The sequence below is a fragment of the Meles meles genome, chromosome 14 (assembly GCF_922984935.1).
Source record: "Meles meles chromosome 14, mMelMel3.1 paternal haplotype, whole genome shotgun sequence".
Classification (NCBI taxonomy): Eukaryota; Metazoa; Chordata; class Mammalia; order Carnivora; family Mustelidae; genus Meles; species Meles meles.
Genome location: NC_060079.1, coordinates 23,676,195 through 23,820,373, shown reverse-complemented (window position 1 = coordinate 23,820,373; position 144,179 = coordinate 23,676,195).

Genomic DNA, 144,179 nt, shown 5'->3' with positions numbered 1-144,179 from the left:
ATTCAGCCATGTTATGGACAAAGATTCCTCAGATCACTGTAAGCTTATGGTTCATTTCTAAAATCCTAAAAAAGTTAATTCTGACAATTTTGCCAGTTTTCTCATGGCTTTGATATAGGAGAGGATTGGGAAGGTCTTTACTTTCCTGTTTTTTGTTGATGGCACCATGCATGCTAGATGTTTAATGAAATAAATATTTTTTTTGAGAATTCTCAAAATTTCTCCTAAGCATGCCTAAATGGGTCACAGATTTTAAAATTTCTCCTCCTCCTTCTTCATCTTCTTTTAAAGATTTTATTAACTTATTTGTCAGAGAAGGTAAGGGGGAGAGAGAGAGAGCACAGGCAAGGGGAGCAGTAGTCAGGGGAAGATGCAGGCTCTCCACTGAGCAAGGAGCCCAATGTGGTACTTGGTCCCAGGACCTTAGGATCATGACCTGAGCCAAAGGCAGACACTTAACTGACTGAGCCACCCAGGTGCCCCTAAACGTCTGTTTAATTTATTTATTTAAAGATTTTATTTATTTATTTGACAGAGAGAGAACACACAGAGAGAGAGAGAGAGCACAGAAGGGAGTGAGAGAGGGAGACGCAGGCTTCCCCGCCTAGCAGGGAGCCTGATGTGGGCCTGGATCCCAGGACCCTGGGATCATGACCTGAGCTAAAGGCAGCTGCTTAACGACTGAGCCACCCAAGCACCCAACTTCTGTTGTTTTAACAAGGACAGAGTTTGGTTTAACTTTCTTGGCAAAAGTGGTGAAAGCAGAGTCATCTGAGGCCTTAGTCATTCCCTAAAGAGTACTAACTGAATGCATTGTCACTTAGACCCTACAGTCAAAAGTGCTCAGTAATATGTAGGTGTCTGTATTTGATACATTTACATCACTTCACTTCTGCACAATATGAGGGTGAAACAAAACAACATGGCCCTAGGAGATGGTAATGGCATCCTGGAGTGCCTGGTGGTTCTGGAGCTGAATAGATGGAGTAGAAAAGATTATGACTCTTAGCCAACAAGTATATGAAAAGATACTCAACAGCACTAATCATAAAAGAAATACAAATCAAAACCACAATGAGATATTACTTTCCACCTGGTAGGATGGCCAGAACAGAAAATAATGTGTTAGCAAGGATATGGAAAAATGGGGACACTTCTGCACCCTTGGAGGGAATACAAAATTGTGTAGCCACTATGTAAAACAGTATCAAGGTTCCTCCAAAAAATTAAAAATAGAATCACCTAACGATTCAGCAATCCCACTTCTGGGTATATATACAAAAGAATTCAAAGCAGGATCTTGAAGAGATATTTGCACATCTGTGTTCATGGCAGCATTATTCACTATGGCTGAGTACTAGAAGCAATTCACATGTCCACTGAAAGGCGGATGGATAAGGAAATTTTTGTATATACATGCAATGGAGCATTATGCAGTCTTTAAAAAGAAGGAAATTCTGTTATGCTGCAAGATCTATAAACTTGAGGATGTTATGCTGAGTGAAACAGACCAATTACAAAAGGACGAATACTGTATGATTATATTAATATAAAGTATTAAAAATAGTCAAAATCATTTAAATGAAAAAGTAGAAAGGTGGTCGTGAAGGGTGGAGGAGAGGGGAAGGAGAATTAGTGTTTAGTGAGTACAGGGTTTCAACTTTGTAAGATTAAACATTCTAGAGATCTGTCATGCAACAATATAAATATACTTAATACTATTTAACTCCACACTAAAAAAAATGGTCAGCAGTTCAATAGAAGAACTACTGAAGGTGTATGTGGCAGTAGGTCATGGGATGTTGATTTTATGGAAAACTTTTAGGAAATTTTTTAATGTCCTTATTTTCTAAAAAAGAGATCTTTTCTCTCAGTTGCTGGTGGTATCACCTGCTCTGACCATGACCAGGTACTGAGTTCCACTTAAAAACTTGGGCTGAATAGATAGGTAGCATTTTATACTCAGTAGGTTGTTAATGCTTATATTTGCTTCGGGGGGAGGGGGGAGGCACTTTAGACTATATAATTTCTGGGCCTTCAGTTTTGGAGTCTGGCATCAATGTTTAGAGATAGAAGGATCCTTAGGTATCACCTGCACTGTCATGTCCCAAAAGGTGTGCTAGAGGTATTCAGTGGTGCTAAAGAACTATTCTGTGAATAATTGCCTTAGGGAAATGTTGGTTGAACAAAGTTAAACAGGTTTATTTACTGCTACAGTTTTCATATACTTCAATATACTATTTTGCAAGTTTTGAAAGGAAGATACAGCCTCTGTATTGCCCAAATTAATTGGAGAATGACCTCTTCTTCTTCTTCTTCTTCTTTTTTTTTTAAATTAAAAACCATGCCCTAGAAATAGTGTTCTGCAGGGTTAGCAAAACAGTGGCCTAATCAAATGCAGAAATTTGATTTATGCAAAAGTTGAAGTTCAGAGAAGTTAAATCCAATTTAAATGCAGGATACCCAGTTCAATTTGAATTTCATAAAAATAAAAAAAAAGTCGTTATTTATCTGAAATTCACTTTTAATTAGGTATCCTACATTTTATTGCATTTTACCTGGCAGTCCTACAAATTAACTTGCCCAAAGCTAGCCAACAAATGCATGGGAGAATTGGGGCTAAAATGGAAGTTTCCATACTCTGGTTCAGTTCTTTTATTCTCTTGGGCACATGGTATGGTCGATGTTTTATTTTTTATTTATTTATTTATTTTTTTTATGGTCGATGTTTTAATGGCATTCCAGCAACTAAGGAGATACTGTGAAATATACTGAACTATTTCACTTGTCTGGGATTCTCATTTAAAGAGTCTACTGACGTACTAACAGGATAATACTACAGTTGGTACTACTGTAATTTAAAAATGAAAATGATGGCCAACATTTATTACTTATTGCTTACTATATACCAGAGATTGTTCCATGAAGATTCTATCTTTTGTCATTTAAGCCTCACAACAGTCCTATGAGGTAGGGGCTAGGACTATCCCATGCTACAGATGAGGGAGCTAGGTGCAGGGGGTTAGGCAGCTCATTCAAGATCTCTCCCAGCAAGAGGTAGAGCCAAGAAAGAAAGGAACTTCTACAAAAGGAGAATTATATTATATCATATTTCAAAGATGATCCCCATTCATTGTGGTGGAGGGAAAATTAACTTCCTCTTTGACCAGATACTCTGGTTTGAATGAGGCTTGAATGAATTCACTTATAAGATATAAAGTCCTCAAGAGACAGGTAAATATCTTTATCACAAAAGGAAATCCACATAATACAGCTCCTCCTAAGCAAGGAAAGGCATAAAGCAGAGATCTGTGTTGTGTTGGGCTGTCTTTCTAGGTAAAAGTTAGAGGCATAACCACAGGTCTAAGGCCTGGAGCTGCAAATAGAAACAGGTCTTACAAATGGTACCTGTAAATGGAGGACAGACACCGTGTCTTATTCTTCTTTCCTCCACAGAAGGCAACACAGTACTTTGAGCATAGAAAGAGCTCAGTAAAGATTTGTTGAGTTGAATGGGAATCAAAGAGAGTGTTTATGGGTACACAAAAGGGTCAAAGACACTCACTGATTCTTTGAGTCAGAGCCACACATTTCTAGTACCACCACCAAAGCTTTCTTTTTCCATATGAAAAGGCTTTGCATAGAAGAGCAAGTACAAGCTCCTTCTTTGCCACTGGAACCTGACGTTCTTGTAGGTTAAGTCCCCAGCAAGCTCTCTGATTCTCTGGCTGCAACGCTGCCTTGGAGAATTCAGAAAATGGAGGTTTCCAGAAAATTGAGGTGGGGGGGGATACAAGCCTCTCAAAGCAATCACATTAAAGTTAATATGCTGACCTTCATTTATAGGACACTTAGCTTGCAGGGAAGAAGGGGACTGGGATGTGGTAGAATGAATATAATTTCAGTAATCAGTCTGAGTCTCTATGCGTGGATGTCCTCATTCAAGTGGCTTCTCTTGCTGATACCCAGACTGTGTTTACCCAGTTTCCTTGGTCTGAAAGGACCTGCTTTACTAGTTACGGGGATGGACTATTTGGATATGATGCTTATTGAATGGTTCCTGAGCTTCTCTTCCTCCCTTGGAGTGGTTTATGAATTCCCTCTTGGGATTTTGTCCAAGTCACTTTAATTGTTACAGGGTTTTGGCCCTCAAATCTGAGAAATTTTAAATTGGTATCTAAAAATGGCAACTGAGCCCTCCATAGTCGATCTCTATGACTACAACTGATATAAATAATAGCTGTTATTTAATGAGTGCCTACTTTGTTCCATGGACTCCCTAAACATTTTATATCCGTTAACCCATTGGTTAAATAGGTACTCTTATTTCCCTGGAGGAATAAGCTGAGGCTCAGAGAGGTTAAGTAACTTGCCTAAAATCCTTCAATGAGTTCATGATCTAGGAACAAAGGTGCACTAAGGAATTGAAGTAAAAATGTACTATTTCAGACAAATGGGGGCGAAACAACCTGAATTTGTGAGACACATGCTTTAACAAATGATATTTAAAGCTAAAAGGTTTACCTCCTTCTCAGACACTGAACAACTTAAACTGTGTAAGGAAAGAGAACACTTCCTCCTAGAGGGTCTTGGAAGATGTATAGATGAGCATTATTTATAATTATCCTGTCACTCTTAAGGCATTATTTATAATTAGCATGTCAGTTACTTATAGTCGAAGAAATACTTCTAGATTATTTTAAAAGGACTTTAAGAAGCGATTTGTTTTAAGCTATTTAAATTATACTTCTTTACATCCTTGAATTTACTTAGCAAATTTCAGGCCAGTCCCATAACTGACCAAATTAATGGGAATGTGGACTAATGCAGTTTAATGTAAAGAATTTGTAGCCATCCTTGTTTGGTTTTCTTATTTAAGTTACAGGTCTTGTCGACTGGGACTGACTGACTGGGTATCTGTGAGATTCATTCTTTGTAATGATAATACAGTCAAAGCCTCTAAGGAACTGGATTGAGTTCTAAGAACCTGAAGTTTTCCTTTGAAGTGACCCTTTAAAAATATTAACAAGTATCAGCCTTAATATCCAACTTGTATGCCTCACTGAGTTTTCCTGAGATGAGAAGCCATTACTAGTTCTTTGTCTGGAAGTGGAAATGAAAAGCAAAGAGTTGCAATGAACTGAGAGAACACTTCTGTTTCATGTCCCCATGCCTGTTTTGGCCCAAATGACTCAGATACAGTACTACAGCTGTTTCAGCATTCTGGGGGTTTGTTTGCCGGCTCTATTGGAGACCAAAGCTTATATAAGTAATATAAAACCTCAGCATTTACAACATAAAGGCACCACAAGATTTCTCAGACATTGAGCTTTGGTAGGATTTTATTTGGAGGAATTTTATTTTAAAATGTAATATCCTTTTCCTTTCTTTGGCAAATAGAATCAGGGAGAACTTGGATGGAACTCTGCTGCTTATGAAAAGTCTCACCCTGTTCATATAAGCAAGTCTGTCACCCTTGATCGGAAAGTAATAATTCATAAAGCTTAATGTTCTTATCATCCCTCTGCCTGGAGTGATAGATATTCTTGAGGTCTTTTAAATAAAAAGTTTAAAATTGAATTTGCAACTCAAAAGATTGGTGGGTTCAAATGTTAGTTTCCTGCTGAGTAACTGTGAAAACAATTCTAAAGTAGCTAGTAGTGTGTTAGGAATGGCAGTTTTATTAAATGTCTTGATGGAGTGCAATGAAAACACACTTTTAGTGTCTTTATGCAGACTTTCCTTCTACAAAAATAATAGTTTTCTTATAGACATTAGTGTTTGCCTTCACTCTATTTATTTGGTTATTCTCCCCGTTCAGGTTTTCTGCAAAGTTTTCAATAAGAAGATGAGATTTGTTTTTATTAGTAGCAGACCAGGAAGATTCTCCTGTGGAAACTGATTATACGGCCCTGCTCAGAGATTACTTATTTGCATTTCATCATCTCATTTGTAGGATAAAGTCTTAACCCATCTGTTTGGTCCGAAATAGTGCCATTGAGTATTATGTTCTTGTGGCTTATGCCTTCTAGCATCCCAGATCTTCAGTGAAGTCCTTGAAGAACCATCCACATGTGGGAGTCTCCTCTCACCCAATAGAAAACCAGCAAGTTCATTTAAAAAGGTATCTTTCAATTATGAAAACTGGCAGGCATCAAAGGACACTTGGCAGTTGAACTTTGCAAAAACATTTGCTCTGGCGGCTAAAGAGGACCTTCTCTTTTGCTGGTTTCATGAAAAAAAATGAAGCATTTTGCAATTTCACCTCAATTTCCTCTCTCCTTTTTTTCCACAAAAACAAAAGGTGATTTTTCAAGGTCCCTGTATCAGCATTATTTGACATCTTTATATGGATTTGACCCAATAACTGGCCAAATCCCTCAGGATGAGAATTGAAAATTTGTTGTGATTTCTACCCCTCACTCCCAGTCCTGTCTCTTAGTCAATGGCAAATTGTCTCTTTTCCCAGTTCCTTTGTTTTCCCCCCATGGGCAAAACACTGCTGCTATAAAAATAAAAACAGTGAAATTCCAGTCTTGACTGAAGTTGAGAATTCTTGCACACATTAAAAAAAAAAAAAAAAATCTTTGTTTCTCCTTGGGAAATTGGCAAAGTGAAAATCGACAGCTTAGCTCTTCTCACATTGACACTTACATTAACTGCAGGGATTGTATTTTTAAGAGATCTTAAATACAATTTGAGGAAAAACAATGCTGTCACACGTAAGTGTGCCGTACGTTTATCTCCATGACCTTACGTCCTGTGTGGAGATCTTTATAAACAAGACCTGGAGCATCCCTTCCTTTCTGGGCAAGGATGTAACTTTGTGAGAATGAGGGTAGTGTTCATTCAATCAAGATGTTGTCCATTCTTGCTTAGGTAATTGGAGATAGTAGAGGGTAACTGCTGGTTACCTTCTACCAACTGCCAAACTGACTGGTTGATTAAGTGCATCTATGAGTTTTCTGGCAGGACATGCATAAGGCTCTTTCTCCAGCAGACTTTGGGTACTCTGTGCCTTAAAAGATTTGTCTAAGATATAAAATAACTCTGGATATTTTATCCATATCATTTGACACATGAGCAGTTCAATCCCACTATATAGTTTGTGTGTACAGGGTTTGTACTTAACAGAATAAAATATTTGCTTTAAAATTCTGGGGGCACCTGGGTGGTTCAGTGGATTAAGCCTCTGCCTTCAGCTCAGGTCATGATCTCAGGGTCCTGGGATCGAGTCCTGCATCGGGCTCTCTGCTCAGCGGGGAGCCTGCTTCCCTCCTCTTTCTTTGCCTGCCTCTATGCCTACATGTGATCTCTCTCTCTCTCTCTCTCTCTCTCTGTCAAATAAATAAATAAAATCTTAAAAAAAAAATCTATGCATGAGAGAGTCAAGTATCATATGGTTTCACTTATTTGTGGAGCATAACAAATGACATGGAGGACATTGGGAGATGGAGAGGAGAAGGAAGTTGAGGGAAATTGGAATTGGAGGCGAACCATAAGAGACTATGGACTCTGAAAGACAACCTGAGGGTTTTGAAGGGGCAGGGGTGGGAGGTTGGGGGAACCAGGTGGTGGGTAATAGAGAGGGCACGTATTGCATGGAGCACTGGGTATTGTGCAAAAACAATGAATACTGTTACGCTGAAAAAATAAATAAATTAATTAAAAAAAAATCTATGCATAGGGACTGCTGGTTAAAAATCTGCCTCCAACTCAGGTCATGATCCCTAAGTTCTGGGATTGAGTCGCCCATCAGTGTCCTTGCTCAGCAGGACCCTGTTTCTCCCTCTACCTGCTGCTCTCTCTGCTTGTTCTCTCTCTCTCTGACAAGTAAATAAATAAAACTATAAAATGCTGTGCATAAATACAGGCATAACAACTGGTGAGTAAGAGAAACTGCAACTCAGATTTTAAAGCCCTGACATAACTCTCCTCTTTCCTACACATGTCTGTTTTGTAGTTTTGTTTCTTAATACCCAGATCAGAAAGAAAATTTAGTTGTCTTCTGCAGTTTTGGTGAACCTTTTGGCCCTGCCTGTTTAATACACAAGGGATTGATTTGCATTCTGCACTGAAATGTACCTGTGGGGAGTATTAATCCATTCTGTTATAAAGAGAGTGGTGAGCTAGTGGAAGGAGCAGGGAGAAATCTTGACTGTTGCTGGTGAGGAGACTAAGCCACCTTGACTTACCGTGATTTACTGATCCATTCCCTACCCTCCCTCCCACAACTAGCCTCTCCCTTTCTGTAGAAGGCCAAATAGTGGCCTCCCAAATATATCCAGAATAGGCCCCTAAACCTATGAATCTGTTACTTTACTTGGCAGAAACTGCTTTGCAGAGGTGATTAAATTAAGGATCTTGAGAGGGGAATATTTTGCTAGATTGTCCAAGTGGTCCATCATAATCACAAGGGTCCTTATAAAAAGAAAGCAGGAAGGTAAGACACAGAAGAAGGTAGTGTAGCTGTAGAACCAGAGATTGGAGTGATGGGGCCATAAAACTGGTCATTTCTAGAAAGTGGAAGAGGCAATGAACAAATTCTCCCTTAGAGTTTCCAGAAGGTAACAGCCCTGGTGAGACTTTGATTTTAGCCCCTTAAAACTCCTTTTGGACTTCTGACCTCCAGAGTTGTAAGAGAATACATTTGTGTTGTTTTAAGCCACTAAGCTTGTGATACCTTGTTACGGCAGCCACAGAAAATTGATATACCTTCCCATTCTCTTCTCATCTTCTGTTCGGAATGTCTGCTTTTGTTTCCATCTTCATTTTTGCCTCTGCTCAAATTTCTTTATTCTGTTCTCCATCCTTTTGGTGAAGGATTTACCTGCTCTTCCTTTAATTAACCATCCTCCAAACAAGATTCTTGCATAGCCAAGAAATTTGTCAGTTTTGCCCTTCAATGAGGACCTGTGATTACAGAGCCAGAGTTGCATTTCCTAAAATGTTCCATGACATATAGGTCCTTGAATATGTAAGCAAAGGGTATATAGTGATGAAACATTGCATATCATATCCCCCTTTTAAAGACTCACACTCTTTATTAGCATGTTAATGATCCTCAGAAACTCTATAGTCTTGTTTAATGCAATGTTTTCCAAATTTATTTGGCCACAGACCATTTTTATTTTTTCATACAACAGATATGAACATGTCTCACAAGTGGTGTTCCAGGAAACTGGCTTGGGGAGAAGCTTCTCTGGGATATACCTGGAGTTTTTGAGATACCAATATCCTTCTCCTGTGCCCTGCAACAAATGTCCATTGGGCTCCAGATGTGAGGGAAAGCCAGCTTCCATCAACCGGTGGGGGGGTGGGGTAGGGTGGGGCTCTAGGGCCTTGTCCTGGATTAGATGAAAGATATAATAAAGTCAACTGATCCAACAGTTTCCCACTTGACTTCTTGGAAAATGTGTTTGGAATTCATGTGGATAGATCTGACTCGCATTTCATAGGTCAGCAGTGGCAAGGGGATTTAAATCCATGTGGATTTGCCAGACAATGGTCTGATCATGGAATTTGCAAACTCTTTTAAGATGTGTGCCTATGATCCAGGAAGATAGAATCTGTGAGACCCTCCCAATCAATGCAACCTTCCTGGTCTGAATCTAGGAAAGATAGTCACTGGCCTACCCGAGTCAAGTGTCCCCCTCTAGACCAGTTAGCACTGACTAGGTCACCTGTATAGTAGTAACATTAGCTAACATTTATGCAGTATTTGCTTTGTGTTAGGCATTGCTCTAACTACTCTGCACATGTTAATTCCTTCAAACCTCACAATAAAGTTATGTGAAATCCTGAGGCATGGGAGTTAAAAAAACGCATGAGTCGTGTGGTTCAAAAATGGCAGTATGGAGCTTTGAATCTAGGCAGGCTGGGCCCAGATACCCTTTTCTCAAAACATTGTCTTCACAAGTGGAAAGAGAGCAAACTTGGATTCGGGTATATTTGGGTTTGACCCTAGGCTCCTTCCTGTGACTTTGGGCAAGTCTCTTAATCTTTCTCAACTTCTGTTGGAAGTTAGTTAATAGTTAACTAGTTAATAACCTGGAAGTGGTTCTCATTGGAAAATCACGAATACCTGGTGTCAGAATTATATCGTATGCTTGCCAGTCTGTTAATACACCTATCTCTCCCACTTCAGTGACCCTCTTACCAGTCTGTTGTGGGAGAATCATGACTGTCATGGGTATCTGATTCCGGGGATTATATTCTTTCTTTTGGTAAACCATACTGAGTTTAGTTTTTCTTTCTTGAATTGTTTTCTTATTAAAAAAGTTTTTTACCCCCTGTTTGTTTGTTTGGTTTTAAGTAGGCTCCATGCCCAGTGTGGAGCCCAGTGTGGGACTTGAGCTCACGACTTTGAGATCAAGACCTGAGCTGAGATCAAGAGTCAGACACTTAACCCACTGAGCCGCCCGGGCACCCCACAAAGTTTTTTTCTTATAACAAAAGTAATACATACTCATTTTAGAAAAGAGAGGGAAGCAAAAGGAAGAAGAGTTTTTTTAAAATCACTAAGAATTCTGGAAGATAATTTCTATTAACATTTTCATGATAATATTATTTCTAATTCTTTTTAAATTTATATTTTCTAAATAATTGTTTTATGCTATGTATTTTTTACTCTATATGTTCTGCCTCAAATTGGTAATATTCAAAAATGCAGTTTTGTAAAAATTGCTTCTTTTCACTTGATATAATCTTGAACAACTCTTATGTACTGAATATTCTTCTACAACTGTATTTTCTTTAATGACTGCATGATGAGGTCTAACCAGTTTTTTTTTTTTTTAATATTTTATTTATTTGACAGAGAGAGAGATCACAAGTAGGCAGAGAGGCAGGCAGAGACAGAGGAGGAAGCAGGCTCCCTGCAGAGCAGAGAGCCCGATGCGGGGCTTGATCCCAGGACCCTGAGATCATGACCTGAGCCAAAGGCAACGGCTTAATCCACTGAGCCACCCAGGCGCCCCGGTCTAACCAGTTCTATATTGTTGAATAGTTAGATTGTTTCCTTTCTGTTTTTCCTGATTGGTATTAAATAATGTTGCAATGAACATCTGTGAGATATATTTTTGATTCATGATTAACAGAATCATTCTGAGTGGCAACATTTTAGATCCCTGGAAAGCAGTTTCATTGAATTGAAAAGAGAAGAACCTCCCTTGTTCAATTTACTTTTACTGTACCAGTGCCCAGAAATATAATTAGGTGATAGCTAAATGAATACCTATCATCAAAGAGGAACAGATTCTAAAGCAGTTGCTTCTTTTCCCGGTAGCTTCATGCCAGCAATCTAGCAAGTAGGATCTGTGAGAGTGCCCAGATCTCACTTGGCAGATGACCAGTGTGGAAGCTCATAAGGCCCTAGTTCTCATTAGTTGGGTATAAATCATGACCAATGTGTCTCACATTTTGATAGATTCTTGTCTCATATTCCTGTCTCACATCCTACCTTTCATCCATTTTGAATTTATTTTTGTGTATGGTGTAAGAAAGTGTTTCAGTTTCATTTTTCTGCATGTGGCTGTCCAATTTTCCCAACACCATTTGTGGAAGAGCCTGTCTTTTTTCCATTAGATATTCTTTCCTGCTTTGTCAAAGATTAGTTGACCATAGAGTTGAGAGTCCATTTCTGGGTTCTCTGTTGTGTTCCATTGACCCATGTGTCTGTTTTTGTGCCAGTACCAGACTGTCATGATGATTATAGCTTTGTAATTCCACTTGAAGTCTGGAATTGTGATGCCTCGAGCTTCCCCTTCCCCCAACATTACTTTGGCTATTTGGGGTCTTTTCTGGTTCCATACAAATTTTAGAATTGTTTATTCCAGTTCCATAAAAAAATGCTGGTTGTATTTTGATAAGGATTGCATTGCATGTGTAAATTGCTTTGTGTGGGTTTCCAGCACTTATAACATATCCTTTAAAAATGTGTTATGATAATAAATGAAACAAGATGGGATCGGGAGGGAGACCAACCATAAAGACTCTTAATCTCACAAAACACACTGAGGGTGCGGGGTCAGGGGGGTAGGGAGAGGGTGGTTGGGTTATGGACATTGGGGAAGGTATGTGCTATGGCGAGTGCTGTGAAGTGTGTAAGCCTGACGATTCACAGACCTATAACCCTGGGGCAAATAATACATTATATGTTAATAAAAATAAATAAATAAATAAATAAATGCATACATACATATTTAAAAATGTGTTATGATGATTAAAAAATACTCCATATTGCTTAGGCCACTTTTCCTCAAGTCTTCTCATAAATATATATTCCTTAAGGACATCAAAAGCATTTTTTTGTACATTAATTTATTCACTCATTCATTCTTTCAGTAGGCATGTATTGAATGTTTTCTATTTCTCATGCTGAGACATACAGGACATAGAGTTGTGAGCCAACAGACATGTTTCTGCACAGATTATAATCTGTTCATTGCAAATGCAAAATTAATTTTTTTCCTAGGTAATGGGTGTTGGAATAGGTAGCATTTCACTGGTATCACTAGTTCAGAAGAAAATTAACTTCGGAAATGTGAAAGTAGTGATGAAAAGTGAAGAATCAGATATTTAAGAATTTATTGCATGAGTCATATCATGTGCTCAATTCTCAAAATCTTCCCAAATAGGTTATTAACTAGGACCCCTGGTATTATACTCGTTCTCTAACCTGCATGGTCTTGAAGAAGATAATCTTCATTCTTTGGAGAATGTTGAATGAGGCATGCAGGAGTAGAAGGTGCCCTAATATTCCTTTCTTCTCTTCCATTCTTTCTGGATTTATCATTAGCACATGGACATTACTAGTATGTAGGCCTATGAGGGACTTCCAGTATTAAAACCAGGGAAGTCCCAAGTAAACTGGGATGCCCTGGCCATCCTAAGTAGAAGGAAGGCTGTGAACTTCTGTGAATATTGAAGAAGAATGGTATGAAATGGGTTTGCTGATCTCCCTGTATTTACTATGCTTTCAGAAGAAAGATGACATTTCTATGTCCTTTATGATAGTAACCTAGGATGTTCTTTCTCTTTAATAGTTACCCAGTTTTCCAAGGTTTTTTTTTTTTTTTTTTTTACCTTTATGTCCAGCCTAGAGAAGCATCAGATACATGCAACAATGAGAGAGAACTGCAGGTCACAAAACCAGTGGGTTCTTGACTAATGGGAGCCATGTGTCCCTGGTGGGAAAGCCACTTCCAGGGGCTCCATTAGGTGGCCAAAGCCAGGCCACAGCAGCCAGCCCCTTCATGACAGCATACCCTCAAGAGTTTTCTGAACAAGAATTTTCCAAAAACAACACCACAAAGTGCGCCCTTCATCATCTCTTTGTGATGGTCTGTGGAGTGGCCAGGGGTAGATTTGGGTAGCAAGAGGGTAATCACTTTATATTTTTGGAAGCAGAATGCATGTCTACATATTGGCAGCTAAAACACTGGCATAGGCCAGAGGGAAAAGTTTAGAATTCATGGCTTCCCTGTGCCCTTGTTTATCTAAAGCAACCCCTGGGGCAATGGCTTTGGCAAATCTCTCAGTACTTGCCTTTGAGGAAATCTACCAGAAGTCCTATATTCTTGTTTTGAAATGTGGTTATCACTTGTAAAAAATGAAACAAAACACAATAAAACAAAACAATCCTTTCAGTGATCCCCGAGCTTGGTCTCTGCTCCCCCATTACTTGGTCTCTGTGCTCTTGCTGCTGTGGCTGTGTTGGGGGTGGGCAGTGCCCTGGAACTGAGTGCCAGCCTCTCTGTCAGGGCTTCCTTACCCGGCAAGACCCACAACCGCTTATGAAGTCTTCTTGAGTGGATCTGGCTTTCTGTAAGGAGTAGCTGTTATTGCCACGGTTATGTGGAGAAAGCAACTTGGTTTAAACTGCGGGTATAAAGGGACTGACACAGGTAAATTCCATTTTGCCAGAGAGAAACATTAAAATCTGCTTAGAGATTACGTAGCAGAAATGCATTTGAATGCAAATAATAAATAATCATGCTTGCTGGAAAGAGTGGAAAGATCATGACATTCAAAACCCATGGGTTCCAAACTTGACTCTGCAACCACCTAGCCCTATGAGCTAAGTCAATCCCACCAGTCAGCTCTCTGGATTTCAGTTTTTCTATCTGGTGAATGATGAGGGTAGATGGTATAATCTTACTCCAAAATTACTTAATTTGGAGGGTTATACTCATTGACTCATTCAATGATTCAACTTTTATTGTCATCTTCCAAATATCAATTGAGTTTAAACACTCTATTAGTTACTTCATTACTTACTTCAACTTAATCAGTGTTTATTATGCTCCAGGCACTGAGATATGGGAAGACAAAGATTCTTCCTGAATCCTTAGTAAGGATTAAGTATTATGGTATTATCCTTCACAGTTACCTGTTAAATACCACTATTTCTTTTTTTTTTAAACAGATTTTGCTAGTTTTTTTTTAAAATATTTTATTTATTTATCAGAGACAGAGAGAGATGGAATACAAGCAGGGGGAAGCAGGAGAGGAAGAAACAGGCTTTCTGCTGAACAGGGAGCCCGATGTGGGCCTCGATCCCAGGACCCTAGGATCATGGCAGCCGCTTAATGGCTGAGCCACCGAGGTGCCCAAATACTACTATTTCTAAACACATTTTTAAATGTCATCTCTTCCATATGCCTCCATTTTTTAATGCTACCTTGAACTGTTTCATGTATCACTCATAATCTTTTTCATATTCTTCTTTGCATTATTATTTGTATTCCTATGTAATCTACTTTTTTTTCCCCCAAACCCATTAAACTTGAAGACAGGTACTGAATTTGGACTTATTGTTTTCTGTCTCTAATGGCATTGAGGACAGTGACTGAGCAGTAGGTGCAAATTACATATTTGTGCAATTACATTGACTAGTGGAATCCTAATTAATGGCTTTTTCTTGCCTGTGTCCAGTTGCCCTCTGTCAACGGTGCTCTCATAGTGTACTAATGACAAAATCCTCAGACTTTTTTGAAGCTGAGGTGTTCAGCTAAAGCCAGAATGGGGCTTTTTCACAGGGATGGAGAATTACTTTTTTCCCTGAAGCCAGGGAAACTCACATTACCAACTTCCAAAACTTAAGAAAACCTTTCATTACCATGAAGTATTCTGGATTATGGCACACGTGTTGGGACACTCCTTCCACATGAACACCAATAATGTTCACTTCCAGCAGCTGGAGGTTTGGATTTCTCTTAAATCAGCTGTATGTCTGGATGGAGGTGAGAATTTGCTAAGGGCCACAGGATACCTTTTGAATTCCATAGTCAAAAGATCAAGGGAAGGCATTCTTACTACCTGCTAATGCAGCACAGGAAACAGATATTGATCTAGGCTTATTATGTTGCACTTTACTGCAATAACTTGATACAGACTATTTTTAATGGGTTCACTTTAAGAAGTGGTAACAATTATACTCTGTTGAGTGTTCATGCGTTGTATGAAAGTCTGCAAAGTAATATTACCTACTTTTTATGGAGTGCTTCTAGTGGGTAAGGTTCTCATTACATGTTTATTCCAGTAAACCCACACAATGAGAGTGTGGGATTGGAAGGTGGAGTGCAGAAGAGATGGTCAGTGCCTTACTCATTAATAGGGGGTGGTTGAAATAGAATTAATTGGTGTAATCAGAAAGAGATCTCAAACAAAAGCATGTGTGTACAACAGTTATTTGTTCCAATATTGTCCTCCAGATGATCCAGAATATCCTTTTATTACTTTTCAGAAGATTCTGATGGAAATAATCCCTTCCTCCACCCCCAAAACCCCCAAAACTAAATCCTGATAGAGAACTGTAGACTCCTGGGAATATGTATGTGCATTTCCATAATTTAATAGATCCAGGCTTGAAAAACAATCTTACTGATGCTTAGAAATCAACTAGAGCAAAATTATTTTTAAGATTTTATTTTTAGGCAATCTTTACATCCAGTATGGGGTGAGAACTCATGACCCCAAGATCAAGAGTTGCATGTCCTCTGACTGAGCCAGCCAGGTGCCCCACAAGATTGTCTTTAGAGAGAAATATTATAAGCCTCAAAATCTTCCAGATGTGTTCATGATAAAGCTCTATGGGTCTTTGACTCTTCCTATCAGTGTCCTGAGTTGGGAATTTACCTGGACTCAGAAGCAGGTGTATAGCAAAGTCTTTGGAGATGGAAAGGACAGAGGAGATGCCTCAGCATGATTCACCCCTCTTCAAATAATGGCTTTGAATTTACACTGAAATCAGACTTTCAACCCAAGTGTGCCATTACAGTTGGTTTACTCTTGGCAAAGCAAGACTTCCTATTTTTCAGAAAACAGACTTAAAGAGGCTTAGACAAGAGATACAAGAGCTTTCTTGCACACCCATCAGTTTTTACAAAATAGCATTTTAATTATTTAAGTGCAAGTGAATCAGTAACATCTGAGCTAGATTTTCTTAAAAAAACAAAAACAAAAACAAAAAGCAAAAAAACTGGATTTTGAAACCAAAAGAAGAAAGTGCTTTGTTGGCTAAAAGCAATTTAGGTTTTGTGGTAACCCCAAAGTGTTTGAAAAACAATTTACATATCTGATGAGCTCAAAATGTCTCTGGATTAGGCCTCATTCCCAGGATAAAATACACAATAAATATGGACATTTTAAGCAAGAGTCATATTGGGTTCCATTTCACAGGGTCTCAAATTTGGTAACCAAAATTTGAAAAAGACTGTCCTTATTTTTTTGCATGGTACATTTTCAAAACCATTAACACTCTTAAAAAATTATTCAAGTAGTGAAAACACCTTACAAAGTAGAATTTTCATGGTGTCAATGTAGAACAACTTGTCAAACAATTTAATAACATTTTTTGCAGTCACTTTCAACTGAGTCAATCTTAAGGAAAATTGTTTTAGGAGAATTCTGAGTATTTAGGTTCTCAGAGAGCTCTGGGATTATAACACATTTTCCTGTAAAATGAGTCATCAAGATAATTTGTAGAATTTAGATTTGGTTATATTCATAGGAGGTTCATACCAAATTGGGTTGATTGGTGCTTGTTAATCAATTTGGGCTGCCCTTGCATTTTGTTAGGAAGTTTGTATTTAACCAGTAGAGATGTTTTCTGGTTGACAGTTATAAATCCAGTCACCAGACTGAGTAGGGTTTCTGACTCACCAGTGTTGAAATTTAAGTGGAAACCAAAACCCAGGAGATGTCCGTTGAAAGACATTCACTGATCAATAAGAACCTATTGATTGAAACTTGCTATGAACTGACAATGTGGTTGGCAATTTGATGGTGACTAATTTAATGAACTTAAAGCTAGAAGATTTTTTTTTCCATTAAATGTGTCAGTGGCACGTAAATCATTTAGCTTTTCCCTCCTGTTTCAGAGAATGGAGAGAAAAGAGGCGACTTGACATTGGTTCTCAGATACTGGCAAGGTAAGGTTCTTCCTAGAGTTTTCATGTTTACTTGGATTCTCTAACAGCACCCTGGCTTTATTAAATTTCTGTTACTTCTGTGAAATCTTTATAAGGTAAGTACAGAACCTTTTTCTTAAAGCCAGATCTTATTTTCTTTTAGAGTCTCGAAAATATACAGTACTTAATAAATGCTTGTCAAATTGAATTGGTTTTATATAATTAGGCCATACTTTTACACTGGAATGATGTACCTCATACATTCCTGTATTTTTTCATTCCAGTATATCTGTTCTGATGATGTGATGAATAAAACAGGCAAGTTCCTATTTTTATACTGGTCACTCTATAAGGTGCTGTGGACTTAGAGATAATAAAATAAATCCTGGACCTCAAGAAGCTTATAATGTAGAGGGAAGACAGATATAGAAACAAGTAATTATAGTTCATATTATGGGGTGTGTGTCAGAGGCTACAGTTACCTACCTCAACATCTGCTTTTCTGGTTCTCCTTAGAAATTAATCCCAGTTTATATCTGGGTGCATGATCATCAAGAACAACCAGGTCTATTTCCCAACTTGCTCTGCTGCTAGGTATGGTCTGGGGAGATGTAAATGGAGACATAGGGATTTTCCAAGAGGATTGCTTAAAGGAAGCCAACTTAGCAGGAAGGACTGCTTTTTTTTGCAGTTGACTTTACTCCTTTTTTCTGGCTTGAAACTCCAGCAGCTGTCTTGAAACATGAAGTGAACTTGAACATGGAAGTTGGGTGCTAGAGTGGTTAGAAAGACCGTTGGTCTCTGATGATAACATGAAGCAACTTTACAAATCCTGGACTGCTTATTCCTCATTTGTTTGTTTTATTTTTAACATGAGAAGTAAGTTTCTATCTTGTTTAAGCCACTGTTAATCTGAGAGTTTTCTATTTATATAGCCAAGTAAATAACTAACAGATACAGGATGTATTGGGGGATTTCCATGAAGTAATATGGGAGTCCAGAGCAGAGGGACCTCATTGTATGCAGAGACAGAAAAGTCTCTCCAGAGAAGGAAATCCTTGAATGAACACTGAAGAAGAAATGTCAGATTGTCAAGAGGACAAAGTTGGGGAGGGCAGAGATGATATTCTAGATAAAGGGAAGAATCCTGTGTGGTAAAATAGTGGTCAAAATGGGGGCCCAGTGGGGGGGGTGGAGTGTCATATTCCTAGGGTAAATTAATTACAAAAGATCAAAAGAAAAAATCCTGGGCTTGCCAGGTGCTACCTCCCTCTCTATCACCACGTCCTCCAAGTCAATTGTCTTTAGTATCAAAATATGGAAGAAACTTTAAGGTGTCATGAACACTCTCTTGTGTCTAGGTGCTCTTTAAAGGAAATAAACAAGGTCAATAAAGTGTGTGCAGAATGCTTGCTCTGAATGAGATCTTGTGACATATACTGGTGAAAAGAGTATAGAGGAGATTAAAAATCAATCCAATCATTTTTGCTCTTATAGGACTTCCATTCTAAGGGTGATGACAACACCAAACATCTGCACATGTAATGAAACAGTAAACAAAGGAAGATGGCGAGGAGGAATAGGGAGGAGAGTGCGTAGTGAAGGGAGGTGCCTATTGTCCACAAAGTTCCAGTTGGGAACTTTGGTGTTGCCATGTTTAAAATCCCATCCACTCAAAAGGATATGTGGGCTTTCTGGGGATCTGGGAGCAAAAATTGGGGAAGCACTTAGGTGGGTTGTGAGAACTTTTAAGAGCACCCAGTAACATGGATGGTGGCTTGGCCCCCAGGGGAATCAACAGGTAGGGGTTGAAGGCCTATTTTGTGAAAAAAACCCATGTTGGAGAGACTTTTTCCATAGAGAATGCTTCTTCTAGGAAGGAGGTGGTGTTTTGTGCAACAGAAGTGCAGAAAGACATTGAGAGAATCAAGTTTAGAATATGGAACAAACATATTCAAGCAGGGCATGACTTGGGACAGCTTGGTGTAGTCTGAGTAATCATGAAGTCATCTGGCCATATCTCCCCAAAATACTCATGATACGTGCTTTTCGTGGTGTGGAATGTTGCAGGCTCAACAGGGAACAAGGTCAGAAAAAGAAAAAAAAAAACAGTGACATTTGCAGCCTATTATAAGATGAATTTGTGTAATTGGTATGTGGAAAGAGAAGCCCAAGCATAGAAAAAACAGAGCATCTGTACAAGGGTTGAGATACTAATTTAAGGAGGTGACTTACCTGAAAGCTTGTAGTAAATGAAACAAAAGTTAGCATTTTCTTTAATCACTGGGGAAATGGTGGAGAAAGAGATGATAAAAGGTGAACATCTGCTGTACTTCATACATTCATATGCTAGAATATATCACAGCTTGCTTAGGGAAGAGGGATTCTCCAGATCTGCATAGAGGCTGGGGAAGTAGCAGGGTGGGGGAGAAGGGAAGAAAATGAAATTAAATATACCACATAACAGTTCCAGAACAGTCTCATCTCCCAAGCAATAAATAACATTTGGAGTCTCTCTACTCTTGCAGAAATAACAGGTTAAGAGATCTGTTTTAGAGAAATATCTCATATGAATGAGTTGCCCTGGGAAAGGCAGAGATTCAGAGCATAATTTCAAAAGGAGATGGGACTTTCCTTTTTGGTGTCCACAGTGTCCCTGTGTTTTGGGCAGTTATCCTAACTAAGGCTGTATTGACCTGGGTCTGGGACCCTTAGCTTAGAACACAGTCTTGGATTTACCATAAAATGTCCTTGTCTGTAAGAGCATAGATGCCAGCACATGATCTTTTATAGGCAGAGACCCACCTCCAACTTGTCAAGGAAGTTAATACCCACAGGTCTTCAAGTCAGGGAGAAACACCATTGGCATTTTGCTGTTGCCCTGGCTATCTTGTGTTTATGAATATGGCATAGCATGTCATGGGTTCTGGAACAAATGTGCCTCTGGATCTCTTCCTAGAGTCTGCCAATTATTAACTGGGTAACCTGTGCAAGTTAATTAGCTTTTCTGGGCCTCAGTTTCCTCCTCTTCACAATTGCCTTTGTTAAAGGGTGTGTGTGTGTGTGTGTGTGTGTGTGTGTGTGTGTGTGTGTGTGTGTGTTTGTAGGTTAGAGTATTTCTAGTTGAATTGGGAAAGTTTTTTTATGTTAAGAATACTAATATACTGTCTTCTAGAAAGAGTACAGTTTTTTTTTCAGGCTTTTCTGACTTTTATTTATTAATGATATTTCTGACGTACAGGCATTTTAATTCTTTATGTAGTCAAGTGAATCCATTTTCACTGTTTTGATCCATACAATTGCTTTCACTTAGAAAGTTTTTCTCATCCCAACAGGCACACTTGTATGCAAACTTCATGACCTCATTTTTACCTTTGTTTGTAATCCATAGAGGCTATTTTTTTTAACATGAAGTGAAATTCTAGGTAGGTTTTATTTTTTATTTTTTTTAATCTTTTTTAAAATTTTTAAAATTTTTTATTTATTTCTTATTTTTTTATAAACATATAATGTATTTTTATCCCCAGGGGTACAGGTCTCTGAATTACCAGGTTTACACACTTCACAGCACTCACCATAGCACATACCCTCCCCACTGTCCATAACCCCACCCCCCTCTCCCAACCTCCCCTCCCCCCAGCAACACTCAGTTTCTTTTGTGAGATTAAGAGTCACTTATAGTTTGTCTCCCTCCCAATCCCATCTCGTTTCATTTATTCTTCTCCTATCCCCCTAACCCCCCATGTTGCATCTCCACGTCCTCATATCAGGGAGATCATACGATAGTTGTCTTTTTCCGATTGACTTATTTCACTAAGCATGATACCCTCTAGTTCCATCCACGTCGTCGCAAATGGCAAGATTTCATTTCTTTTGATGGCTGCATAGTATTCCATTGTGTATATACACCACATCTTCTTTATCCATTCATCTGTTGATGGACATCTAGGTTCTTTCCATAGTTTGGCTATAGTAGACATTGCTGCTATAAACATTCGGGTGCACGTGCCTCTTCGGATCACTATGTTTGCATATTTAGGGTAAATACCCAGTAATGCAATTGCTGGGTCATAGGGTAGTTCTATTTTCAGCATTTTGAGGAACCTCCATGCTGTTTTCCAGAGTGGTTGCACCAGCTTGCATTCCCACCAACAGTGTAGGAGGGTTCCCCTTTCTCCGCATCCTTGCCAGCGTCTATCATTTCCTGACTTGTTAATTTTAGCCGTTCTGACTGGTGTGAGGTGATATCTCATTGTGGTTTTGATTTGTATTTCCCTGATGCCGAGTGATGTGGAGCACTTTTTCATGTGTCTGTTGGCCATCTGGATGTCTTCTTTGCAGAAATGTCTGTTCATGTCCTCTGCCCATTTCTGGATTGGATTCTTTGGTCTTTGGGTGTTGAGTTTGCTAAGTTCCTTCTAGATTTTGGACACTAGCCCTTTATCTGATATGTCATTTGCAAATATCTTCTCCCATTCTGTCAGTTGTCTTTTGGTTTTGTTAACTGTTTCCTTGGCTCTGCAAAAGCTTTTGATCTTGATGAAGTCCCAGTAGTTCATTTTTGCTCTTGCTTCCCTTGCCTTTGGCGATGTTCCTAGGAAGATGCTGCTGCGGCTGAGGTCGAAGAGGTTGCTGCCTGCGTTCTCCTCAAGGATTTTGATGGATTCCTTTCTCACATTGAGGTTCTTCATCCATTTGGAGTCTATTTTCGTGTGTGGTGTAAGGAAGTGGTCCAATTTCATTTTTCTGCATATGGCTGTCCAATTTTCCCAGCACCATTTATTGAAGAGGCTGTCTTTTTTCCATTGGACATTCTTTCCTGCTTTGTCGAAGATTAGATGACCATAGAGTCGAGGGTCTATTTCTGGGCTCTCTAATCTGTTCCACTGATCTATGTGTCTGTTTTTGTGCCAGTACCATGCTGTCTTGATGATGACAGCTTTGTAATAGAGCTTGAAGTCCGGAATTGTGATGCCACCAACTTTGGCTTTGTTCTTCAATATTCCTTTGGCTATTCGAGGTCTTTTCTGGTTCCATATAAATTTTAGGATTATTTGTTCCATTTCTTTGAAAAAAATGGATGGTATTTTGATAGGGATTGCATTAAATGTGTAGATTGCTTTAGGTAGCATAGACATTTTCACAATATTTATTCCTCCAATCCAGGAGCATGGAACATTTTTCCATTTCTTTGTGTCTTCCTCAATTTCTTTCATGAGTACTTTATAGTTTTCTGCATATAGATTCTTAGCCTCTTTGGTTTGGTTTATTCCTAGGTATCTTATAGTTTTGGGGTGCAATTGTAAATGGGATTGACTCCTTAATTTCTCTTTCTTCTGTCTTGTTGTTGGTATAAAGAAATGCAACTGATTTCTGTGGATTGATTTTATATCCTGACACTTTACTGAATTCCTGTACAAGTTCTAGCAGTTTTGGAGTTTTGGGTTTTCCACATAGAGTATCATATCATCTGTGAAGAGTGATAGTTTGACTCCTTCTTTGCTGATTTGGATGCCTTTAATTTCCTTTCGTTGTCTGATTGCTGAGACTAGGACTTCTAGTACTATGTTGAATAGCAGTGGTGATAATGGACATCCCTGCCGTGTTCCTGACCTTAACGGAAAAGCTTTCAGTTTTTCTCCATTGAGAATGATATTTGCGGTGGGTTTTTCATAGATGGCTTTGATAATATTGAGGAATGTGCCCTCTATCCCTACACTTTGAAGAGTTTTGATCAGGAAGGGATGCTGTACTTTGTCAAATGCTTTTTCAGCATCTATTGAGAGTATCATATGGTTCTTGTTCTTTCTTTTATTAATGTGTTCTATCACACTGATTGATTTGCGGATGTTGAACCAACCCTGCAGCCCTGGAATAAATCCCACTTGGTCGTGGTGAATAATCCTTTTAATGTACTGTTGAATCCTATTGGCTAGTATTTTGGCGAGAATTTTTGCATCTGTGTTCATCAAGGATATTGGTCTGTAGTTCTCGTTTTTGGTGGGGTCCTTGTCTGGTTTTGGGATCAAGGTGATGCTTGCCTCATAAAATGAGTTTGGAAGTTTTCCTTCCATTTCTATTTTTTGGAACAGTTTCAGGAGAATAGGAATTAGTTCTTCTTTAAATGTTTGGTAGAATTCCCCTGGGAAGCCGTCTGGCCCTGAGATTTTGTTTGTTTGGAGATTTTGGATGACTGTTTCAATCTCCTTACTGGTTATGGGCCTGTTCAGGTTTTCTATTTCTTCCTGGTTCAGTTGTGGTAGTTTATATGTCTCTAGGAATGCATCCATTTCTTCCAGATTGTCCAATTTGTTGGCGTAGAGTTGCTCATAGTATGTTCTTATAATTGTCTGTATTTCTTTGGTGTTAGTTGTGATCTCTCCTCTTTCATTCATGATTTTATTTATTTGGGTCCTTTCTCTTTTCTTTTTGATAAGTCTGGCCAGGGGTTTATCAATCTTGTTAATTCTTTCAAAGAACCAGCTCCTAGTTTCGTTGATTTGTTCTATTGATTTTTTGGTTTCTATTTCTTTGATTTCTGCTCTGATCTTTATGATTTCTCTTCTCCTGCTGGGTTTAGGGTTTCTTTCTTGTTCTTTCTCCAGCTCCTTTAGGTGTAGGGTTAGGTTGTGTACTTGAAACCTTTCTTGTTTCTTGAGAAAGGCTTGTTCCCACTATATATTTTCCTCTCAGGACTGTCTTTGCTGTGTCCCACAGATTTTGAACCGTTGTGTTTTCATTATCATTTGTTTCTATGAATTTTTTCAATTCTTCTTTAATTTCCTGGTTGACCGATTCATTCTTTAGAAGGATGCTGTTTAGTCTCCATGTATTTGGGTTCTTTCCAAATTTCCTGTTGTGATTGAGTTCTAGCTTCAGAGCATTGTGGTCTGAAAATATGCAGGGAATGATCCCAATCTTTTGATACCGGTTGAGACCTGATTTAGGACCCAGGATGTGATCTATTCTGGAGAAGGTTCCATGTGCACTAGAGAAGAATGTGTATTCTGTTGCTTTGGGATGAAATGTTCTGAATATATCTGTGATGTCCATCTGGTCCAGTGTGTCATTTAAGGCCTTTATTTCCTTGTTGATCTTTGGCTTGGATGATCTGTCCATTTCAGTGAGGGGAGTGTTCAAGTCCCCTACTATTATTGTATTATTATTGATGTGTTTCTTTGATTTTGTTATTAATTGGTTGATATAGTTGGCTGCTCCCATGTTAGGGGCATAGATATTTAAAATTGTTTGATCTTCTGTTTGGACAGACCCTTTGAGTATGATATAGTGTCCTTCCTCATCTCTTATTATAGTCTTTGGCTTAAAATCTAATTGATCTGATATAAGGATTGCCACCCCAGCTTTCTTCTGATGCCCATTGGCATGGTAAATTGTTTTCGACCACCTCACTTTAAATCTGGAGGTGTCTTCGCGTCTAAAATGAGTTTCTTGTAGGCAACATATAGATGGGTTTTGTTTTTTTATCCATTCTGATACCCTGTGTCTTTTGATTGGGGCATTTAGCCCATTAACATTCAGGGTAACTATTGACAGATATAATTTAGTGCCATTGTATTGTCTGTAAGGTGCCTGTTACTGTATATTGTCTCTGTTCCTTTCTGATCTACTACTTTTAAGCTCTCTTTGCTTAGAGGACCCCTTTCAATATTTCCTGTAGAGGTGGTTTGGTGTTTTCAAATTCTTTCAGTTTTTGTTTGTCCTGGAAGCTTTTGATCTCTCCTTCTATTTTCAATGATAGCCTAGCTGGATAGAGTATTCTTGGCTGCATGTTTTTCTCATTTAGTGCTCTGAATATATCATGCCAGCTCTTTCTGGCCTGCCAGGTCTCTGTGTATAAGTCTGCTGCCAATCTAATATTTTTACCATTGTATGTTACAGACTTCTTGTCCCGAGCTACTTTCAGGATTTCTCTTTGTCACTAAGACTTGTAACATTTACTATTAGGTGACGGGGTGTGGACCTATTCTTGTTGATTTTGAGGGGGGGTTCTCTGCACCTCCTGGATTTTGATGCTTGTTCCCTTTGCCATATTAGGGAAATCCTCTCCGATAATTCTCTCCAATATACCTTCTGCTCCCCTCTCTCTTTCTTCTTCTTCTGGAATCTCGATTTTTCTAATGTTGTTTCATCTTATGGTGTCACTTATCTCTCGAATTCTCCCCTCGTGGTCCAATAGCTGTTTGTCCCTCTTTTGCTCAGCTTCTTTATTCTCTGTCATTTTGTCTTCTATATCACTAATTCTTTCTTCTGCCTCATTTATCCTAGGAGTGAGAGGCTCCATTTTTGATTGCACCTCATTAATAGCTTTTTTGATTTCCACTTGGTTAGATTTTAGTTCTTTTATTTCTCCAGAAAGGGCTTTTATATCTCCAGAGAGGGTTTCTCTAATATGCCTTTTTTGAGCCCGGCTAGAACCTTCAGAATCATCATTCTAAACTCTAGATCTGACATATTACCAATGTCTGTATTGATTAGGTCCCTAGCCTTTAGTACTGCCTCTTGCTCTTTTTTTTTGTGGTGAATTTTTCCGCCTTGTCATTTTGTCCAGATAAGAGTGTATGAAGGAGCAAGTAAAATACTAAGAGAGTGGCAAAGACCTGAGAAAAATACGCTTTAACCAAATCAGAAGAGACCCCAAATTGTGGGGGGGAGAAAGGGGATAAAAAGAGGTTCATAAAAAAAATTAAAAAAAGAAAACAGAGAAAAAATATAAAAAAGAAAGAAAAAATATATATATTAGATAAACTAGTTAAAAACATTAAAAAAGAAAAGGGTAAAAGTTTAAAAAATTTAGCAGAAGAAGAAAAAAAATTGAAAAAAAATTAAATTAACTGCAAGACTAAAGAATCATGGGGAGAAAGCCATGAGTTCCGTGCTTTGCTTTCTCCTCCTCTGGAATTCCGCTACTGTCCTTGGTATTGAACCTGCTTTCTTTGGTAGATGAACTTCGTCCTGGCTGGATTTTTTTGTTGATCTTCTGGGGGAGGGGCCTGTTGTAGTGACTCTCAAGTGTCTTTGCCCGAGGCAGAATTGCTCTGCCCTTACCGGGGCCGGACTAAGTAATCAGCTCCGGTTCACTTTCGGGAGCTTTTGTTCCCTGAATGCTTTAGTTTCGGAGGACGGGAATGAAAATGGCGGCCTCCCAGTCTCCGGTCCAGAGGAGCCGAGAGCCCGGGGCCCCACTCCTCAGTGTACCCCCAGAGAACAGCACCGAATCACTCCCATATCCCTGGCCTCCGGCTGCACTCTGAGCTCACCCAGCCTGCAACCGGTTCAAGGTAACCCGGAGCTGTGAGCTCAGTCCTCGGCTCTGTCTCTGTAGCTGGCTTCCCCGTTCTAATACCTGTGAGCTCTGCGACACTCTGACACCCCTGATCCTTCTGTGACCCTGCAGGACCTGGGACCACGCTGACCCCGTGTGGACTTCACCCCGGTTTAGCCTCTGGAGCAATGTCCCTCAGTGGAACAGTCTTTTAAAAGTCCTGATTTTGTGCTCTGTTGCTCCGCTGCTTGCCGGGAGCTGGCCCCTCCCCCCGAGGTCTATCTTCCAGTTGTTTTGGATTCACTTCTCCGCCAGTCCTACCTTTCAGAAAGTGGTTGGTTTTCTGTTTCTAGAATTGCTGTTCTTCTCTTCGATCTCCCGTTGGATTTGTAGGTGTTTGCAATGTTTAGCTAAGCTATCGAGCTGATCTCCTGCTACCTGATGTAGTCTCAGCCTGCTACTTCTCCGCCATCTTTACCCTCTCTCTAGGTAGGTTTTTTTATCTGATGATTCAACCAATTTTCTCAATACTTATTTGTTGAATAATTTATTATTTCTCTAATAATGTATGTGTCTTTGCCAGCTGTTAGATTCTTATATAATATAGTTTGTTTTTAGCCTCATGATTCTTGACCAAACTGCATTGTTTAACTAAAGTTGTACAATACTTTAATACTAGGTCATGTAAGTCTCTTGGATTATATTACCTTTTCAAAATCTTCCTCCCTGCTTTTTTCTTGTTTCTATATCCACATAAACTTTAAGTCATTTTCTTTTTAGGCAAATTTCTACTAGAAAAAAAAGAAATAATTTGAAAATATTCAGTCTCTCACATAAAGACCTGGTCTTTTCTTACATCATCACCATTTTCTTTGTATGGGCATGCCCATTTTCAGATTAGCTGGTCCACAGGTATTTTACATTGTTCACTATAAGAACCTGCAAAGCTATTTCACTTTTGTGCATGCATAAATGCAAGCATGGGAGTACACACAAAAACATGCACACAGAGGAAGTTTAGCATCTGAAATAAGCTGCTGCTCTTTTTTGTTTGTTCGTTTGTTTTTGTTTTTGTTAGAGAGAGAGAGAGAGAGAGAGCAAGAGAGCAGGCCAGGAGCTGGGGGTAGGGTGGGAGGGGCAGAGGGACAGGGAGAGAGAGAGAATCCCAAGCAGCCTTCACACCCAGCAGGGAGCCCAATTCAGGACTTGATCTCATGACCCAGAGATCATGACATGACCTGAAATCAAGAGTGGGACACTTGGGGCGCCTGGGTGGCTCAGTGGGTTAAAGCCTCTGCCTTCGGCTCAGGTCATGATCCCAGGGTCCTGGGATTGAGCCCCGCATCCGGCTCTCTGCTCTACGGGGAGCCTGCTTCCTCCTCTCTCTCTGCTTGTCTCTCTGCCTAGTTGTGGTCTCTCTCTCTCTGTCAAATAAATAAAATACTAAAAAAAAAAAAGAGTGGGACACTTAACAGTGAGCCACCTAGGAGCCCTAAACTTCTGCTCTTTTTAAGAACAATGTAATTGGCTTCTCCTCCAATTATAGAGAGCATTCCCCTAGTATTTGTTGTAGATGATATTTTAATCTCAACATCCTTGACCATTTGTAATGGCAACAGTGAATCCCAAACTTTGCTAATAGATGACTTCAACACCCCTTCAATTAAGAAATAAATGATCAGGTGTCCATTTCATGAGTGGAAGCCTTTTAATTTGGTAGACACAACATAATGGACTGAGAGAATTAATAAGTATTCACTGCTTCATTAATAAGTATTCATTTGAGGGTGCCTGGTAAGTACCACCCTTTGCCTGACTTATAAACCAACTAATAAAGAAAACATAAGTCAGCAGGTAGAGCACTTTGTTACAGACAGGGAGTAGCGTGAAGATAGAATTCAGTATGAGAGCCCAAATGAGCCCTTCAACCATAGCTTCCCACTGGTTCAGCTACAGAAAGAAGGAGAAAGGTGGTCTTTTTTTCTGGAGGCTTCTGATAGATTGTCTCAACCCAGAAAAGTGGGAGAACAGCCTCAACCCAAGTAACTCTCTTCCCCTGTGTTGGAATGGGAAAGGGGGTGTTTGTGAGAAAAAAATCTTCCCTTGTGAAAACCAGGGGGGAAAACAGGTATTCCCTCTAAAAAATCAAGGATAGGGGCAAGAACTATAGCTCTGTGTAATCTCAGCTTGAGAAATCGGCTTGACCTCTCTCTCTCTCTCTCTCTCTCTTTTTTTTTTTTTTGCTTTCTCCTTTATCACTTTATATTTCACTCCATTCTCTTTTGCTTGCATGCTTTCTTTTTTTTAAAATTTAATTAAATTTATTTTTTTCCAGTGTCCCAAAATTCATTGTTTATGCCCCACACCCAGTGCTCCATGCAATATGTGCCCTCCATAATACCCACCACCAGGCTCACCCAACCCCTCATCCCCCCCACCCCCCAACAAAACCCTCAGTTTGTTTCTCAGAGTCCACAGTCTCTCATGGTTTGTCTCCTGCTCCGATTTCCCCCATCTCACTTCTCCATCTCCCAATGTCATCTGTGTTGTTCCTTGTGCTCCACAAGTAAGTGAAACCATACGGTAATTGATTCTCTCTTCTTGACTTATTTCACTCAGCATAACCTCTTTCAGTCCCTTCTGTGTTGATACAAAGGTTGGATATTCATCCTTTCTGATGGTGGCATAATACTCCATTGTATATATGGATCATATCTTTTTTATCCATTCATCCATTGAAGGGCATCTTGGTTCTTTCCACAGTTTGGCGACTATGGCCAATTGCTGCTATGAACATTGGGGTACAGGTGGCCCTTCTTTTCACTACATCTGTATCATGGGTCTCATTACTTGTTTTCTCAGCAAGTCTTTTTGTGCCCGCCTTGTACCAGGCATAGTTTTAGGCACTGGGAAATCAGCTCTGAAGACTGAAGACAAAACTGAAAGTTCCTATTTTCTTGGCATTTGCTATCTGCAGGAGGAAATGAAGACGACAAACAAAACAGAAGTGTTAGATGGTGAGAAGCCCTGAAAAGTAAAACAGGGTTATGGGACAGAACGGGGGGCTGGGGAGAGCTTGAATCTGGATGAGTCTCCAAGGAGGTCACATTGAGCTGAAGCTCCAGTGATAAGGAGAAAGAGTCAGCAACCTGAAGTTCTGGAAGGAGAAGGCTCCTGGAAGAGGGAGCATCTCATTTCCCCAGGCAGGAATGGCTTCAAATTTTCCCTGAGCCTATTTTTTTGTGTTATTGTGAATCAGCTACAATGGCGCAGAGACAGGGTTTGGAGGGTCTCTGATAGGACACCATGGCCCTCAGAGGCCAGTATGCACTGTAATTGGGCATGATATTTCCATTATAACAAGCATCATTGCTTTAAATCTTTACTTGTTTAAAGAACATGTGATTGAAATTATTACTTTTGTTCTTTATACATTCTTATGAGGGAGAGCAAATCCACTTGATCAGAAGCAGTGGGAAAGATTCAAAACTGAGACTACAATCTAATCTCTTAACACCCTTAACATCTATGATGGATGGTATTGGACAAAGACCTCTGTAGCAGCCATGAGCAGATAATCCTTCTACCATATGTGCTGGGCACTTGGGATACAAAAGTCAATAGGACAAACTTGGTCCCTGCCCTAAGCAAGAGTTTTATAGGGATAGGAGATGTTAATAGAGAAAACATGGATTTTTCCTGGTTAGGATCATTTCTAGGTATTTTATTGTGTGTAGCTTCAGTAAGTGGAATTATTTCCACCATTTCATATTTTCACAGGTTTTTATCAGTTGTCATAGTTTGCAAGGGCTACCATAACAAAATGCCACAGGCTGGATGGCTTAAACAACAGATTTGTTTTCTAATAATTCTGGAGGCTAAAAGTTCAAGATCAAGGTGTCAGCAGGTTGGTTTCTTGAGGCCTCTCTTCTTGGCCTGTAGAGGACTTCTTGCTCTGTCTTCACATGGTCTTTCCTTAGTGCACATGCATGTCTCTCCTGTGTCCAAATTGCCTTTTCGATAAGAACAGCAATCGGATTGGATTAGGACATACCCAAGTGACCTCATTTTGACTTAATCACTTCTTTAATGGCCCTGTTTCTAAATATTCTCACATTCTGAGGAATTGGGGGTAGAACTCAACAAATGAATTTGGGGGAATACAGTTCAACCTGTAACACCTATAAATAGGAAACCTATTTATTTGTATATATTTAGGAAGTATTCAGCTACTTTACTGAACCCTTTTACTTTTCTAAAATGATATGATTATTTTCCTTTTGGGTTTCCTGGGCATAAAGTCATACCATCTGTAAAAGTGGAAAAATCTTCTCTTTCAATAACCAAAACTTTTGTTTATTTAATATCTATTTGTATTGGCCAGAACTTTCAGAACATTGATAAATAATTGTCATAGAGAATATATATATATATATTTTTAAAGATTTTATTTTTATTTATTTGACAGACAGAGATCTCAAGTAGGCAGAGAGGCAGGCAGAGAGAGAGGAGGAAGCAGGCTCCCTGCTGAGCGGAGAGCCTGAGAGAATATATATTTTTAAAACTGATTTTACTTTATTTTATTTATTTTCTATATTTAATCCAATTTTAATGTTACTATGATTAATTAACTAGTTGACATGATTTTTGAAAGGGTATAGAAATGTAGATAATCAGATTGCATGCCATTGATACTCTATGAAGATTGGATTCAGCCTTCATCAATTTGACTCAGAGTTCATCTCTTTCTGAGTTTTTTTTTTTATTAAAGATTTTATTTATTTATTTGACAGAGAGAGATCACAAGCAGACAGAGAGGCAGGCAGAGAGAGAGAGAGAGGGAAGCAGGCTCACTGCCGAGCAGAGAGCCCAATGCGGGACTCAATCCCAGGACCCTGAGATCATGACCTGAGCTGAAGGCAGCGGCTTAACCCACTGAGCCACCCAGGCGCCCCCATCTCTTTCTGAGTTTGAGGACTGGTTCATGATTACATTTGGATTGACTACTGCTTGTTAATTTCTCTCATTTCTGGCTATTCTATTACATTTGGGGAGTTATTGAGCCAGTCTTCATTTGAATCTGAATTCTCAAGAAGGAACCCACCAGGGTTTTGGCCAGTGACTGTAAATGGCAGAGAGAGCAAGAGACTCACTGCTGTGTTGTATAATTGATAGAGACATCTTCTTTTCTGGTCCAGAGCCTTTGACCATGTGGAGATCTGCTGTGACAGCAGTGTGTTAGAGCCTACTAATCAACAATATTAGCATTTGTAAGAGGGGACACAGCCTTTGGCCTTTTTCTTGGGGAAAGAAGATCTCAGGCTTGTTGCCAAAATCATCCAGACTCTTCTTCTCAGGTCCCCAGAAAAAGCTAGCCAAAAGTGGGATCTGCTCCACTGGGATCCAGATTCTAGGCACTGAATTAGTATATACACCTGCCTTCTCTTCATCTTCCAGGGAAATTCTGTATTCTCCTTTGATAGAAGTTTGCAAATGGTTATGTTTTAGCGGAAGCCTTGTAATGACCACTTCACTGAACGTAAAACTGATTCTAATGTTAGCATTTCCCCTTTACTATTAATTTAACAAATATTTATTGAACTCCTATTATGTTTCATGTATAGCTGTAGAGACTGAAAATACTGAGATGAATAAAATAAACAAAAATTTTTGTCTGTATGGAGCTTTCATTTCAGTCGGGAGAGACAGAACCATTGCTAAGAAAGACATATAGTACGTTAGGAGGTGATAAGCGCTGCAGAGATGGAAGAGCAGAGAGTGGAAATAAGAAGTGCTGAGGTAGGTTGGAACTGTAGTGAGTGACTAGGAAAGGCTAAGGTGACACTGAGTGTGAGTGAATAACCAGGGAGGAAGTGTCAGAGACAGAGGGAAGAGCAAGTGCAAAGGCCTTAAGGTGGAAACACACCTGCTATGTTTTATGAATAGGCAGAGGACTAAATGTTGTTGCTGTGAGACGGAGAATGATAGGAGATGATATAAGAGAGAAAATAAGGGGCTGGATTGTGTAAGATCTTGCAGGTCGTTGGCTTTTCTTCAAAGTAAAATGAGGAGTCATCAAAAAAACTCTGAACAGAGAAGTGGCATGATCTGTTGTATTTTAACAGGATTACTCTGGCTTCTGTGTTGAGAATCGGTGGTAAAGAAGGAAGGAATCAGGCGGATTAGTTAGAAGACTTACAGTTAACGCCAACAAGACATGATGATGACATGGACCAGGATGATAGGTAGAGGAAATGGGAAGTGAACAGATTCTGAATATGCATTGAAGACAGGGTAAAATTGTGTGTGTGGCAAAAGATAAAGACAAGAATGGATGACTTCATGGTTTTTGGCTTGAAAACCTGAATAAGTAGAATTGCCATTATGAATATGGCATTGAGGGAGGGAAAGTTTATTAGGGAAGGTGAGGGATACTTAATCTTGAGATATCTAATAGGCATCCAAATAGAGATGCTGAGCAGGCAATCTGATTTGGATCTGGAGTTCAGGGGAAAGTTTCACCCTAAAGATATCAATATGGATATTGTTAACATATGGTAAACCATGGCAATATATGATCACATGAGAGGTATGAGTATAGATAGAGTAGACTAAAGACCCAAGAACTGAGCCCTGGTGTATGACAATGTTTGAACCTTGAGAGAAGGATGAAGAACCGATGGTTAAAAAGCAATTCCTGTAATAGAAGGAAAACAATGGAATGTAATAAACTGGAAGACAAAGAAAAGTACCCCCCCAAATTCCTTTTTATTTATTTCATTAGAAAGTACTCTATTGATTAAATCAACAGGAATTTTCAGCACAAGATTGAACATCTTAATGACCACCTAGCTTTGGGCTCTGGGGCTTGTTCTGTCTCTCCCAGTCCTTAAACGGGTTTAGAGGGAGAGACATCATTAACAGAGACCAAATCAGATAGTTGCAGGTCCTCCTTTCCCAGTCATTGGACAAGCTGCTCAGTTCTTGTCCAGAGCAGGAAAGTGCCAGTACTTCAGAAAAATCTAATAAAGAATGTGGCAATGCAATGTAAGATCTCTCTTAACAATTTAGATCTATCAACAGTATTGGTCGAAACTTGTTTGCTTCTGATCTAAATCGTTTTGCGATTTACCTCTTTTTGGTGTGTATGTAATTCTAACAAATAACCTCACTCCTTGTGCAGACATGAATGATGGAATAATTGACAATGTAGAATGTGGCAGATGGGTCATATAAGAATGGGTTTTGCAAAAGGATTTAGCAAAAAGGAAGTCACTAGTGACTTTGACCAATTTTATTAGAGTGGTATAGGTGAAAGTGAAAACCTGGAACAAGCTTAAGAGAGAATAGGAGTGAAATTAGAAAACTAGTATGAATAATTCTTTCAAGGAGTTTAGTTAAAGAAATAGAACAGGACCTAAAAGGGGAAATGGAGTCTAGAAAGAGAATCTTAAAATCCTTTACAAAAATCAACTCTACTAAGGTATAATTGTAAGTAATAAAATGTACCCATTTTGAATGTTCATTTTGATGAGTTCTGACAAACTTATATGCCCATGAAACCACACCATAACTGAGACAGACAACATTATGTCATCCTTAAAGTTCCCTTGTGCTGCTTTCCATGCAGTCCCTCCATTGCTGACCCAGGCAACCACAAGTTTGCTTTTTGTCACTGTAAATTATAGTTGCCTTCTAGAGTATTTCATTTAAATGGAATCATACAGTATATATTTTTTTGTGTCTGAATTTTTTCAATCAATAATAGTCTTTTTTAGATTCATCCATATTGTTGAGCGTATCATAGTTCATTCCTTTTATTTCTAAATGGTGTTCTTGTTTTTATACCATAATTTGTCCACTTACCTGGTGATGGATAGTTATATTAGTTATAGTTTGGACTATTATGAATTTAGATGCTATGAATACTTCGTGTGTAAGTGTTTGTGTGGACCTATGTTTTCATTTCTACAAATAAAATACTTTCAAAATGGAGTTGCTGAGGGCATCTGAGTGGCTCAGTTGGCTAAGAGGCTGCCTTAGGCTCAGGTCACCATCCTTGAGTCCCGGGATTGAGTCCCACTGCGGGGGGCAGGGGGTGGTGATGGTGGTCCTTGCCCAGCAGGACCTCTGCTTCTCCCTCTGACCCTCCCCTCCTCATGTTCTCTCTCTCTCATTCTCTCTTTCAAATGAATAAATAAATAAATCTTTTTAAAAAAATGCAGTTGCTGGATGAAATGATGTCTGCACAACTTTGTAAGAAACTGCCAACTTGTTTTCTAAAGTGACTGTACAATTCTTCTGATTCCATACAAATTTTAGGATTATTTGCTCCAGCTCTTTGAAAAATACCGGTTGAATTTTGATCAGAATGGCATTAAAAGTATAGATTGCTCTAGGCAGTATAGACATTTTAACAATGTTTATTCTTCCGATCCAAGAGCATGGAATGATCTTCCATCTTTTTGTGTCTTCTTCAATTTCTTTCATGAGTATTCTGTAGTTCCTCGAATCCAGATCCTTTACCTCTCTGGTTAGGTTTATTCCCAGGTATCTTATGGTTCTTGGTGCTATAGTAAATGGAATCGATTCTCTAATTTCCCTTTCTGTATTTTCATTGTTAGTGTATAAGAAAGCCACTGATTTCTGTACATGAACTTTGTATCCTCTGCCCATTTCTAATTGGATTGCTTGTTTATTTTTGCTGTTGAGTTGTGTGTTCTTTATATATTTTGGTTATGAATCTTTTATTAGATATGTAATTTGCCAATTTTTTCTCCCATTCTGTAAGTTGCCTTTTCATTTTGTTGATGAGTTACCTTTGCTGTACAGAATCTTTTTGGTTTGGTGTAGTCCCACTTATTTATTTTTGGATTTGACACCAAAAGCAAAGGTAACAATAAAGAATGACTTTTGACTTTGTTTATTTTCTTTATTTTGGGTTGGTTTTATACTTTGGTGGTTTTAGTTCTCATATTTTTTTTTTCTTCCTCTTACTTTGTATTTCATTTTATCTCCTTTCTCTTTCTTCCTAATGTGGGAGTAGGATACTTGATTTTTTAGATTTTTTTCCTTAATAAAAGCACTTAAAGTTACAGATTTCATTCTAGGTACTGTTAACTGCATTCCACAAATTTTGATATGTTGTTTTCATTATTTCCAATTTGAAAAAATTCTAACTTCTGTATTGATTTTTTTGAATCCTGTGCTGTTTAAAAGTGTATCGTTCAATTTGTTAAATATGGAGACTTTCCAGATATCTTTTGTTCTCGGTATCTTTTAAATGCCTTTGTGTTCAGAGAACATATTCTGTAATACTTCAGTCTTTAAAAATTTTTAAAAACTTGTTCTGTGGCCCAGCATATAGTATATCTTATTGAATATTCCACATGTCTTTAAAAAAACAACTGTCTATTCTGTTATAATTGGGAGAAATCTTCCAAAAATATCAATTAGGTCAAAATGTTAGTGTTGCTTAAGTCTTCCATATCCTTACTGATTTTCAGTCTTCTTTTTCTATTACTATGAGAGCAGTTTTGAAATCTCTATAATTGTGGTGTTTGTCAGTTTTTCCTATCAGTTCTATTAGTTTTTGCTTTATGTATATATTGAAGTTCTTTTATTGGGTACACATACATTTAGGATTGCAATGTCTTCATGGTGAATTGACCCTTTTGTCACTTGTTATTATTTGACTTTTGCTTGAAGAATTTCCATTTACATTTTTTGTAATGTAGATCTACCGTTGATGAATTTTCTGAACTTTATTTTGTCTCAAAAAAATTCTTATTTCACTTTCATTTTGAAGGCAGTTTTTATTGCACATTGAATTATAGGAATTATGGATTTTTTTGTCCTTTTAAAAAATATAATTCCACTGACTTCTGGATTGGATAGTTCCTTATGAGAATTTGTTTATTTGTTCCTCTGTGTATAAGGTTTTGTTTCTTTGGCTGCATATAAGATGCTCCCTTTATCACTGGTTTTTTAACAGTTTTATTATCAAGTGCCTTTGTGTGTTTGTGTGTGTGTGTATTTATTATGCTTGGAATTTATTGCATTTCTTTAGCCAGTAGGTTTAGGGTTTTGGTCAAATTTGGAAAAAAAATCAGCTATTATCATTCTCGTTTTTTCTGAGACTGCAATGACATAGATATTAGACTTCTTTTACTACCCCAGAGGACACTGAGGCTCTGATAATTTTATTTTCAGTCTCAAATCTCTTAGTGCTTTGTTTTGTGTAAATTCTATTATTATGCTTTCTAATTTACTTACCTTTCCTTTTGCACAGTCTAATCTGGTGTTTAACCCATTTAATAAAATTTTCATTTCAAATATTATATATATACTTTTATCTGTAGATATTACCTTCAGTTCATTTTAATAGCTTCCATTTCTCTCCTTATTCTGTTCAAGTTTTTCTGTAAATATTTGTAAATAATCATCATAGTTGCTTTAGGACTCAGCTACTAGCTCCATCATCCCTGTTGTCTCTGGGTTGATGTCAATTCTGATACCCCCCTTGATTATCTGTCACATTTCCTGCCTCTTGGCATATCCAGTAATTTTTTACTGAATGTTGGACATTGTGGTGCTACTTGAGTGTCTGGATTTTGTGTCCTCTTCTAAAGTGTTGAGCTTTGTTTTAGCAAGTACTTAAGGTTATTGCAGATCAATATGCTCCTGTTGAAACCTGTTTTTAAACTTTACTTAAGCAGGTATAGGGTAGACTGTAAAATTGTTTTTTATTATTCTTAAGTGAATTTTGATTTTCCAGGCCTCCTATTTTCTCTGTTCTCTTTCTTCAGCTCATTAGATTAGATAAATGTTGAAACTCAGGATCTTCTCTCAGTACTCTAAACTTTTATTTCATACTTTCCATCACGTTTTCTTTACATTGAGTTCTGGGAGATTTCCTGAGTTTGATCCTTGAACTCACTAATTTTCTGTTCATCAGTATTTATTTTGCTATTCAGCTAATCTCTTACTTCAAAGATTATATTTTTTCATTTTTAAGATCTCTAATTAGTTATTTCACATAATAGCTTTTTCTTATTTAATAGATATGTCTTCTCTCATTTCTTTGAGAATATTAATTACACTTCTATATATTTTTTGTTTATTTTATTAACTTTGTATCCTCAAATGTAATCTCTACTTTTTATTGAGTTTGGTACTTTTATCAAGGTGTTTATGATTCTGGGCTGATACTTCTTTCAGATTCCCTTCTTATTTTTATATGGATGCTGTTGTGTATTATAGTTACTTTCAATTATTATAGGGGAGAATTAATTTGTTCAACTGGGCAGATGAGCCAGAGGCTCATCTTCTGGGTGAGTAGGATTATATCTTACTCCAAAATATTGCTAAACTTCTGTGGAATGTTTCTATCTTTTGGATCTACACATTCATATTTCTTAGAAGCAAAAGTCAGCCGCTTATCTTTTCTCAAGTAAGGGATGAATGGGGAGATAGAGAAAACCATTTTCCTTGATGCTGTGGATGTAGTGACCAGCTAACTCATTCTCTAAACTCTATTCTTCGTGTACATCACTTCTGCATTTAGAATCTCCTATATACACTTTCAACTAGGTGAAGTCCTCGCGTGTATAATTACATAGTAGTGTTTACTTCTGTTAATCCTTTTTATTTCTATCATTAAAGGACATCTTAACAAATTTATCCTACTGACAAAATTTTCTTGTGTTCTGGAGTGATTATTAAGATTTTCTTAATTTTTCTATTCTTTCATGATCAATATTTTAATCTTTTCTATATTTTTGTTATGTCTTCTTCAGATTTATTTGATTACTTTTCTGTTTTTTAAGCAAAATTTGCCATAGTTTATTATTATTAATTTGCTTTATATTTCAGTTTTAGCTGTATTTCATATGTATGGTTTATAAGCTTATTTCCTAAATTATTTTCTAAGTTACTTATTATGAAACTTTGACTATTAAGTCAAAGAGAAAATGGGGAGGCTTTGTAATTTCCAACTACTAAGGTTTTAAAAAAGCTTTTGTTTTCTTTCTGGAAGTCTCAGCAAATATCTTGTCATATATCATTGATTCAGATTAAGTTTGTACTCATCCATGTATCAGAATATGTATTCATATTTGTGCTAGTTATTATGGTCAGGGTTATGAGAAAGAAGATTATCTGGCCTTACATAAAACACATGACTAATAATGGGGACAGGTGGTTTCCCAAAGACTATATCTGGAGTGGTCCTTGAATGGGGAAAAAGAGGAATGGATTCTTGATGGCAATCAAAGCACTGGGTTATACACAAACAATGAATCATGGAACACTTCCTCAAAAACTAATAAGGTACTGTATGGTGACATAACATAATAAAAAAAAATCCACTAGAATAGACATCCATTTTCCTTCCTTATTTTATTAGGAACATCATAATGAAAAGTTAATGGCTGCTGTATTATCTTATAAACCCTACTAATGATATAGAAATCAATAACCAAGTTAACAATTGTATATTTGCCTCTTAACTCAGTTAAAACTCATTTGTTTCTTGTACTGTCCATTTGACATAGTTAAGTCTGTATCTTTGTTTTTATGTTGCAGAATTGGAAACTGAGACTTATAAAAATGAAATAACTTCTCTGTTGTTCTGCACTTAATTTTCTTGGGCTAACCAAGATAGCATACTTTCCAACTGTAAATTCAACTAAACACCATCCTTCTTCTTTACCTATACTCCAGTAAGTTTTTCTCATTTTAAAATTGGCATATAATTTTGGTGCCAATTACCCTATTTTGAATTGCTACCAAAAACCCCTATCATTTTTACTTATGATTACTTTTTCTTAGGGGTAAATTACATATAATCTTAACCTCATAATTCTGGTTAGGTTGATGTCAGTAAATAATATGATGTCCTTTTCAATACCATATTTGAAAATGTTCTTGCATTATTTATAGATTTTATTTTATGTTATTCTCTATATTATAGGTTTAATGATTTAAAATTTTATTATCTTTTTAACCAATTTATAAAGGTTGCATTTGTATTTACTAAAATAGTGCTGTCTTTAATCTCACAATTTGGCAACAGTATTCATTCTTTAAAATTTTGACTCCCTAGATGTCCACTGTGTAGTAGGGGCAAGAATTTTTTTAGTTGAAACTTCCAAGCAAGTTACATGCTTCGTTTTTATTACTTTGATGTTACAATGATAAGGAAATTTTCATTAAGGATAGATGCTTTAATTCTATTCTTTAGTCCTCAATTTCATTTCTTTAGGTTAGATACATTGCCATACACAGTAGTTAGGACTTCCAGTAGCTTGAGACACTGTGTTTTGCAGTTGGCATAAAGATATGGTTCATTTGGTATAAAGATACATGGTTTGATACTCATGTTTTAGCCTAACACCACGACCATAATTATTTAGTTTTCTATTTAATGGGTTCTAGCTAAACCCCCCTCAAAAAAATCTTGGAAATAATTCCTTTTTTATCATATATGTCCTGATCTTGTGGGACTCTCTTTTTCTTCTCAGAAATAATAGAATATATTTCATTTGATCTGGTCATAAAATTGATATTTGGAGTATCACAAAGCTATAAAATCTCTAAATATATGGAGTTGTCTCATACTCTATATTTTTCTTATTATATTTTTTATTTCTTCATCTTACATGTAAAAAGAGCAACATGATATAGTAGAAAGATTACTGCCTTTGGGATTGGAGGTTTCTAGCTCTAGCATAACCTCTAGCATGAGGTAGCTGTGAAATATTTAGTTGGATACCTGGTTTCTCTGAGATTGTTCTCTCCTATATTTACAGGAATACTATTATTTGCCTGACCTTAAAGAGCAATTGAGAGAGTCACTAGAGATAATATATAAATGAGATGCTTTGGGAACTGCCAATTCCCAATGCAATGCAAAGTGGTGGCTGTGTTAACTTTGTGTATACATATGTGCTTTAGGGAAAGCTCCACCAGCCCATCTAGGAAGGGAGAAGGGGAGAGAATACATGAAAGAGAGCTCCTTTCCTTAAAGAAATTCTTTTCATCTGATGTTTAATTTGGCAGGTTGAGACATGCCCTATTTTTATACTGTGGGGGATAACATTATCCAGGCTATGTCGTATTCATTTTCTGTATTTTCACTCCTGCTTCCATAGAGTGAAGTTTTAAATTCTCAAAAGCTTATTCATGATTCTGATACTCTTTCAAGTAGTAGTGCATCTTCTTGATATTTTAATTGTGATTGTTACAAATATAATACCATTTCTTATGCTGATTTTTGAAGCATTTTAAATATTTTTCCTTTTCTGGTTATATTTTTATATTTGTGATTAATTTCAGCAAGGATATCAATTATTTCAGTCAAATATCACTCAGAAGATTCATTTAGATTAATTATCTGAATAACTTTGTTATGGTAACATTTATATAGCACTTATAGCATAAATAGTGGTACTGAGAAATGAAGTCAAATAAGATAGTCTTTAGACAACTTTATATTTAAATCAGGAAAATGGAGACTCATACAACTCTAACAGAATGTGGTAAGAGCTGACTGTAGGGATATAAAGAGTAGAGTGCTCTAGCTTGGCCTGGACACCAATGTACTTTTTTTTTTTTAATTTGATGGCCAAAGGAAGGATGAAAAGACCTGCTATTTTAACACATCAAGTAATTCTTCTATTTATCTAGAGAAGACACAAATTGGTGGCTGTAGGCCAGATCTGACTTACATATATATTTGTTTTGGCTCATAGAATTTTTAAAAATTTAAACAATTTAAATATTTTAAAATTTTTAAAAATTTGAACCAACATGAAAACATTAGATTCTATGAAGTCATTTGGTCCTGGGTCTTTATTTGTTGGGAGTTATTTGATTCCTCATTTATTTTAATTGCTGATAACATTCTGTTCAAATTTTCTATTTAGTTTTGCTTCAGTTTTGGTGGATTATGTGTCTAGGAATGTATCTATTTCTTCTGGGTTGTCTGGTTTGTTGGCATATAATTTTTCATAACATTTTCTTATGAGAATATTGTTTGTACTTCTAGGGTATTGGTTATTATTTTTCCCCTTTGCTTAGTGATCTTATTTGAGTCCTCTCTCTTTCTCTCTCTGTCTTTTCTTTCTTTGATGAGTCTGGCTAGAGGCTTATCAATTTCATTAATTTTTTCAAAGAACCAGCTTCTTATTTCATTGATCTGTTCTATTGGTGTTTTAGTTTTGATATCATTGATTTCTGCTCTAATCTTTATTATTTCCTCTCTCTCTCTGTCAAATAAATAAATAAATAAAATCTTTTAAGTAAGTAAGTAAATTCTCTAATAGGTATATTATTTATATCCATGTTACTTTGGTCTCTTGCTGTGATTTACTTCTGTTCTTTCATTTGGGATGTATTCCTCTGTCTCCTCATTTTGTCAGACTCTCTGTGTCTGTTTTTTGTGTTATGAAAGTCAGCTACATCTCTTGCTCTCAAAGGAATGGCCTTATGAAGAAGAGGTCCTGTGGAGCCCTGTGGTGCAGTGTTCTCTGTTCCGCAGAACCTGGTGTCTCAGAGGGTGTCTCCTGTGTGTGTTGTGTGTGCCCTACTGTTATAGCTAAGCCACTTTTTCCTTCAGTCCAGTCATCTGCAGTGTCTTCCTTTCCCTGTGGGCAGTGTTTGGTGGGGGTGGGGTGCACAGTTTAAGAAAGTGTGCGCCAGCCTGCTTGGGAAATGAGACTGCAGCTGCACGTATAGGAACTGGGGCTGTGTAGGTGGGGCACACAGTTTCTACAAGGTACACCCCAGCTTCCATAGGCCTGCTGCCACTGCCTTTATCACCACTGCCATGACCAAGGCCTCACAAAGTATGCTGGTCAGGAGACGCAGTGTTGGCAAGGTTTGTGTTGGTCAGGAAAGGACTCGCAGAGCTGGGACTTAGGCAAGTTTGACTGGAAGGGCTCGATCTGCCAAAGCGGGTGGGCTGCCTGACTAAGCAAGCTAGGTAGTGTTTGTCCTAAGCTGGTTCCTGCAGGGGACCATATGTTTATGCTGAGGGGTGGGAGAGGGAAATGAGACCTATCAGTTCCTTTGTTCCTGGAGGGGTCTTCCTGAAATCCCTGCCCCTCCTAGACATGCTCTGAGATGAGAAAAGAGCTCTCCCTTCCAGTCTTTCAAGCTGCTGCTTCTACAGTGTGTCTCCCTGAGCTGTTTGTCGTGCTGTCTCTTTAAGGGCAGGAACTCAGCTTCCTATTGTCCCCGGCTCTCCCAGAACCTAGCCTCTGATTTTTAAAATTTCAGACTTTAAGTCCCTCTGATTAAAAGAAATTCACCCCTCTCTTTCAAAGCCAAATGTTCTGAGGATTCCTCTTCCCTGTGTGGGCTTCCTAGTGTGATAGTCGGCTTCTTGCCCTTCTTCATGTATACAGCTTCTCTCCCCCTCCCCTCCCCCAGTTGTGGTCCCTTTCTCTTCCGCTCCATCTTCACCCTTTCTGCCCTCTTGGAGGTGGCCTCTTCTCTACCTTTAGCTGTGGAGTTTGTTCTACTAGTCTTCAGGTGGTTTTCTGGGTTGTTTCTGCTGATGTGAGTGTTATGGGAATGTATTTGTGGTACAAGGTGAGCTTAGGGTCCTTTTACTCCACCATCCTCTTGGCCTCCTCCTGTAGTCTGGAAAGTTCTTCCTCTGTGTAGCTGTTGGCTTTGTCTCATAATTCACTGAAGCCTGAGGTTAAAGGTCACCTCATAATAGAGGTTCTTCCTGACCTTCCTTCACAAAAGGACACATTTGTTTTATCCCTTTATCCTAACATACTATTCTTCATGGCATTACTGATGTGGCACATTAGGTATTTTTCTGTGTTTGGTTATTATATATGCCCCTCCGAGGGAGCATATGCTTCATAAGAGCAGGGTCCTTATCTGTTTCGTTTACCATGGTTTTTCTACTACTTATCACTGTGCCTGAGACAGAACAGCACTCAATAAACCTGTGTTGAATGAATGCTGCTCCTGCAGTTTTGCTCAGTTTCTGAGCGTGCTAGGGGGGGATCAGGGTAAATGGGCTTCTGGCATGCCTGGACTTCTAAATCCAAAACCAAAATGTTGTATATCTTGGATCATTAAAATGTTATCTGAAGTTCTGCATTTATAAACTTGTATATATTGTATATTACACCTGAACTACATAAGAAGTTTTAAATCTGCATTATATATAATGGCCAGAAGAAGCTGTTCTTGGGATCTGATTACTTGAACATGGAATAAAGAACGCTGTTTGGGGGGCGCCTGGGTGGCTCAGTGGGTTAAAGCCTCTGCCTTCGGCTCAGGTCATGGTCCCGGGGTCCTGGGATCGAGCCCCGCATCGGGCTCTCTGCTCGGCAGGGAGCCTGCTTCCTCCTCTCTCTCTGCCTGCCTCTCTGCCTACTTGTGATCTCTCTTTCTATAAAATAAATACATAAGCATTAAAAAAAAATAAACAAAAAAAAATAACACTGTTTGACCATGAGCACTACAAGTTCAAAAAGTTTTTGCATACACATGATTTGGGACGTACAATTCAATTGGATTAGCTGAAATTCTGAGCATTTAGTGGTTTCTCCATAACACCTGACAATGTAATTCCCCTACCAGTGTATTGTGCAGTTTTATTTCAGGTCATATTAAAAACCACAAAGTTACGGAAGCGTGGGGGTAGAGGAGGGGAGGTCAAAAATAATGCATCTCATGGCTGTGTTTCTGAATTCTCATACTTCCTATACAGCTCTGCATTGGAAGTAAAAATTTGTCAAGAGTATTCATGGAAAGAATCGAAGAAACTTTTGACAGGACAGTTGAGAAGAAAATGGGGGAGGGAACATTTTGAATCCAGTTAAGTTTTACCACAATGTAAAAATAAGCTCCCATAATCCCCCTGTCCTCACTGTGCCCCAAGCAAATGACACAGACATGGAAAGATTTATGTAATTCAGTGGGACTCACACTGTTAGAAAGAAATATTGGAAGGAGTTAGTGTCACTGGGAAACCCTGACTGTGAATTTGGCTTTTCACTAGCCTGACCTGTGGGGTGTGTGTGTGTGTGTGTGTATGAGAGAGAGAGAGAGAGGGAAAGAAAGAAAGATAAAGAGAAAGAGAGAGAGTATTCCAGGAACAATTAAGAGATATATAATTTTGTTCCTTGGCAGATCTTCCTCATTCCCATTTATTACCACTTACTCTTCTTTCTTCTTTTCTTATAACTCAAAGAAGAAGCAAGTTCCATGATTTCTTCCTGCCCCGGCAACTATGACTTAATGGCTCCCCAGCTGTGCTTTTGTCTCTGTTTTATAATAAATAATTGTAAGGCATTCTCATTTATCCAGAAAATGTTTATTGAGTGCCTACTAGTTCTAAGCACTGGTGGAAAAACAGATAAAACATTTTGAACACTTCCTATGATCTGATTAAGCTTTCAGAGAGTTTTTAGAGATACTGATTGAAAAATCCATCAAAGAAATATGTTGAGAAAAAGTAAACAAATGATGTTCCTTTCTCTTGCAAAAGATAGACACTTAATCCTGGTGTTCTGTGGAAAATTTTACTGTAAGATGTGTAGGGAGGTATGTATGCCAATGGTTCTCTATCAAAATAACTACAAATCGTAACACCCGAGAAGAATGTCTCAGAGGAAGCCAGGAACAGATGTTTCATGACATGTACATAAACAGCACACAGGAACATGCTTATGTATTTTATTAGCCTTTCTTCTTCAGGCTGAGATGTCTAACCCAGAGATACAGGAAAGGTTATGCCAACATAGTTTAGAAAATTCTCAGCCTCTCTTCCTGTCTAAAGATAGGAATAAAAACACTGTTTTGGAAATCAGCTCAGTAGGTGGCCCCCTGGGTATGAAGGGTGTCTTTTTTTAGGGACATTTTAATCAGCAAATTATTGAGATGACATCATGTATTGTTGTTAGCTGAATTCTGCTGTAGAAAATGGGTAGGAAGAAACCGTAGTACTGTAGGAAAGTTAATGTCATTCAGTATTTCCCATATTCTTTGAAACCAAGAGGAGCGGCAATTTCAGAAGCAGGAATACTTGTTCTTTGGAAGAGATTTCTTTGCCTTCCCTTTGGTTCCATAAGTGAACGCTGTTGGTGTATTTCATGAGAGTTGTGAATGTGGAAGTTATAAAATGCATTGTGTTACCCATTTGGGCTGTTGGAAAAGTTCCTGGGAGCACAGAGGTTAAGTAGCCCTTTCTGCCTGCAGAATTGAGGCTCTGGACAATTGAGGCGAGGGAAGTGCTGACATTTGATTTTCTGATTAATTCTGTTAATAAGAAAACTCCTAGTCGTTTCCATGCTTGTAGTTGAAAATATTTCTGAGAAGTCTGCTTATCTTTATTAGTAAATACTGTGTAGAAACTGTAATGAAATCTTTGCTCAAGGCTGAAAAATCTTACACCACCGGACATTGTAAATTCCCTGTATTTGTATGGTGGAGATTATAACTGTGGCCTAAATATATAGCACAAAATAATCCATAGATGTTGAGTTTTGGACTAAATGCCTTATAAAGTCTTGTATGCTGCCTTTTTGCGAGCTAATACTTAAGATTCTGGGTAGCTGTATGTGCCTGTGCTGCAGACTCTCAACATTTTGAGAAGAAAAAGTCTCCCAGCGAAGTTATTTGGAAAAGCTACATTATTAGTAAGTGGCAAGGGAAAAATTAAAACCCAAAGCCTTAAAGATTAACAACTTAAAACAATTCCATCTTGTCAATGAATAAAATGAGACCCAGAGAAGTGAGGTAAATCATTCAAGGCCACAGAACAGGTTAAAAACAGAGATAGGCCAGGCCTCTGTGTCCTAGGAGAGTCTTTCCACCATACCATACATCTGGCTGTATGCATAGCTCACTAGGGTCTCAACAGCAGACTTGGGACAAAGAGGAGTCTCCACCAATCAGGTATAGTATGAATAGCATCTGATTCCTCCTTTGGGTAAGCCCTTTTGCTCATAGCTATCATTTATTTGACCCCCTACTATGACCGGACTCTCTTCCAGGTTCTTCTGTGATCCTCACAACAACCTTATGAGGTAGTATATTATCATTGTGTCCACTTCGCAGGTGGGCAAATTGAGTTCCACCTCTATTAAGGAACTTGCTCGAGGATGTACAGGCAGAAAGAGACCGAGCTAGTATCCAAATCTCGGTCAGTGGGGCTTGAACATATCTTCTCTCTACATAGCTACGTATCTTCTCTCTACAACTCTGGTAGGGAGGGGAGAATGCTACCCTGTGCAAACATTTCCTCCTGCCCCATGCCAGAGATCACTGCCGTGCTTGGCCGGATTCCTGGCACCTGTGAGCTTGGAGCCAGCTGTAGCTAGACTTTGCAGGCATCAGAGGCTAGACTGGGTGGGCATGTCACTCCCAACTGTGTGAATGAATGTTTGATTTGCCTTAGCTCACCATTGGGTGGAGTCCACTTTGGGCAGAACACTTAGTGGCTGAATAAACACTCAGAGCATCTTGGAAAGGCTGCATGGGTTGGTGGTTTGACACTGATTTGGGCTATTTGGAGAGGTGCCACTGAAAGCCAGCTTCAACCACTGGTGCGCTATTGAGAGACCTTGCCTTTTTAGCCTCTCAGTGTCCTACTTTCCTTGGAGGTCAATTGAGGACAAACAAATCCTGTTATTTCTGCCGAGTTTCTCTTCTCCAGGCTGAGGACAGAGGCAGGAGACGCCTGTGAAATGCTGGACAAAGTAAACTAAATGCAGCCAAAATAGAAGAGGCTGCTTCACAACCTCATACCTGGGCGGATGATAGGATGTGCAACCATGGGCACAGATGAAGGAAACTCTTTTTCTTTTCTATTCTCAGAGGCCCTTAATGCTGGCTCATTAGCAGAGTTGTTTCCTTTTATCACCTCAAGGTCTGGGACAGAGGCCTTGGGAGATTATACTGTGCCATCCGTTCCCTGGTTCTGACCTGGATCTCAGAAAGGCTTAATTGCCATGACCACAAGCCGGAGATATGTGCGGGATAGTGGGAACTGGCATGTGGTTGCGAATGCTGCTGCACGGGTGCTGGAGACACACGGACAGGGAGACGGTTCCCAGGGGGCCGACACAGCTCACTATATGGAAGAAGTCGGGGAAGCTCTGTTGCTCTCTGTGAATTACTCACTTTAAAGCTGGAGTGTGAACACTGGGGACTATTTCATAGTATTTTTCCATTAGTCCATATAAAGATCTAATCTAGGCACATATGAAAACTCGCAGGAGACCTCAAAACTAACCCAGAAAAATGTCCTCGAGATATTGAATGTTCCTGAGTGTATAAAATCAGTTTTTCTTTGTCTGATTGAAAAAGGCACTTGGAGATTCAAGATGGTTGGAGGGATAATAAAGTTTCATGGCATCTTTAAAGAAGATGAAAGAAGAGCAAGACACAAAGAAGTAAAGACCATCGAGGGGAATCCATTTCTGCTCAAAATTTCCCGAAAGAGAGCCATCTCTGGAGCTCGCGAGACCTGTGTCGTTGACTTTTAAAATAGTTTCCTTTTCTGTTCCCTGTTGATCTCTATCCAAATAAAATAATCACACTCAAGTAAATTATTTCTCACACAGTGTCTCATGGAGAACACTGCAATTACTGTGGAGCTAAAAATTACTGACAGACATAAGGGACATGTTGCTCTAAGTTGCCTGGAAAGGTATCTAAACAGTTCAGTGACTTCATGTGATTAATGAGCACTTGAGAGTCAACAGTAGAGGCGGGAGCTCTGAGTTCAATTTCTTTTCCTTAACGCTAATGAGCAAAGAAGGGAGACTAGCTTAGCTTTAGGAAGTTAAGCTAGGATCTGGATAATTTAGAATGATGATAATGTAGCCCTAAGTAAGAGTTGTGTTCCTTTCTTCATCTATGTGCCAACTTGGGCTTTTTTTTTTTTTTTTTGAATGAATATTTGATGAGGATAAGGAAAAATAGCACTAAAATAAATGTTAAAAACTTTTAGGAAAATGAAAACCAGTTATTAAGGGGATAGCAGCTACCTCTTTCTCATCTTTCAAGGGTTCGATTTATAACTATAAATAACAATTTTCCTTGCCAGGAGGCCTTCCTTGACCTGACAAAGATGTTAATCCCTGCTCTTATAAAATTTCATAGCTCCCTGGATTTTTCTTTGCAATATTAGTAAGAGTTGTGATTCTATAGTCACTCAGGTATTTATCTCTCTTGAGACCATGAAGGCAGGGTGGCATCAGTTGTTTTTACCTATGTATTTACATCTCCTATTGGGCACATAGTAGGAATTTAATAATATATGCAGAATGGGTGAATGAGTAGCTCCTTCTCATCTGCAACTAAATTTGTTGTTAGAAACTCATTCTTTACATGTTAAGTTTATTTGCAGCATTCGGGGAGATATTGGTTTGATCACTTCAGTATCTTTCGAAGGTTCTCTAGATGAGCCACTGAAACTCAGGATGCACTTTTCTGGAAATGAATTCTCCGTTTCTAGAAGGTAATGTCTGTTTACAGTTGATTTCCAGCACAGAGCAGCTCAGTTTTACTGGGTTTATATATTTGGAGGTGAATCACGGTATCAAAATTAGATTCCTCTTCTCTTACTTGTCAACAAGCCCCAGCATTTCCTCATAATCAAGATTTATGAAAAACTATTGGGGAGGGTTGGCAGAGTCATGGAAACCAAAGAATGATGGTCATTGACCCTCTTTTGTAGGCCACAACTAAAAAATCTTTGCTGCAGTTCAAGGGTTAGGTCATTTCCATGGCCCTGGCTTCCTGTAAGCAAGGATATTAGTTCTTAATGTGGGTCCCAGATCTATACAAGTAAAAAATTTTCTTGGAATCTTTCAGACTTCCACCCCCCTCCCCCCCGCTGATTTAAATTTCCAGAATAAATGTCAAAGAGCTCTAAGTCAACAAAGAAGAAAGTCATAAAATTGATAAAGGGGAGAAAAATGTAATTTCCTTCCCTGCTGTCTTTCAGGACATTGAACACAAGGTTTTGAAGACATGTTGCTAAAATCAGGTGAGGGTGCAAACTTGGACCTTCCATATCTGGTCTGAGTCTAGGTCTGTATTATCTTGAAAGCATTTCTAACTCCATGGAACCAATATAGGCAAGAGGAAAATGCTTAGAGTTGCACCAAGTGGCCCATTGGTAGCATTTGCCTTGCATCACTGCTGCAGTGAAGGGCAATGCTCGTTCCATGGAAACTCCAGTGGAGCGTTTTTCCACACCAGAGATGACAGCAGAATGTTACTGTGAAAACAAGTCAATATTTTTCACTTTGGTTTCTATCTGGTTGACTTTGAAATGTCAGCTTTCCAGACAGAAAGTTGTTCTTTCACTCTGTAGTGGTGAAAGTGTGCAGGCCCCTTCCACACAGCGCTGAAATGCCTTGTAGTTGGTGTCATGAAGGGAAGTTTGGTACAGTAGATTGGCAAAGGGAGTAGTCCCCCGTCCTGGTTTTGGTTGTGATACTACTTCATCTCAGGCTTCCTTGTTCTCTGAGTTTGTGTATAATCTGGTTAAGCCTTAGTTTACTTACCTGGGAGAAAGGGTGAAGTGAATACATCACCTAGTCTGATCTTTAGAAGCCTTACATTGTGTGAGTTCATGACAGTCAGGAGAGTGGATGGTTAAGTTCATACTTAATATGGTAAGGAGATGAGGTCACCTGCAGTGAGGCTGGTGATTTTACTGTGTCATCATGGCCTTTCACACTCTCTCCCACTCTGTTCTCACTCTTATTTTACACTGAAAAAAAATTCAAAGAAAGAAAATATTTGGGTCACAAAAATACATGCAGCTTGTTTACATTTGCCTTTTATAGTCTATAGGAGTATGTTTCAAATAGTACTGCTTTATTCAACTTAGACAATTTAAATATTTTTCAGAACTTTGATAATTCTAGACATTTCACCATTTAAACACATTTTCTAACATCCAACCTATTTTTTCTTAGCATATATTTTCTGTCAGAATTTTAAAAAATTATTCCTTTGCATACAACAGTTTCTGAATTATAGTATCAGCTCTACTACTAAGAGTAGGATAACAACAGATAGTTTTAGAATGTTTTAAAGTTCATTTTATCCTTAGGACTCATCCCACTGGGGTGTCCAGAAGATTATTGTTTCTTTTTAAGTTTGAAAGATAATAGGCAAATACGAATGTTATATTGGTGAAGGGGAGACAGATATTTAGCCATTAGGATCTTGCATTTTGGAAAAATCCACTTTGTTATTTGCAACAATTTGCCTTAATTTGAAAATCAAAACTCAGATTTGGTTGAGCCCCAAGATTGTGTTGCTAAAGACCCATGACTTGATCTTGCTTTTAAACTTAAAATTTAAAGAGAAAGAAAGCTGTTAAGGCTAGAGAGGTAGATGTGTATGGATCCCTTCTTCCATATACCAAACAGACAAGTCAGCTTTGAAGAGAATAGACAGGGCCATACTAGCCCCCAAACTACTACCACTTTCAGACCCAAGCAGGCAGCAGTGACTTTATCCTATAAGGGCTTTCAGTATCATCACTCATCAAGGACAAGTGGCCCTGCCAACAAGTGTCCTCTCCTGTGGTGTCAACTTGCTGCGGTGACGTCATGCTCTCCCAAGTCAGTCTTCAGTTGCTCAGGGTGAGGTAATAACATTTCTTGTGTGAATGAGACCACTCTTTATCAGTCTGCCCATAGGCCCTTCTTATCCCCTTTATTGGTGGCAGGATATGAAAAGCAGGGGTACAGCCAACACTGAAAGGGTCACACTGCAGGAATGCCGACATTACAAGTGTAAATGGTGCAGGAGCACACATGGTTGGAAGATGTATTGTTCTATGTTTATTCTTCAAAATTCTGAACAGTAAATTTAACATGATTGGAAAACAAATTATTGCCAACATACTCTGGATAAGACTTGTATTTGTGGTCATCACCTATGAATCAGGTACAGTAACAGTCTTGGAGTGAGTCATGAGAAGCCAATATTCACATGATTATGAAGTAATCATCATCAAATAAATGCAGGGGCAAAACCTAAAATGTTTAAATACGCAACCTAAAATGTTTAAATACACATGGGCTTTGAAGAGCCATGATAACTGCCAGTCATAACAACATGGCTGCTTTTTGCCTCATGGTGGAAGATATGAAATTAGCCAGCAAGGCCACTGTTGAATCTCTGTGTGCACCTGAAACTAATATAACATTGTGCGTCAACTCTACTCAAAATAAAAAATAAACTGTACAATTCGTGACACTTAGTACTTTCACAATGTTGTACAACCTTCCCCTCTATCTAGTTCCAAAATATTTTTATCACATAGAAAGTGATAAACTTTCTTAGTGTACCCACTAAGCAGTCACTTCCATTTCCCTTTTTTCCAGTTTCTGGCAACCATTACTCTTTTTATCTATATGGATACCTACTTTTCAATATTTTGTATAAATGGGATCATCAATATGGTCTTTTGTGTTTGGCTTCTTTCAGTTAGCATGTTTTTGAGGTTCATCCATGTTTAAGCATGGATCAGCACTTCATTCCTTTATGTAGCTCGAGAATCCTGTGTGGTATGGATATACCACATCTGGTTTACCCATTCCTCAGTAGATGAATTCATCATATGATATTTGGGGCATTTCTACCTTTTTGGCAACTGTGAATAGTGCTGCTATGAACATTTGTGTACGAGGTTTTGTTTGAATACTGGTTTTTAATTCTTTGGGGCATATACCTAGGAGTGGAATTGCTGAGTCATATGGTAACTCTATGTTGAATTATTTGAGGATAGTTTTCCAAAGAAGATGCATCATTTTATATTCATACCAGCAGTGTACGAGGGTTCCAATTTTTTTTTACACCCTCACTAACACTTGTTATTTTACATTAATTTTGACTGTAGCCATCCTAATGGATGTGAAGTGGTATCTCATTGACGTTTCCATTTAATAATTTTAATTTTTAACTTTTTTAAAAGATTTTATTTATTTATTTATTTGAGAGAGAGCGAGAGCATGAGACAGAACGTGGGAGAGAGGGAGAGAGCATAAGCAGTGGAGAGGGGTAGAGGGAGAAGCAGACTCCCCACTAAGCAGGGAGCCCAGTGCAGGACTTTATCTCAGGACTCCGGGATCGTGACCTGAGCCAAAGGCAGGCGCTTAACTGACTGAGCCATCCAGGCACCCTGTAATAATTTTTAATCAAATTATTTATTTAGATATAGGTACAGTAAAAAATATTTGCCCCTAGGAGGAGTTCAAATCATCTTCTCAGAGAAACAGTTAAGGAAGAGACTTCTCCTTCTTCATGCCTTGAAATTCTTATCTTTAAAATAATTCATATGTTACATAATGTAGATAGGAGTATTACATGAGCTTATATTTTGTAAGCATATTTTGGGACACTTTGGACCATGTTGAGAATGCATAATCTTAGGCCCCTGTACCAGACCTCCTGAATCAGAATTCACATTTGAACAAGATCCCCAGGGGATTTAAAGTTGAGAGGTCTTGAGAGTCTCCTGTCTTGGGAGGAAGAGAACAAGTTGATGCCAGAAAATCATTTACAGGTGGAACCGATAGAGTTCAAACTTAGTAAAATACAGGTGTAGCGTGTGGCATTTGGGCAGTGGTTCTCAAGCTTGGCTGAGCACTGGGAATCTCTTAAGAGTTTTACAATATTTGTGCCTAGGTTCCAACCCCAGAGAGATTTGGGTTTAATGGGTCCTGGGTGGATCCTACTCACAAGATTTTGTTTTATTGTTATTATTTTTTAAAAGATTTATTTATTTGAGAGAGAGTGTACAAGTGAGTGGAGGGGCAGAGGGAGAAGGAGACAGAGAATCTCCGGCAGACTCCCCGATGGGCACAGGGTCCTACGTGGGGCTCCATCTCAAGACCCTGAGATCATAATCTGAACCAAGTCAGATGCTCTATTGACGAGCCATGCAGGCGTCCCTTCATTAACAAGATTTTAAAAACTCCTTGGGTGATTCTAATGCATGGTAAGTTTTGAGAACTATCTGTGTGAATAACATTGGCTGGGCTATTCTCAAAACAGTGACCTGAATCAAGTGGAAAGGAGCAAGACCTTGTCATGCAGGCAGAGAAGCAGAGCGGTAGCCAACATTGCTGGAATAGGGTGGAGAAGCCAGGGCTTGTAGTGAGAACAATTCATCCGTGGAAGGCATCAAAGCCTTTACTAGAGTTTTATTATTGTGCAGAAGGCAATTGAGACCTCTTACAGAGCATTAAGATGAGGAGCAGGTGATTTTCATTGCTTTCTGAAGATGTGGTTCTGGAGACAGGAGCATTTTTATACTACAAGGTATGGACCTTAGGCTTTGCCAATAAGACTGAAAAGAAAGAGGTGGAAGACAAGAATAAACAAGGTTCCCTCAAGGTTTAGTTATGTCCCTGTAACTCGTTAGTACTTCTCTACCTAACTTAAAGTTTCAAATTCAAGAAAGGATTGAGTAGTCTAAAAATCCATAAAAAACAAATATTTGTAAGTGCACGGTTGCCTTGGGAAATTTTCTATGCCTAAAAAAGGAATTTGTTTACTGACAAGTAATTACTCTCTGGAGCCTTCAGTATTCAACCATTCCACACTTTTCTTCCTTCATATTTCTAGTCATTCAACAAGTATTTGTTGAGTTTGCTTAAGATGTTACAGAGGAGATTTAAGAATCTGAAGTGTGTGTTTGGACTGGATCAGTGGTTCTCAGTAGAGTGGTCCTCAATAGAGGCCATACCCTCTGTGGTAGGTTTTGGAAATTTGGGGGTTGTTTTTCGTTGTTGTAGTAATTGGGGTGAACTAGTGGCTTATGGCGGAGGCTAGTGATGTTAAGTGACCTGCTATTCCCAGGACAGTTTTGCACAATGAAGAATGATCTCATACCCACACAACTTCCTGATGGCTTGGACATTCATGTAGGTAGAAAACTGTTTATAGTTATCCAAGCTTAGAACTAAACTCAGATATGCATAATTATCTACAGGTAGACTGTACACTTGACTCTATGTACACACACAAATACTTCTTTAGTTTTAGTAAACACAAGACTTTTTCAAGACGTATATTCGGGGAAGGTAGTGTTTGTTTTATTCAGCACTTTACCAAGAATTGTTCACTATTTTGGAAAATGATATCACCAATGGCAATACTGAACCTGGTGTTTGAGTCTTCATTAGTCTGATTTCTAGCTCCTACTTTGCAGTAATTTTACATCTAGGCAGGTTGAAGTCTAATTTTTGAAAGTGCTTGCAATTATGACTTTCATTCATCTGTATCATGAACCTGTGTGATGGTTCGTTTTATGTGTTAATGTGACTGGGCTAAATGCCCCGATATCTGGTAAAACATTATTCCTGGATGCATCTGTGAGCATGTTTCTGGGAAAGATTAGCATTTGAATCGGGGAAACTGAGTAAAGAAGATCATGATCCAACCATTGAGGGCCTGCATAGAAGAAAGTGAGGGAAGGGCAAGTTCACTTTCTCTGCTGGAGCTGAGACATCCATTTTCTGCTGCCTTGGAACGCGGGTGCTCCTGGTTCTTTTGCACACAGGTTGGGACTTATACCGTCAGCCCTGGATTCTCGGGCCTTTGAACTTGGACTGAACTATACTACTAGCTTTTCTAATTCTCCTGTTTGTGGATGAAAGACTATGGGACTTCTTGGCCCACATAAAATATGTGAGCCAATTCCTATATTAAATCTCATATATAATTAATATTTAATATATTAATTATATGTAATATATAAAAATCATATACATAAATTATATAAATATAATTTTATACAATAAATTATAATTATAGCAATAATTATATTTTAATTAAAATTTATATTATTTATATAATATATTTATATATGTAATATAAATATAATACAAATATATTATATATTATATATTTGTTTTAATTATATATTTATATAATATGTAAATTATATAATTATATGATATATTATATGTGATATTTATATGATGTATAAATATATGTGTCATATAATAATATATATAATAATATATATTATTATGTATATATTCTATTTCTCTGGAGAACCCTAATACAGTCTGTGTGAAATAATCTTATTTAACCCATCAGTTAATTGCTGAGGTCAATTTATAAGTAGAGAAATAGATGCAAAACTGATCAGCATCCACAGGGAAATGATCAGTTAGTATCAGTTAGTTATATTCTACTAGGCACATTTTGCCTTTCTATGAATGAGAACCACATGCAGTGCTGCTGTTATTCTTTTACAGAGTTGTTAGCTCAAAGGCAACAAATGAGAAGTAGAGATAATCCAGAAAAGTGTGCCAAGTAGCACCCTCAACAACCTATACTTTTTTTTTTTGCCCATTTCAAAAACCTCAGTTTTTCCTGTTACAGTCATCTGACTTTATGTCTTCTGGAGTAGTTATGCTTGAACATTTATATAGTGAAATGCATGTCTTCTTAAATTATAAGTTCTTTCAATTTTTACTCTATAATTAGAGAAGGGTGTTAGCTATTTAAGACTTATGTGTGCAGGTAAACTATATTGTCTATGGAATTCATTTCAGAATACTAAATGAGATGTTAGAAAAAAAGAATGTTAAGTCTGCTAAAGTTGAGGAGCACTGGACTGGATCACCTTCAAGGCCTCTTCTCTTGCAGTCCTGAGATTTTCCTTAATCTTGAGTGAGGATTAAGAATTATTTGGGCTCTTAGGACCAAAGGTTATTGGTTTGAATCTAGGCTGTCCTGCTTCCTAGCATTATGGTCTTGGGGAGGTTTTATTTTTTTACTTTTTATTTTTTTTAATAACTTGTTCATGTCTCGTTCCTCATCTGTAAAAGGGCATGATAATATCACACACTTCATACAGTGGTTGTGAGGATTTGCAGCCCTTAGAGTGGTCCTCACACAGTGAGGGCTCAAGAGCTTGTTTGCTTCCTATCGCTTCCATAAGCTCTATCTTGGTGGTGAGCATTGTAAGTGTGACCAGCAACCCCAGGCTCTCTGCCTATGGCTCAGTAAGCCCAGACCTCAGACGCAATCAAACTAGGAAGGGCTTGGTCCAGCTTCCACTTGGTCCAGCCTCATCTGTGAGCAGTGGAATCAGAGCCAGACAGTTCTCCAATTGGTAAGGCCTAAAAACCTACCTACCCTTGTGGCTGGGGTTGGGAGGGTCAGGAACACCTGACCTACATGAAGTAGGTACCCCCACAAGAAATAGGGATTCTGTTTCTAGAAGAAGGGGCAAAGGGTACTTACCTGTTCCTGCCTCCCTACATGAGCCTAAGGGGTTGAAGAACACCCAGTTTTCCATGTAAAGCTAGGGTCATAGCTGCTACCCTCGTTCTTACCCCTGACAAGCTACTCTTCTCTCTTCACTGAGAAACTGGAGTTAGGCTTCTAAAACAAAGGTCAGATTTGCTTCCTCTGCTTTAAGCAGTTGGGAAGTCCAGAGACTTCCCTTCTGCTGTGGTCTGCATATTTCTTCCCTTCCCCTCCTCTGCCAATTCATATGTCGAAATCCTAATCCCCATGCTGATAGTGTTAGGAGGTGGAGTCTTTGGAAAGTCAAGAGGTTATGAGGGTGGAGCTCTCCTGTGAAGAATTCGTTCTTTTATAAAATATAGAAAATATAGAAATAAAATAAAATAAAATGTAAGATATAGAAAGAGCTCCTTACCCCTTCCACCCCGGGAGAGAGAACACAATGAGTAGTCTGTGACCTGGGCCAAGGCCCTCACTCAACCATGCTGGCACTGTGATCTCAGCATTATGCTTACAAAACTGTGAGAAATAAATTTCTGTGGTTTATAAGCTACCTGATCAGTGGTATTTCATCAAAGCAGCCTGAATGGACTATGACCTCACAGAGCTCAGTGTAAAAGGCAAAGGGAACTCACCAGGGCTCTTCACCAGACCCTCTGTGCGACACCCTCGGCCCCCATTCCATTCTGACCCCATCTCCTTTGGCCTCTCTCCCCACTGCCTCCTCTGCTACCACACCAGCCTCTAGGCTATGTCTTGAGAAGCCGGGCATTGCTTTTTCAGGGTCTTGAACCTCTTGTCCTTCTGCCTGTAGCTCTCTTTCTGATGTGTCCCTATACTTCATCCCTCACTTTCCAGGTCTCCTGCTGGAGGTCAACTTACCAGAGTGGTCTTTCCTGATCACCTGATACAAAACAGCAGCACCATGCCCTCCATGATGTTCCACCCCCTTAGCATTGTTTATGCTTTTTCATGGCATTACTCATTACCTGACACTTCTTATCTTTATTGTCTTTCTCCAGCCAGAATGTGAACTTCTTGATAGCGGAGACTGTTTCTGTCGTTGCTATATTTGCAGTACCTAGAGGTTCTGGAATATATTAGATGTATGTTACGGCTTGAATGGTGTCCCCCCTACAGATGTTGAAGTCCTTATCCCCAGTACCTATGAACATGGCCTCATCTAAAGATAGGATCTTTTCAGATGCTCAAGTTAAGGTGAGGTCACTAGGGTGGGCCCTAATCCAAAATGATTGTGCCTTTATGAAAAGGGGAGAAATTTGGACACAGACATGAACAGAAGGAAAATGATGTGAAAAGACAGCTATTTGCAAGCCAAGGAGTGCTTGTGGCTACCAGACCTGGGAGAAAGGCCTGGATCAGATCCTTCCCTAGCATCTTCAGCAGGGAGCATGGCCTTGCCAACATGTTGATTTCAGACTTTGGTCTCTAGAACTGTGAAATGATAAACTTATGTGGTGCTAAACCACCTAGTTTTTTGTTTTGTTTTATATTTTTTTTGTTTGTTTTAAGATTTTATTTTTTTGAGAGACAGAGAGAGAGAAAGAAAAATAGTGAGAGAACACACAAACAGGAGAGAGAGAAGCAGCTCCCTGTGAGCAGGGAGCCTGATGTGGGGCTCAAAACCCAGGACTCTGGGATCATGACCTGAGCCAAAGACAGAGGCTTAACCAACTGAACCACTCAGATGCCCCTCCATCACCTAGTTTGTGGTACTTATTAACAGCCCTAGAAAACTAAACCAATATGGTGCACTGTAACTGCTGTTGAGTAGAGGATAGTGAATGAGTGAGTGGTAGTATCAGGTAGTGTTATAGTCCAGGATGACTGTTCTAGGAAAGTCTACCAGTCATGTCTGCTTCTTCCAGTTACTTCCCAAAAGTTTGTGGCTAACCATTTAGGAAGTTTGGTAGACAGATTCTCTGTAGAGGATAAGCTTATTTTTGTTTAGACCATTCAGTAGTGAAAAAGTAGTAAGAGTGTGTTCAGGGAGGTACCAGGTGAAATAAACAAAATGACAGTGACACTTAGAGAAAGTTTACTATGTGCCAGACACTAGAATAGTGCTTTATACATATTTACTCGATCCTCAGCACAAACCTTTGAAATAGGGCCCATTCTTATTCCCAGTTTCCGCATGAGAGATGGAGGCACAGAGAGGTTAAGAGATGTGCCCAAGGTCAGACAGCACTTAGACAATAGTGCTAGAAATTCTCAAGCAGTCTGGCTTTAGAATCGAGAATATTGTCTTGCCCTACCTCCTGAAATATTTCAGAATTTCCCTGGTTGGACTGAGCAAGGGGTTCAGGAGTTTGAGAGTTAGTAGAGGAGAAGAGAGCAAGTGGAAGAGAGAAGAACAAGTAAGGGGACAGAACACATATAGGAATGCATGATAATCATTTTGGCAGTGAGAACGGTCACAGAAATTTTAGGCATAAGATGTCTAATTTTAAATTATTTTCTGTGCTGTTCTGTATTTGCAGTTGATCTCCTGCCTTCACAAACCCCAGCCTTCAGTAAAAGTCTGAAGTATTAGAGATAGATGAAATCAGGAGGATGCCTAGCCCAGGGTCATGTAGTGCTGAAAAGGGGCAGCCGCTCCAAAGGTGAGAAACAGATGTGAGAGAGAGAGAGGAAATTCAGGAGCAGAAATTAGAGCCAGAAGTGGCATTCAGAACATAAGCTCCCCATGAAACTCCAGAGATATCACAGAGTATGCTGGGTCTCCCATCAGCCAGCACACTTCTTAAAGAACAAGGTGCCCCTTAGGTGTTGGAAGACTTAAAACCCCAGGAGGATGGCAGGTGTATGGACCTACTTGGAAGGAACAGAGCAGAACTTTCTTTCTGATGGAGGACACACATCTGGCTCAGAATACTGGGTTTGGGGAGGAATTACAGGAGACAAGCGGGGGACATGGTCTCAGAAGAGAAGCAGTGAGGAAAGAATGCAGGTGAAGGAGGGTGGGAAGGCAAGTGGAGCCCTTTACGTGCTCCAGAGAATAAATCTTGTGTCAGGTTGTATCTAATTCGTTCTCCGGGTTTTATTATTCGTGTTAGGTGCCTCCTAAATATAGGAAAATGGCTAGGTTCTTCATGAGGAACAATCAACCGAGCCTCATGTGGTTTTGCTTCCACGTAGTGTGACTCTTTCTTAGCGTAAAAATTTGGTTTTCCTTTTAGCCATAGAGCCCTTCATCCCCGAAGACGTTTTGAGTGCGCATCCGTTGTGTCAGCAGAGATCCCAAAGACCGTATTGCTCCCCTGGGACTCTGAGCAGGGATTTTTCTTCTTTCCATCTCCTTTTTATTTAAGTGTTGGCAACAGGGTTATAACATGCAACATATTTCAAGACCGTTTTCTCCATCCCTATCTATTTCTGTTATCTTTATTTCAGTAAATAAAAACTAGGGTCCAAGTCTTGTTTTTCCCGGGACGGTTCTGCCTCCTCTCACAAGAGTGTATCTCTGAAATACTAAACTAGGGGCTGTTGGGGCTACCCTTATAGCACAAAGCTGCACGAGCTGAAGCAAACATTTTCTTTACGAGGCCTTTCATCCGTGTCCTTCCATAGATATACCAGATAAAAAGTCCACAATGCTGCACTTTTCTTCACACAGACCTCCTGCTTTCTGACATCTGGAAAAAAGTGGTTTTCTATTTGGACCTTCCAGCAAAATTCTCTTTCAGTTGGATTCACATAAGACTATACTGCTCACTTATAGTTTGGACGATAGCAATACCTTTCCTTTTCTTGGCAATACTGGAAGCTATTTGGATAAAAATGAAAGCCCTTGAAAAAGCATTAGGGAAATTGCCATACTCCTGCTGTAAAGGTGTGAGAGACTGTTGCTCTGTCTTCTCACCAGAGCTGAAAAAGTCTCTTAGCTCACCCGGACTGCGTCAGCCCTTTGAACTGGGGTTTGAACTCCTGATCTGAAAAGTTGTCATCTTTAGGGTGTGTTCCCAAGGTACCCAACAGCAAAGGTGCAGGCAACCCAGGTCTGCGGAGGATAACCTGAGACGAAAGCCGCTTTTCTGAGCTTTGGAGGGTCTGGGAGATACAGACCAACTGCCGACCCCTCTCGTAATCCCAAGCCATTCGTTGGCTTGGGATTAGCACCCCTTTCCCTTAGCCGAGAAAGTTTTCCGTAGAAGAGGATTTTGCAAATCTGAGGGGGGCTTGGCAAGAGAATGGAAAAGAGAATGAGAGGAAACAAGGGAGAAAAATCATCAAGATGAAAAATGAACAAGATTTACAAGAGCAACTCATCCCTCGCCTACTGCTCAGTACTGCTCCCTGAGATAGATTTTCCAGTTCCTCGTACAGACTGGTTTCAAATGAGGCAAATTAGCAGGCTGCCATCACTTTCTTTGAGAAACTGTCAGCAGATTAATAGGTCTTCCCAATATAGTAATTCTCCTCATAGTGAGCCTATATTTTCCATCGCATCACTGAATTTATGTTTCCCTTGGAGCAGTCTAAGCCTTTGTTTATGCCCTTTGGATGCTTGTTTCTTATCCACCGCTATCGTATTTCCTCTTAGCAATGTGATCACTTGGCCAGGTTATATACATTTAAGACTTTGGAGGAAATCCTTCCAACCCATAATTATTTTCATGCCGCTCTTCACATTTCCTCAGTGGATTGTCATCTTCTTGTGCTTTGGGGCTCTACCCTGGACAGCGGGGCTACGCTTTGACCCCAGTGCCTAGGGCAGGGTTCAGTACTTGTGGGTCTGCAGTCTCTTTCTGGCCTGCACTCTTGCTTTTATGGTAAGTCCTTTAACCTCTTGAAATCTAAAATTTCTCCCTGGTAGCAAAAGTGAGTTTGGCCTCTTCTCTCAATTCTTGGCTATGGAGTTTCTTTTCATCCTCTGTTCACCTCTCCACCCAAGTCTGGAGGTACCTCATTCTCATAGCAATCTGTCCCCACTGTGTCTTACAACCCTTTGGGATGTGGGGACAAGATGAAGGGCACAGAGGAGAAAAGATAGGTCTTTTGTGATTCTCCCAAAAGGGGAAGGGGCATGAAGAAATACAAGTTGTTTTATAGAATATGGACAGGATTTAATGTAAGTAGAGTAAGATTGAATCTCTTGGAACAAAGTGTTGACTAAATACGGTGCTTGCCTCATAACTTACAGTCTCCAGAGGCTATATATGAGATCACCTCTCTGCTTCCTGTTCCATTGGTGTCTCATTTGTTCTCATTAACACACAGACTTCTGTTCGCTACTCTGTTCAGAATTTCTTTCACCAAACCTCAAGTTTTGAATGCTATTTTTGTCCCATATGTGCTTGTCTTTTTTTTTTTTTCTCAAATTCATCTGCGTCTTTTGGTTTTATAGAAAGTTCTTGAGAAAACCTGAAAACCATTAGGACTTCGAAAGATGACTTGATTAAGACCCCACCCACCTCCCCTTCATTTACAAAGAAAAGCTCTTCAAAGTTCTACAGCCAGGAAGAACATATTTTTAGGTTCCTTGTGGTTACTTTAATGTCTGACCTTTCTTTGACATCGCGTTTGTGAGAAACAGGGCATATCTCCAGAGATAAAAATTTGATCCACCATTTTCAGCTCATGCCAAGTCCCAAATAGTTGACCCTGTTTCATCCTGTTAAAGTTAAATGCTTGTCTTCTTTCATTCACACCCCTTGAGCAGAACATCTCTCAGACCTTTCCGTGTCCCTTCCTTTTCTCTCCCTACCTCTCCCTTCAGTTCATGGAAACAAAAGTTGCCCCTGAATCAAAGCGCTCAGCAGCCTGACCAGGCATTGCCCTGTCATACCCTTTGCCTGTTGCTTTCTATCTTCTCTTCAGTACTGATGATCTGGACATGAGACCAGACATAGGTCCTACTCTTTATAGAGACCTCCTCTTGGCTCCCCTCTGCCTGCTACTGCCCCCAGAGTACAGGGTTCCTGTGACCACTCCTATACCCCCTCTTCTAGATTGTTCCTAGATAGTCAAGACACAGGACCCGGGATGGCGGCTTAAATGAGCTCCACCCACTTTCCAGGGTCTGTATGCAAACTGGTGTCTGGCATTGAGGAGTGTGGCCATTGGGGGTTGTGTAGGCAGTGAGGGCAGAGCTTGGAGGCGAGGGATGGGATGTCAGCCTTCGGTGATGTTGGACAGAACCAGGGAAGGAAAGGGTGGTAGGATGGATCATAGGCCAGGATCCGGGTGACAGGGTGCAGCTTTCCCTGAGCCTCCAGGGTCCAGTGCTGAACTCTGAGTAGTCTATAAATTTTGAATATGTAGGGTCACCTGGGTGGCTCAATGGGTTAAAGCCTCTGCCTTTGGCTCAGGTCATGATCTCGGGGTCCTGGGATCGAGCCCCACATGAGCAGAGCCCCTCTCTGCTCAGCAGGGAGCCTGCTTCCTCCTCTCTCTCTCTCTCTCTGCCTGCCTCTCTGCCTACTTGTGATCTCTGTCAAATAAATAAATAAAATATTAAAAAAAATTTTTTTGAATATGTGATAGTAGGCCTTCCAGTTTTATCTATTAAGAGAGAAGAGTAGACCTATTTGATAGTTTGTTAACATGCTGCATAACCTAAGTGTCTAGACCTACACAGGGCAGGCCTCCCTTTATATTCTTTGTCTTCAGCCTGCTAGAACACATGCCAGGAGTAGGCCTGTTTGGGACAATAACTTGGAGCAGTCCCATACTGTTGCTCAGGGTGAAAATGATCAGAGAGGGATGCTTTCTGCTGAATGAAAGGGGAGGCCAGAGACTGCATCCCCCACCCCATCCAGCCCTCCAGGGGTCCCTAGAGCTTCTCCATCGAAGTGCTTGCCCCCTCAGTGGAACGTGGCTCTCTCAGGAAAGAGCAGTAATAAATAGTTCCAGAATCTGCCAGCCTTGGGATGCTGGCATTGGCACATACTCTCCTTGTGGCTCATCGTGACCTTGCAAAGCTGCCTGGGTCGGGGGCCCGCTCTATTTTATTACAATCATCACTCAAACCAAACCCAACCAGTCACCTTACGCCAGTACGGGTCTGTAGGGAACAAGTCTTCTTTTCTCTATTTTGGCACAGACATTTGTGCTGTTTGAGTCCCAAAGCCCTGTTCATCTAAAGTCAAAGTCACTTGCATCATTTAAGGAAAGGATTAAATATCACTGTGTTCTTTTCCCTGAGTGAATAAAAAAGAAACATCTTCAAAATGATGATTTATTTTTTTAAACCCCCAAATAATATTATTAAACATTTTCGTGCTGATGAAATAAACTTTTCAAAGTAATATGGAAAAAATGATTTCATTTAAACACCTTTTAGCCAAAAAAACATATGCTGCTGGTTAAGCAGTGCAGGAGTGGAGACTTTCGCAAGGCTTGCCTGCACATCTTGAGGTCTGTGGTTCGGCCACTGGCCCCACCATTGACTCAGGACTCAGCTGGGGTGGAACCCAGCAGGCAGGCAGACCCATGTGTCCTGGCGGGTCTCCAGAATGCAGGCAGGTTTGCCCAGGCGGGCAAGGAAGTGACTGAGTGTGTGAATGTGAACGACTGTGCAAACTTTCTGCACAAGCAGCCTGCTGAGCCCACGCTGCAGGCTCTCAAGGCTTCAGGTGTCCAGAGCGCTGACCGATTTATGACTGATGCGTGCATTTCTGTGTTCAGGCTACCCACAGATCAGAACCATAAATAACTGCCAAAGGAGAGGACCCTCTTCTCTGCAGTTGCTTCGTTTTACAATATCAGGAAAGCTCATCATGGGTAAGCAGGATGCCTGAAATCTTAGTATTAGTTATACACCTTTGCAAATAAACAAGAGGAAGCAAAACAAAACAAAAACAAACAAAACCCCTAAAAGCCAAAAAATAAAACAAAACAAAAACCAAACCAAACCAAACCAACCAACCAACTAACCAACCAACCAAACAAAAAGCTCCTTCCAGCACCCCTGGATAGACCCATGTGAGTAAAAAAGTTATACCTTCATTTAATAAATATTTGCTGTGATCCTAATGTGTGCCAGTCAGTTAGGGCAAAGAGGTTTGAACCAGTAAAGGTAGGCTGAGCTGGGGCAAATGAAATACTGGCCTCTGTGTGTGTATAAATGTATCTATATATGTAATTAACAAACAGTGTTGCCTTAGATTCAGGTATATAAGATACTGATTCTACAATTCTATACATTTATTAGTGCTCATTATATAAACATACTCTTCATCCCCTTTATCTGTTTTACCCTTCCTACCACCCATCCCTCCTCTGGCCACTTAGTTTGTTCTCTGTATTCAAGAGCCTGTTTTTTGTTTGGTTCTTTTTCTTCTTTGTTTGTTTTGTTTTGTTTCTTAAATTCTGCCTATGAGGGAAATCATATGGTATTTGTCTTTCTTATTTCACTAAGCATTTATCCTCTTGGCCCATCCATGTTGTTGCAGTTGGCAAGAGTTCATCATTTTTTCTGGCTGAGTAATATTCCACTACACACACACACACACACACACACACACACACACACACACACACATATAAATACCACCTCTTCTTTATCTGTTCACCTGTCAGTGGACACTTGGGTTCCTTCCATATCTTGGCTATTGTAAATAATGCAGTAAACATATGGGTACATGTATCATTTTGAATTAGTGTTGTTGTCTTCTTTGGGTAAATAGCCAGTAGTGGAATTACAGAATCCTATGGTAATTTTATTGTTAATTTCTTTTTTTTTTAATTTTTATTAAAGATTTTATTTTATTTATTCGACAGAGAGAGAGAGATCACAAGTAGGCAGAGAGAGAGGAGGAAGCAGGCTCCCTGCTGAGCAGAGAGCCCGATGCGGGGCTCGATCCCAGGACCCTGAGATCATGACCTGAGCCGAAGGCAGCGGCTTAATCCACTGAGCCACCCAGGCGCCCCTATTGTTAATTTCTTGAGGAATCTCCATACTGGCTTTCACAGTGGCAGCACCTGTTTGCATTCCCACCAACAGTGCATGAGATACCACTTTATACCTGTCAGAATGGCTAACATAGAAAATACAAGAAATAACAAGTATGGGTGAGGATGTGGAGATAAAGGAAATGCTGACCTCTTGCTCTGGTGTCATAACCTAGTGACTCACGGAATAACTATCTTGAGGAAAGCTACTTGCAGCCTCATGCTTGTCTCCACCAACACGGTCATGCAGTTCAAGAGAGCTCAGTGCCTTGCTGCACCCATTGCGTGTAAGCAGTGACAGTAAGACTCAACAAAGTTTAATGTGATTTATTTTGTTTAACAAACATTTATGCAGTTCTTACCAAGCACTGTTCTAAGTACTCCAAAAATATTAATTTTCATAACAACCCGGTGGAACAGGTACTCTTATTCTCTCCACCTTACACATAGAGAAACTGACACAGAATAGTTCAGAATTTGCTCAAGTTCACATAGCTGGGAAGTAGTGGACCTGGGATTGAAACGTAGGCAGGGTGACCAGTCATCCTGATTTGTCCATTCCTGATGGGTTTCCTGGGTTGTAGAACTTCCAGTGAGAAAACAGGATAGTCCCAGGGTGAATATTGGTGGTTGGTCACACTAGAAGTTCAGCTTCAAAGTGTCAGAAACCACCACTTCTTCCTTATTTCTTCTGGAGTTATTGGCTAAAGGTCAGCTTAATTCAAACTACCTCTCTGGTTCGTGTTCCTGGTGGATATGGACATAAGACTAAGAGATGTGTGGCCTATTTGGGTTCTGGTAAAGGAGAGACTCTGTGTTTTGGAGCCAACCCGAACCCATCAGTCTGTCCCACATCAATGGGTCCAGACTATACCATGTACTTGCTCCTAGGAATAGTCTGCACTGTCCTACTTTGCTTTTCTCAACCATGGAACAAAGGGCATAATGACTGAAAAGACAGGTCTAATTAGTATTTGCTGGTTTTGATGAACTTCAAACTGTACTTGCAAATATACAGTACTTGAGACCAGAAGGTGAGTCTTTCCACAGCTAAAGTCAGCTCAAGCTACCATAACAAATGACTTTAGACTGAGTGGCTTAACAAACATTTATTTATTTCTCCCAGTTCTGAAGGCTGGGAAGTCCAAAGTCAAGGTGCCATCAGGGCTGATGTCTGGTAAAACCTGCTTCCTGGTTTTCGGAAGGCCATCTACTTGCCACCTCACAGAATGGAAAGCAGAGCGGGGAACCAAGCTTTCTCACGTCTCTTCTTAAAAAGACACTTATCTCTCTCTGCTTGACTTATTTCGCTCAGCATAATCTCTTCCAGTCCCGTCCATGTTGCTACAAAAGTTGGGTATTCATCCTTTCTGATGGAGGCATAATACTCCGTTGTGTATATGGACCACATCTTCCTTATCCATTCGTCCGTTGAAGGGCATCTTGGTTCTTTTCACAGTTTGGCGTTTCACTTATTTGTGGAGCATAACAAAGAACATGGAGGACATGGGGAGATGGAGAGGAGAAGGGAGTTGTGGGAAATTGGAAGGGGAGATGAACCATGAGAGACTATGGACTCTGAAAAACAACCTGAGGGTTTTGAAGGGGCGGGGGGTGGGAGGTTGGGGAACCAGGTGGAGGGTAATAGAGAGGGCACGTATTGCATGGAGCACTGGGTGTGGTGCAAAAACAATGAGTACTGTTACACTGAAAATAAATAAATAAATTAAAAAAAAAAAGACACTTATCTCATCATGAACGGTTCACCCCCATGACCTAATCTAAACCTAATTATCTTTCAAAGACTCCATCACCATACACCAGTACATCGGGGATTCAGGTTTCAAAATAAGAATTTTGAGGGGACAGAGACATTCCATCTATAGCACCTTCCTTCCCCTTCCTCCCCAGCCAGTGCTCATGCACAGTCTGGGGAAGAGGACAGTGCATTCTTTGACAAGACTGCTTATCCACTGTGGGCAGACATGTCTGCTCTGGGCCCCACAAGGCTTCGGCTCTTTGTAATGGAAGAGTTCACCTCCTCAGCCCTTAACTGGGACACAGACCCCTGCTCGCAGGCTTTGCTGTTTTTGTATCACAAGCAATACTCAGAGAAGTCAGAGCAGAGAAGAATCTTAAATGTTCCAGGAATTTTATTCAAGAAAAGAATCGTAACTTCCACACATGTTCTTAGTTGATAACCACCTAATTCTCATTTTCCAACGTTCTTTTCTGTTGTAGATCTCGAGGTCATACAGTCTTGGGTATGAATCCTAGCTCTACTACTTGTTATTGTGCAGTTTTATTGGAACCGTGGTTTCCTCATCTCAAAATGGAGATACTAATGCCTACGTCATATGACCAGCTATAATCTGAGCAGTACACCTAGCTTAGTGCCAGGCCCATACGTGGTATTTATTACATGGCACTCTGAAGGCTCTCAGAACTTGCTTATGAGGATAAAGCCCGAACAGCCGTTGGTAATCCATACACACATTTTGCTTAGCAATTAAACATGTAAATGTGTATTAATTACTCTGAAGAGTTAATTTATTTACAGAGAACAGATATGCAGGCATATACAGTGAAAAGTCTGGCTCTCATCCATAGTTCCTGAACTCCTAGTTCCTCTCTCCAGAAATACATGTACTTTTTTCAGACCCATCTTTGGCCTATAATAACAAATACATATATTCCTTAATCTTTTTCCCCTTTTGTACACAAATGGTTACGTCTTTTTAAAAAAATCTAGCATCTATTGGAGATTGTTTAGTGTAGAAACTTATTTTAATTTATTAATAGTGCGATGGTATTCTGTTGTGTGGATAGACATGCCTACAACCTCCTATTTGTAACACTTAACTTAAAAAAACTCTGAAGACCAAGAATTTTCCTAAGTTTGTGGCCAGCTCATTTGGTAGCAAAATATGACTTGGACTGACATGAGTTGTATTTCTCCCATTTAGTATGACTATTCATAATTTTTCTTGCCAAAATGTGAATCTATTTGATTAGTGAGTATTGCCCCAGAACCCTCCTAGGTGTTATATAATATATGGTATATTCAGTGTATTAGCTTTCTAAATTTCAAGAAGTTCTGACATGCAAACTACATCAAGCCCCAGGGTTTCAGATAAAGAACTGTGTACCTGTATCATAATTTAACTAGTCCCCTGTTGACCACCATTTGGATTTTTAAAATACTTTTTGCTATTATGGTGTTGTAGTAAATAACTTTGTACATACGTCATTTCACATGTATAAAATAACATACATAAGATAAATTCCTAGAATTGTGATTGCTGGGTCAAAGGGCAAAAGCATTGGCAGTGTTGATGAATTGGGGCTAAATTGTCCTCCTTTCGGTTGTATATCTTTTTACCTCCATCAACATATTTCCCCCTTTCTTCCACCAAAAAGAATTATTCTTTTTAATTTTTTAATTAAGCATCTTTTCCTACTTTGAAGTACCATATTTAGTTCCCTTTTTTCGTGAATTGTTCATCTGTTTTGCTCAATTTTTCCATTGGATTGTTGGAGGTTTTCATAGTGAGTTGTTGGAGCTTTTTATATATTTTTTAAAAAACAAGCCCTTCCTGTTGTAATTTGCAATTTGTTTTGTCTTTTGCTTTTTGTCTTTTGACTTTACTTGTAATGGCTTTTGCCATTAGGTTTGTTTATTTATGTATTCATTCTCTTATTTATTCTCTCCCTCCACAAATAATTTCCCTTCAGCCTATGTGTTTTTATTTTGTGTCTTAATCCTCTATTCCAATTTTTTTATAAGAAGGGAAAAGAGAAAAGGACATAGGCTGGAGAGCTGTCCTGATGACTCAGGAGAATCAGTGATTGAAAACACTGAACATTTTCAATTCGGCATTTAAATGAGGGGTTTTGTTTTGAATTTTTGTATCTGTTATAATGATAGCAACTTCCAACGGTATATAATGAATAGAATAATTTTAGTTTTGAACACAGCTCTTTGTTTTCCTCAGTCAAAAAGCACAAGTCTGTGAAGATACCCTGTGACTGCCGTCTGGACCCTGCTCTCCTTTTTTCTCAAAATACATTTGGCTTACGTATGTGCATGTGTGCCTGTGTTTTGTTTTGCGAAAATGGCTCTTGTCCTCATTTGCCTTCTGTAAAAGTCATTAAAGAGCCAACTATATTGGTTACCCATGTATATTATAAATACATCAGTCACCAAAGACCACTTACCGTATTTCCAAAGAAAAGACAGGTACTTGAAGTAAATACTTCATGAGCGATGAAGTATTGAAATCACTGAATTGACTTTCAGCGCTTCAGATCAGAACATAAAAAATGAAAGTGTGGTTGACCACCTGACATTTTAGCGATATTATTACACGGACTGCAGTAAAGGCAAAAAATGGATACTTAAGAGGGAATAAATGCTAAAATTAGCATACAGATGTGCCTATTTCATTAGGACTCTGTTGTCTGTTCATCGTGTAGTTCCACTTGCCTGTTTGGGGCTCACATAGCCAATTTCTCTTTCACTTTAAGCCTGTGGTTAATTTTCAAGTATGAGGGCCCATGGGGCGAGGAGAGAAGGGCTGGGGGAGGTCAGGAAAGGGCCCCTGCAGAAGGCAGACCTCTGTTTATTCACAGCGCAGGTGCAGGGAGGGTGGCAGGCAGACCGGACCCTGGGGCTTCCCGCAGTCAATCACCCCACCTGGGCCGCTGGGCGTCCCCCGGGGCTGCTCCACACAATGTGTAGTCTTTCTCTGTGACATCCCGAACAGGCGGAGGGGCCAGAGTTCACAGAGAGCAGGGCTTTTTACCACTCAACTGTTTTTAAAATTTAGTCCAGAAGTTAAATTGGGGATAGGGTCCCAAGTGGTAAAAATCTAAATAGTCTCTCTTTCCTCTCCAGTCTTCCCTCTTTCTCCCCAGAGCAGTTCTGACAGTACCTTCGATTTCCTGCCTGGAGCCTCCCCACTCTATTTGAGGAGGTCACTGTTGTTTTTTCCCTCCTGTGAACCCCCTGCTTAGCTTCCAGCCTTTGCAGGAAGTGCTTAATATTTTCAGCAGCAAAAACCTGTCTTTGCAAGCTTCAGAAATACAACTTTCTTTAGGGAGAAGGAGAGTGAGACCAGAACCTATTCAGTAGCTGACAGCTTCTACCTGGATGGATGTTAGAACAGGACGAGGTGAGGAACTATGCAGTCTACTGCAGGGTACCAATTAATCTCTGAAAATTATTAATTATACTCTTCTTAAGGGCTAAACACTGTATTAAGAAAAGAGCAAGGAGGGACGGAATTAGAGACACAATTCCTACACTTTAGCTTACAATCTAGTTGGAAAGATGAAAGAATGGCACGTTAGAACAGGAAACAATGAACGAAGTAGCTCCTGTTTAAATCCGCAGTGCCTGTTAATAGCGGTGTGACCTTGGCAAATTTCTTAATCTCTCTGAGCTTCTTTTTCTTCTTTTTAAAGATTTTATTTATTTATTTGACAGAGAGAGAGAGAGCAGGAGAGGGAGCACAAGCAGAGGGAGAGGGAGAAGCAGGCTTCCTGCTAGATGCAGGGCTCAATCCCAGAACCCTGGGATCATGACCTGAGCGTAAGGCAGATGCTTACCCAACTGAACCACCCAGGTGTGCCCCTCTCTGAGCGTCTGTTTCCTCATCAGTAAAATGAGGATAATGATAGCATCTCTCTCACAGGACTGCTCTGAGAATTAGATGGGAAAATGCCTTTAAAATGCATATCACTGGACTTGGTTGGCCTTTAGGAAGCCTTGAAGAGTATGTGTTGGTATATACTCTGTCTATGCCAAAGAATAGAGTGACAGTAGAGCTTCCAGAAAAGGGTAAGGCCCCCATAGCTGGGATGATCAGAGAGAAATTTTCATAAGGAAAGATGTGTCCTGGGCCTTGAAAGAAGTGAAAAACGTAAAACGTTGGAGGGAAGTGGAATGTGTATTTTAGCTTGGGGGAGTGGTGGAAGGGAGGCAAGGAGGTGGAATCAGGGCTTTCTGAGGGCTCCGCTATATGTGAACAAGACGAACACCACTTCATTATCCTTTTATATACTGGGGGCTGCGGTCTCCCAGACGGGACTGTTTTGAAGTAAGTGTTCTATACATTAAAAACAAATTGAAAACCAGTGACTCAACCAAAGGCAAGTGGTTGATGAGACAAAAAACATATCTAAAAAGATAATTTATGGTCTCTAATATTTATTTGTTTGAAGAGTCATTCAATGAATGATTACTGAGCATCTGCTATGTGCCAGGTAAGGGGGGGCACAAAGATAACCAATACACTTATGGTTCCTGCTCCCAGTTTCTGCCCAGAAGGCAGGCAGAGCTGGGCAGGCAGCCAGTGCATGTGACTGGAGTGACAGCACAATGAGCAAAGGGCTGCTGGGGCCATCAGTTTGGCCGGAATAGAATGGAAAGGTCCAGACTAACAGTCTACAAGGTTCGTAGTGAAGAGAAGTGACAGGTAAACTATGTGGCCGATCCACACATGGTGCCTCTCTTTGTTCAGGGTATCAAGGGGAGCCTTGCGCCCTAAAAATATATTTAGGGATGCTCCCCTATTTAGAAGCAATAGGGCAGGCAGCAAGAAGGAGAGAGAAAGGAAAGGCTGAACTTGGACACTGGATGTCAAGTGTGAATAGGGGAACAATAACTATGGGCCTGTGGAAGGGCCCTGCCTCGAGCCTACACCTGCAAAGATGAAAGTGTGTTTGGACCCTGGCTGAGCCTGGAGCAGGAAGGGGCAGAACTCTGTGAGAAGACTCGAGTTAGTGACTGTTTTTTAGAGTTGTTCTGACTTAGCCTCTTCTGCTTCTGCCTTCCCCTTTCTACTTTAACAATCATTTCTTAAATACCCATGCTAGAAATAGTCCTTCGTGGTCGCAGAAACATCTGACTGCAGGACCAGAGGGTCTGCTGATCAGGTGAGGGGACTCAACACTGGGAACACATTCAGACCCACTTAATCCCTCTTAGGGACGCCCAGCTTTTCATTTTTATATAGCTGCTGAATGGCATGTCTACTATATCTTCAGAGCCCAGGGTGCCTTCGAGAATGGATGCAGAATGAACATTTCTGCCATGGAATAAAATGAAGCCAAATGGGGCATAGCTTCATGATTAAATTTACAGATGAAACCTGATAGAGATAGGATCTGGGAACACCAGTGACAATTGAGAAACTGCCCCAAAGGGATGGAGGGGAAAGGGACAAGCTGTATGGGCAGGAAATAACAACTCGAGGTTTGACCTTGAACAATGGAAGGGTAATTCACCCAGGGTGACATAATTGAAAACACAGATATTCAGCCTAGAAAGGGCACATTGAAATCTAAAATTTTGATAAGAGCTTGGGGAGACTAAGTCGCAAATCGGATTGCAGATTAAATCAGGACAAGACTGCAAAAACTGAACTCCTGTGAGGGGTCTGCCAGACTTGGAGCCCTGCTTAGCTCCACTGTTGACTGGTGCAGGTAGTGGAAGTGCTGGGCTCTGATAAGATGAAGGCCAGGGGACTCCTATGCTTAGTGTCACCCTTTACAAACACACAGATGAAGGCAGGAGAGAGCTAATATCTGGAAGCCATTGAGTGGTGAAGGTCTCAGTATGGTAGAGATGACATCTCTCTTGGCTTGAATAAAGTGGGGAACAGCACTTTGTCATATCTGAAATATGTGCTGGGATTAGGTGGGGTAGGGAGGCTTCAGTGAAGAGGTTGGGGAGCTGATGTAGGGGAGGAGGACATGGGTCAGGAGCGGCTTGCTTTTGCTTCTAGCAAAGAAAGTGGCACAAGTGACCACCAGTTAGAGTCATTAGATGAATTCGAGTTAACTACAAACCAACCAGTGCCCCAGGAGTCAATAATACTGAGGGTTCTCAGTGGGGTGCGGGTCTGCTGGTGATCCTGGGACCCTCCAGATTGTCCCAAGTTGGCATATTGTGTATTTTATTACGGTTTCACGGTGTCTAGTCTTTTGCTTTTGGCATGAGTTAACTTTAGAGTTCTGTATCTTATTATTAGGTCTCATAAAAGTGGCCTCATCCTTCTTCTCTCTTTTGCAGTCAGCACAAATATAGAGATACTAGACTTGGGGCCCATTTAAGTTGTCCGCAGGTCACAACAGGTCTGAGAATCAACACTTCAGAAAGTGACGATGATCCCATTTAGAGACTCACAGCATTTGTTACCTTCCCAGTTAGACAGGAGAGAGAATCAGACGAGGCAAGTGTTTGATTTCTATCCCTGGCCCATGTTGGTGAGTTAGCCCCAGGGATGGCACCTCCTATGCAGCTGTGCCCTTCCCTCTAGCCCCACAGCCACTGGCCTGCTTCACCTGAAGAAGTGCAGAAGCTTCATCCTGCTCTCCCTATCTCCTCTTCCATCTGTCTCCACCATTCTGAATCTGGGCTTAGACTGAGCCACTCCTCTTCGCCAAAACCTTCAATGACTTCTTGCTTTTTCCAGTATTCTCAAATTCTGGTTTGCTCTTCAAGGCTTCCATCACTTACCCCTTGGACCTCTGCAGCCTTCTCATCATTCACCTCCAGGACCTGAGATGACTCCTCCCTCCCCAGGTCCTAGGGTTTCTGCAAGGATGTCTTTTCTCCCCTAGTAGATCTCTCCTATCCTGTCCCTTCCCTCCCTTTCCCATCTGCCCAGGTCTAAACCCTATTAATCTTGTGAGGCACAGCTTAGAGGCACAAGACTTTCTTGGTTCTCCTAGCTTGAGGCTGTCCCCCTCCTCTGAGCTCTGTGACACTCGCACCTAATCTGACCATCTCATGGAGTATAGACAGAGAAGTCACTGTATTGGTATATTAAGAGCACAGGCTCTGGAGTTTGAAACCTGGCTCTGTCACTTGCTCAGTGTGTAACCTCTCTGAGCTTGAGCTTCCCTGTTTCTGAAATGTGTATGACCTGCTCTACAAGGTGACTGTGAAGGTCAGCAACAATGCTCTTGAACTGTACTGCATGGCACAGGGTGTGGGATTGGTCAATGATGGCCATTTTTATTATAACCTAACTGAAAAATAAGATATCTGAGGTTATTGTATTTATACATATTCATATCTTACTTTAAGCCTTATCTGGGGAGTTCTTTCCAGGCAGAGCTCTTGGCTAACTCGTCTTTGTACCTTCTGCAGCACCCAGCATGTCACTTCCCATCAACTAGGTCCTCAAAGAGTGCTTGTTGATAGCATCAATGACCAGATAAACAGAAGAATAACCAATGGCATCATGTGGAATGCCTTCTTGTGGCAATCAATCTGTCTTTAGACTCAGCCTGTCCTACACAGTAAAACTAAAGTGACGGCAAACTCAGGCATTTGCAGGCATGCTGGTGGAAATACCAAGCAACCAATGAGCGTGTTGTAACCTCAGGGGTTTGTCTGGTTGGGTTATACAGTGAACTAATTCACCTCTATGCTTTATTTCCTCCCTTTATTTGACCAATCTGAATCCACCCAGCAGTCAACGCACATAATAGAGCCTTGGAAATGTGGGCAGGTTTCCTTCTTTGGGTCTCCTGGGAGCTTCACTACCAGAACCATTATTAACTGGCTGGAAACAATTTAGCATCTGGCTCCCAAGAGGTAGAAATGTATGGAAGAGGGAAAGGGGTGAAAGTATATCCCATCCTGTCGTTTAAACAATATTCTGCTTCTGAAAGGAAAGAATCCAAACACATTTTTCCAAGAAAATGTGAATGTAGTCATTTTTCTTGAAAGAGTCCAATGTATCTAGTCTTTTGATAACAGAGACCAGGTCTAAAGGGGAGAGGTCATTTCAAAGAATAAGGTCTGTCCAGAAAAATTTTGAGGGATGCTTTCTGGAGTGATTGTTTCCCCCTGCCCTGCCTCTTCTCCCCTTCTCATGCGTCCTCATGCCCTACTGATTCCACCCTTGGAATTTAGTTCTTGTTTTCTCCCCTGGGCATGCACACCCCTGGGTGACTGCTCTGGACCCATTCTCCTGAGGCAGGGTCCTATAATTTGACCCTGTTCACTTCTTCTCTCCTTTCACTTTTATTGCTCCCAAACCCGTCCAAGGTGCTTGCCTGTTGCTGGTTCATGAAACATGTATGCTTTTTAAATGAGACTTTGCAGTGAGACAGTTTTATTTTCCTTTTAACATCTTAATTTTATTTTATTTTTTCAGTGTTCCAAGATTCATTGTTTAGATATCACACCCAGTGCCCCATGAAATATGTGCCCTCCTTAATACCCACCACCAGGCTCACCCATCCTCTCACCCCCTACCCCTCCAAAACCCTCAGTTTGTTTCTCAGAGGTGAGGCAGTTTTCTAATTCTAAAGAGTGCTTATTATGGTATAAAGATTTGGGTCCCATCTGATCTACCTACTTTCATTGCCAACCTTGGAAACTAGAGATATTTTTATATTATCTATCATTTTCTTTCAAATAGTCTTTCCTTAACCTTCCAGGAAAGGACACAAAAGCTAGACTGAAATGCCCCCAAATTTGTATTGGGGCATCTTCATAAAAGTGACAGCACATTTACATGGTGGTGAAATAGAGAGATGGTCTGCTCTTGCAGGTAAAATAATTTCCTACAGGTTTGTAGATACAATTGGAAGGTTTTAAATCTTGGGAAAAATAATTAAGGCCCGAGATCAGTTCCTCCATTCACATTGGGGTATTTCTGAACATTTCCGAAAGTTCTGCCTAAAATCAGAAAAGGTCTATTGTTGGTACTGATGGGGAAAAGGGGGTTGCTCAGAAGTTGTATTCCAGCTTTGCACAGAACAGAAGGCATAGCGAGGGGCAAATGTTTTAATTGGTGGTATTCTGAAGCCTTTTCAAAATAAGACAAAAAGACAGAACAAAGTTGGGGTGGGAGATATTTTAAATAAAAAGTATAATGCTGAGTAAGCAAAGTAGAAAGTCATGAACTGAACTTAAGCAAGAAGAGTCAAAACAATCAGAAGGACTTATTGAAGTAGGGGAAACCAAAAAAACAAAAGAACAATTGAACAATATGGCAGCAAATCCTTCTAGAAGGAAACTCGTGTTTCGGAGGAAACCCAGGCTATGCTATACTCTTCTTACATGAAAAAGTGAAAGATGCCAGAAAGATGCACTAGATGGCTTCTGAAATGGCAGGAATTTGTCTCCCTAGCAACACGAATTCATTTGTCTGGGTGTACTCATTCTTTACTTACTGAGAACAAAATTGTGCTAGTCTTGGCTTCTTACGTCATCTGGGTTCATATCTACAGTTGACCCCTAAATCTTTATTCGTAGAATTTTTTCAGCAAGACCTAGGTGCTTATGGGTAAGGTCCTCTTGACAGAGTCCAAGGAGGGAAGATGTGTCTCCAAATTCATATTCTATTTTTAAAGAATCACATTGGGCCCCTTCCCCCATTTTGCCCACCCCCCACCTTCCACCTCTGGCAGCGTTCAATATTGTTCACTTCCCTTTTATTGTTGAAGAACCTGAGAGCCAGGGAGGTTATGTTGTTTCTAGAGTCTTACTTGTATACTCTTCTGTATATATTAATAAAGTTGCTGCAGTAGTTTTAAAAATTGGTCTGGAGCAATCAAGAACATTGTGCTTTTGAATGTTCCTAAACCATTATATTGTAACATAAGTGAAAAAAAAATTAAGTTGTGTATAAAAGTGTATTCCAATTAAGTTATACAGACATTATATCCAGAGGAAAAAAGCTGACAGGAAATATGCTTCTCTAGGAGGTGGGATTATGGGAAACTGTATTTTTCTTTATTCTCTTCTCTGTGTTCTACATTTTCTTTTTAAAAAAAGATTTTTATTATAGAGAGCGAAAGAGCAGGGAAAGGGGCAAGCAGAGGGAGAGGATCTCAAGGAGGTTCCCTACTGAGCACAGAGCCTGACTCAAGGCTTGATCTCAAGACCTTGAAGTCATGACCTGAGCGGAAACCAAGAGTCCTATGCTTAATCGACTGAGGCACCCACTCACCTGGTGTTTTCCAAATTTTCTAGAGTAAATGTGTACTACTTTTTTTAAGCAGAAAAATAAGCATTAGCAACTTAGAAAAATGTATTTTATAAAAGAATAAAATTGTGCACAAATAGTAACAATTAAAATGGTGGAAGACAACCAAAGGAGTCTGCCTGAGAATCAGTAAAGCCAACATCTCCCGGGGGAACAGACACAGACTGTATTAGGGTACCTGTCTGAAGGTGTCCAGGCCTAGTAGTAGAGGGTTTCAGCCAGTAGTTTGAACCATTTGCATATACTGCAAGGACAGAGAATGGCATTCTAAGACGCCTCCATGTGATAGTGAAGGTGCTGAGACTCCCATCTACCTCCCCAAGTGCAGGGCTAGCACTGCCCATGCCTCAGTGGGTGCTCACATCTGAGTATATGTAATATGGCAGAACTGTATCAAATCTATGTTCTCTGCAAGTTGTAGTTTGCATGAGCTCTCCTTTTTCCACCTCAGAGTGATTCGACCTGGGTTTCTTGCCCAGAGTCACACAGTTGGGAGATAATATGGTCAAGGCTTGAAAGCGGTTTCCCAACTCATAGTCCCATCCCTTTCCATCATTGTGTGATTCCTGTCTTTTACATCATTCAATTTACTGTATGTGGGGTTTGTGCCTAAAAGCAAATTCTAAATTCTTAGGTGCCAAGTTTAGTCTTAACATAGAAAGGGTAGGATTAGGTGGTTTAACAAAGCCCAGAAAATCTGCTGATCCAAAAATGTCTTTTTCACGTGTAAACCCGAATGCCTGAAAATTTACCTTCAGAAGCAACTTGTTCCTTTGGGCTAGAACTCTGGGTTCATGGAGATCTTTGTGTTCAGGCCATATAGCAGAACTACTAGACAAGTAAGTAACAAGAAGTCATGGGTCTTATCCAGGACAGAATGCGCCATTGAACAAGTAGTTCAAACTTTTTGGGCCTCTGTTTTGTCATCAGTAGGTCTCATGAATAGTTCTTGGTCACCACCCTCAAAGGGGGAATTAGTTTGCCAGATTTTTCCCCTATCATGACTGCTACAGAAGGAGGCAGGGTTGGAGGTTTTAATGGGAAAGATTAAAAGGAGAGCTCTGGAGTGTGGCCACTCTCTGCTGGGTGCAGACCCAGGGAGGAAACTGAAGGGGGCACCCCTGGGAGCTGGCAGTTCAGAAGAGATGGGAGGGCCCCACACAGAAATTCAGGTTAGACAATGTTTATGTTGTACTTCTCACAATGAGGACAGAGAAGCTGTCATACTCATCCTTTTCTTTTCTTTTTCTTTTTATATTTAAATTCAAGTAGCCAACATATAGTACATCATTAGTTCCGGATGTAGAGTTCAGTAATTCATCAGCTGCATCTAACACCCAGTGCTCATCACATCATGTACCTTCCTTTATGCCCACCACCCAGTTACCCATCCCCCCCCCACTTACCTCCCCTCCAGCAACCCTCAGTTTGTTTCCTATATTTAAGAGTCTCATGGTTTTTCTGTCTCCCTGATGACTTTCCATTCAGTTTTCCCTCCCTTCCCCGATGAGCCTCTGCACTACTTCTTATATTCCACGTATGAGTGAAACCAGAGGATAATATAATTATCTTTCTCTGACTGACTTATTTTGCTCAGCATAATGCCCTCCAGTTCCATCCACATTGATGTAAATGGTTTCCTGTCCTTTTCTTACCGCCTAAGCACATAGTATGTACTCATCAAATGTCTATTCCTTTTGCTCAAAGCAACCCTCTCCATTAGAAAATATTAAATCTGTTAGATCTTTCCATAGCCATTATATCCAGGGCTGGCTACAGGAGCATGTGAATCAAATCCTCGTTGCATACACCCAATAAACTGAGGGAATATTGGTGAGATTACTCTTCCTCCCTCTTAGGACAGTCTTGACACCACTTTTTGGAAGAGCCCTTTGTTCTTCAGTCCAGCCCTTTCTAACTTTGTCCTTTTTAAATATATCCCATAAAGGGAGTCTATACTCACCATTGCATGTAGACTGATTCAGGCCCTTTGCACTTGCTGTGTAACATGGTCACTAGGCTTAGTTGGCTTCCCATTCTGTGTGGAGTCAAATTTGCCAGTAGTTTGAAAGGAAGGAAGAAGTGGCAGCCAGGCTTCAGGTAATAGAGAACTTGGATAATTACCTTCCAAGTAATTAAAAATTAACTCTCTTAGCTGGAATATCACATTCTGAAGTTAAGAAAGTTGTCACCCAGAGAATCAGAACCTCCTAAGAAACAAATGATAATCAATTAATAGTTTAGCCTGGGGGATGGAGGGAACAGGGAGACCTATTTCCTTCCTGGTGTGGATGTTTATATTTTTACAAAGTTTTCTAAAATGTGTGCCTTTCTTAAAAAGTTTGATTCCTTGTGTCCTAAGAGGAGAAAAACTAAAAAACAAAACCCTCTGCCATTTAAAAAAGAGGTCCAAGTACAATTCGATGTGGCTAGAAATGAATTTAATGGCAAGGGTGTCCATTCATTATAGTGGCAGATATTATGGTCATTTGTTAGTATTCCTCCTCTCATGGCAATTTTCTGACAATCTTGATGAAAGAAAAGTCCAGCTGGTATGGGCAGTTTTCTGAATCTTAAAAGTTCAAACTTGATAGACATTTTAGAATTTATCAAACCATGGGGTAAAATTATGCATTATAACCTTTAACATTCTCTTCAGTGTTCATTGTAGAAATTCTGAATAATTACAAAAAGTCTTCAGTATAGTTATAATCACATACGTGTATCACATTTTGGATTTTATATGCAGTTCTGTATCTAAGTTTTAAAAAATAATATGAAGAATATTTCCCTCTTTCAGAATATATTATTCTAATGCATACATTTTTTGGCTATGCAATATTTTATTGTATACAGGTTTCTCCTGCTGTCTGCGAAAGTAGATTGTTCCTATGAAACCTCTCGTAAGCTGAAATGGTGTGAATCAAAGAAGCAATTGCCATTACTGTATATGGACAATTTTTTAGTGTCTCTAGACCCCAAAAGCAATCTCTCTTAGACTTTTTTGATGCCTTAGGATATATATATTTTTTAAAGATTTTATTTATTTGACTGACAAGAGATCACAAGTAAGCAGAGAGGTAGGCAGAGAGAGAGAAGGGGAAGCAGGCCCCCTGCGGAGCAGAGAGCCTGATGCAGGGCTCAATCCCAGGACCCTGAGATCATGACCTGAACCAAAGGCAGAGGCTTTAACCCACTGAGCCACCCAGGCGTTAATAGAAGAACAGCATATATCACAGACACGGTTCAAGGCTCTAGCAACTTGTTGCTGAGATGCCTGGTGTAGTTCCTGGGAAAGGAGCTTGGTGGCACCATTCTGGCTGCTTGCGGTGCGCCCTGTCTCTGTAAGGACTGCCTGCAAAACAAATGTGGAACCCTATTTTTGCTTTTTGCCTTTTCTATGAGTGAAAATTCTCTTTGGTTTTCTCACCTTTAGTGAAAATGAGTTCAATGTATGTCTTTTATTTTTATTTTTTTAAAGTTTTTATTTAAATTCTAGTTAGTTAATGGTTGGTGTAATATTGGTTTCAGGAGTAGAATTTAGGGATTCATCACATACATATAACACCCAGTGCTCATCACAACAAGTGCCCTCCTTAATGCCCATCCCCCACCTACGTCCCTCCATCACTTCTCAGCTTGTTCTCTATCCTTAAAAGTCTCTTATGGTTTGTTCCTGCTCCTTTTTTTTCCCCTTCCCCTATGTTCATCTGTTTTGTTTCTTAAATTCCACATATGAGTGAGATCATATTGTATTTGTCTGTCTCTAACTGACTTATTTCACTTAGCATAATACACTGTAGCTCTATCCATGTCATTGCAAATGGCAAGATTTCATTCTTTTTTATGTCTGAGTAATATTCCATTATATTATATACCACATCTTCTTTATCCATTCATCAGTCAGTTGGTGGATCTTTGGGCTCTTTCCATAACTTGGCTATTCTTGATATGCTGCTATAAACATTGGGGAGCACATGCCCCTTCAAATCAGTATTTTTATATCATTTCAACAAATACCTAGTAGTAAAATTGCTGGGTTGTAGGGTAGTTCTGTTTTTAACTTTTTGAGGAACCTCCATACCATTTTCCAGAGTGGATGCACAAGTTTGCATTCCCACCAATGACGTAAGAGGGTTCCTCTTTCTCCACATCCTCACCAACATTTGTTGCTTTCTGTGCTGTTAATTTCAGCCATTCTGACAGGTGCGAAGTGATTGCTTATTGTGATTTTGATTTGTATTGCCCTGATGATGAGTGGTGATGAACATCTTTTCATGTGTCTGTCGTTCGTAAAAGCAAAGTGGCATAATGCAAGCTTTTGAAAAGCAAAGGATGCCTGTAACTACAACATAATGTATTTAATCATTTATTTAGTCCATCCTCATTGCATTGTCTTCTTTTCCCATCACTATTATAAAATAAAGCCACAATGACTACCTCTATGTGTATTTCTTTTTTTCTGGTTGAAAAGAATAGTTTGAGATTATCTCAAACTATCAGTTTTACTAGGCAAACGGATAGGAACAGATTTTCCAGTGCTATTTGCCAACTGCTGTCTTCTTTTATATATTTCTAGAATATCACCTACCAGGATGGTCCATCATGATCCTCTCTGGATATCTTAGGGAATTAGGACTAGAGGCCACCTGTGTGGTGCTGGGGGTACTGCAACAAATGGAGGAGGAAGAAGGAGGGATGGGAACCAACCTTTGTATTTCAAATAGAAGTAGCAGCTACTTCACATTCTCCCTATATCTGAGACGCTTACCCTATCAAAGAGCCATGTCACCCATAACTAATGCAAGACAATTTAATTATTAGTATTGGGGCATATAAAAATGCCTATGTTCTTTATTTCTCTTACCATCTTATCAATCGCTACCATTTTACAGCTAGTTCTAAATGATGTCTCCAAATCTCTGGCATTTTGTGTTTTTCACGGGTGAAATGGAAATGAAGATGATATCAGCAGTGATGGAATGGAATGAACTTTTCATCCAGCTGAAAAATCACCCCGAGCTACTGAAATATAACAGCATACATCATAGTCAAGTTGTCAAAGGGGGATATTTCACAGGTATGACCTCACAGCCATAAAATATAAGCCATGTAATTTGTAAGGAAACCCAAGACAACTTTTCCAGATTTTTTTTTTTTACTAATAAGATTACCGTATGGAAAATAAGTTTAACAAGTTATAGTAATATAATTAAAAGAGCACCTGGAAATTGTATAGATTTTTCCATTTTCAAGGGCTTAAATTTAGTATCTATTATTACTTTTGGTAGTGCAAAGTTATATTATCTGTTATCTCCATACCATGTGCTCAGCTCCAGAGTATCCAGGTAAGGGACTAAGTCTTTTTACAGTGTTGCTGTTAGAGGTTCCATCCCAACCTTCATTATTGTCCATTACTAACTGGACCACAGTGGCAGGTGGGTCCTGGCAGGTTCGCTCCCAGCCGACAGCAGAGCTTTGCCAGCAGCTGTCAACGTCAGTCTGGGGCAGGCTTTAACAAAAATTATCCTTTTGACCTTTCCCCACACAGAACTCACATCCCACTGGAATAATTCATCAAGGATTTTTGATGGCAGCTCTGAGAGTGTCTGAGGTTATTTTAGAAATCCCATTGTTCCTTTTTATGTAAGCGTTTTGCTTTTCTTCAGAGCAAAATTGATGACATGTTTGTTTCTTCTTCACATCTTAGTTTTCCTGTATATTATTAAGAAAGCTTATAGCAGAATCAACATTGCCGGACTTGTTTGATAATTTACATAAACACTCTTTCTGATCATTATCGGCATTCCTGCTACTCCTGGATGAACACCCTCCTTAGGTTTTCTTCCATATTTGGAAAAGTGTAGGCTGATCTAGATAACCACTAGGGAGAGTGGGCAAAGACGAACATTATCTAGAAGTTATTGTACAAGAAATGTCAAAGCTTCTGTGAAATTCTCAGTGTTCAGTGGGCAGGTTGTTTCTAGCTAAGGGATTGTAGCTTAGACATTTGCTGCTGACACACTGTCGTAAGGGGAGACCAGCCTCATCCCAAGCCTTATGAAAAGTCCAACACCCACACTGAGATTTCTGCAGACATCTGAGTCACATACATCTCTTGATCACATTTGACTCCCAAGTTCCAGTCTTCATTGCATCCTGTTGTCCTGTTCTGTTTCATGGCTGTTGATTAGCTTCTGCATTTGACATTAGCTCCAGTAGAGAATGTATCTTCTTCCATGGTTTTCTTCAAAGACAAAACCCACAAGAGGACTTATTTATGTAAGACTTTCCTGAAGGTTTGGGGAACTGGAGGGGGTTTGCACTGCAACAGTGACTGGCATTCCTGATATTAACAGTCCCCTGACTACTTTTTCTGTTCTCAGTCTTTGCTTTCTCATGCTTTCTCTCCCTCTCAGGAACACTCTTCATACCACCGCCCACCAATTTCCCCCATTTTCTCATGCAGGGCCTTTGACTTCCCTCCAGTTTCTCCCCAGTAGTGCTGGGCCAGATGGATCTCTTAGCTTATTCAAGGATTTCCCTGAAGCTTTGACATTTCTTGTACAACAATGTCTAGATAATATTCATCCTTTTCCCCAGACTCTCTCTGGAGAAAGGGGTGAGTATTGATTACGAGGACAGAGTTTCGTTCTCACTTAATAAGGAGTCATTTCATAAGAGTCAAAACTGAAGACCTACTAAGTATTCACTCAAATTTTGTTTTGCTTTTTAGAAATTTTTGTCTCTGTCCCCCACAATTTGTTTTTCCAGTAGTCCAGTCCCTCATAGATAATAATTCCTTAAATATCGAGCCAAAATCCCTTTCCAGATTAGTAAACATAAGTATCCTCAGTAGATATATTGGAGACTGAGCTGGATACAGTGGTGAGAGTAAATCAGTGCTCAGTTCCCCAGCGGGGATCTCATCAGTTCAGCAACAAAGTGATTGATGGACTCAGACAGGAAAATGTGCATTTTTGCTGCCCAGCAAAATAATATGTAAGAATATATCACTTTTTAATGGACGTAGGGGAGGTGAAGGATTCAATCTGATTAACATATGAAAACATTAAACCCTTACTTGTAATCAGGAAGTTATTGCTTTTGAAAATGATCTATTGGATTGCTATTACCACCAAATTGAAAAGGAACGAAGACAAGCTCTGTGAGTTATAGCTGGAGTTTGGGAAAAGCAGAGAGGAGGAGGAAACTAAGATGACTGGAGATGTCTCACCCACAGAAAAAGCCCAGCAGTGCTGTTTAGCATCCCTGTAATTATTGCTAACATCTACTGAGCACTTACTATGGGCTCTGTATGCAAGGTCTCATTTAATGTCCAATCAGCCCACGAGAGAAACTCTATATTTATCCACCATGGAGAGGTTAAGTAACGGGTGCCGGAAGTCGCCGAGCCAGTAAGGGCAGAGTCTGACTTCAGAGTTGATGTCCTTGACCTTTGTGTTTATAGTGCTTCCTCGGAAGACGCAGGAGGGTATTTTCTTTCCCTCACTTAAATGCATACTGGGATTCCAGTGGCTGTAACCTTAAGAATATTGTTTTGCGGACCAGAGAACATCATCTTGTCTTGTGTGGGATATACACAGACATGCTTTGGACAGGGTGAAGCATTAGATAACCATGATTATTGCTCTTTGTATTCTTACCACGATGCATGTCATTTTAGTGCAAAGAAAAGCTACTTTCTTTATCTTGATGCTCACTTGCATTCATGTTAGATAGGCAAGGAAGGTATAATTAAACCCATTTTACAGATTCTGAAATTTAACTGTCTTGAGGCTTTTGCCTCCCAAAAAGAAAGTGATTTGGAGTAACTCAGACTTTCATTCATGAAGTGGCTCCACTGTTAACTAGCCGTGGACCCTTGGGCAAGTCATGTACCATTCACAGGGCTCACTTCTTTGTAAGTAAAAGAGGAACATTGCTTCCTCCCTCTTAGCTCATTGTGGGCATTAAAGATAATGGATGTAAGCCACCTGCCTCAGTGTCAGGCACACAGTGGGCTCGTTCTTTGTGTCCAAAAGGTACAGTGTTGTCTTCCTCTTGGGCTTGAGGGGAAGAAGAATCTAACTTCCTATTTCAACTGTTGAACATCATTCCAAACCTTAGTCATGGAACTGTAGGTTGGATGCTAGAGGGAGGCGGCACCTCTGAGAGGATCACTAAAAATAGGTTTCTAAGAAAACCCGTATCAAGTGGGAGTCCACATCCCCAGAGGCCCTGGATTCAGGGATACCAGCAACAAAAGCATCTTGCCTTCATAGCACACATTCTCTTCTGCAAAGCACTTTCAAACACAGTATCCCGGTTCGTGGTCAGAAAAAGCCTATGCAGTATGCCGGGCAGGCAACTAACAAACTACGAGCAGGATGAGCATAAATGGGCAATATCCACACATGCTAGATTCTTTGGTAAATCCTGCCAAGTCACCCAGTAGGCTGCAAATGGGCACAATTATCATTAAATAGCTCAGAGTGGGAAACTAGGCTTGTAGGTTAAAATGCTCTGTGTAGCAGATAAGTCACCAAGACCTTTACTTTGTGCTAATCGGATGCTTTCCATACAAACATAAACGTATCAGGAGTACATCTTGACTGTTACTGTGAATTCAGTATTCAATACATGGTTTTGAATTTCTGAGATTGATTTAAAGAGATTCATTGGGCATCCTCTGTGAAAGACAATGCCAAATACTTAAGAACATGCCACTATCAAAAAATTGCCTGTCTCGTTGGGGGACAGTATGCAGGGTATTCAAGGCTATGCTACCCTTAGCATCAAGGGTGGGAGTGACCACAGCTGCCGGAAGTGTCCAGGGAAAACCTCACTCAGGAGCTGACCCATGAATTTGAACTTGAGGGAATGGATAAGAGTCAGGAAGGGGCCTGGATCGGGACTGGCTGTGGTCCTTCCAGTCCCACCCATACCTGACCAGTATGCAAACACATGCTAATATCTGCCTCCATAATGAGAAACAGGACTTGGCCCCACCCCACCCCATGCACCTCAAGCCCGAGAAAGGACCATTAGGCCTCTGGTTATGCACTAATGCCTAGGGCACCCTTCATTTTTTTTTCTGCCTGGAATGTTTTTCCCTGCTCCTAGCTCTTCTTTTGAATGACTTTTTACTTCTAACTCCTTAAAAGCCAAGCTGAATGGTGAGCCATGAAGGGCATTCTTCCGGCACTGAAGGACTCTCCAGGCGCAGCTTCTCCCTTCTGTTCCTACCCAGCGGTGGGGGTGTAGACCTTGATTATGGAGCCCCCGGCATGTGCCTCTTTGAGGACAGGATTTTACTCATATCTATTTTCCCAGAACCTAGAATGGTGCCTGGCACAGAGCAGGTACCCATCAGATGCTTATGGAAAGAATAAGTGAATGTAGATTATGGAGGTTTCCTTCCTGCTCCAAACAGAACATGGCAACCTCAGCATTTGATTAGGATAGATTTTCATGGGCTTAAGGGCCTGTTACCGCATTTGAGCCCTTGAAAAAAATTTGAAAAACTGGGATAATTTGTTTGAAGTCTGCCTGTGGGCCTTTTTATTCCCCCTCTTTAGCGTTCCAGAAGAAAGTAAGGTTCAAAGACATGGTTTGACTTACCCAAACTCACTCTGCACAGGGCTGTGTGCCAGGTGCTTGGGATACTGTCCTAACTTCGAAGGTTGGAGCAGAGTTAACACTGGGGACCCAGGCTTCCCAGCTAGCTGGGGGTTACCTTCCTGACTGAGTGTTCCTCCTCCTAAAACTTGCTGCAAGTATAAAATACACCAAGTTTGAGGACTTAGTATATAAAATGAGTGTAATATGGCTCGTTAATATTCTTTTCTTTTTTTTTAAATTTTAAAAATTTTTTTTTAAGTTTTATTGTATTTATTTGACAGAGAGAGAGAAAGAGAGATCACAAGTAGGCAGAGAGGCAGGCAGAGGGGGATGGGGAAGCAGGCTTCCTGCTGAGAAGAAAGCCTGATGCGGGGCTCGATCCCAGGACCCTGAGATCATGACCTGAACCAAAGGCAGAGGCTTAACCCACTGAGCCACCCAGGCGCCCCAATATTCTTTCCTTCTAAAGATTTATTTATTTATTTTAGAGAGACAGTGCATGAGTGAGCAGGGGGAGGGGTAGAGAAAGAGGGAGAGGAAGAGAAGCAGACTCTGGCTGACCCCTCCCGGTGCAGAGCTCGATCTCACGACCCTGAGATCATGACCTGAGCTAAAACCAAGAGTCAGATGCTTAACCAACTGAGCCACCCTGGCACCCCTCATTAATATTCTTATATTCTTTGTCTGTTAAAATGACAATATTTTGAACATATTGGATAAATAAAAACATATTATTAAAATTCATTTTAACAGATACATAGTATTGATGCCATGATGGCTTCCAACAGGTCAGAACAGGAACCGGGCATTTCCTCACATGACCCAGGGAGACAGGGTTATAAATAAACCTCCCAATTCAGTGAAACACACTGCTACCATCCATCATTCAGGAAGAGGAGAGGAGATTTAAAAAAAAAAAAATGGAAAGGAGAAAGGGACTATTCCTACAACCAGGTTGAAAACTTAGATAATGGAAACACTTAGATAATACATGTGAAGGCCCTGAGCACAACACCTAGAATAAAGTACATAATAAATATCTGTTTCTTTCCTTTCCATTTCCTCACAGAAATCTAAAATTTTGTACCCTTTGTGAACTTCAGTAAACATTACATGACTCAAATGCATTTCTTCTCAAAAGCAAACAGACTATTCATGCTTATACTAAGAGTTTAATTGAATCCCCCCAAATCAGGTGAAGAGCTGTGTAGTCTGACTTTCTAAGACTTTGTATGCCTTTTCTCAAACACATTATTTATTGACGTATACTTGACACACAATGTTACATCAGTTTCAGATGTCCAACACAGTGATTCAACCATTCTGTACGTTATGCTGTGCTCATAAGGGTAACTACCATCTGGCATCATACAATGCTATTACAATACCACTGACTATGTTCTCTATACTGTATCTTTTATTCGACTGACTTAAAGAATCCATAACTGGAAGCCTATATCTCCCACTCCCTTTCATCCATTTTGCCCATCCCCCCCCCCCCACTTCGACAACCAACAATTTGTTTTCTATATTTATGGGTCTGTTTCTGCTTTTTGTTTATTTGGCTGTTTTGCTTTTTAGATTCCACATATAAGTTAAATCATATATCTTTCTCTGTCTGATTTATTTCACTTAGCACAATACCCTCTAGGTCCATCCACGTTATTTGAAGGGCATGATCTTATTCTTTTTATGGCTGAGTAATATTCCATCACATGTATCCGATATCTTCTTTATCCATTCATCTATTGATGGATGCTTGGGTTTCCTCTTTCTCTTGGCTATTGTAATTGCAAATAATGCTGTAATAAACACAGAGGTGCATATACCTTTTTGAAGCACTGTTTGCATTTACTTTGGGTAAATACCCAGTAGTGAGTTACTGGATCATATGGTATTTCCAGTTTTTATTTTCTAAGGAACCTCCACACTGTTTTTGGCAGCAGCTGCACCACTTTACTTTCCCCCAAACAACGCATGAATATTCCTTTTCTTTCACATCCTTGCCAACACTTACTTGTCTTTTGGATTTTAGGCATTCTGATAGGTATAAAGTGATCTCTCATTGTGGTTTTGATTTGTATTTCCCTGATGATTAATGATGTTGAGGATCTTTTCATGTTATCTATTCGGCATCTGTATGTCTTTTTTAGAGAAATATCTGCTCAGGTCCTCTGCCCCTTTTTAAAATCAATTATTTGTGGTTTTGGTGGCGAGTTGTATAAGTTCTTTATATTTTTTGGATATTAACCCCTTATCAGATATATCATTCGTAAGTATTTTCTCCCATTCACTAGGTTGCCTTTTCTTTTCTTTTCTTTTTTTTTTCTGTGTGAAACCTTTTAAATTTGTGGTTCCAATAGTTTATTTTTGCTTCTGTTTTCCTTGTCCAAGAAGGTAGATCCAGATAACTGTCGCTATAGCTGATGTCAAAAAGATGACTGCCTGTGTTTTCTTCTGGGTATTTTATGGTTTCATGTCTCTCATGTAGGTCTTTGATCCACCGAGTTTATTTTTGTGTTATGATTTAAGAAACTGGTCTGGTTTCATTCTTTTAAAATACATTATTGCTGTTAGCAGTGTTATTTTCAGTTTTCCACATTAAAAAATTGCTTTTATAATTTTTTCTCCTAATTCCCATCTGCTATTTTCTTCTAAGAAATTTGAAGCAAATAACAGACACATATACATTTCAGTTGTAGTTATCATGTATTACTAAGGACTTAAAAAATAACCACAATACCATTACTTTACCTGTAAAATTAATAATACTCCTCTACTATAATATAACACTCTTTTTTCCAGTTTCCCCAATTGTCTCTAAAATATCTTAGAGTTGGCTTGCTTGAATTATGTTCTTTCCTCTTAAATTCCATTTTTCTTGTTCTCTCCTTCCCTATAAAAATTATCTAAAAGATCTTTCAAAAATAAGAAAGGATGCTGAAACAAATTAATTCCAATGTAAATGAGAAAATATGGCAAAAGGTGAATATAAATAAGAAAGACAAATGGAGCCAAAGCTGGGTGAGGACACAGAATGCCAGGTGTGATGTTGCATATGACTTTTTCCTAAGAGCTATATCTTAACTTATGTGTTTTCTAGTAGGCTCCAGAGAAGGGGCTCATGTATACTTGTGGGACCCTGAGTTGATAACATAGAATAAAATTCCTTCGAGAAGCATGATTTGAGAGATATTTCCTGGTGGATCCTGAAAGGAACACTGGGTAATCTGAAAAACTGTGTTCTCCATAGTTCAAGTTCTCCTGAAATCAATAGCAATGAGTTTCATAAGGATTTGAAAGAATCACATCCTGAGTATTCTAATGCTACTTCTGCTAACCAATTGCCTTATAGCATGAACATTTCTTGGGCTTTAGTCATGACCATGCCCAGAACCCTGTAACAGCTGCCAGGGCGTATCTTTCCTAGAACAGTCCCCATCTCACCCAGCCCAGCCTGACTGGCCCAGAGAGTTCTGCCAGGCTGATCTTCCTAAGGGACCACTTTAAGCCAGATGTGGAAATGGCATTGCTTTGAACACACTGGATATTCTCAAACTTTATTGTCTAAAACTCCATTTGCATTCAGCCATGACCCATGTTTCCATGAGATCATCTTTCATCAGATCATATTATTTATGAAATCCAATTTTATAAGAAATAGATCCAGTATCATTCCTTGGCCACATCAAGGTCTTCAGTGGGATGGCAGAGTCAAGGCATCTGGCCTTATTCTTCTTTTTGAAATCTACTGAAAACAACTAAAATAGTTTTTGGAAATTCGAAAAGAAAATACACATAAACCTTGAAAACAGCCCAACTCCTGATTAACATAGTCAGGTTGGGCTTGATGAGGAGAGGAGGCTGAAAGCAAAGGCACGGCTGTTGTGGTTCAGGTAACACAGAGCCTGCCTGAAATGGGTTGAGCATACTGGAGAGAAACCACTGGCTTCAGTGAATAGCAAGGTCTGAGTAGACAGACAAACTTGGGGGCATCCCTGAGCTTTGTGAGAGGACACAGAACTTAAAGAAGAAAGGAAAAAACATGCCATTTTGCTCAAAAGCAGAGTAAAGTAGTGGGCAGTGACCTTGCCGCTGAAGGGAGGTAGAGGCTGAATGCCTCCACGGTGAACACCACAGCCGGCCAAGTCTACTAACTGCTGAAATGGGAGACAAAACCACAGGGCAGAGAGAAATCCAAGCTGGTGGTTGACCCAGCTCACTTCTCTGGACTCTCTGCCAATCATCCTTTAGAAAATAGTTCACCTATAAAAAACAGTCCACATAAATCCGTGAGTAATCTCATAAAAATATGACTAATAAAGGAGTTTGTGTGGAACATAACACAAATTATGCTTCAAGAAAAATAAATGAGAAGGACGTGACAAAAGGCAGACAAACGTTCCAGAAAATTATGCCATAATGTAGATAAAAACTGTAGAAATGCTTTTTCATTAAAACTTTTTAGAATGGCTTTTCTGAAACAATAATTCAAAGAAGAGCCAATTGGCTCAAGTAAGACAGTTAAACAATGTAAAGTAAATTATAAAAAGAATTTGTAAGGCTTTGGAAAGAAATAAAAGAAATAAGGAGTACTTACAGAAGTGAAAACTAACATTAACAGTAGAAAAAGAGATACTGCTTGATTATAGGGCAGGGATAGAGAAAAGATCTGGAAAAAGTAAAAGAAACAGGAATGTACCAAATATTTTAAATGATTAGTGAGAAAATGATAGATACGGAAATGAGGAAGTAAATTTTTTTTTTTAAAAGTGAAGGACTGTTATTCTTTTTTTTTCTTTTTAAGATTTATTTATTCGACAGATAGAGATTACAAGTAGGCAGAGAGAGAGAGAGGAGGAAGCAGGCTCCCAGCCAAGCAGAGAGCCTGATGTGGGGCTCGATCCCAGGACCCTGGGATCATGACCTGAGCTGAAGACAGAGGCTTTAACCCGCTAAGCCACCCAGGCGCCCCGAGGAAGTAAATTTTAACTTCCCTATGGGTGGGGTCTCTAATAAAGGAAACAGAACAAATACTCAGTTATAACAGAATATGAATTTTCTCAAATAAATAACACCTAAATCCATGGTTTGAAGTGGGCCCAACTGTTCCTGGGGGTGGGGATGGAGGAGAAGAAAGAAAAAAATCAGCAAAATCAGCCTGAGACATGGCTTACGACTTTGAAGTTACTGGACTTCAAAGACAAAGAGTCCAGGTCTAGAAATTAAATAAATAAATAAATAAATAAAATCAAACATAAGAAGAAAAATTAATTTTAGTTTCAGACATTTTTCTTAGCAATATTAACTTCCAGGAGATGATGAAAAAGGTTTTCCCATGTCCTCGGAAAATGTGTGACCCCAAAATTTTTTGGTCAAATAGCTGTTTGATATCACAAGCATGAAGAGCTCCAGAAAAAAGAACTTCTGTGTCCTTTCTGAAGAAAATAATTACTGAAGGTGCCAATGAAGAAATGAAGGGAATAGCCATGGTGGTAAGGAGAGAAAGCACTGAATTTATGGAATAAAGGAATAACGCTAAGCAACTGTAGGAATTACGATTACAGGATACAATATATTGTGGAAATAATAATACTAGTACTAGGCAAAATTAGTGGAAAGGAGAGAAGCAGTATAAGAATGGGCTCTTTATCACTGGTTGCATGATTTCCTGTCTTTTTAAAATGATAAACCAAGTGATCGAGGCGTTGTTATGTAAAGTACAAAGGTAATAACCAGAAGTATTAATAATAATATACTAAGCCAGAATTGGGCAGTGTAGGATAACAAGATGGAATAAGTATGTGTAGTAGTTTTCTCATCTTTTGTAGTAATGAGTCATAAAATACCATATAAGAATTTTAAATTGTGGTAACACTACATAAAGTTATAAAGGTAACCACTAACAGATCCTAGAATAGACTATAAACCTTTAGAATGAAGACACACATACAATAAGGAAACCAAAGACCATGCAGGAAAATAAATGTGTGTGTGTGTGTGTGTGTGTGTGTGTGTGTGCGCACATGTGTCTTTAATTTGTGTTTGTATAACATTACAAAGGAAAAATGCAACTAAGGATGATCAAACTGTGGCCAAACATTTCCCTCCTATCAAGAAATGTAAAATCTATTGAAAGAAAAAAACCTCCAAGCTTAGATCACAAAGCACAATCCAAATATATGCTATACTCAGACACAGATAGCTAAAAACATGCCCAGTAAATGCTGCAAGGGAAGTAGGGCCCCTGATATTATTAGTTCAGGAATAATAATATTATTATTAAGGAAGGACATCTTGCTGAGCACTTAGAAATGAATAGAATTGATGAATCACTGTACTGTAACCTGAAACTAACATAACACTGTGAATTATAGTTGAATTTTAAAAAGTAAAGAAGAACATCTCATAATGAAAAGGATATCGTCCATAATGAGGCTTTAATTTTTCTGAATCTTTATATATCAAATATCAAAGCATCAAAATGCATGAAGCAAAATCTACTGGAATTATAAAGAGAGTTAAGAGGGAGTTTGCCACTAGAGGAGACTTTGATTCACTTCTCTCATCCCGTGGCAGTGAGAAAAAAAAAAAAAAAAGAATAAGCCAGGACTAAATAAGATAGTTAAATAAGATTGATTTAAGCTTTTCTCTCTTTCTCTCACACACCCATACACACACATCTATCTTTCTAATTACATCACCAAAATAAAAAATACATCTTCTTTTTATTTTTATTTAATTTAATTTAATTTTTTCAGTGTTTCAAGATCTTCATTTTAACTATTTAACAGTTTAAAAAACTGCTGTAAAGTCTTCAATAAATCCTGCAAGGTGAAAAGGTGCTGAGCAGAACACATCCTCTTAGCTTAAAAACAAACAGCAAACAAAAACACCTTATAAATCAATGACAAAAATCGACAACAAAATACTCTACTATCCAGAAATTAAAAAGCCAAACAGAAAGAGCAGAATCTGCCATGAAAAAAGCCTGGATGAAGTCATTGCTCAGCTCATGCCAGTGAGTTGTCCTATCGCTTGTCAGGCTCACTATTTCATTTACTAAGCATTGTGCCCTACCTCCTCCCTTCCTCCAAAAAAAAAAAAAAAAAGGAAGAATGAAACTAATTTCTTCAACATCCTTTTTCCAAACTAGAAATTTCCTAATAAACATGTAAGGCTGTTTTACTGTGTTCATTATAATTCCTTATATAGATGTGTTCAATCTATATAGGTTTAATTGCATTTGTCATGTAAGAGATTAAGCTAAAATTTTTTATTTGAATTTCTGCCTTGGTTCCAAATAAACAGGTTTATTTCCTTATATGTTACCACTATGAGTAGCCCATTGGAGCAGTGCGACTCAAACAGATAAGGTGAGGCTATCATCATCAAGATGGCCCTGCCATTTTACTGACGTTGGAATCCAAGAATGGCACTCCCGAGTGAGCCTGCCCACCTTATTGTCTACTTGGCCTGCTTGGCTGTGTGCTCATGAAATTCTGCTCTCCCCTCCACATCCTGCAACTATACAGACATTCTTTCCATATCTAGAATGTATTCGGCTTTGCCCACTCCATGATCTGGAAGACTTAGAGCAGAGAAACTATAGAATACCCTACTCCCCTTTTTCTGTGGGACGTCTGACACCTGGCCCACACTAAGCCTGCTGGATAAACTGATTTGTCCTGAGTTTGGACTTTCCTGACTCACTCAGGGCCTTGCCCACACAGTTCCCAGGAAGGGGCTCTTGGGTATTGTTGGCAGAGCTGAAGCCTGACTGAGTCAGAGACGTTGTTCAGATCATCTTTTCCAGGGACTTTTGTCTAATATTTAATAATTATCCTCTCCTCGTACAGCCTAGCTTATGCACACACTACTAAGTTTTTGTATTAGTTACCTTTTGTCTTTGTTTATATGTAAATAATTAGTCAGAAAATAATGTTTGAGGAAAAAAAAAGAGTAAGCAGATGGCCATTGAAAATTCAACTCGTTTTGATGTACAGTGCTTGCTCCCATTCCTTTGTCAAAACCTGGAGTTGGGGAGGGATTAGAGAACAACCTCTGATAAGATGTCCTATATTCACCACAATGTTCAAACCAACCTTCCATATTTGGGATGCTTTCATCCTGATACAATATTATGTGTCATAATGATAAGAGGGTCTCTTTCTACACACACAATGGATCAAATTTTTCTTAGCAGTTGGGGGCACCATCGGTTCCAATTGATTCACATATGTCAAGCGTTAGCTTATGCTTTCCAAAAGCAGGCACTGACAGGACTGCCCTCATCAATTCCTTTGTAGTTGTTTGCAAAGATTCACAGAACAAGACTTCTTTGATCTGTTTCTCCTTTATGTTCATCACAAACATAGGGGCTCACTATGGCTGTCAACCTCAGCAGACGCAGATGAATCCCTACTTTGAGAAGAATAATGTGGCTATCATTTATCTATACTTGTTCTTTAATGAATTCTAGAAGAGACCACATCACTTCCTCAGGGACCTACTGAGGGTTCTTTTCTGCATCTACTTCCAATACTCTTTTTTGGGAATCCCCTCTGAAGCATGTGATTTTGCTAATTTTTTCATCTATGGTATGAGATTTCTTTTCCTCGCCACACAAATATGCAATAGGACAGGAAACTTATAATAAACAAGGGCTTCTCAGGTGTCAAACCCAAACATTTCCAAACAGACTGTTCTAAAAACAGTCTCGTGTCCAGCTGCATAGCCTTGTTTTGTTGAAATGTTGGACAGCTTTGATGGCTTGAATTTGAAAAATATCAATTGCACAAAACACATTGCAATACATAGCCATTGTACAGCGAATCTTTATCCCTGCTCCCATTTGTGTTTCTTTAACATGGCTTACTCCTAAAAATACATGGATATTTCCCTGAGATGATGTAGAGTTTTGTGAAGTGAACAAACCTTGGCACTGCCCGTATTACATGTATGAATGCTGTGATGGCAGCTAAACTTTAACAAGCAGTTTCTATGTTCCAGGCTCTGGACTAAGTGCTTTGCAAGCATTGTTGCATATCATCCTCACAGCAACTCAAGGATTATTATTATCATCATTTCATAGAAGCAGAAATTGATGCTTAAGAATGGTTAGAAGATTGGGTTCTTGAAATCCCATTTCTCATTAAAAGGAACCAGGTATTCTTGGAGAAAGGGCTAATTCCAGGTCTGGAGCAGGAAATGTATGTGATCAGCCTAGGATGCCTTGTCTTACCAGATAGCAGGGGAGCTAGCGAAGACAAGTAAGGTTTTAGGGTGAACAACTTATCCCAACTGCCTAGCACTTTCCGCACTTTAAAATTCAGTCTTGTGTCAGAGGAACCTCCTTGTTCCCAGGAAAAATGGGATAGTCAAATAATGTCAAATAATAATAAAGTCATGTCAAAAGGACAGAGAAGCCAACTTCAACAGGTTCCCATTGGACAAAGAAGTATAATTTGAGTATAAACAAAGATAGTAACTACAGTATATTGAAATACATCAAATAAATATAAATCTTCGAGTTCATAATGATAGAAAAACCCTATTAATTGGTCACTTTTGGAAAGAATTAACTCATTATTTTGGAAATCAAGACTTTATCTGACCTTTCTTAAATAAATAGTACTCTTCAGAAGACAGGTTGTAGGTGAGATGAAGTTTCCTCCTATTGAAGTATTCCAGCTAGTACAAGAAGAAGGAAGATAAAAGTTAGAATATTACCATTTGGGGCGGCGCCTGGGTGGCTCAGTGGGTTAAAGCCTCTGCCTTCGGCTCAGGTCATGATCCCAGGGTCCTGGGATTGAGCCCGGCATAGGGCTCTCTCCCGCATCCCATCCGGCTCTCTGCTCAGCAGGGAGCCTGCTTCCTCCTCTCTCTCTGCCTGCCTCTCTGCCTACTTGTGATCTCTGTCTGTCAAATAAATAAATAAAATCTTAAAAAAAAAAATATCCATTCTGATACCCTGTGTCTTTTGATTGGAGCATTTAGCCCATTAACATTCAGGGTAACTATTGAGAGATATGAATTTAGTGCCATTAGTAGCCTGTAAGGTGACTGTTACTGTATATTGTCTCTGCACCTTTCTGATCTACTACTTTTAGGCTCTCTCTTCCCTTAGAGGACCCCTTTCAATATTTCCTGGAGAGCTGGTTTGGTGTTTGCAAATTCTTTCAGTTTTTGTTTGTCCTGGAAGCTTTTGATCTCTCCTTCTATTTTCAATGATAGCCTAGCTGGATAGAGTATTCTTGGCTGCATGTTTTTCTCGTTGAGTGCTCTGAATATATCATGCCAGCTCTTTCTGGCCTGCCAGGTCTCTGTGGATAAGTCTGCCGCCAATCTAATATTTTTACCATTGTATGTTACTGATTTCTTTTCTCGGGCTGCTTTCAGGATTTTCTCTTTGTCACTAAGACTTGTAAATTTTACTATTAGGTGACGGGGTGTGGACCTATTCTTGTTGACTTTGAGGGGGGTTCTCTGCATCTCCTGGATTTTAATGCTTGTTCCCTTTGCCATATTAGGGAAATTCTCTCCAATGATTCTCTCCAATAGACCCTCTGCTCCCCTCTCTGTTTCTTCTTCTTCTGGAATCCCAATTATTCTAATGTTGTTTCGTCTTATGGTGTCACTTATCTCTCGAATTCTCTCCTCATGGTCCAGTAGCTGTTTGTCCCTCTTTTGCTCGGCTTCCTTATTCTCTGTCATTTGGTCTTCTATATCACTAATTCTTTCTTCTGCCTCATTGATCCTAGCAGTGAGAGCCTCCATTTTTGATTGCACCTCATTAATAGCTTTTTTGATTTCAACTTGGTTAGATTTTAGTTCTTTAATTTCTCCAGAAAGGGCTTTAATATCTCCAGAGAGGGTTTCTCTAATATCTTCCATGCCTTTTTCGAGCCCGGCTAGAATGTTCAGAATCGTCATTCTGAACTCTTGATCTGACATAGTACCAATGTCTGTGTTGATTAGGTCCCTAGCCTTCGGTACTGTCTCTTGTTCTTTTGTTTGTGGTGATTTTTTCCGCCTTGTCATTTTGTCCAGATAAGAGGATATGAAGGATCAAATAAACTACTAAAAGGGTGGCAAAGACCCCGGAAAAATGCGCTGTAACCAAATCAGAAGAGACCCCAAATTGTGGGGGGGGGGGGGGAAGGGGATAAAAAACAGGTTCTGAAAAAAAAGAAAAAAAAAAAAAAAAAAAAAAGAAAAAAACTTAAAAAATAAAACAAATAAAAAAAATATAAAAAAGAAAGAAAAAATATATATATTTAGATGAACTAGTCAAAAAACGTTAAAAAAGAAAAGGGTAAAAGTTTTTAAAAAAATTTAGCAGAAGAAGAAAAAAGAAAAAAGAAAAAAAAATTGAAAAAAGAAAAAAAAATAAAAAATTGAAAAAAGAAAAAAAATTGAAGTAGCCGCAAGACTAAAGAATCATGGGGAGAAAGCCATGAGTTCCGTGCTTTGCTTTCTCCTCCTCTGGAATTGCTCTGCTGTCTTAGGAATTGAATCTGCTTTCTCCTTGATAGATGAACTTCGTCCTGGCTGGATATTTTGTTGATCTTCTGGGGGAGGGGCCTGTTGTAGTGACTCTCAAGTGTCTTTGCCCGAGGCGGGATTGCACCGCCCTTACGGGCGGCCGGACTAAGTAATCGGCTCGGGTTCGCTTTTGGGAGCTTCTGTTCCCTGAACGCTTTCCGTAGAGTCACAATTCCGGACTTCAAGCTCTATTACAAAGCTGTCATCATCAAGACAGCATGGTACTGGCACAAAAACAGACACATAGACCAGTGGAACAGAATAGAGAGCCCAGAAATCGACCCTCAACTCTATGGTCAACTCATCTTTGACAAAGCAGGAAAGAATGTCCAATGGAAAAAAGACAGCCTCTTCAATAAATGGTGCTGGGAAAATTGGACAGCCACATGCAGAAAAATGAAATTGGACCACTTCCTTACACCACACACGAAAATAGACTCCAAATGGATGAAGGACCTCAATGTGAGAAAGGAATCCATCAAAATCCTTGAGGAGAATGCAGGCAGCAACCTCTTCGACCTCAGCCGCAGCAACATCTTCCTAGGAACAACGGCAAAGGCAAGGGAAGCAAGGGCGAAAATGAACTATTGGGATTTCATCAAGATCAAAAGCTTTTGCACAGCAAAGGAAACAGTTAACAAAACCAAAAGACAGCTGACAGAATGGGAGAAGATATTTGCAAACGACATATCAGATAAAGGGCTAGTATCCAAAATCTATAAGGAACTTAGCAAACTCAACACCCAAAGAACAAACAATCCAATCAAGAAATGGGCAGAGGACATGAACAGACATTTCTGCAAAGAAGACATCCAGATGGCCAACAGACACATGAAAAAGTGCTCCACGTCACTCGGCATCAGGGAAATACAAATCAAAACCACAATGAGATATCACCTCACACCAGTCAGAATGGCTAAAATTAACAAGTCAGGAAATGACAGATGCTGGCGAGGATGTGGAGAAAGGGGAACCCTCCTCCACTGTTGGTGGGAATGCAAGCTGGTGCAACCACTCTGGAAAACAGCATGGAGGTTCCTCAAAATGTTGAAAATAGAACTACCCTATGACCCAGCAATTGCACTACTGGGTATTTACCCTAAAGATACAAACATAGTGATCCGAAGGGGCACGTGTACCCGAATGTTTATAGCAGCAATGTCTACAATAGCCAGACTATGGAAAGAACCTAGATGTCCATCAACAGATGAATGGATCAAGAAGATGTGGTATATATACACAATGGAATACTATGCAGCCATCAAAAGAAATGAAATCTTGCCATTTGCGACGACGTGGATGGAACTAGAGCGTATCATGCTTAGTGAAATAAGTCAATCGGAGAAAGACAACTATCATATGATCTCCCTGATATGAGGACATGGAGAAGCAACATGGGGGGGTAGGGGGATAGGAGAAGAATACATGAAACAAGATGGGATTGGGAGGGAGACAAACCATAAATAACTCTTAATCTCACAAAACAAACTGGGGGTTGCTGGGGGGAGGTGGGATTGGGAGAGGGGGAGGGGGCTATGGACATTGGGGAGGGGAGGCGAACCATAAGAGACTATGGACTCTGAAAAACAACCTGAGGGTTTTGAAGGGTCAGGGGTGGGAGGTTGGGGGAACAGGTGGTGGGTGATGGGGAGGGCACGTTTTGCATGGAGCACTGGGTGTTGTGCAAAAAGAATGAATACTGTTACGCTGAAAAAAAAAATAAATAAACAACTACAAAAAAAAAAAAAAAAAAAAAAAAATAATGTTACCATTTTGAAACCCCTCATGAATCCAGACACTGTGCATAAACATCTGCTAATTTCACCAAAAAAGAGAAAACCAAATATTATGTGCTACCTATAGGTAGAACTGACACCACCAATGAAGAATTCTTCTAGATCTAATTACAGGAAACCCAAAGGACATGGGGCCATGTTAACAGCTCCCAGGAAGGTAATCAGCAAAATACAGACTTTGGGAAGTTCTACAGGACAAACGACCAATTTTCTTCAGCCAGTAATTACAAGGACTAAAGATGAAAGCAAAACGTATAGATTAAAAGAGACTTAGATATATCAACCAATTGCAACATGTTTTGGAAAATGATTCAAACCAACAAACTATAAAAAAATTTGAGATAATTATAAATTTAAACATTGATTGCTTAGTGATGTGAAAGAATTATTTTAAAAAATTTTAGTTTGGTAATGGTAGTTTTATTTGTTTTAAAAGTATCCTTATGTATTAAAGATACATAATGAAATGTTATGAATTAAGTTATATATTATCTGAGATGTGCTCTAAAATAATATAGGGTGGGGATTGAGAAGGGGATTCTAATACAAACGAAACAAGATTGGTTGACTTAATTGTTGAAGCTGGGTGAGAGGTGCATGAGAGTCATACACTATTATGTCTATTTTTATACATTTCAAGAATTCTTTATAATAAAAAGGAGGAGGGTTAGATTAAGTTTTTAATGTTGTAGAGCTAGAAAGTAGATGAGCCAGGATTTAAACACAGACAGTTTTAGTCTAGAATTGATTTTCTAAGTACTATACTACCTCAAAAAATATCCTGAAATATGGGTATTAAATAGTGGCAGAAAAGCGGAACAAAAGTAACTTACCACTTCTTATCTCCCAAGTGTTAGTCATTTCAGACTCAAAAATGGGTTGATGAGCATAGTGAATTGAATTTTAGAAAATTGAGCTTTTTCTACATGCTCTGGTCCAGCTGCAATGATGCTTCTATATTTCTTTTTCTGCCATTTCTCTTCTCTCCAGAAAAAGCAAGCATCTCTTTTCCCTAGAAGGTGCATACATCCCTTATAAAGAATCACAAGAGTTAATTATTAATAAAGTATCTTCAAAGAAAAGTTTTCCCAAAGTCTTTACTTTGCCTGAAAGATGATACTTAATCAGTCATTTTATGTCTGTATTTCACTTAAAGGTTTTCTAAAATCAGTCAGTGTTGATGTGTTGACTCTTCCTGCTTCTCAGTAGAATTGTATCAAAATTCTGATTGCCTTAAGCCATCAATGTTTGGTAATAGATGGGAAGGGTGTTTATGTTTGCTTCTGCTATCTTATCCTCAGCCCTATTGGTGCCTAGACACTGGCAGATATGCTTATGTTCAAGCTCTGTTACCCCATCTAGTCTCTGCTGTAAAGTCTAATCAGATCATTCTGTATCTCTCTTGGGCTCATGGTGAGGATCCTTCAGGTCCACTGCCTTCTGAGAGAACACAGTTCTCTTGAAAGCTCTTCTTCACCACTGAAGCTTTCCTCTGGACTTCCCAGTTTACTCTAGTGCTGTTCCATCTACCCACAGTAGGGAAGAGATCTGCCCCCATACCACTCTTCCAGACTCCACCTAGGAAACAAGACAGACCTTCTGTACCTGCAGAGTCTCAAACTACCAAGGGTTCCATCGTTCTTCCCCATGTGGATTTTCCCCTCAGGAGAAGAGCGTGTGCAGTATCCCTTATCAGACTCCCTTAGTAGTGCTTTTTATTTTTTATTTTTATCCTTGCTTCCCTGCTAACCCAAGGAATTTTTATCTAGTATCCAGTGGGCAGAAAATTTACTCCTCTCATACGCTCTTCCAACTCTTTTGTCTCACATCTGGACATCACATTTTGAAGCTCATAAGCAAAGAATTAGCATTTTATTTTTGTTCTCTACAGTAGGCTGTGACTTCCCTACAGGCAATGGCTCCTCCATATCTAGCTGGCTAAATAGGGAAGGGTCATGGGTTAACAGGGAATACTTGAAAAGGACCCTAGCTGTTGACACATTAAAACACTATCTTGCCCCATGGGGATAGTAATTGTATTGAATGGACTGCAGCAGAAGTCCATAAAACCTGGAGTGCTTTCTCTTACACAGCTACTTTTGAAGCAAAGTGGATTCAACTGGTTTTCTTCCAACAAAAAGCTGCTATGACTTATGCCATTTTATTTTTAAGTGAAACTAAACCTCTTTCTCTTGTTACAGTTAATTAGACCAAACAGCAACTTATTAGACACAGGCTACTACTTATGGATTGAACATGAACTAAGCTGACTGTCTCTAAGGTGGCTGGGCCACCTTATTTGACCAGTGAGGCTAAATATTCAACCAATACTGGATTGGTACAAACTGCCCCAACCATATCCTCCCATTTATGATTAATAGATGCTAGAAGAACAAAAGGGTGGCTGTTCCTTTGCGCTAAGGTAGCCATTGCAAAGAATGATGAGCAACTTGTTGGTAACCACAATTCCCACTGCATACTGCATGGTAGGGATTTGCAGGTACTGAGATGGTAGTGTGGTTGAGAGGGTTAACTTCCATACTACCTCTCGTTTTGTATATATTTGCATTAAATCTGTATCACTTGGGTCATCTAGCATGCATCTTTCCTGGGTCTATAAAGAAAGTGCTAAGTACTATGATACTTACTGTCTTAGTCAGCTTGGACTGCCATACTATGCATACCACACACAGGGTGACTTAAACAACAGAAATTTGTTTCTCATAGTTCTGAAGGCTGGAAGTCAGAGATCAGGGTGCCAGTATGGTGAGAGCCCTCTTCCTGGTTTTTAGACTGCCTTCCTAGTTCTCTTGTGTTTTGTTTTATAAGGGCACAAACCCTTAGGATCTAATTACCTCCCAAAGGCCCTACTTCCTAATACCATTCCACTGGGGGTTAGAGTTTTAACATATAAATTTTGGGGTGGGAACGCAAACATAAAATCCATAATAGCTATCTCATGGGATTTTGAGGATTTAATGAAATAAAATATATAAACTTCTTACCACAGTGCCTGGTGCATACTAAGTAGAAAACGAATATATTTAAAATTTCTTACTGATTGATCATTATTTTTTTAAAGATTTTGTTTGAGAGAGAGAGAACACAAGTAGGGGGGTCAAAGGAGTAGGGAGAAGCTGGCTCCCTTCTGAACAGGAAGTTTGCCATGGGGCTTGATCCCAGGTCCCTGGGATCATGACCTGAGCTGAAGACCAGTGCTTAACTGACTGAGCCACCCAGGCTCCCCTTGATTATTGACTCATTAACCTGTTACTACCATGGGTTCTTGGTAGAGCCTGTGGCACTAAAATGTTTTCACTATATTCAGGAATCCTCAAGAGGCTTAAGAATCATTATCAAATGCTTATGAGGGAGTCACTGTTTATTTGTGACAGTACTAAGAAACTCAGTGGCAAAAGGTTTTGCATTTCTCTTTTCTTGAAGTTAAAAATTCTCTGAGGATAGAGAGAATAAGAAAGAGCCTCTTCTCCTCCTCCCAGGATTTCCTAATTTCCTGAAACAAGTAATTATTGTTGCTTTTTGAATTGAGAGGAAAAAAGGAATTACATGATTCGTTAAAAATTATCACAAGCAGGTGACCATCTGGATCTCCTGACCATGTCTATATTGCTCTTTCTAGAAGGTAGGACAATTTCTGGTAACAAGGCATATTAGTGATCTATTGCTGCATAGGAAATCACCCCCACACTTAGCAGTTTAAAACAACCGCATCTATTAATTCAGAGTCTTGAGAGCCAGGAAGCCAAGGAGAGTTCAGCTGGGTGCTTCTGGCTCAGTTTCTCTCAGGAGGTTGCGGCAAATTTGTTGGTCAGGGCCTGAGGGCCTCAGTTCCACACTGGCTGCCACAGGCCTTCATCATTTCCTTTGCACATGAACCTGTCTACAGGGCAGCACTCATCATGGAAGCTGGTTTTTCCCAGAGTGGGGGATCTAAAAGGGAATAAGAGATGGAATGATCCAAGAGAGAAAAGCGTGGTCATTTATAACCCAATGTTTGAAGTGTCCTATTCTTTTTGTTAGAAGTGAGTCAAAAGGGATGCCTGGGTGGCTCAGTGGGTTAAAGTCTCTGCCTTCAGCTCAGGTCATGATCTCAGGGTCCTGGGATTGAGCCCCGCATGGGGCTCTCCGCTCAGCTGGGAGCCTGCTTCCCCCTCTCTCTCTGCCTGCCTCTCTGCCTACTTGTGATCTCTGTCTGTCAAATAAATAAATAAAATCTTAAAAAAAAAAAAAGAAGTGAGTCATAAAATCCAACCCTCCTCAAAGGGAATTGAATAAAGTCATGAGTGTGAGGGAGGTAGGGGTCATTGAGGACCACCATGGAGACTGCCTATCACACAGTGACACATCCTGCATAGTCCTGGGCAAAGAAATGGCTGCGTATAAAGCCTCAATTTCACCGTAGGTTGCTTGGGGGTTTTCTGTCTACAGGGAGAGTTCTAGTGTGAAGATATCAGAATTCAAAAAGAACTTACAACGGACGTAAAAGTAGTTCTAACACCACATTGCTGTATTCATTATATATATGGCATTATTCACTTGAACACAGATAATGAGACGGGGAGGTTGAAAAGGGAACCACCCATATGCTCACATTCATAGAGTCTCAGGCCTGCTTAACCTCATGAGTGTCACTAAGTTTTAGTGTCTTTTTGTTCATACAACAGCTCTACTCCAAAAGACAATGTAGGGGGTATACTTAAGGACCATCCAAGTTTGTACATTGTGGATTTTCCACTGGAAATAGCTATCATGAAAATAGTAGAACTTATATCATGCTGTGGTGGGATGCCTCTGCATTCACCGAGAGCTTCTTAGCAAATACATGAAGATGACTTTGTCTTGTAAACTTTAGAGTCTTCTTGAAATGACTCTACAGTAGTAGCTATATTCATTATAAGACTATCAACAGAAGCTATTTTGACAGGGACACTTCTGTCTCTCAAGGTCTTTGAATCTATGACCAAGACAAACAATGCATAGAAAAGAAATAAATGTGTCTGGTACTGTGCAGGGTCAATGGGCGACAGGTCTCTGATTCCTGCAAAGGCCATGGGAAGGAAAGGATGAAGAAAGTTTTCACTTGGGAAAGAACTACAGAAGCCACAGGGGAACAGGCACTCCCACACATTTGGTGGGAGGGTACATTTTTACAACCTCCATGGAGGTCAGTTTGGCAATATACATCAAAATTACAACATGCTTATATCCTTTGACCCAGAAATTCCACTTGAAGGAATTTATCTTAAGAATACACATGCATACATGTGACATGATATATATACAAGGTTTTTCACTGCAATACTGTTTGTAGCAGTAGAAGACTTGGAATAATTAAAGGTTGATCAGTAGAGGAATGGTACAAAAAATAATGGCATATGCTCATAAGGCAAAATTGTATAGCTGTAAAAATGGATGAGGTTGTCCACACAAAAACCTGTACATGGATATTTATAGCAACTTTATATATAACTGTTGAAACTGAAGCAAGCAAGTAAGATGTCCTTCTGTAGGCAAATGTGTAACTAGGGTACATCCACACAATGGAATGGTTGGTATTCAGAGCTAAGAAAAAGAGATTTCAAGACATGGAGGACTCTTAAATGCATACTACTAAGTGAAAGAAGTCATTCTGAGGAAGCTCATACTGTATGACATTATGGAAAAAGCAAGACTATAGAGACTGTAAAAAGATCAGTGGTTGCCAGGGGTTAGGGATGAGGAAAGGGTAAAAACGCAGAACACAAAAAAATTGGGGGGCAGTAAATCACCCTAAAAATCACCCTAAAATTTACAGTATCACCATTCTGTGTGATACTGTAATCATGGGTACATGTCATTAAACATTTCTCCAAACCCGGCACGTGTACCCGAATGTTTATAGCAGCAATGTCTACAATAGCCAGACTATGGAAAGAACCTAGATGTCCATCAACAGATGAATGGATAAAGAAGATGTGGTATATATACACAATGGAATACTATGCAGCCATCAAAAGAAATGAAATCTTGCCATTTGTGACGACGTGGATGGAACTAGAGCGTATCATGCTTAGTGAAATAAGTCAATCGGAGAAAGACAACTATCATATGATCTCCCTGATATGAGGACATGGAGAAGCAACATGGGGGGGTAGGGGGATAGGAGAAGAATAAATGAAACCAGATGGGATTGGGAGGGAGACAAACCATAAATGACTCTTAATCTCACAAAACAAACTGGGGGTTGCTGGGGGGAGGTGGGATTGGGAGAGGGGGAGCGGGCTATGGACATTGGGGAGGCGAGGCGAACCATAAGAGACTATGGACTCTGAAAAACAACCTGAGGGTTTTGAAGGGTCAGGGGTGGGAGGTTGGGGCAACCTGAGGGTTTTGAAGGGTCAGGGGTGGGAGGTTGGGGGAACAGGTGGTGGGTAATGGGGAGGGCATGTTTTGCATGGAGCACTGGGTGTTGTGCAAAAAGAATGAATACTGTTACGCTGAAAAAATAAATAAAATGGAAAAAAAAATACAAAACATTTCTCCAAACCCATAGGACATACACCATAGGACATACAACACCAAGGATGAACCCTATTTTAAACTGTGGATTTGGGGGCACCTGGGTGGCTGAAAGGGTTGAATCTCTGCCTTCGGCTCAGGTCATGGTCTCAGGGTCCTGGGATCGAGCCCCACATTAGGCTCTCTGCTCAGCTGGGAGCCTGCTTCCCCCTCCCCCTGCCTGCCTCTCTGCCTACTTGTGATCTCTCTCTCTGTGTCAAATAAATAAATAAATAAAATCTTTAAAAAAACAAAACAAAACAAACAAAAAAAATCCTGTGGATTTGGGGTGATAACAGTCTATCAATGTAGGTAGTTCAGTTGTAACAAATGTACTACTCTGGCGGGGGATGCTGATGGTGGGGGAGGCTGTGTACGTGTGGGGACAAGCGGGTTATGGGAAATCTCTATAGTTTCAGCTGAATTTTGCTGTGATTCTGAAACTGCTCTAAAATATAAAGTCTATTTTTTTTTTAAGGTGTGGAGAAGCTCTTTGTGTAGTAATATCTTTGAGATACACTGTAATGTAACAAAAACAGGGTCTTTCCTGTGAGATCATCTGGGGGAAAAAGAACTTTGTCAAGTGATGTATCACCTTCCTAATGTAGCTCAGTGGTGTGAGGAAGTGTTTATATAAGTTGCTACTTCTACTTATTTGCCTTTCTTAATCTACTGAAGTGTTTGGTGGTGGGTGGAGACTCTATTCAAAATATACCTTGTCTGATTTTTTTTTTTTTAGTTTATTTTATTATAGTAAGAACACTTAACATGAAATTTACTCTTTTTTAAAGAAAAGTTTTATTCATTTATTTTAGGAGGGTGGGTAGCAGCAGAGGAAAAGGGAGAGAGCGAGACTCTAGAGTAGACTCCCTGCTGAGGGAGGAGCTGCCTCCCAGGCTTGATCTCATGACCCTGAGATCATGACCTGAGCCAAAATCAAGTTAGACCCTTAACTTATGGAGGCACCCAGGTGCCCTGAAATCTACCCTCCTAACAAATTTTTAAGTGTGCTATCTTATTGTTGACTATAGGTACAATGTTTTAGAGCAGATCCATAGAATTTAATCACTTTAACTGAAGCTCTATGCCCCTTGACTAGTAACTCCTCATTTCCTCTCTCCCCAGCCCCTTAGAAACCACCACTCCGTTCTTTGATTTAATGAAGTTGACAATTTAGTTACCTCGTATAAATGGAATCCTGCAGTACTTATCTTTCCATGACTGGCTTAATTTCATTTCGCATAATATCATCAAGGTTCATCCATGTTGTCACATGTTACATGATTCCCTTCTTTTTTTTGTTTGAAAAGATTTTATTTATTTATCTGAGAGAGAGAGAGAGCACAAGAGACAGAGCACAAGAGTGGAGGGGCAGGGGCAGAAGGAGAAGCAGACTCCCTGCTGAGCAAGGAGCCCTATGTGGGGCTTGATCCCTGGACCCTAGAATCATGGCCTGAGCCGAAGGCCGACACTTAACTGAGCACCCCAGGATCTCTTTCTTTTTTAAGGCTGAATAATATTCTAATAATATATATATTATTCATTATATATACATATATATACACACACACGTGTGTATCACATTTTCTTTATCCATTCATCTGTTGATTGACATTTACCCTGTTTTCTTCTTCTTGGCTATTGTGAATAATGCTCCAGTGAACATAGGAGTGCTAATATCTCTTTGAGGTATTAGTTTCAGTTCTTTGGGATAAATATCCATAAGTGGGATTGCTAGACCCCATGGTAGTCCTATTTTTAGTGTTTTTTTTTTTTTAAGATTTTATTTATTTATTTCCCAGACAGAGACCACAAGTAGGCAGAGAGGCAGGCAGAGAGAGAGGAGGAAGCAGGTTCCCTGCTGAGCAGAGAACCGGATGCGGGGCTCGATCCCAGGACCTTGGGATCATGACCTGAGCCGAAGGCAGAGGCTTTGACCCACTGAGCCACCCAGGCGCCCCTATTTTTAGTGTTTTGTGAAGCCTCCATATTGTTTTACATAGGGTTTACCATTTTGCATTACTACCAGTGGGCACAAGGGGTTCAATTCCTCCACATCCTCACCAATGCTTGTTTTAAAACACACTTTGTCTTACTTTAGAAGTGCTGTTTGGCACCCAGGAATATCAGCGGCATCATCTGGTGAGAAGAGCAGTTGTTTGAACTCCAGAGCGCTTCTGTAGGTTGTTCAACATCAGGTTTCAGATCCATAGTCCATCTGGATTTGCCAGTTTATCTTGACTCAAAAACAAACAGTTCATTAATCATAGCATAACCTCCTCTCACCCTGTCTCTCTATTGCCTGCCTATAAGGGAAGCTACTTATTTATTTATCGAACAAAACTCCTCCTTCCAACTAGTGGCAGAAAAGGTCAAATTGCCAAGCCATGATGTAATCAAAGAGTGAATGGTAAATAACTCTGAGGTCACATCTATGGTATAGAACTGTCTGGAAGAACAGTGGAGTCTTAGGCAGCTAGAATGCTTGTAATGACACTGAAATGGAAGGAATGTGAGCATGTTGGCAAAGTTAACTGGATGAGGACTGCTTTTGGCCACCTCAGAGGGTCTAAACAGGCCTGAAATTGGTGGGAACTCAGAACTGGTGCCCTTTAAGAGAAAAGAAAAAAGAAAAGAGAGGTAGAAGAATAGGTCTGTTGTTTCTGGAAGATAGGAGCAGGAATTGTCAAACTCTGATAGTTTGGTTTAGGGGAGAAATTAAAAGAAACGGGAGTGACCTAACCCAGAAGGCAAAGAGCATGTTCCCACTGGCTCTGATGCCCCGAAAATTCTTTCCAGATGCCTGACTTCATGCAAGGGGAGAAGAAGTGCCAAAGAGGAAAGTGGGAGGGAAGAGAAGGTAGTGAACCAACAACAGAAAATAGTGGGAGGAAAGTACTTCATAGTTCCTCTGAAGAAATTGTTTTATTTTCAGTTCTCACAGAAATTTTATCAGAGAGAATTTTTTTTCTGACATAATAATATACAACCATTAATGACGTGTAATTCCTTATCAGCTTCTACTCTTAACCAAAGTAGAAAAAGCAATTCACTCCATATTGATTGAGGTCCACTGTGTCAGGTGCCCAGTGACAAAACTGTGTAAAATATGGTTTCCCTGAGCATGATCCAGCTGGCCAGAGGTGGGTCTGCCAGGACTTTGTCTGTTCAAGGTCAAGCCCAGCCACATGGGCTAGAGATCGGATGTGTTGGGGCCAACGAGGGGCCAGGATAGCCAAGGATCTGGCTTGGAATCAGTCTGGTATTTGAGCTTTTCTTCCCTGGCAGAAAAATGAGAAAATACCGGTCATGTGAATGTTGAGTATTTTTCAATAAGCAAGCTTTATTTTTGTCATGTTAGGCAATGCTTGTCCCTAAGAACTCTCTTTCACTCTTTAGGTGTGTGGTATGTGCTGCTGTACGCATAACACGAGGCTAGTGTTTTGATGCCCTCATGCCAAAAGGCTGGCATTTTGATTTTTATGGGCCCTGAGCACTTTTGCCTTTGTAGGCCTCTTCTCTTCCAAAAACAAAACAAAACAAAACAAAAAAAAAACAAGAAAAAATTCAAAGTTATATTTTAAAATTTTATTTTTAAAAATTATATTTTATAGCTGCATTAGTACAAAGATGAATATATTAATATTATATATAGAAATTCTTTTTAACCTAAAAGTTGATTCTTTTGCCTTCTGAGTTTAAAAGAACTTAAAACATTTTCGTGGGCCCCTAAGGTATTGTAGTCCTAGCCATGGGCTGGTCATGGGTCACCTGGTAGTTGGTCCCAGACACCACCTAAGCCTCCCTGCCACACTAATGTCTCCTCTGGAAATGGCAGTAGATGGCTTGGTTCTGAATTCCCTGAAGCATCATATACCAACCAGCTCGCATGTAGGGATGGCACATTCGTTCTTTTTTCCACACATGTATTCAGGTCAGTGTTGTTTCTTCTTTCTTGTAGCAGCTCAAGGCATTTCAAACGTCTTTCTAACCCCACTGCTTGCTGTGAGTTCCACAATGGTATTCAAAGAGATGAATAGGATGAGTTGTTGTAACAGAATAATTCAAGCAGTAGAGCAATTCTGAAACACAAGGCAGGGGGAGGAATTGCTTGCATTTCTCTCATGGATTATCTGAGAATCAAATGCAAACAGTCAGTGATTATTCACTTCATAACAAACACTGCTGCTGGAAAGAACCAATGGAGAATAAAATCGACAAAAGCTAAAACTGCACAACATGAGACTTATTATTGCCAAATACGGACAGGAAAACTAACATCTTGGCAAGTTTTGGATCTGCAAAATTTGACACAAGAAAATTGGGTTTTATAAAAATAAAATAGAAGATACAGAACAAATGTCACATCATCGAAACTCCATGAAATATGATAAATCAAAAGCAATCAAGGAACAAAATCCTGAGAAGGTAAAAAGGCAAATGAAAGTAATTCTGATTGAAATGACTTTTCTAAGATAAATGCAACATCTAAAAATAAAACTGCATTGTGTAGAAAATTTATCATATATCAAAGTAAGGGTACTAGAACTCACTTTGGAAAATTAATCAATGTGAGTGAAATTGTAATTAAAATTCAGATAATTGGGGCGCCTGGGTGGCTCAGAGGGTTAAGCCTCTGCCTTCCGCTCAGGTCATGATCTCAGGGGCCTGGGATCGAGCCCCCGGGCTCTCTGCTCAGCAGGAAGCCTGCTTCCTCCTCTCTCTCTGCCTGCCTCTCTGTCTACTTGTGATCTCTGTCTGTCAAATAAATAAATAAAATTTTTTTTAAAAATTCAGATAATAATAAAAATGATGGAATTTACCAAAATTCAGAGTTAAAATGAGGTAAAGAGATTCAGGATCCAAAAAGTCTTTGTGCAGTTTTGAGTTATTAAAACACTTTGTTTTAAAAGTTGCTTTTCCTGGGGCACCTGGGTGGCTCAGTGGGTTAAAGCCTCTGCCTTCGGCTCAGGTCATGATCTCAGGGGCCTGGGATCGAGCCCCCGGGCTCTCTGCTCAGCAGGAAGCCTGCTTCCTCCTCTCTCTCTGCCTGCCTCTCTGTCTAGTTGTGATTTCTCTCTGTCAAGTAAATAAAATATTTTAAAAAAAAGTTGCTTTTCCTGCAATGAAGTTTTAAGGGGGTGGGAGGATGGATGAGCCCGGGGATGGGTATTAAGGAGGGCCTGGATTACATGGAGCACTGGATGTTACACGCAAACAATGAATCATGGAACACTACATCAAACACTAATGATATACTGTATGGTGACTAATATAACATAATAAAAAATAAACAAAAAATAAAATAAATAAAATTTAGTTGTACAGGTACATATACTATTGTAACTGCATAGGAATGTTCTAGAAGGATAGCCCCAAACAGATATCAGTGTTTACCTCTGGGGAGGGATATGGGATCACATGAGACAAAGTTTACAAAGGGAGACTTTTTATTTTTGTTCTGAATGAAGTTCTACTCCCCCCAACAGGTGGCTTGAGGCAGATTCTGCCTTTAAAAAAAAAAAAAATCTCTTGATGGGGCACCTGGGTGGCTCAGTGTGTTGAGCCTCTGACTTTTGATTTCAGCTCAGGTCATGATCTCAGGGCCCTGGGACTGAGCCCTATGTTGGACTCCACATTCGGTATGGACTCTGCTTGAGATTCTCTCCCTCTCCCCTTGGCCCTCCTCCCCTGTCCTTCACCCCTACAGCACCATTGTCTCTCTGTCTCTCAAATAAATAAATCTTAAAAAAAAAATCTCTTTTTGCCTTGCTTCTCCATCACACCAGAAGCACTTGTAGTACTCTCATTACTTCCCTTCAACACCTTCAACACTTAGCACACTTACTCTCACTCATTTTCTCAAGTTGCTCCTTACACTTTCTTTTCTCTTTCTTATATGGGAACATCCACCTTGATTTGTGGTCAAAAAATAAATATCTCTGAAGAGTAAGTAGGACAGATATTATTATCCCAATTTACAGATGGGCAAGTGGAGGAAGAGTTTAAAATACTTCTTCCAAGGGCACAGGACTGGGTTTAGAGCCACATTCCCAGCTCAGAGGTCTCTCTATTGAAAGGTTACTCTTCTGGGCCTTTAAACCTAGGACATGTAGCATAATAAATATGCTATTTAAAAGAAGATACATCCCCAGTCCACTTTCTAAATCAGGCATCTGCAACATGTCCCCATTGCCTAATTAAAATAGTCTAACTATAGATATGTTGGAAAAAGAGGGACTTGGAAGAATTTGGAAAAAAATTATTTATATTGGAAAAAAAAAAGGTTATTTTCTATTCTAAAGAATTACTTTACATCTTCAACTCCCTGTTGGGTCTATGCGATTATTCTGCAGTTCACTAATTATAAAGATACACTTAGAGATGACTCAGAGAAGGTAACGAGACTAATTGAACAGTCTTCTCTCATTTCTAAGGAAAATGTGTAGACTGCAAAACAGCTTCTTAATAAAGGAAAACTCTGATTTTCAAAGACTTGAGACGGCAAGGAAGTCTTGCAGTTTTGCAGTCTGGGAAAGAGAGGGACCCAGCAGCCCACTCTGACCCCCGCCGTGCTCTTTCTGGATTTTCTCAGTGCACTGGTCTGGCACTGCACCTGTGATGGACACTGGGTGATGCCACAGAAGCTGCTGGCTGCTGCTGCTTAAGAAAAGTCAAAAAGTGGCTTTAAGTTAGAGCTCTTTTTCTCTTTGTGGAGTCCTGGGGCAAGAACCTCTTAGTTAAACAAGTATAAAGTGAGCAGCCACCCCTTGCCCTAGGGAAAAAGTAATCAAGCCTTTCCTATTACCCTGGTGTGTTGTTAGTATGCATAGCTCTGGGAAGGAGTGGAGCAGTTTGCAGAAAGAGTTCTTAAGTCTTAGAAGGGAAAAGCTTCTAGAACCCAAACCCTCCTCTAAGATTGGAGTTTGCAAAACCTCTCTGTATAGAGCAGAGTTGCCACATCAGAGATCTTTGCATGTTCAGGAGAGTCTTGTGCGTTGAGAACAAACTCCCCACGAACAGGAATGTAGAGATGGGTATTGCATTTTGGGATGCTTTGGGGTTGGGAAGCATTGTTTCTACCCCAAATTATAAAATTATATATCACAGTTAATATGACTAGAAACAATTTCGTTGCCTCCCTTTAGTACAATAAGCTGTGAGCCTCCCAGAATTTAATTGGTTGCTAAGGAAAAAAAAAAAAAAAAAACCAATGGGAAAACAGGCACAGATATAAGATAGGGTCCAATTTCTCAGAAATACCTTCTGATCTGATCAGACCAACTGTTCTCAGGGCTTAAGCCTTCATCATCTTTTAAAAGTCACATTGCCATGCTCGCTTTGGCAGCACATATACTAAAAGTCACATTGCCTTGAAACACCCGTATCCTAACCCAAATTGCTATAATTTTGCAGCACCTTAACTGTGATTCCACTTCCTAGTTCTTGACATGTCTGTGGGTAGAGAGCATCAGGTTGATACTGACTGTTCAGAAACATCTGGAAGCTTCTAATAGGGCAAAGGAGTTTTAGTTCCCTTATGTCCTCTCCCAGAGCTGTCCTTCTGAGTTTAGTTTTTACCCAGAGACTCCTCTCCAGGTGTCATTTCATTCAGAACCTTCACCACAGAATGGGCCAGTAGTTAACAATAATATAGTACAATTATCATAATGTTCATGCGGTAAGACTTTCAGCCCAACAGAAACTAGAAGCTTGCCCTGAAAAACTCTTTAGAATCTAGCAGTTTCAAACTATTCACTTTACAAAGAAACATTATAGAGATAGAGAGATGAGAGAAAATGAGCTAAAGAATCCATACTCTTTTGTACCATTAGAACAAGGTATTTGAGAAAACACAGGGAAATGAACAGAAAATTATAGACCCTCTAGTACCTAGAAAGAAACCCCATGAATTATCTGGCTTATTGACTACTATATTTCTAGCTCCTTTCCCATGTTAGAAATGAAAAAAAAAAGTTATGAATAAATGGCAAACTTTAAATAAATCACCTAAATAGATAGTTAATTGTGGAGATAAGCAGAATGTAAATGGACATGTGAGTGGTCCATGTGAATGGCCCTGGCCTGTGAGCTCTCTCTTGAGGCATAGCAACAAGGTAGTGGAGATGGAGATTTCCACCTCTTCCCAGTTCTAAGTTTCCTTAGTACCAGGGACATCTCTTGTCCTGGAGAGAAAGGTGACTTCGTAACTCAGCTTCTCACAAGTTTAGGACCCACAAGCTTAAGACCTCCAAGGCCTCCAGGTTCTAGGCCTTCAGCATTTCTTAACAATCCCCCAAACAGCTAGAGCCTAAGTTTAGACAAGTTGGTAGCTGAGCCCAAAATATTTATTCCCCCAGAACAGGACTGCTTTCTCACTGAGGGCCCTCATCAGAAAGAGGCTCCACTCCTATAGAAATGAAAAACAATAGGAAGTGGGATATCCCCTTGGACCCTTATCCCTGTCTGTCTCTGCTCTGGCCAAAGCATGCCTCTCTGGGGATGCCAAGACTAGATAGTATACAACACCTGAAGAGCTATGTTTGAGTCTCATCCTGCTCACAGCTGGTCACCCAACCCCAGCTCACAATACCAGAGATAGTTACAGAGTCATAGTCATTTTCAGAACCGGAAGCTATTCCCATTTTACAAATGTGAGAACTGAGGTCCAAATAAATGGGTGTCTGGTCATAAGTCACATGGTAGGTAATGACAGGGTTGGAAGTACAGATCTGGCCTCCTAGGGGCAGAGCCCCTGCCTTGTCAGATTGGTTATGTAGTCACTTAGGTTGAGGAAGGATGATTGAGGCTTATTTTGGTGTCTGTGGGGTGGAAGGGCCTTTACATAAGCTTTGAACTACAGCCTCCCTCCTGTGAATCTTGAAAAGTCCAAAGTTCTCCCAGGATTTCTGCAAATTCCCTGTGGGCTTATAGTCTCAGAAGAATCTTCGGCACCTATTTCTGCTGATTAGTTGAATTTGGAGAACTCGGTCTTCATATTTCCAGCGGTATCATAAGTTTGATCTGCTTGAATCAGGATTCAAATAAGGTCCACATATTGTGATTAATGTATATATTTCTTTCTTTCTTTATTTTTTTTAAAAACAGAGAGAGACACAGCAAGAGAGGAAACACAAGCAGGGGGGCCGTAGAGGGAGAAGCAGGCTTCCTGCTGAGCCGGTAGCCCTATGCAGGGCTCAATCCCAGGACCCTGGGATCATGACTTGAGCCGAAGGCAGACAGTTAATGACCAAGCCATCCAGGTGCCCCAGTGGATTGATTGATTGATTGATATCTTTTCTTTCTTTTTTCCTTTCCTTTCCTTTTTTTTAGATTTTATTTATTTATTTGACAGAGAGAGAGAGAGAGAGATCACAAGTAGGCAGAGCAGCAGGCACAGAGAGAAGGGGAAGCAGGCTCTCTGTTGAGCAGAGAGCCCAATGTGGGACTCAATCCCAGGACCCTGAGATCATGACCTGAGGTGGAGGCAGAGGCTTAACCCACTGAGCCACCCAGGTGCCCCAGATATATTTCTTAAGCCTTTTTTTTTTTTTTTAAAGATTATTTATTTATTTATTTCACAGTTGGAGATCACAAGTAGGCAGAAAAGCAGGCAGAGAGAGAGGAGGAAGCAGGCTCCCCTCTGAGCTGGGTCTCAATCCCAGCCCCTGAGATCATGACCCGAGCCAAAGGCAGAGGCTTTAACCCACTGAGCCACCCAGGCACCCCTATTTCTTAAGTCTTTTTAAACATGTAAGTTCCACTTCTTTCTCTTATTATGTATCCCCTTCAACTTATCTATCAAATAAAGCAGATTGTTTGTCTTGTAAAGTTTTCCATGGTTTAGACTTTGCTTCTTGTATCCTTATAGCATTAATAACATGTTTCCCTACTAATTTATTAGTAGTTTTAAAATGGTGATGTTTTAACTGTGTCATACTTTTTATTTCACTAGGCAGAATACTTTATGAAGAGAAATTTCCTCTTACTAATTGTTTCATTATCGAGAGCTGTATTTCTTATAGAAAAGACAGAATAGATGCTTGGTTCTCTTCCTTGTCAGTTTTCAGAATTAAGAAATCTCCAAAGATAACTACTGAATTTAAAAGAAAAAAAAAAAAAAAAAGAACATGGGACACCTGGATGGCTCGGTTTATTAAGCAGCTGACTCTTGATTTTGGCTTAGCTCATGATCTCGGGGTCATGGGATTGAGCCCTGTGTCAAGCTCTGTGCTCAGCAGAGACTGCTTGAGGATTCGGTCTCCCTCTGTCTCTGCCCCTCCCTGCTCCTGCCTCAAATAAATAAATCTTAAAAAAAAAAAAAAAGAAAGAAAAACAGTATGACATTATATATTTAAATATATTTGGTATCTTTTAACTAATTGTATTCTTTATTATTTTGGATGCCAACTTTTTCACAACTTTTGAATATAGGAGTCTATTTGAGTCAGCTTTTGAGTCATTTTGTTCATCTTGCATATTCCAGACCTAGAATCATTGTGTCTGTAGAGAATTTTGGTTTCTTTTACTGAAATGCAGCGTTTGGAGACCACAATCTTGGAACAAAGGGGGCTCATTGTTACTAAGTTGTTCATTGTTTCTTTGGCTTTTTTTTTTTTAAAGCATAAAATATATCAGGGGTTCATACTGATATTTCCCAAATCAAATTTAGTTCTGCAGAGTCTTAATCTCTTTGATCTTACATCTGGGTCTCCTTCCTCCTCACTAAGAATCCAGGTTCTGCATGACAGTGGGATTTATAAAATTAGAATACCACATACTTACCCATTTGCTCTATCCTACCATAATACCCACAGCAGCTTTAGGACAACAATACAAAAACTACTGCTAACACCACAATGTAACTGAAAACAATTTAAGATTTTTTTTGCAGTTCTTTTTGGCTGTAGGGTATATCCCAAATACTGAGTTTCTCAGTTACTTGGAATAGTTCTTTTCTTTGTGGTCTAGCCACCAACTGGATACACATTTAGATTTAGGTTCACTGGCTTCGATTTCTAGTTTTAGGGATTACTTAATTTAAAAAAAATTTTCCTTTATGAGAGGGTAAAATATTTACATCTAGAAATGCCAAGTTACTTCTTAATATCCAAAGTCTGAGTACACCTAAAAGGAGGATTCCCTGCTAAAAAATTCTTTCCATCCTGAGAATACGTGTAAAATATAGATGGGTGCAAAGAATCAACTGATTATTTCTTTGTCGACATAATTGCCCTGATTGGTCCCAGTTATTTTACACAAGAGAGGTTTGTTTTCTATCACCAGACATGCTAGATTCCTTGAAGAAGGAAGAAGCAGGGGCCAAAAGACAAATCACTAATGGGGAAGAGTGTGAATAAATGTACACAGTAGTTAGAGCCTATTATATGTATTAGATGGCATTAAAGATTCTTAGATGTTCTATTAGAAAGCGTTAAAGACTCGTGCTTTAATCTAAACAAAAAAAATATAGTATTCTGCTCCATACTAATATCATGTTATATACATATAAAATTATTTTAAAAATAATTTACCATCATAGCAGTTGGCTCCTCAGGAAGTGGCATCCAGTTTTTACATGTGCTTTACAATCCTTTAGGACACAATGCTTGAGATCCTTTTATTAGGAGACAGATGCAGTGGGCTGTCAGGACTGTTTCATCATATTGTGGCCTACAATATTTTTGGAACAAATTGAAAATAGAGTGCCAGCTAACTTGAGTTTGCACACATTATTCTGGCTTTAAAAAGCATTCTAATTAATTAAATTTTTGTAAAAAACAGAAGGGTTTTTGTAATAGAAATAAATAAAGCTAACCCTTACAGAGTGCCTACTATGTTCTGGGCATTGTTCTAAATGTTTTGCATGTATTAACTTATTTAAGTCCCACAACAAACCTATGAACCAGTTACTGTTGTCTTCCTGATTTTGATGATGAAGAAATTGCAACAGAAAGAGAATTGGTAGACAACTTGCCTGGCTGAGTGTATCAGCCAGGATAGGGCAGGACATGCTCTGGTAACCAACAAGTCCCCCGTCTTGGTGGCTCAACACAATACAGTTTCATCTTGCTCACACTGCATGTTCTCTAGGAGTCATTGGGGGCAGTTCTACTTACTGAGAGACAGTCATGGTATAGACTCATTGCAGCTCCTCAGCAATCCAGGAGGCTGGAAGCCCTGTCTTCGCCCTGTGTTTTCTACAATTGGTAATTCAGGAAAAAATGAAACAGCATGGACAACTGCATATCTTTCTTAAAGCACCTTCTCAGAAGTGATGCACAACACTTCTGTCTGCTCATGTTTCATTGGCCAAAGCAGGTCATATGGTCAAACTACAGAGAAAAGCAAGAAGGGCAGTTCTACCACGTCTCAGCTGGAAATACTGAGTAGCACTAGTGGTTCCCACAGTCAGTAAGTGGAGGATTGAGGATATGAACCAAGGTAGAGGGTCTTGCACCCTATTATCTTATCTTTGCTCATAAATTTTTTTAAAGACTTATTTATCTTAGAGCGAGAGAGGGAGCACGTATGAGCAGGGGAGGGGCAGAGAAAGAGAGAAGAATCTCAAGTAGACTCCCTGCTGAGTGCAGAGCCCATCACAGGGTTCCATCTCACCACCCTGAGATCATGCCCTGAGCCAAAATCAAAAGTTGGATGCTTAACCGATTGAGCCACCCAGGTGCCCCCAACCTTGCTCATATTTTTAACATAGTGCTTCTTTGTCCTCATAGCATCATTTAAAATTTAAAAATGTGTCTATATTTTGTAATGCCTGTAATACATGTGTGTGACTTAGAGCAGTGCATGTATGTAACTTTTTAAAAAATAGATATACATAAATTGGGTATGCAGGTCTATCAGAAATACTTCTGAAAGAGATGTCTCAGTTCTGAAGTTTGAGAAATTGCTGTTTCAGGCAATGGAAAATCATCAAGGTTTTAAGTGGGAGAAAATTATAATCAAATTTATGTTCTTAAAAAGATGCTTCTGTAAAGGTGGATTGTCCAAACCATAAACTTATATTGCAGAATCCTGTTGATACAGTTGTGCCATATTTGGGGATTCTTTCCTCTAAATACTTAATATTTTCATTTTTAAAATATAGTTTCACTATAAAAAATAGTTTGAGGATTATTGATTCTAGACCACTTACTTTCAGACAAGAAACCTGAAGCTCAAAGTAATTTAGTAAATTGTTCAAGGTCAATTTAGTTTGTCAATTCCAGAACCCACACTTAACCAAGATCTCTTGATTTCCCTACTAAGTACACTTTCTGTCACCTCCTATTTCTACAAGATAACAGAAACTAAAATCAAAACTGAGATGTTGTTTTCGAATGATTATTAACAATCCCTTGTTAGAAAACCTGGATATTTTATGTTATTTTTTTATTAACATATAATATATTATTTGCTTCAGGGGTACACATCTGTGAATCATCAGTCTTACACAATTTAATGCCCATGACCCCACAGTTTATATCTCTAGTTCAGGCCTCTCCACCAAGCTGCAGGCATGAGTATGTCTGCTTGCTCACTTTTTCCTCTCAAATGTCTGAGAGACATGTGCAAACTTAGCCTGTCCAAACCCGAACTCCTGATTTTTGGCCCCCCAAACCTGCTCTCCTTTAATCAGTAATTTGCACCTCAATGCTCTGACCCAAAACCTAGAACACATCCTTGTTCCTCTTTCTTTTTTTCACATCCCAATCCAGTCCATCAACATGTTCTGTCCTTTCTAACTTTCAAAAATGTATTTTGTGAGTCAAAATGGTGATCTATAGTTTGACAGCTACTTTCTTCAGAAATAATTATTGAATACTTACTATGCACCAGATTTTGTTCTGGGCACTAGAGGAAGTAGCAGTGAATAAAATGCCAAGGAGTCCTTCCTTATGGAACATACATTCTAGGGGAGAGCATCCGATAATAAGCCAAATAAATAAGTAAATATATGTCAGAAAGTGGTGGTGTAGAGATAAAAAATAAATCAAGAGAAAGGGAAGAAAATGATTGGAGAGAGGAGACAAAGAGGAAAGTATTCACCCTGAATCTGACAACTTCTCACCACCTTCATTATCACCATTGAATCTAAGCCACCATGGACTAAAGCAAAAGCCTTCTCATCAGTCTGCCAGCTTCAATTTATATTCCTCAACAATTTGTCCTTCATACTATAACCAGAGCAATCTTTTAAAAATGTAACTCACATCAAGTTACTATTCTGTCAAATCCCTGTGGTAGGTAACCTCGTACCACGTTAAGAAGAAAGTCTAAATTCCTTTCAGTGGTCTCCAGGCCCTTCATCATCTGCAGATCTGTACCTTGCTCAGTCTAGTTTAGTCTACTTTAGTCTACTTTAGCTTTCTTGCTATTCCTCATACACCAGTCTGGTCCTGTTTGGGCCTTTGTGCTTGCTGTTCTCCCTGTCTTCACTGTTCCTCAAATCGTCACATGATTCATTTTCTCATTTGATTCATGCCTCTTCTCTAAATCAGTTCTTCAGAAGATCTTTCCTGCTACGTTATTTGAAGTAAAAGCCATCCACCTCTGTTCCTTTAGCCCTACTTTGTCCCCCCATGACATCCATTCCTACCTGACATTATATTATTTGTTTGCTTATCATCACTATCCTGTATTAGAATGAGCACATCTTGAAGACATAAATTTTGTCTTGTTCACTACTGTATCTCTGCACATGGAAAGCTGCTTGGCCAATTGTCAGTGTTTAATAATATCTGTGAAAAAAATGAATGAATCTAGACCTCAGTAATATAAATTTTATACATTTCCTTTTTCAGAAAACTTGAAGGTAGCTTTGTCACAGTTGAAAGACAAGATGGTGTTGCCCCTCAGTTATTTGTCATAATTACTGGACCTGGTTCTCTGAAGTGTTTCCAAGTCACCATTGTCTACAGAGAACTGTGAATAGCTTAGACCGGAAGTTTCCACAAGATCCTCTGGTCTAGTCCTTGACTTAAGAGAGATGCACTGTTGAGTTGACATCTTTAACCTACAGTTAGAGTTCTCCTTTGATTTTATCTGAATTACTTTTCTTCCTGATGGAAACTAGCTAACTCCCTATTGTCTCCTTCCTCCTCATCATGGTTTCTCTCAGTAGAAATTGAGAGAAATCCACACCCAATAGCAGGTGTGGATTTAAGTTATTCACCTATGACAATTACTATCTTCTTGAATTTTCATAGGTGTCTGGGTCCACTTGCTTAAAATCCTGTTCTTCTAAAGAGATAAGTAAAATGTTTTGCTTTTTCACCAAAAGATGATTTTCACCCAACTTTTTAGAACTCAAAATAGAGTAACTTCTTTAAAGAGAATGTGGTCTAGTCCTTGCCTTAAGAGAAGGTAAATAACCTCCCTCAGGGTTCCCTCCATTTCCATACTTGTATGAAAACCAGTGTTAACAGTTGGTGTGTTTCCCCTTAATGACTTTTTCCATGCTTATACAAGTGTACAGAAACAGAGAGCTGTCCTTTGATTAATTTGATAAAAGTTGGTATCATCCCTATACACATGACTCCAACTTGCTTTTCTTTTCTTTTTTTTTTTTTTTAAAGATTTTATTTATTTATTTGACAGACAGAGATCACAAGTAGGCAGAGAGGCAGGCAGAGAGAGAGGAGGAAGCAGGCTCCCTGCTGAGCAGAGAGCCCAATGTGGGGCTCCATCCCAAGACCCTGAGATCATGACCTGAGCCGAAGGCAGAGGCTTAACCCTCTGAGCCACCCAGGCGCCCCTCCGACTTGCTTTTCTCACTTAACATGATCTTATGACCTTATGAGTTCTCTAGTGACAACAAATAAGAATTCCTTCACTGTCTTTAAAAGCAGCAAAAGATTATATAACTCAAATATTGCCACAATTTATTCACTCATCCTCCCACTGAAGGTCAGAATTTTGCCTTCTGTGTGATCATTGTTGGTTGACAAGCACCATAACCATGACTGTTGTCCTACCGAGCATTTTAGATAACTTGATTTCCACTGTTCCTGCAGAAATGTCAACTCGTTATCAGGAAATGGAGATTTGCTTGAAAAACTTTTATGTGATTTTTCTAATGCCAACCCTCTTCCCTTGATCTCATGAAATAAAGTGGTTAGAAAATGGGAGTTGGTATGGTATGTTTAATGAGATAAAAGCCTCTGTATGTGTTTGTGAGCAGAAAATAGACACACTGGAAAAGCCGTGTTCCCAGGGAGTGGGGGGCTGAAATCCAGTTTCCTATCTAACTGTGTGATCTTGGTTAAGTCACTTGCCCTTTGAGGGCCTTCAGTTCTTTCACACTTAATTAGGAAGTTGGGTAAGATGAAGATTCTTAATCCAGTGAATCCTTGTCCTTGGAGTAGGAAGTAGCTAAGGGTTTTCCAGGCTACGTGAAATAGGGAGCATGTTTCTACAATATATGATTTAAAACTTCTATTTAAACATTTAGGGACCTTTTATGGATTACACAAACAATCTATATGAATAAGATCAAGACATGGGACCCCAAAGAAGATCACTATCTGTGGTGGGCTGTTGTGGGGCTTGCATTTTTCCTCTCATCATTGTTTACAAATCAAAGCCCAGGGCAGGAACAACCTACCAGATCCTCCCCAACCCCCAGTTCTAAAAACAGTGAGGACAGGACAGTATTCATTCCAAGTGCACTTGACTTGGAATTTAGGCAGTGGCAATGCTTCTGAAAAGTGGTGAGAAATTTGAAATGCCCAAGTCAATGAGTATATTTTTCAAATATACCTCTTTTTTCCCATATTGTATTAATTAGGATAGTTCCTTTATTTAACAGATATTTATCGGGTGTCAGCTTAAGGAGGAGAGAAGGAGACAAGGCATGTGGGAGTCAAGAGTGAGCACCTGAGGCCTGAGGAGGGAGTGTGCTTGGAGGCCAGTACACCTGCAGTGGGGAAAGTGAGGGCAATAGGAGATATTGTTGGATAGGAACCAGGTTCTGCCTGGACCACACCCAGACCAATTCAAGCCTAACTGGTGGGGGTAGTGCAAGCATATATATATATTTTTTTTAAAGATTTATTTTTTTGACAGATAGAGATTACAAGTAGGCAGAGAGGCAGGCAGAGAGAGGGAGAGGAGGAAGCAGGCTCCCAGCCAAGCAGAGAGCCCGATGCGGGGCTCGATCCCAGGACCCTGGGATCATGACCTGAGCCGAATGCAGAGGCTTTAACCTGCTGAGCCACCCAGGCGCCCCAAGCATATATATTATTTAAATTTCCCTAGATGATTTGGATGCCCAGTGGAGCTGAGAATCTCTGATATGGGGCCTTGTTGGCTTTTACTCTGAGTGAGATAGAAAGCCATCAGTGACATTTAAAAAAAAAATTTTTATTGTAGTAAAATATAATATAAAATTTACCATGTTAACCATTTTTAAATATACAGCTCAGTGGTGTTAAATATATTCTAGTATTATGCAGCCATTACCACCATCCAATTCTATAACTTTTCATGTTGAAAAACTGAAATTCTGTACCCCTTAAAATATAATCCCTCATTCTTTTTCCCTTCTCAAGCCCCTGGCAACCATCATTGTCCTTTCTGTTTCTATAAGTCTGACTACTCTGTGTATTTCATATATGTGTATTTCATATATTTCAAATATATTTCATATATTTCATATAATACTCTGTGTATTCCATATAAGTGGAATCATATAATATTTGTTTTTTTGTGACTGGCTTATTTCACTTAACATGTCTTCCAAGTTCAGCCATGTAGCGCAAGTCAGAATTTCCTTCCTTTTTAAGGGCAAATCATATTCCACTGTATGTGTAGACCTCATTCTCCTTACCCGTTCTTCTGTCCATGGATACTCGGGTTGCCTCCATTTTTTAATGACTGTAAGTAATGCTGCTGTGAATGTGGGTACACGTGGATCTACAGATTGTGCTTTCAGTGATTTGGGGCATATAATTAGAAGTAGAGTTACTGGATCATACGGTGATTCTATTTCTAATTTTTGAGGAATTGCCATATTGTTTTCCATAGAGACCTGTACATTTTAGCTTCCACCAATGGCACACAGTTCTCCACATTTTCACCAACATTTGTTATCTTCTGGGATTTTTTATAGTTGCAATTCTAATGAGTATTCTAATGAGTCTTTATGGTTTTGATTTGCATTTCCTTAATGACTAGTGGTGCGGAGCATCTTTTCAAATGCCTATTGGTCATTTGCATATCTTCTTTGGAAAAATATCTATTCAAGTACTTTGCCTACTTTTTAGTGGGCGTGTTTACTTTTATTCTCTCTCTTTCTCTCTCTCTCTATATATATGTATACATTCTGGATGTTAATCCCTTCCTTATTAGATATATGACTTGCAAATATTTCTCCCAATCTGTGGGTTGCCTTTCTCCTCTGGATAGTGTCTTTTGATGCACATTTTTAAGTTTTCATGAAGCCTAATTTGTCTATGTTTTTCTTTCATTGCCTGTGCCTTTGGTGTTGTATCTAAGAAATCATAACCAAATTCAGTGTCGTGAAGTTTTGCCATTATTTTTTCTTCTAAGAATTTCATAGTTTCAGGTCTTCCATTTAAATCTCTGGTCAGTTTTAGGTTACTTTTAGTATAGTGTTAAATAAAGGTCTAACTTCTTTTTTTTTTTTTTTTTTTTGTATGTGGATTTGGTGGATTTGCAGTTTCCCCAGCATCATTTGTTAAAAACCCTATCTTTTCTTCATTAAATGGTCCTTTCATTTTTTTTAAAGATTTTATTTATTTATTTGATGGAGAGAGATAGCAAGAGAAGGCACACAGGCAAGAGGGAGCTGGAGAGAGAAAAGCACGCTGAGATTATGACTTGAGCCAAAGGCAGAGGCTTAATGACTGAGCCACCCAGGTGTCCCTGGTCTTCGCACTCTTATAAGGAATCATTTAGCTATACATGTGAGGGCTTCTTTCTAGGCTCTCTATTCTATTTCTTTGGTCCATATGTCTGTCTTTATGCAAATACCACATTGTTTAGATTACTGTGGTTTTATAGTAAGTTTTGAAAGCAGTAAGTGTGAGTCCTTCAGCTTTGTTCCTCTTTTTCAAAATTGTTTTGGCTATTCAGGGTCTCTTGAGATTACACATGAATTTCAGGATGAGTTTTTCTATTTCTGCAAAAAAAAAGTCATTGGGATTTTGGTAGAGATTCTTTTGAATCTACAGATTATTTGGAGTAGTATTGACCCATTAATAATATTAAGTCTTCCAATCCATGAACATGGGATCCGTTTCCATTTATTTATATCTTCTGTGATTACTTTTAGCAATGCTTTGTAGTGCCCTTATACAAGTCTTTCATCTCCTTAGTTAACTCCTAATTATTTTATTCTTTTTAATGTTATTGCAAATGGAATTATTTTGGTAATTTCCCTGCCAGATTATTCATTGTTAGTGTATAGAAATGTAACTAATTTTTGTATGTTGACATATCCTGCTACTTTGTTGAATTTATTAGTTATATCAGTTTATGTGTTGTGGTGTGTGTGTGTGTGTGTGTGTGTGTGTCTGTGTGTGTGTGTGTGTGTGCATGCATGTGTGTGAGTAATCTTTAGTTTTTTTTCCATATAAGATCATATCATCTACAGATGAAGATAATTTTACTTCTTCCTTTATGATTTGGATGCTTTTTCTTTTTCTTTTTTGCCTAATTTATCTGGCTAGAACTTCTAGTACTATGTTGAACAGATGACAAAAACAGACAGTCTTGCTTTGTTCCTTATCTTAGAGAAAAAACTATCTTTCACCATTGAGTATGGTGTTTTCTGTGAATTTTTTTATAAAGAGCTTTTATTACATTGAGGTAGTTTCCTCCTCTTCCTAATTCATTGAGTATTTTTTATTATTTTGTGAAACGTTTTTCTGTATCAGTTGAGATTATCATCTTACTTCCTCCCTCCCTCCCTCCATCCCCCATCCCTCACTCCCTCTCTTCCTTCCTTCCTTCCTTTCTGTTAATGTCATGTATTACATTGATTAATTTTTGTATGTTGAACCATCCTTGAATTCCATGAATAAGTCCCACTTGGTCATGGTGTATAATCCTTTTAATTTGCTGCTGAATTCAGTTTGCTAGTATTTGTTTGAAGATTTTTCTGTCAATGTACATTGGGATATTAGTCTGTAGTTTTTTCGTGTGGCATATTTGTCTGGTTTTGGAGTCAGAATAATGCTGGCCTCATAGAATAAGTTTGGAAGTGTACCCTCCTCTTCAATTACTTTTGGTAAAGTTTGACAGGAATTGGTATAGTTCTTCCTTAAATGTTTGGTAAGATTCACCAGTGAAGCTATCAGGTCTGGTGCTTTTATTTGTAGGGGGATTTTTGATGCCTGATTCAATCTCCTTACTAATTATATGTTTATCCTTTTTCAATTTCTTTGTGATTTTGTTTTGTTAGGTTTTGTGTTTCTAGGAATATGTCCCTTTCCATTTCATCTATATTATCCATTTTTTTGGTATATGATTATTTGTAGTACTTTTTTTGTCCCACTGTGCCTAACTTGTTTTTGTTTTATATATTTTTAATTCAATTTAGTTAACATATACTATATTATTAGTTTCAAGGGTAGAATAGAATTTAATGATTCTCCTTTTTATTTTTGTAGGGTTGGTAATGATGTCCTACTTTCATTTCTGATTGTAGTAATTTGAATCTTTTCTCATGTTTTCTTAGTCTGTTTAACTAAAGGTTTGTCAATTTTATTGATATTTTCCAGAACCAACTTTTGGTTACAATGATATTCCCTTTTGTTTCTCTATTCTCTGTTTCTTATATCTCTGCTCTAGTCTTTATTATTGTCTTCCTCTGCCAGTTTTGGGTTTTGTTTGTTCTTTTTCTGGTTTCTTAAGCTATAAAGTTAGATTATTGGCTTGACATCTTTTTTGTTTTTTTACTGCAAGATTTAAAGCTATAAATTTCCCCTTTAACACTGCCTTGGCTGTGCCCCATGCATGTTGGTATGTTGCGTTTGCATTTTCTTTGTAATTTCCTCTTTGATCCATTGGTTTTTAAGAATGTTTTTAATTTCCACAAATTTGTGAATCTTCTAGTTTACTTCTGTCATTTGCTTCAAACTTCATCTCAGTGTGGTTAGAAAAAATACTTTATATAATACCAATCTTTTTAAAGCTATTGAGACTTAATGTGTGGCTTAATATATGGCCGATTCTGGAAAATGTTCCATGTGAACTTGAGAAGCATGTTTATAGCATTCTATATATGCCTGATAGATCTACTTGGTTTATTGTGTTAGGTCCTCTATTTCCTTATTTATCTACTATCTGATTGTTCTGCCCATTATTGTGAATAGGGTATTGAAGTCTCCAAGTATTATTATGCTATTTCTCCCTTCAGTTCTTTCAGATTTTACTTCATGTATTTTGCTAATCTTTTTTTTAGGTGCATAAATGTTTATGATTGTTATATCTTGTTGTATTGAACCTTTTATTAATATGTAATATCCTTTTTGCCTCTTGAAATCTTTTTTGATTTAAAGACTATTTTGTGTGACATTAGTAAAATCACCCCTACTGTCTTTTGGTTACTATTAGCATGGAATATCTTTTTCCATCCCCTTCACTTTCAGTCTATTTGTGGTTTTGGATTCAAAGTGAGTTCCTTGTAGACAACATGTAGTTGGATCATATGTTTTTATTCATTATGCCAATCTCTTTTCTGATTGGAGAGTTTAGTCTATTTACATTTAAAGTAATTACTAATAAAGAGGTCCTTGCTTCTGTCATTTGGTTACTTGGTTTCTATATGCCTTATGGCTTTTTTGTTCATTTCCTGCATTACAGTCTTTGGCATTTAGTTGATTTCTCTTTTATTGTGAAACATTTAAAGTCTTTTCTCTTTTCTTTTTATGCATATCCATAGCTATTTTCTTTTTGACTATCATAGAGATTACATTTAATATCCTAAAGTTATTATACTCCAGTTTGGATTTATACCAGCTTAACTTCAAGAATAGTTTTTAATACAGTAATAGTATAATAGATTTTAACATACAAAACCTACTCCTTTACAGCTCTGTTCCTACCCCTTTCAGTTGTTTATGTCACAAAATGACATCTTTATACATTGTGTGTTCAAAAAACATAATTGAATAATTCTTTTAAATTCATTAGTCTTTAAAATTATGTGGGGAACAACGAACCAGAGCTACAATGGTTGCTTTTAGACTAATAATTTTTTAAAAATATTTTAGTCTCTTAAATCCTGTAGAAAACAAAAAAATGGAGTTATAAACCATTGCTACAGTACTAGCTTTTATAACTGCCCATGTATTTGACATTATTGAGACCTTTATTTCTTCATATTTCTTCTAGTTACTGTGTAGTGTCTTCTCATTTCACCACGCAGGATTCCCTTGAGCATTTCTTGCAGGCCAGGTCTAGTGTTCATGACTCCCTCAGCTGTTGTTTATCTAAGACTATCTTAATTTCTCCCTCACTCCTGAAGGACAATTTTGCTAGAAAAAGGATTTTTAGTTACAGTCTTTTATTTTGAGCACCTCAAATGTATCAGCCACTGCTTTCTGGCCTCCAAAGTTTCTGGTGAGAAATTTGCTTATTATTTTACTCCTTCATGAGGAATCATCACTTGTATGTGACAAATTGTTTCTCTCTGCTGCTTTTAAGATTCCTTTTTTTCTTTATATATTGAAAGTTTAATTATACTATATCTCAGTGTGGATTTCTTTGAGTTCATTTTGCTTAGAGTTCATTAAGCTTTTTGATTGTTTATATTCATATCTTTTGTCAAATTTCAAAGCGTTCAGCCTTTGTTTAGTCAAATACTTTTTCTGCCTCTACCTTCTCTTTCTGAGATTCCCACAGTGCATATAGGTTGGTCCATGTGATGGCATTCCACAGGCCTCTAGGCCCTGTTCACTCTTCTTCAATATGTTTTCTTTCCATTCCTCAGATCCAACAATTCCCATTGTCCTATCTTTATGCCCGTAATTTCTTCGGCCTACCTAAGTCTGCCTTTGAAACCCTTTTCATATCCCTTAATGTACTTTTCAGCTCCAGAATTTCTTTTTGCATTTTTTGTCTTTGTTTTTATTTTCTCTTTATTGATATTTCCATTTTGTTTACACATCATTTTCTTTTTTTTTTTTTTTTTAAATATTTTATTTATTTGACAGAGAGAAATCACAACTAGGCAGAGAGGCAGGCAGAGAGAGAGGAGGAAGCAGGCTCCCTGCGGAGCAGAGAGCCTGATGTGGGGCTCGATCCCAGGACCCTGGGATCATGACCCGAGCCGAAGGCAGAGGCTTTAACCCACTGAGCCACCCAGGTGCCCCTACACATCATTTTCTTGACTTTCTCCGTATCTTCCAGAATTCCAGAATAGTTACTTCAGGCAGGCTCTGCTAGTGTAATTGTTGTCAGATTCCTCGTGCTTCCTACTGCGCCATTTCCTCCAAATCCTTTCCCATTGGTGAGCTTTTCAGGAGAGCTCCTCTATGTCTATGGATCACTCTGGATGCTTCATAGACAACTAGCCCCAGGGAGGCTACATAGGTTCAGGGAAAACTGATGAAATGCTACTCTAATAATCCAGGTGAGATATAATCATTGATTATATTGATCAACACTATTGATCACCATAGTGTTGTAGTGGTGACAAATATTGGAATCTGAATACATTTTGAAGGCAGAGCTGCCAAATTTTGCTGCTGAATGGGAGATGAAAGTTAATGGGAAAACAAGTGAATATAGAAAATATCTATTTTTGAAATGAATTAAATAGTGACTGAATTGTCCCAAGAAACCACAAGGAACATTAGCTTTTGACCATTAGCTCTGGTATTCTCTGTCTTCTTGTTTTTATTGTTGCTGTTTTGTTTTTAATTAAGTTCCATGCCCTGTGTGAAAACCAACGTGGGGCCTAAACTCATGACCCTGAGATCAAGACCTGAGTTGAGAACAAGAGTTGGACGCCAAATTGACTGAGTCCCCCAAGCACCCCCCCCCATTTTCTTTATCATGACAGTTCTCACCACCATTTTTGGCCATGGCCATTGGTTTTGCACATTCAGCCCTTCCTCTCCTCTGAGCTGCACTGTCATGACTTGGTCTTACCATGGATGAAGCCTATGATGACCCTTTTCAGTGGACCTGCAAACTTCTATTTTGGTTTTAGAGATGAAAGTCACTTGCTGCTTCTCAACTGAGGGCATCCCAGAGATGATAGCTGAAGTTTTTGCTGTAATAGCTTTATTTCGATAAACACAAAAGCACCAGGAAGAATAAGTGTAGTCTATTGGTAGTTCTCCCGAACTACTCTGCTACTAGCATCAGCCCCTCCAAAATTTTAGCAAGTGTTTTTAATTGTATTATTCTGAAATTAGGATGTCTTTCCCAAAAGGATTTGGCCTTTTAAAAAAATTTAAGTGCAATTAATTAACATATAATGTACAACTTGTTTCAGACTGATGTGATTCATCAGTCTTCTATCATTGCCAGTGCTCATTACAACACGCACTCTTAAAGGCTGTAATATGTGACAGGAAACACATCACTCATCTGCTTTTCCAGTCTCTGGTATTCTGTACTTAGGGGCTGGTGAGGAGGGGGATGCTCATCCTTGAGAACCAGAAAATGCCGTTGAGATCCTTCAGATCAATGAAAATCATTAGGATTTTGGAGGAGGTGGGGGGAAGGGTTAAATCCCTCATATGCAGCAGGTATTTTAGGGGATGTAGTTATAATTAATCTTGTCTTCAGACTCCTAAAAATGAAGCTTAGTCAACAGTATGAATCATGGAACCCTCTCATTGGTAAGCCCCTTTTCAAGGGTGTTAAATGTCTCACTTGGCACTCTGTTTTATTTAGCTAACTTTTCAGCCTATTTTAACACGTGGAACCTCCTGAAACATGAGCCAGAGAGCCTACGAATCTAGCTCCATTTCGTTCTGGTCTGTCACTTTGGTGTTAGCATTTTCCTCACTCTTGTTTCCAGTTTGAGTTATGAAACCATTTCAGTTCAGTTTTAATAACCTCCCTGGCATGGCAAACTCTACGAGAGCTGCCAAACTTCATACACTGACTCCCTGTGAGGAGGGCAGCAGCTTTGGCCGTGGGGGACAGGAGGTGGATTTTCTATAAACGCATCCGTTTTCCATTACAGCCCTTTCTGATTTGGTAGCAGACTGCCAGGTGCAGCTGGTTTCCTCTTCTATACACAATCACTTTTGACTTTGGTTTCTGAATTTCCTTGTCTCCTGACTCACCCGTGATCCTCTGACTAAATAAACTACCTCGTGATCGATCTTCCTGCCTAAGGAATAGGTCCCGGGGCTCAGCAGCTATGAGAGGGCTAGCTTTGCCCTGCAGGGCAAAGCTCTGGCCACTGCCCTCCATGTGTGCTTGTGGAGGCATTCGTGACCACCACAGGGAAACAGCTGCTCTGGGGCAGAGAGGGCTGTCTTTCTGGAATGAAAGCAAGATTCTATTCTACAAATGGATTTGCATGTGAGTTTCAGGCATGCTGCTGAAGGTGGCAAAACGCTCTAAACTACACTGGTGAGAACTCCCCTGCCCCCCCAACCCAAGCTGCTCCTGTGACCCAAAACAAAGGAGTCCAGGTCCCCACTGTTTAGTCTCACGCTTTCCTTAGAATCTGCATTTATTTAAGACACAGACACTTTCATCTCATTGAACAAAGGGCATGAAAATTTTCATTTTTAATCAAGTGTTCAATAAACCATAGATTTTTCATGGGCTTGTTTACAATGTAGAGATGCCTTGCTTTAAGCCAAAAAAACTCATGGAATTCCACATTCATAAACAACTGCTTTACAAGAAGAGTGGCCATAATAAATTTTAAAGAGCTATCGTCTCTTAGGGCAATAATACACTATCATTTTTTATTCAAATAAGGTAAGCTATTCTTATAACAAGAAGAGTTAGAAGAAAAATACATTAGGGACAGAGTCAAAAGGCTGCCCCCCAAAAATATATTCTTATTTGAGAATGTGGCCCCCTGTAATGCACTTGGGAACCTCAGCTCCATTTTATTCAGGTTCCACTAGAATTCTCTAGGAGAATTAAATGGTGGGGATTAGCAGGTAAACTTTATTCGATTTTAGCTATTTCTTGCCACTCATGTGTTTGTGGGCTCTGGAAGCCAAGGTCTCAGAGCAAAAGTCTCAGAGATTGCAAACTCACTGTGTGGAGAGAAGGCAGACATCTAGGCAGCTCATCACTTGGCTGTTCTAAATCTTTATTTCTTCTTCTTCTTTTTTAAGATTTTATTTATTTATTTGACAGAGATCACAAGTAGGCAGAGAGGCAGGCAGAGAGAGAGGAAGGGAAGCAGGCTCCCTGCAGAGCAGAGAGCCCCATGTGGGGCTCCATCCCAGGACCCTGGGATCATGACCTGAGCCGAAGGCAGAGGCTTTAACTCACTGAGCCACCCAGGTGCCCCCTAAATCTTCATTTCTGCTCTCGTGAGTGGTGGACGATGTCCGCTGAGGGACTTCGTCCTGCGGGCATAGACTTCGGGTTCCTGCATCCATAAAATAGACCGGGAGTGAGGGGCCATTCTGCAGGTGCTGTCTGAAACCCCACCACTTTCTCCCTGGCTCAGCAAAGTGCCCTAGGACACATGTGAACAAAGGAGTTATTATTATAGGGGTAGCTTGGAAGGAACTCTTCCAGTGTTTAAGTTTCTTATCTAAAAATTTTAGTATCCTCTCACTTGTTTTATTAACAGTTTGCTTGTTATAAACTGCGGACCTCCCATCCTCCTCCCACCTCCAACCCTCCCCACCCCCCCACCCCCCCCTGTCCCATCCTCCCCCACCCCACCCCACCCCCACCCCGTCCCATCGCAGCCCAGAGATCTGCTGGTGCAACTTCCATTGTAAGCCTAGGGAGCGGAGGCCATGAATGGGTTTCTCTGCCCTCTGACCATGCAGTGTTCAAGTAGACAGGGGTAGCCTTCCTTCTGGAAGTTCTAGGTCCTGACAAAGTTCCTAAGGGCTGGAGCTGTACAAGGGAGTGTTAGGGGAAGGTTCAAGCAGGACTTGAAGTGCGCCTCCCCCAACCCCCCGCAATACCTTTGAGCCAGATCCTTTGCTCTAGGCTCCCTCATGCAGGTAGATGCCCATCACCCTGACCCTGCCAGTTGTTTTGGTTTTGTTTTGTTTTTAACTTCTTTTGTTGTTGTTGTTGCCAATAGTTTACAAAGCACAGGGCTTTTCATACTTCTGAAACATCACAGAACCTTCTAATTAGCCATCCCTGGCCATGAGGAGTTGCGGCTTTGCTCTATGTACCCCAAAATAGCCAGGCTTTTTCAAGTTTCTTAAAACCCAAAGTTTGGTTCAGAGACACAGCCTTAATTTATTTGTACCAAGTTAAATGAGCACAAATTCTTTTGTAATATTGAGAATTATTTTTAAATTTACTAAAAATATTCACCAAACTATTTTACTTTTCCTTATGGAAAAAAGAAAATATTATCACAACAAAAAGGAGACTTAAAAAATGAAAAAAAAAATGCTGTTATTCCATCTTTCTTCCCTCCCATCCTCCTTCCCCTGAGGCCACCTTCACAATTCCAGTGTTTTGAAGGGGAACTATTCTGGAACTTGGGGCGGGGGGGGGGGGGGGGTTGTTTCGGGGCTTTGGTTCTGCAAGGCTATGTGTCTGCTAAAACAAAGGAAAAGGAGAATTCTTTGATATCCGGGGAATGTTTTTCTGAAAGAAGAGTCAATGAGGAGAATAGGGGTTTCCCAGGCTGGCTCTGCAGTCCCTTGGCAGGGCAGTGAAAAGTAGGGGACAAGAGGGGAGGTACTATGGACTGTCCCCCCCATTCATATGCTGAAGCCCTAACCACCTTTGTGATGGTATTTGGAGGTGGAGCCTTTGGAAGTTAATTAGGATTTGATGCAGTCCTGAGGATGGAGTCTCCATGATGGGATTAGTGTCCTTAAAAGAAGAAGAGACTGGAGCCCTTTCTTTCTCTCCACAAGATACAGCAAGAAGGCAGATGTGTTAAAACCAGGGCAGTGGGTTCTCACTAGACACCGAATCTGCTGGCACCCTGATCTTGGACTTCCCTCACCTCCAGAACACTGAGGGAATGAATGTTGTCTAAACCACCCATGATAATTTGTTGTGATAGCCTGAGCTAAGACAGAGAAGGCTGAGTGGGGCAAATTCAGGTTCCTTCCTCCAACTGGACAATCTCCACTTTTGGGAAACAAGAAGTTATGTCCTTTTATTCAAACTATGTGTGTGTCTGTATAGGCATTCCCCAGGCTTATTATTTGGTATCAGGGCTCTGCTGTCATTTAATGCCAAGTACAATTTAATATTTGGGGGAAAAAAGATTATAGTCTAAGAAATTGCCAAAATGTCCTGTCTCCTAATTACTGTTATCACAGAAGAAAGAACAGAGAAGAAAGTGGTTTAAGAAAAGATTACACATAATGAAAAACAATAATTCTATCTTCTCCTCCTCCTTTTTCTTTTTCTTCTTCCTCTTCCTCTTTTTTTTGTATGGGCCATTGCACTTGCTATTGTGAAATCGAATGATATATACCTCCAGGAATTCTTCCAGAAAGAGCTACTCAGTAAGAGGAAATTCATAATAAGTGCATTCAGAAATTGCAGCTCTGGTATGATTTGGTCTGAGCGCTTCAAAGGGCGTTTGGTCTACTAACTGAGAAGACCTGGGTTTTATAATAAAAAGGTAACTTATGATAGAAAACTATGCCCAATACTCTGTTGTTTCTGGTGATTATGAGAGACACTAGCATGGAGAGGCTTAAGAGAGGGGGTGGTGGAAAGAACATGGGCTTAGGAATTTGGCATGGCCAGATTGAAATCCCAACTCTTAACAGAGTCAGCAGGGCAATTTGTGAAGCTGCTTTGAGTCCTGTTTTCCCCGTTCGTAAAATGAGAACAAAACTACCCAGTTCACAAGGCCAAACGTGATACGGAAATCATCTTGCATACCCATGACTGGCCCACAGCAGGCACTCATATATATTGGGTTTCTTGCCTTCTTTTCTCACAGACTGTTCAAGAAAGGATGTATTAACTGAACTGGAGGTTAAGGGAAGGGATTCAATTAGGTTTCCTTTTGGACATTTATCTGCATTGTCGCAAACCTGGAGAAATGCTACAGGTGAGTTTCCCATCTTCAGATTCTATGCAAGTGCACATGGGTCCCGGGTGTTACCCTGCCTGGTATGGCACTGCCCATCCGCAGTGAAGAGACCTTCAACTGAAGAAGGTTTTAAAAATCTTTGAGTTCCATTTCTTTTGGAGATAAAGTAGGGAAAAATCCGTTTTCTTGGAAATTCTTGCAATCTGGCAAGCATTTTGAAAATTGACAGAAGCATTGAAATTGGCTTGGAATTATCAAGAAGACTTACTCCATTTTAAATATTAGGCTTCCTGATGAGATTTCACTGAAGAAAGATTTCCATGGCATCAAGGAATTTGTAAACCACTGGCCTAGTATGAGAAAGCCATAGTCTGAGAATGAAGAAGGCTGTACTAGACTAAGTTCTGTCACTCACTTGCTGTGGGACATTCTACTGCTGGGAGTTACTCTCCTCCAATTTAGAATGGGGAAAAGATAATGTATTCAGGGCATGATAGGAGGTTTTAAAAACCTAAAGTGGTACATACATCATAGAGAATCTCTTAACACCCCAAGTTCACTTCCTCCTCAGTAGAAGTTTTACTGTTTAAATTATCCCAATATCATAATTGGCTTGATAAATCTCAAAACACAGCTGAAACTAATTAGTTCGGTGTGGACGAAACATCTTTTTGTTTGCTTATGCTTTTTTAACATTAGGCATTAAGAAGTTTCCAGTTCCTGAAGTTAAAGAAAAGACATTTATTTTTTGCAAAAATTTGTTTCCCATCAATTCCAAAAGGTATTTTCATGGACCAAATCCCAAGAATAACTAGAAAAAAAATTTCCCCCATCCCAACTAATCAGTGTTTCCTGTGAGCTCATCAATACAATTCAATTGAAGGCGAAAACCACCTCTGTTTAATTAGAGTATGTGGGACACTGTGTCTATTTGTACCAGCTTTTCTAGCACACAATGTGTAAACATTAGACAAGACAGGCATTGCAAACTTATACTTGAAAACACCTATCTAAATATCTTCACAACATGAAATGTTTGCCAGAGCAGTGCTTTTAATTAATCAGGATGCTTGTGAATATTTGTAAGAGCACTGTGCAGTAAACATAAATATTTGATTACTTAATAAATGTAAACGTAATATGAAATGTAATACTGATTTGAAAGTTGACATTAATCATCAATAGACTCTTGATTGTAAGCTATTAATTTACCATAACTTCTGAGAGTCCTGTTTAAAATCCAGTAATCCAATAACTGACAGTATTACAGTCAGCTTAGGAAAAGTAAATAGTGACCATTTTAATTTTAAGCTTTTGTCTTGCTTCTGATGCACAGTCCTTACGAACATGCCATCATAGCATGAAATACCTTTCCTCTTTTTGAAAACTGGTCGGTAGGTAGAATACAGTTTCCAGCAGTTTTCTATAGAAGCCAGATTTGAAGCTGAAAGGAGTCTGGGAAGTTTCAGTTATGAGTTTGGTATAAAGATACGGTTTGTGACATTTATATTTTTACTGAAAGGAGGATTTGGTTCCAGAAAAATTTTCAACCACTTGGGCTGAAGAATCCAATCTGTGAGGGGCGGGGTGTCTGTACAATGGTTTTCAGTCTTTGTTGGGAAGACGAGACACAGAGGGAGGAAAATTCTTCAGTCCCTACCTTCCTACCTCAGCTCATTGAGTGCGATACTCTGGCCACCTGAGGACCTCCTCAATGTTCTCATTACACAAGGAGTCATTAATCTGATTGGCCAGAGTTTGAAATTTATAAGACCACATTCGCAGGGGGCAGGGCTGCACGTAGGCCACTCTCGTGCCCTTGCACCTGTGCCCCAGTGGCTCGTTAGCCTCCAGGTCTGCCTGGCAGGAGCTGGCGGAGTTCCTTTCTCCCTCTTTCGGTAGGACACCTCACCTCACAGAATCCAAGATTCAGATTCGAGGTAGGAAGCCTCGCATTTACGTTTGGGTCTAAGTCACATTTTCCTATCCGGATTCTTTTTCTGAAATCTTGCCTTTTCTAGTTTTCAGCTACTTACCTAGATTAATAAGTTGTTTCATTACCACTATTGGCACTGTCAGAACCTGAGGGGGGAAGAGGCAAGTATTTTGGGGAGAAGAAACATAGAGGTATATAGAAGGAGTCTTCTCCAAGTGACCACAGAATGGATAACTGGGGAAGAAAAATTGAATGCAGTGTTTTGTTTTCCAAATTAATCTTTCATATTTGATGTGTAAATGTACATTTGTATGTGGAAAACAGAGAAAAGCATAAAATGTGAAACAATTATCTGCATCCGACCAAGCAGGAATGGTGATAGGAATGGCGATTTCCACTTCTGTCTCTGAGGCCCCCTTTGGCCACCTCTAAGTGGTTGGCTGCCTCACATGGTTCTGCTTAAACTCAGCTGCTGGTCGGAGTACAGGTGTTAAAGACCTCATTAGCACAATTTTGCTACTCGCTTGGAGAACTAAATACTCTCCAATGACTCTTGAGTTTTCCCAGCACAAGCCTTGTCTCCAGCCGGTGAGTTCGGAGTTCTGGAAGTTTGTGTATCTCGGCTGCTGTCCTCTGGGAAGGTTCTGGTTTGCCTTTCAGAAAGGACGTCAATAAGTTCCCTGTGCTGAGCCCGGCTGTTCCTGATCTCCTGACAGCATCTTACCTGTCTACTGTCTCTGTGGGATAGGGAGTTACTATCACTCTTTATCCTTTCTCACACCTTGAGTAGAAAGACAAGAAGCCACGGATTAAGTCTTCACGGCTTATCCTAAATTGTCCAAGATGAGGCGCCCACAAGACAGAGAATTGTTCAACTTCTTTTGTCCTGTTGCTGGCTGAAATGCTGGTGGAGGATAGTACTTTTTTTTTTTTTAATATTTATTTAACACAGAGAGACACAGTGAGAGAGGACACAAGCAGGGGAGTGGGAGAGGGAGAAGCAGGCTTCCCGCCGAATAGGGAGCCCGATGTGGGACTCAATCCCAGGACCCTGAGATCATGACCTGAGCCGAAGGCAGACGCTTAACAACTGAGCCGCCCAGGTGCCCCGAGGATAGTACTTTATTACGTGTTGAGGAGCAGGACCTAGAAAAGCCAGGATCCCAAGCGTGGTTTGGGGCCCAATGTGCGCCAACATGTATGGCACATGTTTCAACAGTGTTTCAAAAAATCAGGACAAGGTCTGAAAAAGTCAGTTCAAGTAACAGAAGAAAAAAAAAGTCATTTGCCCCACAAATGTATTTTCTCTCAACATTTTTGCAATAAGTCATATTAAGTTACATAGTTTCTTTCAGACCACTCCTTTTCTATTTCTTCTCAGCCTCCTCCTCCTCCTCATCAGCTTTGGTGTCTCCAAAGTCCTATTTTTAATTCTTCCTCTTTCTCTTTTCAAACTCCATCTCAGGGTCTTTCTAGTTCCCCTCAGCTTTAGTTGCCACTGCTCTGCTAAAGCTCCCTAGACCCTCCCTGCCAGCTCCTGAAATGCAACGTAGCAGAGCTAGTAAGAGTGTATGTATTTTCAAGTCCCAGAGCTACACATTGTTGCTGTGCGCCTCTGGGACAGTTTTTCAGTCTCTGAGTCTTCATCTCATACAAAGAGGGGGAGTGACACATGAGACAGTGTCTGATGGCACTTCAGTGTAAGTGACGGTGTACTGGCCAAATATTATCTCAGGAATGTTTGTTTATTAGAAAATGTCTTTATTTTGTTTTGATTAAAATCAATTTGTTTCCTGTATCTTTTGTAAAAGTAATATGTACACATGTAAAATTTTAAAATGAACTAATGAGGTCTTTCTTAACTTTTAACCTTCAACCATCTTTCCAGAAGAAACCACTTTTTCATGCTTCCGTTTTTCTAGCTGCCACAATATTTACTTGTGTGGATATATGACAATTTATTATCAACTTGCAGATTTCAGGTTAATTTCAATTTTTATTATTAAAGTTAATGGTGAACAAGTTTGAATGTAACTGGGGATAGATTCCTAGAATTGAGGGGCACCTGGGTGGCTCAGTGTGTTAAAGCCTCTGCCTTCGGCTCAGGTCATGATCCCAGGGTCCTGGGATCAAGCCCCTCATCGGGCTCTCTGCTCAGCAGGGAGCCTGCTTCCTCCCCCGCCCCCCTCTCTGCCTGCCTCTGTCTACTTGTGATCTCTGTCTGTCAAATAAATAAATAAAATCTTAAAAAAAAAGATTCCTAGAATTGATATCGATTGGTCCAAAGATATATGCATATTTTGTGATTAGGTTATTTTGAGCTAGAATTCACATATAGTAAAAATTAACAAACTTCCGTTGTGCCTAGTGATGTGTTGGAGTCGGGTTGTAGCAGCTTGTGAAAGCCGATTGTTAAACTTCAAGGGATTTTTCTAAACTAGTTGTTAAAAACAGTCATTACTTAAGTTACATAAGCCTAGAATCCAACACATTATATTTTTAAAAGGATAATAAGTACTACCTGACTGCTTCCTAATTACTTTTCTGCTCAGTTATCTATGGTTGTGAAGTTGTTTCTGTTGCATCTGTGTGGTAGGATACTATAGAATATTGTGCATCTCTTCCCAACATTATGTTCAGTATCCCTGCATCTGTAGCTTAAAATTGGCCACGGTGGGAACATTTATACTAGGGTAATTGGCAAGTGCTACATATCAGAAAGTTTCTATTTGGAGAGTTTGTTGTGAGATATTTTCCATGGTACTATTATTTATACTCCTCTGTAGTCAGTCCTTTCACCAAACTCTAGCCTCTGGCAATGATGGATCTGTTTCCTGTTCCTATAGTATTGCCTTTTTCTTTATCAAAGACAAACAAAATGTAGCCTTTTGAGTTTAGCTTCTTTTTACGTAATGCATTTGACATTCATCTATTGTGAATATCTATAGCTTTGCGTTTTCATTGCTGAGTAATATTCTATTATGTGGATGGATATACCATAGTTTGTTTATCCATTCCTGTGTTGATTGATGTTTGAGCTGTTTCCAGTTTTTGGTGATTATGAATAAAGCCATGGTAAATATTAACATACAGATTTTTATGTAAACATTAGTTTTCATTTGTCTTAGGTAAATATGTAGGCATGAGGTTATTCAGTCATATGTTATTATGCATGTTCTTTTAATAAAAAACTGTCAAACTCTTCTCCAAAATGGCTCTGCCATTTTGTATTCTGACAGGTGATGTATAAGATTTCTAGTTGCTCTGTATCATTGCTAATCTTCACTTTGGTTGGTTTTTAAATGTTAGACATTCCAATAGGTGGGTAATGGCATCTCATTTTCGTCATGGGATTGTTGGTCTGCCATAACCTATTACATTGTTCTTAAAAGTGGAATTCTTTAGTTTTTGAAGAATATTTTCACAAAAAGCATAATTACTAAGTTGGCTGTTTATTTTCATTAAGAACTTTGAAGATGTTATTCTGTTGGTTTTTGCTTTCAGTTTTTCTCCTGACAAGTCAATAGTAGTATTTTTGCTCTTTTGAGGGTAATATGTCATTTTTTCTGTATCTGTTTAGGAGTATATTTTTGCTTTTGGTTTTTAGAAGTTTTGCAATGATGTACTTTTGCATGATTTGTGTGTGTGTGTGTGTGTGTGTGTGTGTGTGTGTGTGTGTGTTTATCCCGCTTGTGGTTTGTTGTACTTCTTGCATCAAAAAAAATTCACAGCTGTTACCTCTTCAGATATCACTTCCTTCAAAATCTTTCTTTTTTTTACTTTTCAGATTCTGATTACCTGAATTTTAGAAATGTTAACCTTGTATTATGTTCCTCGATCTGTTTTATCCACTTCCATCTCTCTACCCCTTCATCTAGATATTTTCTTGTATTTTTTTTACTGTTTTGACTTTACTGTTAAAGCTATCTGTGGTGTCTTAATTTTAAGCAGCTATTTTTCATTCTCTTCACTTTCATATTTATTATAATCACCGTATCTTCTGAAATTCTCATTCTTGTTAGTTAATTTCTCAAATATATTAATCATGGTTATTAAAAAGCTGATAATTCCAGACATGGCCTTTATAATAGCTATTACATAGATCAAGTTATCTAGTCTGATTTTTTTTTCTTTGTTTTCAGTCAAGATGTGTATTTTTTGTATGGTTTATTGGTTTTGTTTGAGCATTGAATCTTGTATATGGGGCACTATGGAGATAATTTAAGTCTCTTGATAATATAACGTTATCTTTCACCAGAGAGAATTTATTTTTGCTTTTGAAAGGCAACTAGGCTTGAATAAAACCACCTTAATCCAACCAGAGAATAAGATAATCAAATCTAGGCTTCGGTTTTTATGAGGTCTGGTTTGTTTCCAAGCCACACTTATTCCTAATGTGTAAATTTTGGGGGTCCCAAATGAAATCCAGGGGTATATACCAAGTCCATTCCACCTTGGTGGGCTTTGAACTCCAATTTTCAGTACCCTCTGTCCCCAGTCCTATGAAACTACTGAAAACTATTCTACTTCTCAGTCTATCAGGCACTGATACTGAAACCAGTAGTCTGTTCTCTGAGGGAAACAATTGCCCCAAACGTCAGATCATGACTCTTAGCTTTCCCCTTTTCTTGATCTTGGCCCTCTAAATGCTGACACTCTCAGTAGCTCTCAGATGTTCAAACAGAATTTTAAAACGTATTTTGTCTGATTTTCTGTTTTCTCAGTAGAAGGGTGGGCCCCCAAAAGTCCAGATGTTTTTGGATACAGTATTCCATCAGCAGACCTAGAAAACTTCCCAGGTGATTCTGATGGGCAGCTGCAGTAGTAAACTACATACACATAGCATAAATGGCTTGCAAGAGTCTTTGTGCATGGATTCCTTCAAACCCATGTAGCCCAACATTCTAGCATAGCCCTTTCTGCACCCAGTGACCCCCCACCCTATGCCTTCCAGCCCAATGGAGTTACTTACGGTCTCTGATGTGCCAGGCTACTGTGCTCTCTTTTATGTTCAACACTTTGCATCTGTCACACTTCTCTGCCTGGCCCATGCCTTTATTCATCCTTTATATCTCTTTCTAAAGTGTTACCTCTTCATTACTACCCTTAACGTTGTATCAGTTTATGAGGCAGGGTTCCCAGCTTACTGGGAGCTATTTGTGGCTTTAAAGGTAAGACTAGGTCCTCTGAAATATTCCATCAGTCTGAAGTCCTATTTCTTTCCCTTCGAGATGCCTTCCATTTCTCCCTCTTCTGTTCTGCCACCACCTGACACCCAGTCATTTCTGGAGCTGCAAGCTCCTTAAAGGAAGGAACTAAGGTGCTTATCATGACTTAATCATGACTACTGAGTTAAATTAAATGAAACCTGGTTTTCAAACATAATAAAATTTCAGGAAAGTAAGAATGCATCCGAAATCTGTAGTCTGTATCTAACTAGTCTTAGTTAAATTCAGTACATATTTACCTGAGTAATTACAGAGAAAAATAATATCTTTCTCCACTGTATATGAAAATGGTGTTCAATTCTTAGTCTATTGATTATTCTGTGCTTTCTAACAAGAGCCTTAATAACTTTACTTCATATTTGCTATGTGTCAGGCATTATGCTATCTTTCTCCAAGTGTTTTCCCATTTAATTCTCACAA